Source organism: Kryptolebias marmoratus, linkage group LG10 (genome assembly GCF_001649575.2).
Source record: "Kryptolebias marmoratus isolate JLee-2015 linkage group LG10, ASM164957v2, whole genome shotgun sequence".
NCBI lineage: Eukaryota > Metazoa > Chordata > Actinopteri > Cyprinodontiformes > Rivulidae > Kryptolebias > Kryptolebias marmoratus.
In genome coordinates, this window is record NC_051439.1 from 21,350,065 (window position 1) to 21,494,243 (window position 144,179).

The following is a 144,179-nucleotide window of genomic DNA, read 5'->3' on the forward strand; positions in this document are numbered from 1 at the left end:
TTGCGTGAATGTAGTGTGTTTGAGTTCTTCAAACTTGCAGTTCTTGTTGGATGTAAAGTCATTAGTATTATATCATGCTTTTAGGCTTTTTTGTTGTCCAACTAATATACTGTGACTTTTACTGACATGTCTAAAATATCATGAGAATCATTAAAGTGACCACTCCCTGACTGACTGAACACTCTGAAGAATGTTACATGTCTTGTGTCAGGAAAGAGCTTTTAAAGTGTCGAGTGTTATGAAATAAATGTCTGTTCTTGTGCATTAGCACCATACACTGATTTTCATTTTGACACCACATAACATGATCAACCTCAGTTGGTAAATGCTCAGCTGGACTCTCGTGCTCCATTCTAATGCAAGGTGAGGTCACAAGTGTCCGGCGCTATTACAAATGGCTGCAGCGCCGAACACGTCACAAGCAGCTAAAAAGGAAAGAGCGCATTAATTCAGGCCAGTCGATCCTTGTTAGCAAGGCCAGTTAATAAATAACCCCAAGTTTGGTCCAGGTTTGGCCACGTCTTTCAGCCGCCCGTGGCATCTTAATGTGCTGTTTTAATCAGGGCCAGCGGCTGTTAAGGGGCTTACGCTCACACACTGCCTGCTACATTCCCCTCCATGTTCCAGGGATTTACATGGATCCAGTAAGCCATCACCAGAGCTCCTTTTCCTGCCTTGTTATTCCCATTCTCGCAGGATGAAAACCTCCATGTGGCCTTGAGTGTACTCCCTCAACCCCGTTCCGTCTTGCTCCTTTCATTTCTTTCCATTTTTCTTATAAAATAAGACAAATGGAAGGTATTGCGAGACAATAAGAAAGGCTTTGATAGGTAATGATCGTAGAACACTGACTTTATCAGCCATCCTGTTAGAGAGAGAGGAAAAAAAAAAACACAGTGTCGGTCTGAGGTGTGCTGGGAACAAGTTGCAGAGGCAGAAGTTGGATGTTAATACAGAGATTGTCCAACGATTACAGCAGGTTCACTGAGATTCAGCTGGCAGATTTAAGTTGCTGCCTTTCAGCAGCAGTAACCATGCCAACTGCACTGAGAAATTATTAAAATGGCTCTGCATGGCAAAGTAGAGATACCCCTAAGAAAGGAGAAAAATGGCAGTCTATTGGCCCACAAACCCAGAATAAGCCTCTCATCAGTTTGGAAACAGCAGGCTGCTTATAGTACAAAACACTTTGAACGCTCTGACTCATTTTCATACATATTGTTTCCATAACTTTTTGAGCAGGATAAGCAGCATGGCTCCTGAAATCAAGCTCTCTGCAGCACGATCTGAATTCTTGTAAAAACTGCGCCAACACTGTCAACAATCAGGTTGTTGTGATTGTTATTTTAATGCAACTTCAATTATTGAAGGTATACTCATTGATAAAACTCCAACAAAGATTAGGACCTATTTTTTTATTTTGTTTGCTAAGTTTAAAAAATTAATTTGAAATATCTGCATGTAAATATAGACTGCAACAATGAACTAAATGAATAGGCTTGTTATCTTTATCCCAACACAACTTTTCCTTCACATCATGGTGCATTTACTGTAGCTCAGGTTTAGTAAATTGAACCTTCTTTGCTTTTTCGGTTTACACATAACATAAATCTTTCAATGCACACATTGTTAGGCCACGATTAACAAAATGACAAGTTTATGTGACAAGGCACGGTTTGTTACTTAGGATTCAGAGAGATAAACACCAAACAAGTTTAAAGTCTTTATTGTGAACAGGAAGCTAATGGATAAGCTGACTTCCAGGAAGGTACGCTCTTTGTGCTGCAGGAGGGATCTCCGGGACGTAAGACTTTACAGTGGGGGGGGGAGATTAGTCGGAGAAGCAAGAGACAGGTAATGGGACAGAGCCGGAAGGTCACGGAGCATAAAACAAATCCAAAAAAGGTACAAACCAAGGGGCAAAGTCCAGTGGGCAGAAACGAGATTGGTGGCCAGGAGGCAGAATCAGCAGAAGTTTCAGGTAAGAGTCGATGGTCAGAGGTCAGGCAGGGGGTCAAAGGTCAAGAGATCAGGCATGGACGAGACAATAACGCTGGATATTTACTTGGCGAACCGTTCAATAATCTGGCACTGAACAAGTGAGGATGGCGAGCTTAAATAGGGCAAAGGACAGGTGAACACGATCAGGGTGATTGCTGTGGCGATGAACTAGGAGGCGTGGCAGGAACAGACAAACTGTGACATTATGTTTATTATTTTAATTGAAGAATTAAAAGTTGATAGTCTTTTTTAGAGTGTTTTGTCTGTAATGTTTTTGGAGGGGAAAACTCTCACACCAACAAAACAGTATTCAAATACAACAAAAGGAAAAATGGAAAATTGTAGCTTCTGTGTTAACCAAAAAGATTGTCAGAGTCAGAGAGGTGCTTCAGCACACCGAAGAGGAATCGTTTCTCAGAAATAACCTGGAACAGGACCCGTTTGTTGAGGATGACCTCATCCAGAAATTACTTGTCTTCTTTTCATAAGATTCTCTTTAAATAAAGGCAACAAAACACATCACGTTTTCGTGAGTTTTCCAGTACTTTGTTTGTTATTACTGTGGTTATTAATCTGTTGTAATAACTATAGTTAAAGCACATGTTGCAGTGCAGCCCAGATTTAAACCATTTCTGACTGTGTGAGAGGTTTGTTTTGCCGCTCTTCTTGTTAATATCAAAGCGGATGTGAAGTTATTTTTAAAGCTTTTGTTTTTAAAATGAAATTGATCAGATTTTATGATGTACATGTTAGCCGACCCACCCAATATTACCTCCGGCTGTCACTGCAGCACGTGAATCTGTCATCACTCAAACAAATTTGTATGAAACATCATATCACAAACAAAACTTTGTTAGTTTCTAAAAGCTAAACTCAGATGTCACGAAGCGACAGTGAAGTCAAGAGTTTATGAAGCCAATATGTGATGGAAGAAATAAAATGTGATTTTAACTTTTCTACTAGCTGCCTGCTTAACCAACCTGAACAAGTTCAACACGTGACTCCAGACCAGACGGTTTGTAAAAGAACCACCTGTCTGTATTTAACCTTTTAGATGAGGGAAATGCAAGTATCTGAGAACTGCCAGCTACGTTTCTATCAGTTTGCTGTGTGAAGTCTGAGTCTCAGGTTCTGTAACAACCTACTTCAAGGGTCACTGAAGGAAATTTGGGTCCAAATTTAGGTTTGCATTTATAACTGAGAGGAAGAGGAGGCCATTTAGACCTCAAGAAACGGGTTCAACTTGTGAAAAAGTGGCAGAATGTGACTTAACATGTCACTTAACTGTATGATCTGTATTTATGAATCTGTAACAAACACTGTGACATTTACTTGTTTGAGCAATTTTATTTTTCAACATCCTTATCGTCTGCAGCTACAGTTTCTTTTAATCTCCCCCTACTTTATCTGCTCTCCTTTCTTTGCAGCCCGGTGGGAGTCAGTGGTGCTAAAGTGGAAGAGTGGTGGGGGATGTCAGGATCTTTGCTCTTATCACAAATCACAGACCTGTGTTGTTGGTGATGGGGGCAGCGTTAGGGTGAGGGGTGGTGTTCAGCACAGACCGCCACTATGTTCTTTTGTTATCCCTGATCAGGAGAAGCAGGCAACAGATGTCAGGCTTTTGAATCGACTCCTGGAATGTGATCTCAGAGGTCAAGGTCCTTCGCTGCTCCTCTACAGCTGAGGCAGCTGCACGGCGCTGAAAGAGAGGAAGGATCTGAGGCCAGGTATCAGAAGCTGAGGTATACTTTAGTTATTACAATGCTAAACATGAGTCAAATGATAAAAGATAAAATATGTTCAAATCTTGTGCTCAAACTGTTTTTATTTTATAGCATTTTAGAGCAGTTAGGCATTATTTAAATAAGATTTCAAAAGTTTACTTGACCCCTCTTAAAATATATCAAGAGTCGACAATGTTGAGTTTGAATTTTAAATGAGTTAAAGGTTTTGATTTAACCCATTTAATCTGAGTTTTCTTCAACAGTGTCTTTCTCCCTTAAAACTCAGACTGCTGAAGAACCCGGGGAACGGTTTTTGTATTTACAGCATCTCCCATCTCACCTGCTGAAGCTTGGAACTCCTTCAGAGAGCTCACAGGTGTCTTGTTGGCCTCTCTTTCTATTATCCTTCTTCTTGGTTGCTCATTTTATGAGAACGGCCATGTCAGGCTGCGGGGAGAAGGAGGCAAACTCATTTTGAAAATAAACTAATTTATTAAAATAAAAGAAAAACAAAAGCTGACGTGGCAGCAAGAAGAAAACTAAATACAAAACTGAACAGACACGGGCAGAACTAGACATCAGGGAAAAAAGACCAGACTAACAAAGATAACTGAATAAAAAAAACAATAAACTCAAACTGAAACATGAAGACAATAAACTGAATACAAAAACCCAAATCCTAACAGGCCAGCTCTTGGTAGATTTATATATATCCCATATTCCTTCCGTCTCTTGATGCTGGATTTAACAGAACTCCTGGTAATGTTTTTTGTGTTCATCCTCTGACTTGTACTTTTCAATAATCTTTTCTCTGAGTTGAATTAAAACAATTACTTTAAAGGAGGTCAATATTTATGCAATTACTTATACATAATTTTATTTAATTGGTATAATTCTGTAGAAATTTGATTTTACTTTTATCATTGAAAAGGATTTTTTTTGTAAAGAAGACCAATTGACTGATTGATTTATGGCATCAGTAAAAGCATAAAACATCAAAGGGGGTGAATGCTTTTCATTGGTACTGTATACCATCTTAACTTGCAATAAAGTGAATTTTTGACCATTTTGTTTTAATTCTGCAGGAGTCAAGTTTAGATTTTGGCTCCTTTTTTCTACACATTGCTGAAAAAAAACTGTGGAATTAAAAAAAACAGTCAGAGAAAGAAAGGAGCGTGTATGCTGAATGGTTAAAGCTGCACTCTCACCCTGGGAACAGCAACATCAATAGAGCAGAGGGGGCGAGGGATAATCCCAGTCTTGGCGTAGGTTACTTACGAATTAATGAACTTTCAGTTGGACCTCTCATTGACAGGATGTAGTCAGAAAACCCTTCTGGTCCTCAGCGCTCTGCTCCAAACAGAGGTGGAGAGAGTTTCCTGGAATGAAAAAAGTCTTATCTCTGAGACAGGATGTAAGAAGGTCCGATGAACAAGACAGAGGGCGCGCACTACATGCCCTCGAATTTCCAGGAGTGAGAGTGCTCGGCTCGGCGGACCACGCTGAAACATTTGGCTCAGGTCAGATAAAACCAGCCTGAGAGGCATCAGTTTGGGTGATGGTTGCTGTGTGTCGGGGACAGGACAAACAAAACGTTTGTTCCAAAAACACGCATTTCAAGCATGAAATACACACACTTCGCTTCTGCTTAATAAATTACAAGCTGACACCAGAGAAAGTGTCCCAGTAAAGAGTCCATCTGTGCTTTGCTGTGGCAGGAATTCTTTTCCCGCTGAGGAAAAACAAAAACCATCACAGCCAGCTTTTAAAGTCTGGATAAAACAGTGTGAGCGAAAGAAATGCAACCCTTTTTTGACTGAGCAAATTGTTTTTACTTTCAGTCTGTTTGCCTGAAGCAAAGCATCCATTCATACATTTCGTGTTTGCTATTCGGGGTTGTGGCCAAAATATTGTTTTGGGTAATTTTTAGATTAGATTGTTTGCTTTTTGTTGATAGATTTGTTTTTTGTCTAAATGACTAAATCTCCAACTCGTTGAGGTCATCATTACCACCACTTAGGATGTGATTGTCCACATGTGTAATCAAACAGGCTGTTCCATTGGAGAAGAGGCGAAATGACCTCAACTGAGTTGCCTTCTGTTTGGAAACTTAAACCAAAAATGTGACAACGACAACCCTGTACTGTTGTAAACTATAACATTTGTTTGCAAAACTTTTTTCCGCTTGAAACTCTATCTCTTGGTGCTGTCCGAAACGATATTAAGATGCTGCATGAACGAACTGAAACATTAAAAAAAAGGAAACGTTTAGCTTTTTTAGAACATTGCAGCCTGACCTATTGAAACTGAAACCAAAGGAAAAAAAAAAAAAAAAGATAAAACATGAATTATCTGGCCTTTTTTGCCATCTACACTTAAAAAACAATCTAAAGGTATTTTCTGCCTGTCTGATTAGTGAATAACGTTTGTTGAAATTTGTTGTAACTGAGTAATTATAGCCAAAAGAGGTAAGACACTAGCTAAAACCAGCTTAACACCAGCTAAAAGCAAAAAATACCAAAATGTGCAAAAAGTTAAAAGTAGGAAAACAGTAGCTGAACTTAGCTAAAAGTTATAAAAGGCTGGCTAAAAGCAGCAGAACTTAGCTTAAAGCTAAAAGTAGCATACAAAGACTAAAATAGAGCAACTATGCTGCATAGAGACATTAAATCAGAATCACACAATTAAAGAATTTCTTTGTTTTGCATGTTCTACATGAAAGTATTTATCCATAAAACTAATTTGGTAGTTGTGCTTTTCATTGATGTAATTGTAAATTAAAACGTTGCCACTGATTTTTGAGAAGAGCGATGAATATTTTTAACATTTTAATTTTTAGGAAAAATAAAGAGAGACTGATAAAAAAACCACTGAGTGGCAGAGAGAAAGCCTGCCATGTGTTATGTGATCCATTGCCTGCTGCAGAGATATTAGGACTTTTTGAATGAACAAATTAGCGTGAGCAAGAAGACACCAAATCCTTCCCATTGTGATTAAAGAAACTCCATCAGATTCCTCAGTTTTGTATTAGAACGGGTGTCGAACAGGAAATGGCTTTTTTTTGGGGTGACTTGCTTTCACACACTTTCTCACACGCACACACACTTGTCCCCCTCCTCGCCATGGCCATTTATTCAACATATTTCTCCGGGGCGACATTGCCATTCTGTCTGAGGCTGCACAAAGATTAGCCCTCTGCTGTGATTTTAAAAAAAAAGAGACCAAGTAAAAGAGAGAAAAGGGTAATCATACTTCCATTCTCAAATCATTTCTGAAAAGAGAATTCCCTCTAATTCTCCACATAATAATGGGTTTATAGCTTTTATTTGCAAGTGGATGGGTTGGCCTTAATTACAGTCATTGGAGACCCCACATTCTGCTTTTGTAATCTTCAACATATCAGCACATGATGAGATTACCGTTTAATAGGTGGTAATATTTTCAGTTTTCAAAATGTGATTATCCTTTGTTCATCATTTTCAATACAACACGGCCTTTCAATTTTTTTTTTTTTTTTTTTACAAACGATAACATTGAGTTGTAATGAACCGAAATTTTAATATCTACATTTAAATAACCATGCATGCACCTTAAACATTGCAGATTTTTGTGAAAAACCACAGAGAGAGAGCTGACATGGAAGGGATAATGCATGTGAACAGACGGGGGCGCTGATCATGAGACCCCATGATTGTGACTGAGTATAAAGGAAAGATGAATAAGTTTTACCATAGAGCCTTAAAACAGGGTTAAAATATTTGTCTGACTCTGTTTTCTGTTGCAAATATTGACATTTAGCATATTTTCATGCAAATGATTCTCTGCATTCCAGTTCTGAGCTGTGATAAAGAGGCTATGCCACAGAAACACCAGCTTCGTTCACTCATCTTATGTTTCTTTCCTTATTTAATGTGCCTTTTCTGTCTTTTTTTGCTGCATGTGTTTGGGATGCAGAATTATTCAAATCCCAGCATCAGGTTTATGCTTTATTCACCTTCCAACTATGTTACTCACAGTCCCTACAGGCGTCAGTGACACCGGTGTATGAGTGTGTGTTTCTAAAAGCAGCATTCCAGCATTCTATAGATCCACTTTGAAGCTGCCCTCACCTTCTCATTCTTTAAGAGCTAACAGGAGGAGGAGGAGAAGGTGGAAGCCTTCATCCTGCCTCCCTCTGGGGTTCCTTCTGTTGGCATAAAGAAGAAAGCTGCAGGTTCTCCGAAGCCAAACTGGTCACTTTGGAAGAACATTGGTGAACACTTCGGCTAAAAAAAATAGACTTTTTCTGTTGACTTGATGAAACTTTACTAATAAAAATATAATCTAATTGGTATTTTCATGGAGATTAGTTACTGAAAACTCAAAATCAGGTTTATGTAAGTTATTTAGACCAAGATGTTTTTTAGTGAAACTGTAACATTTAGGTTGTGGTTTGGCCGTTTGGCAAGCAACCCAACCTCAATGTAGAGCCAAATGAATGTCCGTGCATTCTCCGTTTGGGATGTAACTGCTTGCATGCTCGAGAGACTGGTGTCATGCGTGTGTAAGTGCCATCTAGTGACCGGGCATGGAAACTAAAGAGGATTTAACGAGCACCGCTGCACAGTATAACATAACAATTTTTAACATTTTGAGGAGATCAATCATATGTAAACAGGGCCTAAAATGATAGGAAAACTTGTGGATCTTCTACATCTGGACTTTTTCACTGACAGTTGGTACTGATCCCTTAATAAAAAGAAGACAATAAAGAGAGCTGGACAAGGACTTTGGCTGGGAGAAAACTGGGCTGGACTCTTCCACTTTCCCCTGGTCTCACTTATTGTCCAGTTCTGTTATTGTCCAAAATTAGAAGCTGGTTATTGTCGTGACTGGTGACTGTTATGTTAAACTGAGTTTTGTCAGATTCACAGTCTGATTTCCTGTCAGACAGAATTATTTAGTTAGGTAGAAGAGAGATACGTCATCTACAAAGGACAGGGATGTGAAACACGATTAATGAAGGATAAAAAGGGGTAAAGTGTAATATGCATTAAAGTTCATAAAATATAAGAGCACAAAATAAGTTCATATAACCAGAAATCAATTGGCATATTTGCTGGATGTTACCAGCTGAACAGACTATTAACTGAGCAAGCCTTGGTGTAACACTCTGCAGCAGAAACCAGCAGTTGTTTTTGTGATTTCTAATCCAAAGCAACCAGTTTGTTTCCTCCTTTTCCATTTTGCATCTCTTTGAAAGCTGTCAGCTGCTTGTGGTTTTGGATTGGACACTTCCAGTTTGGCCACAGTCACCCCTCTCTGTGGTCAGAATTTACAAGACAAACAGGATGTATGAAGGAAGGAAACAAATGGGTTTTAATTAATTGTCCATACAAAGAGCACAACCCCCTCTGTGATTATTTTCTTTTTATTTCTCATTCTGTTTCTGTTCAGAGCCACTTCAGGGAGACTGAGTGCTCAGCAGCCGGCCAGCAAGCCAAGGCCAAGCAGAAACATACTGCATGCCAATCCCACAATCCACTCCGCTCAATAAGGTTGTTCTCCACCTCTCTTGCCCATGCAGCAGTGGCAAGAGGCTCAAAGCTGCCACTCATTAGACTAAACTGTGCCAAGGGCTGAGCTGCTTGCTGCCAAAGCTTTAGTGTCTCTGTACGATGGGAAATCAGTGTGTGAGAGTGTGTGTGTGAGCTGCTTCCAGAGGTTTCCAGTGTCCTGGCGTGTTTACCAGCTCTGTTGTCGTTTATGGTCTTGTCGAGGTGCGCTGGGTCAGGTTTATGTTTTTATTTCATAGCAGCTACAACCACCTGACCTGCATCAACTCAGATGTGACGCTACAGTTGAAACCAGAAGTTTACATACACCATAAAAAGACATTACTTTCTTTAAAATCAAACGTTTAAATACACTACGATTACCATGCCTTTAAACAATTCGGGACATTTGATGTGATGTCTTTGGAAGCTTCTGATAGGTTTATTGATAACATCTGAGTTAATTAGAGACACACCTGTGGATGTAATTTAATTCTCATGTGATGTGTAACATCATGAGAAGGTTAAAAACTGACTGTAAAGATGGAACTCAACAGAAACAATAAACAAAGACAAAAGCTAACGAAACCAATAGAACAGAAAAAAAAAAATCAAGAAACTTAAAACCAAAGACCCAAACCTAGAAAGGTCTAAAAAACAACATATAAACTCAAAACTCAGGAACTATAAGACATGCTCACCAATTTCCAGCTTGGTTTCATAATTAATTATTCAATTTTAATTTGATTTAAGATCCTAAACTTTCCAGCCTGACTGTGTGTCTCGTTGCTGCTACAATCAAAGTGTAAGCTGTATTAATTTTTGCAAACTATCAAGTTTTTGACCAATGTGATAACAGTGGTTGTAAAATATTCTCACATCTGCATTATCTGTCTTTATCTTTCACTTAAGTTGTTGTAAACCAATGCAACAATAAAATAGTCTGTACTGGGATAGTGAGGAGAGGGGCTGAGCCAGTCAGTTTTAAGATTTGCAACAATATACATTCAGTAAACACACCTTTAAAATCCCCTTTAAGCTCATTAGAAAGTTCCTGCCTCTCTGCACTCTAAAGGATGCATCAGTGAGTTGGTTTGTTTACTTGCTATATGAAGTGTACTCCTGACTTGTATACAACCCAGATCACAGGTTTATGTGTGTGCTTAACATAGCTGTGTGTCTGTGTGTGGGTGGTGTCGTGTGGTGAGCTGTAAGTGTGTCAGTGGGGTGCACGGCAGATAAAACAGTCCAACTCCATCATTACACACCAGATTCCTTTTTCAGAAGACGCCGAGCCTCCATGAATATTTCATTCTGTGATATCTGGGCCAATTAGGTGCTCATAGACACCCACACCTTACACTCATCTGCCATATTTAGGACACACGCAAGCACCCAAACACCTTTCTATACTTCTCTGCTCAACATTCGTGTCTGTTCTTTTATCCAAGCTGCAACCTTTTAATGGTCTTATGATGAAAAAAGACACGATTAAAACCAAATTCTCTGTTCGTTGTGTCGAATGGCTCTGTTTCTGTACAGCAGGTCAACAGCAGCAACTCAAGGAAATTAGGTAAAGATCTACAAAGATCAGAAATAATATAACTTTGCTTTTATTTCATGGATTAGACCTTGTTTGAAAGTTTTTATTCGATATAATGGGTCATACGCTCTTGATGGTTGACCAAAAAGAGTCATTAAAAACAGTTTCACTTCATTTTATTTAAAAAAATTCTTGAAAGTGTAATGAATTAGTTAAAAAAAGAATAAACTCACTGTAATTTTAAATGCATACAACGCCTTTGCAAACACTTTTAAAAAACTGAAATTAAAAAATATATTACGGTCTGTTCAGGGTGTCACTTGTGCAACATCTAAATATATGTGATCCAATTTATTTATAAAATGATGAAGTCTGCTGTACTCAGATTAAAAAACAAATCTACTTTTTGCCATGAGGTGATGTAAAGCTAAACAAATGGCTCCATGACAGTACATACTTTCAGTGCTGTGGATTTAATCATAAGGATAAAGGGGAGTTTGGAGTCATTAGTGTGCCAGTTTTAAAGGAAATCACAGTTTTTGATCCTATGTTAAATATTAAGTCAGAATTGTGAACGAGTTCATAGTGTCAGGCGGGAAAATGGGGAAGGAGGTGAACCAAGAGTGCAGACTCATTTTGTAGTGGGGGAAAAAACTAGTTTATTTTAAAATAAAAGATAAACAGAAACAAAAAGCTGACGTGGCAGCAAACAACTAAATACAAAAAACACTAACAAACGGAAAACTCCAAAAACAGACGAGACAAAACAAAGACCAAACAGAGCAGAGGGTGACGAGGCAGACAAACAAAAGACAATGAACCAGCTGAGTGTGGAGGAGATGACCGAGTTTTTGAACAGAGGAGGTGATTGGAAAGTGGGCACAGGTGAAGTAATTAACAAGACTTGGGGCAGGTGTGGATGGGCGTGGCAGGAAGACCAAAGAGTGAATGGTGACAACACACAAGGACATGAAGAACAAAAACCAAATCGGGACAAAGAAACCTGAACAAAAAACATGAAGACACTAAAAATAAAAAGCCTAAAACACCAAAAAACCCAAAAGCCCACACATAGATCCTTACACACATATATTAAAAGCAAAATCTTAACTTGGTGCAAAAGTTTATTAGAAAGTGTTTTCCAATCATTGAACCCTAAATGACTGCCTGGTTCTTAGAGACGGCTGTTATGATGTTTGGTTGAAGACCCAAATGTGCAGGTTCCATGATGTGTAATAGTTACCAAAACCCAAACAGGTAACTGCAAAAAGACACAAAATAACACATGAAAATCTGATGCAGAATTGAGAAACTGGGTAGAATTTATACATGGAAAGTTGATTAGTGAGTACATGCAGCTGGTTGATTACAGATTGCTGACAGATGTGTGAAAAACACACTGAGGGACACAATGATAATATAATATGGAAAACAAAAACTAAAACAGGAAAAAAAGAATGACTGCAAATATATAATGAACTAGAAAAGGCTTTGGCAGAAATAACTTATACAGAGAGATACTGACACATAAACTGAAAACACTGAAAAGTCAAACATCCCAAATCATTACAATGACAGTGGCAAATAATGTTCCTGAGAGGAAGGTAACAGGCCAGAATAAGAAATATTCTGTATTACTGAGTTTAAATAAATGCTGTAGACCCAGTATTTTATTCAGGAAGCCATAGGGAGCCAGTGGAGCTCAATGAGGAATGGGGATCATGGGATAATGGACGCTAAACGCTCTGCCATTGTGAGAATTGACCCTGTGACTACCTTGTAAGATTCTCAATTTGAATAATTGATTCTACATCGTGTTGTCTTTTTATCTTCACGCTGTATCTTGTCATTTTCATTATTTTTTTATTACAATAAAAAAATGTTAATAAAAGCATTTTGTATCTAGTTTGAATGGTAATACATAATATTAATAAATGTATTATCATAATTATTCATAGGTAAAGAGAAAAAAATGGGAGCTGTTAACTGTCTTGGGAAAAGTTGAGGATCTTTTAATTAAACACAAGCATTTTTTAAAAGCAAGCACAGCTAATTCACTTGATTCTTTAATAGCAGCACTGTGTCCTCTAAAAACACAGCAATTACAATGTGAATTAAATGCAAATCCATGTGTGTTAATGAATAATCAGAGGCTGAATTAGAGGCAGTTAATGTGCTGTTTCTTTGTGAGGAAGCATGTACGTAGTAATGTCTCATGGATTTTTTTTTCCTCTGCATTCATATTGTATAAATTAGTATGAAAAATGCTGCATTGTGCACATGTATATGTATTGTATTGTTTTTTATAGAGCAAGAAAAGAGCTGCTGTTCAGATTACAATTTCAAATGCAATTACTACAATTTAAGGTTCATTTTATAACTAATATATGCCGGCTAGTCTTATTTATTTGGTTTTTACTTGAATTATTTTACTCAGAAAAGTGTAATGTCCATGATAGCATCAGATGAATGTAACCTTAAACTGAGTAAAGTAAAAGATTATCTGTATTTCGCTTATTCTACGGTAGATCCTGTCAAAACCAAGAGACTTGAATTTCTGATATTCTCTTGTTACACTCCCAGCCTTACGACTAGTGGGAGCTACAGTTTGTTGACCCTAACCTTTACCCTATGGCCGGGATAGAGTTTGAAGTCTAAATCAGAACCATAAGTCCTTGTTTGGTATTTTCTGCTGTTTCTTTGTCATTTCTGCACTCCGACAGAGTGCAATATCCTATTTAATCAGGTTCCTATTAAAGAAGTATCCACATGAATCTCGCATCCTGTTTTGATTCCTCGTAGATTGTTGTTCAGTTAAAAACAGGTAGTCATCAAAATATGTTGCAAAGCCAAAAAAACAGCCAGCTTCACATGCAGATTTCCCAGCAGGCCTTCAACACTCTTTCTAACCAAAATTACACCTTTATCCATCCTCTTCCACCTGCATCCCACTCCACCACTTTTATGTGCTTTCTTCATGTCTCCAAATCTCTTTTTATTGAGCTTTTATCAAGGCTTTTATCACTTTGCATAGAAAAGAGAAGGGGAGTATTTCCCCTCCTTTTTGCAATGTTGCCCATTTACAGCAGAGAATTGGCGCAATTTCCGATCTTTCTAGTATTCTTTCCTGACAGTCACATTAGCATGTCATTACTGGGGCTTTCTCTGCCCTCCCAGTGGATCTGAAGCTCTGAGGACCATCCACTAGAGCGACAAAGGGCACCAGCTGCACCCACTTCTCCTCATCCATCTCTTTTTCTCTGCTCATCTCTGTCTTTTCTCTCCATTCTATGCTTGGCCTGACTTAGAGACATCCTGACATTCTCTGTAGGTTTTACTTGGCTGGCAGCCAAGGCTCTGGCAACGCGGCATCCAGCGAAGAAATTGGTGTTTTTTTTTCCATTTTAGTCCAAGATTTTTCAGTTTGTTTTCAGTTGGAAATGATATGCCAACAATATATGTGATTAGACTTGTTTTGTTGATAGTACAAGAAGCATTTAATCGCTGAATAAAAAAAAGAGAAAAGAAATTGGCATGTCTTGGTCTGGGAGATGCAGAACTCCCTGACTCTGCGATCTCTGTGTTTGTTTGTTAGAGCAGGTTTGGGACCATTAACTGAGTCAGCCAGAACATATAGATGTGTTTGAGAATGGCTGAGCCAAGTCATAATGAATGGAGTCAGAGCAATACTCCCTAAAGTCCACAATGACTATAAAACTCTTTATTAATGACTACTGGAAGCCTCTAAAAGCCAACCAAAGATTGGCTTCTTTGCCACTTTCCTCCTTGTTGTATTTATTTCAAGCATTGTAAAACTAGTTGATAAAACATCTTTTAAAAACACTTAGGCCTTGGCAGATCAACTTGTACCATGACATTGAAACTTCTCCAAAACCTTTGAAAAGTATTGATCAAAAATCTACAAAATGAGGAGTTGAAGTAAAGAGGACAACCTGATTACCATTCAAGTCTTTCATAATTCCAACAGTACTAAGCCTCATTGTTGAAACCAGCCAGTCCATCGTTGGACCGGCTTAAAGCTCAAAGGAAAAATCCATCTCTTCTTAACCAGTCTGACCAGTCCCATCTCCATGTGTGAATATGTCACACATCAAATCCTGGAAAGGGGGACTTTATAATCCATTTTTAATCCTTAATCCTTAATGTGTCCAATCCCATAACCTGACTGACCTACCATGTTAGAGGAGGCTGATGAGATCGCTGTTAAAGTTAGACATGTAGGAACTCACTTTCTTCTGTGCAGTTGTGGAGTTTCTTTTGTCAGTCACATGTGAATCCTCTGCTACTTTAGGAGCTTTTTTAGGTGCCATATTACCTGTACAGGTCAAATTATTTATCTGTAGTTTAATTTATGTTGTGCGTGGTGTATATCACTTAAAAGCAAACACCCCAGAATTTTTACTTTCAGTTCCTGAATACCACTGCAACAACTCCTTGTTTTTAAACAATGAGCTTCTTCAAATTGTAAATTTAAACTTTGTGGTTATTGTAAGTAAACGCGATGAAGTTTTCTGTCATGTGAAAACACTCAGGATAGATTTGATTCTCTTTTTTTTGAAGGAAGAAACAATATAATGTGCAAAACTTTCTCCAAGTCATATTTTGGTATGTGCAAAAAAACTTGAAAGACATTAGACTGGAGGAGTTTGTTCATTTATACAGTATCTTATTGTATAGGCATGACATTTTTAAGTGTATCTAAGACACATGCAATTTCCAGACGTCCAGATTTATGAGCTATGGGAAACCCAAAGTGTGTGTCACTGTCTCAGAATTTCTATGAATGCTATTTGTGCACGATGGGATGGACATGACTTTAACTGATGAAAGCAATGCCTCTGTCACAGGGACATTAACTTGTTTATCTCCCTACTGGTGATGACAGGAAGAGGAAAAGTTTCAAGCTTGGTTGCTCATTGTGAGTCAGTGAGATAGAGCCAGAGACACGGCAAAACAAAAGGCAGCCAGAGAAATTTGCATGGTGCTCAATTATACATTAGCGAACATCACTTGGCAATCTGTTCATATCAATTTAATTGGATTTTAATACTGCCTGTGATCTTGTTTCCTAATTAACAGCAGCGGCTGGCAATAAAGCAGAAGCATGCACCCAGCAACACCTTTGATCCAGGCCATATGGACTTGCTTGGAGCTCATTGGTAGGGGGAGAGAAAAATATCAGTCACCTAAATATGGGCCCATGACAAGCCAGTGGATGTGTGTGCGTGTGTGTGAAATGTTGGTCCGTGTCGTTGTTTGGTCCTCTGTGTGTCCATGCATGTGTGAATGTATGTTTTTCTCATATCATGTTTGCATTTTCTGGTTCTATCTGTGTGTGCATGCACATGTATATCTATTTGTCGGACATGACTGTTTGTGTGCGTAAGTGTGTGTGCGCCTTCTAGGGGGTGGAGGGATCAACACAACCCCCAGATGGCGGATATCGCTCCTGCCTTGCGCCTTCATTGATTAATTTCTTCCCTGATTGGTTGTGATTACTGATAAATAAAACATGATCTGGGGATCAGATGCAAATCAGCTCAGGGGGGGCTGCAGAGGGGGGCTGTTGATTGCTTTTCTAAAATCTGTTTATTTCTTGCCCCGCTGCCCTCAACTCTGGATTAGAGGGCAGAAATGGGGCAGAACTTGTTTAGTTTTTTTTTTTTTTTTAACTATTGCAAGAACACATGCTAAGTCAGCCTCTTTGTTCAGGTTCTGTCTTTGTTCAGGTTCACTTTGAATAATTCTTTTGAGAAATAATGCATAAAAATCAACTTTAAAATGTTAATTTTCATCTCAGAGACGAAGGTTTGACTCCTGCAGAAAACTTAGTATATCACTCTTTCACTTGGTCCAGTCAGTTTTATTTTTTCTTATTTTCATATTTACCTTTTATTTGATTTAAATACCAAAGTCACCTGGTAAATACCTGTTTCAAAAATTTAAATAACCATTTGGCCTGAAACAGCACTTACAACTTTCTTGTTTTTCCTTATTTTTTATCATGTGGAGGAAGAACCACCAAGTTCTTTAGGCTAAGAAATAAAATACATGTTTTGGAATTTTAGAAAATCAAAAATAGCAATAAAACTCTCAAGAGACTGAACTGATTAATTTCACTTTAAAGCATGGAAACTACAACACACATGCAGACAACGCTATGTAACTTTATTGTATAAAACATGCAATAGATTCTACAGCATGCACATATTAAAGATTTATAATTTACATCTTTAAAATGATGTGCTGATGTCTTCTTGGTTCAGGTTTTTTTCTGCATTAAAGAGGGATGGCTGATCCTGAATCTGACACAGAAATACATCATCAATAAATTCATCATCCCTGGAATCTGAGTTTTCTGTGTGGAGAATGCTAATTTATAATTAGGCAGATTTACTAAATCTGGGAAAGAGAGAGGGAGGTGGGGGGAGATTATTGACTTATTACCAAAACAAACTATGCAGGTCTGTGGTTAAATCATCTCAGGGAGAAATCAGCTTGTGAGGAATTAGATGAGTGGCGCTGGTTAGACAGCAGACGGTTGGTGAGATCCAGGCACCAAGGATGATCAGCACAATACAGAGCTGTGGAGAAAAACATGCAAAAATGTCAGTAAATGATGATGAGCATGATTACATTTTGGAGATATTGTGTCAAATAAAAGGTTTAAGACAGATTTCTCTATTGCCCAATCTAGATGGGTGGTTGCAGTAATTTCTATTCTGTTTGATTTATCTGCAGTGTACACTCAATTTCCCTATGCAAAGTTTAGAGGCTCAACTTGACATTATTACCCCAGTTTAGAGAGGCCTCTTTATTCAAAGTCAATTAAATGGCAGAAGAAATGCTCCTCGGATTTATAAAAGAAAAACTGTGTTTGAGAGGAAGAGAGGGGCTGGATTTCAAAAACAAACAAAGCCTTTTACAAGTGCAAAGAATTTCAAAGACAATGCATAAATCTACATCTAAATCTGAACTCTCTCCCTCAAAATGCCAAACTTCCAAACACCAATCCAAGGCTTCTCATCCAGAGAAAATGGTGCACTTTACATTATAAACAGGATCGTTTTACAACAGGTAGCATCTTTAAAAAAGAAACTGAATCTTAAAATCACAGAAGGAAATGAAGTTTGAGGCACATCTGGATTGTAGAATAAACTTTGGTTTAATTCCAGGAACAATTCAAAGATAATGACAACATGAATATAGTGATCATAACTAGTTCTTTAACAACTCATTTGGTCTCATTTTTACACAGAGTAATATTATATTTTATTACTCTGTAGTAACTTCTTTCTCTGATCAAGTTTTGTATTTCTGTTGCCAGTCTTCTAACAAATCAAAGCCAAGAATAAAAAAAATCTCAGTTCATATATTTCTTCTGACATAATCAGCAGATCCTTCACTTATACACATAGCTGCAAAAATAATTTCTGCTGCTTTAATTGTGTATATTAATGAAGAGAGATTTTTTCAGAGCCAAAAGTTTAAACTTGTTGGCTCCATGACAAGGTGGAAACAATACAAAACAAACAATTTATGAAACTCTTTTTGTTCAATTTTAACAATGCTCAGGCTCACTTTTTCAATTTTTAAATTGACTACAGACACTGATATTTAATCTTTATTGCATTCTTTCTTTTTTTATTTTTAAAACACCTCAAGCTGTTTTTAAAACTACAGATTGGAGGGACAGATACAGTTTATCCATCTATCATAAACAGACTAAAATGTGTCTCATTGGAAGGTCAGATCATTTCCTGGCTTTGACAAAGGCAGATTATCGGACAACTTTGTTGCAGTGTTAATTTTGTCCTCTTAATTGAAGATGTAAATGACCTAAACAGACATTTTCTTCAGAAGAAGGCAAATCGGTAAAAGTATTTTTAAAACTGCCATTTATACTTTCTGAGGATAAAACTAATTTATTTACTGACTTGTATTTTTTTATGGAAGTTGATTTCAGTATTTCATTTTAATTAAAATACTGTTCTCAGTTAAAATTTTTGATTGAGAGGAATGTAATTAAATGGATGAATGCTAAAAAAATACATAAAAATGAAAAATAAATGCACATCAAAAGAGAACAGATTCTAAACTTTATATCATAATACTTTCAAATGATTCAGTAAAAGCAAAAGGAATAAAATCTAATTTTTCAAAAAGCTCCAAAGGAAAACTGTAGAAGATTCACCGTAGACAAAGATCCTATAAAAAAGTTAAAGAACAACAGAATGAGGGTTGTGTGTGGGTCTCATTGGATTAAAGGGCTATTGTTCAGAGGTAAGAACCCCAGGGGCTTTCATTTAGGGACGACTTAGGGTCTTTTCTTTGCAAATTAAATTATTCCTCTCTACTGGAATGTGCGATTTTCATAAGCACACTGTTTTCTCTCTATCAACCACGCGCAGCTCCATCTTTCTGTTTGCTGCGTATAAGCAGTATAATCATAGGTATGTCTGTAGCTCTGCACTTTGGAACCTCTCCATACAAGCATGCATCTTCCGAATGGAAATGGAAAATCTCACTGCTTTTTATCAACAAGTAGATTAGAATATGCCGAGTGTCTCAGCCCACAGCTGAATGCAGCTTTTAAAGGATCACTCATACGGTGAAGCTATAAAAACACTGTTAAGAACCAGCTGCTGATATGAATCCAATGCACCAAATGTTGGTCACAACCAGGCTGCTGTCCTTTTACACTAAAATTAACACAAAATTATATGAAACGCTCAACATCTCTCAACACCACTTATTTCTCTTCAAACTACATATGTTTCCCTTTTCCCTATCTTGCGTACTGCTGTCACAAGTTCCAGCACAAAATAAAATACAATTGACATTTATTTATTTAGAAAAATAGATTGTACATTAAAATAAAACATGTTAAAAACAGGGCAACCATTGTTTTGCAGATAGGCATTCTAGCCAGAGACTAATTTGCAAACTTTGCCCCGAGTTAGATTTTTTCACAAAGATAAAAAATGGAAGTTGATAACAAAAACTGACTGCTTGACATCTACCTGCCCTAACTAAAATCATTTTTAGACTTTATACCAGAGGTGTCCAATCCTGGTCCTGGAGGGCCGCTATGCTGCATGTTTTAGTTGTTTCTCTGCTTTGACACACTTAATTTGAATGACTGAGTGATTAACAGGCTTCTGCAGAACTCAAAGACCTGCTGAAGAGCAGAAAAACATCTAAAACCTGCAGGATAGAGGCCCTCCAGGACCAGGATTGGGCACCACTGCTTTATACCATCAAGATTTTGTATCTAAAATAACCAAACATTAACTGGAATGGAAGTGAAATTACTTTACAAACAATGAATGAAAAGAGAACTACATTCCCAAAGACCTGAACACCAGCCTTTTTGGAAAAGTTGAGTAGCTGTGAGTTTTGTTATGCCCACAGTTGCACCACGCCCTGGTACTACTTTCCCAAACCGCGTTAGGATGCCACTACAGGCTAGAAGATCAACCATTCTACCACCATGAGGGCATGATGGTATGATATGTGGGTATTATGTGTCATAGCCTAGGCAAAGGTCGTCCTGCTTCAAATTTTCTTTGACCAAGCGTTGGTCCCAAGTCAACTTTCAACACTCTTCCCACAACCTTAATATGCTGCCAGCATTAAAATAAAAGCACCATCATCTTGCTATGGAAATTTGTGCATTTTTAAAACCTGCCATGACCATTTCAAGTCCAAGGAGTCTTCAGGAGCGTCGCTAATACCCAATTTAAATACCTTACTAACACTATGTCATTCTTGCATTCATTTATTTATTTTTTATATCGTAGTTGGGTTTGTCATCCACTCCGAAGGGGGCCTTATTTTGCAACATTATTTGTTGTTTTTAACAAAAATTGACAATAATTCTAAACAAGATGAGTTTAACTACATCCAAGTAGAAAATTACAAATGGTGGATGTGACAACAATGTTTTAAACACAAAAAATACATTTTGTGAACTTGCAAGTTTTATAGTTCAGGTCTCACATTTTCATTGAACATGTTTGTTTGAAGGGTCACTTATATGTACCTCAACATCCCCTCTAGATGATTAAAAAATTGGGACATCATTATCCCTCTGTGTGAAGAAGCAAAACATAGAGATAAAGCTAAAATGTATTGGAAAGGGATTTAATGCGATTTGACATTTACTGCTGCCATGATTTGTCACTTGAACAACAAAAAAACAACAATTACAAAGTTATTTATTTTTCCTTAACTGTTCAAACCAGTTTAGGAAATGTTGTATGAAGGTTGCAAATTCAAGAACAATGTGTAAAATTTAAAACAGGTCTAAAGACCAGCAAACAAAATCTCATTTGCATTTGTGTCAGTGAAGTAACTTTTATCATCTTTATATGCAGTGAGTTGCCCCAGCATTGCTGCAAACATGAATTCTAGGAGGTGTATCATAAAATACTCAATGAAATACATGAATAATCGGGTATTATATTGTCTATAAATGGTATTTTGAAGCCTGTGCCCATTGAAGCATGACTTGGCTAATCTGGTGTTCAGCTAGCGAGATATTCAAAATTCTTTGTTTTTGCATCGCTTCATTGTTTTGATGTACAGCAGATGGATGAAATATGGCTTGGCTAATGTTGTCAGTAACCAAGGCGGTAAATCAGGCAGCCAGCAGACGCAGTAGAGACTGAAACTCAACAGGATTGAGTCTGAGACCAGAGGCAGCTGGACTTGAGTCTCGATGTGAGCGCAGTACTTTGAGCTCCAGGACTGATAAGGACAACCAGCTCTGCAGCTGGTTTTTTCCACTGACAGACAGCTGTAGATAGGAGGTTATATAGGCTGGTGCTGGGCTTCAGCTGATGGGATTTGGGTCTGGAGGTATGTGCACATTTGTGTGTGTTTGCTGGCTTTTGGAGTGAATACTGGCCTCTTCTTTTTGACAGGGCCTGTCCACTGACGAGGGATCCTTTTCTCATTAAGCCCTCAGTTCCTAATCCTCCCTCTCGTTTAAAACCCGGTCCACACCTCTCCTCCGACAGGGGGAAAAAAAAGAAAAGCTATTTGTCAGAAGATGCTCCGGCTCTTTTTGCTTTTACTTGCTTCCCTCTCTCCTTTCTACCTTTACCCCTCCCTCCTTCCTTTCTCTTTATCAATGAATATGCCACTCTTGACACTAAAGACTTAACATCAAATGAGCTTGGAAATCCATTTTCAAACTTTTGGCTGCCCATTCCAAAGCTTTGTATTTTTTTTTTTTTCCTATTTCAGAGAAGGCGTATGGAGTGTGGCTCACAGATGCAGAGTTGCCTTTGTTCGTCTGCCCTCTGGCCCTCAGTGCCCGGGCTGCTGGTACCACCGGGAGACGGCTACAGGAGATCAAACGGGCTGCAGCGTGGTGCGCCGGTACCTGGCCCCAGAAGATGCCCCCTGGCTCTCACAATTAATTCAGCCAGCACGCAAAAAAAAAAAAAAAAATCCTGGTACCGTCAATCAAAATAATTTACCCAGGCACGGTTGCTTTCTTAAAGGCGCACCGCTGCTTTCCTGACGGGGCCTGTCCACTTAATTTCAAAGCTCTTTATTCAAATCAGGGCTGAGGAGGAAGTGCCGGCAAGCACCACAACCAGTATTCTTATCCTGTAGCCCACAGTTGTCTTCAAAAATAATGTGAAGGAGGGGGGGCAGGACGAAGGGAAAGAGATAGGAGAAAGAAAAGAGGCGCCCAGTGAGGCAGTGTGTCATTTGAATAATACGCTGGACACTTTCAATCTCCTGGAACATAAGAGGAAGGTTTTAATGCACAGGGTGCAGGAAGCTCACACGGTGCCCCTGCTGCCTCGGTGGAGAGCAGTTAAAAAGACATGTGCTGAAGTCAGATGGAGGTTAAACTCAAAAGTTGTGTTGACCAAAGAAGTGGGCTGAATTTCAAAACAACATAACTGCTCCTCTGTGCACGATGTGTTGAATACGAACATTTAGTTCATATGGAAACACAAGCAGCTCCTGCAGTGAACTAAACAGAAATCAGTTTCCTGCTGATAGGTTCATTTTTTTTTTTTTTGCCCAATAGTTTTGAAGAAATGAAGTAAAATGAACATTTTAACAGAAATATCTTTAACTTTTATTTCCTTATATGTTCAGTAAAAACCTTACTACTTTTGGTTCTTACTGTATGTGATGAAAGTTGAATTATTTTGATAAATATTGTCTTTTTTTATCATGTCTATTATGTTGTGTTTCCCATTTTCATGAGTTTGCATTCATTGCACTTTCAGCAGCTTCTTTTTTATTTTATTTTATTTCATTTTACAGAGACATACCAATGAACAAATCAGTATTTTACACATACAATTTCTGGTTGATCAACAACCACTCTGTCCATTAATCCACATTATTTCTTTAAAGTGAATCTTTTCTGTAACCAGACTGAAACTGATGGAACATGATCCCTCACTTAATTATTCAAAAGTTTATGTACTGCTGCACTTAACCACATTCTTTAATATCTAACTATAATCAAATACTTATCAATGTGTGAAACAGCAACATTAAACAAAAAAAACAAAAGCAACATTTTGAGGCAAAGTTACTTTAAATTACATCAACGCTTTGGAGAAAACTCAAACATCTAAAACCTCCAAATGAGGACAATTAAATGGTCTTTATGAGTGTCAAATGAAACCTAATGACACCATTGTAGTTTTCTTGGTATTTATTAAGCACACACAAACCAAAAACAGCTATACACTATGTTTTGGTATGAAGCTGAAAAGGATTTCTGCTATTTTTCCTTGTATTCAAGAAAACAAATTAAGTATTTGAAAGTCAACTTGGGTCAGAATTATATGTCACTTTAGTTTTTGCTTTACGTTTTTCTTTGCTTGTGTGTGTTTTTGTGCCCCTTAATCAAGGCTGTTTTGGATTACAAGTGATGACCAACAAACACCTTGTGCCGGTATTGTATCCAGGAAATCAATTCCGGCTTCTCTCCATTCATAATACCTGCAATAAATGACAGCATCTTGCCATTCTGGGGCTCTCCTGCAGTCCTCTTTGTTCCAGCAAAAAGACTCAGGCCATTGTTCTATTATACCGTGTCCTTGTGGCATAAATCATAAAACGACATCCACCTATACAGATACTTTCTTCGAGAATCGTAGACACAGCAGGGTGTATCTTTAAGGCTTTTGTGTTGGCCTGACAGACAGCATGGTATTGTTACCTGATTTAGACAAAGGGGGGGGGTTTCATGTGTTCTGTGTAGTGTGTGTTTTTCTTTATTTCTCTGACTGTTGAAACTGAATGAATGAGTTGCGGAGAGTTCGAGTGTAAGCATTTTTTTTGCTTTATTCCGAGATGTGTTCTAAGACAAAATTAGCAAGCCTTGTTATCACTTTCTTTGCATATCAAAACCTTTCTAGTTGCTTTGAGCATTAAGGAGTTTCCTCCCAACTAGAGAAGTCAAGAAAAAAAATCTAGCCTGCTCAAATACTAAGAGAGTAAAAGTCAAAATGATGACTAAAATATTTTGACATGTTAAATAATGTTCAAACACATCACTGAATGAACTGCAGAGGGTATAAGGTAGAATAATCAGATTATTCTGAGTTCTTTCTTTCTTGTTTCTTCTTTTTTTTCTCCTGAGGAAATTGCAGCACACTCAAGCCTGCATTTTTCCTTCTCCCTGAGTAACTATCAAAAAAGAGAGATTCATCACTGACACAGAAAACAATGAAATCTGCGGCTCTGAGACTATTTTTTATCTAAATTTACACTTAAATACATTTAACTGACCAAGAGGGGAGTATGCAGTGGCTTCCAATAAACCAAGATAAAGCGCTGCTTTGGTACTTTGATTTGAGTGTCTTGAAACTGAAAACAAAATGGACTCTTCTATAAATCATGATAATACTGTGACTGCAGGGAGAAAAGGAAGGGGGCGGCTAAGCAATAAGAGATAAAAAGTAGGGCGTTAAAAAGTGAACTCCATTGTCATGGTACGGAAAATATGAGAACCCTTTAGGTGGAAGTGGAATGTGTACATTGGCAGGAGATCAGTATGTCTTTGGAAAAATACCAACAGCTCGTCAAATCTGAATTATGAGCTTTCAGAAAGGTGAAACTCATAAAACCCGGTTGGGGCCTTGACGGGTACCCTGGGGCACCCCTCTGCTCAGACATGAGAGCTACTGGACAAGGTAGATAGACAGCAAACCTGTCTGTGGTCAAATAAAAGCCATCAGCTGCCTCTGCTGTTACAGCTGGATGCAATTCACTGTGCAACCCATAATTACAGACATCAGAATCAGAATCAGAATCAGAATCAGATTTTTTGCCAGGTGTGTAGGCACACACGAGGAATTTGTTGTCTCCGGTTCACAACACTCTTTGAGTAGTCTTAGTCTGTGGAAGATGAAGATGTATATGTACAATATAGATGTATATGCTCAGAGATACATATATACATATGAATAACTGGATATATATGAACATAATATACAGTATTTGCAGTTTGTTAAAAAAAAAAAAAATGAGTAATGAGTAATGAGTCCTGAACTACTATTCTTTTAAGCCTCAAAGACTCACAAGCCTGTTAATCACAAATTTGTATCATTAGCAGCAAAAAGTTCAAACTAGGGCTGCACAACATTAGAAGAACCTGTCATTAGTGTTGAATGTTATTCTGACTATCAGCTGTGATAAACCCTCATGTTCTGTCATTGCACTGTACAACAAATCTGTCACCTGACCTCTATTTTATTCACTTTAAAATCATTTGTACACTTTAAGTCCTTTTGCACAATTTTTATTTTTGTTTTGCCCCATTTTTCTATTAGTTTGTTGCACTATTTCCAATTTAAATTTATATTTTGTTTGTTCTTGCAAAACAAGAACTCCCCATGCTGTGATTAATGAAGTACTTCTGTCTGTCTGCCTGTTTCCAACAGTGTTTACATCACTCTCCATGTGCCAGCTGTGGGCATGATAAATAATTATACAAACTAAACTTTAATTAGCTCCCCTTTTCTGGTTTAGTCTGCATATTTCACTCAGCCATCATGATGGTGGGACAGAAAATCTGTTGGTGCTTTAATAAGTCTAATACAGACATATATTTGAACCCTGCTTCTCCTCTAAGTAGATTATAAACATTTATAATTGCATGTTATCATAATATCCTGGACAGCATATTGAAGAACTTCTGTGGGCCAGTTTTCCCTCCTGGTGCGGTGGAAGATCAGAGTTAATTCAGCAGCGTTATGGTAATGTGAAAGTCCCTATCTGTCCCAGCATCGCACATACTAACAAGCTTAGGATAAGCTCAGCCTCGGATGGTATGAGGTTTGAATTTCTGGAACCAGCGCAGTTTCTGCAGCCAAANTGGATGTGGTGCTCCCCAGTCTCACCTGCTGCCTCCTGTCAGTCAGGAAGTTTGTAATCCACTGACAGATGGAGGAGGGCACAGTGAGCTGGGTGAGCTTGGAGCGGAGGATGTCTGGAATGATGGTGTTAAATGCTGAACTGAAGTCCACGAACAGCATCCTGGCGTACGTCCCAGCAGAGTCGAGGTGTTGCAGGATGTAGTGCAGTCCCATGTTAACTGCATCATCCGCTGATCTATTTGCCCGGTAGGCAAACTGCAGGGGGTCCAGCAGGGGGTCCGTGATGTCCTTCAGATGTGTCAGCACCAGTCTCTCGAAGGACTTCATGACGACAGATGTGAGGGCCACGGGCCTGTAGTCATTCAGTCCTGTGATGGTGGGTTTCTTGGGAACCGGGATTATTGTGGAGAGTTTGAAGCATGACGGGACTTCGCACAGCTCCAGGGATCTGTTGAAGATCTTGGTGATGATGGGGGCCAGCTGATCAGCACAGACCTTCAGGCAGGAGGGGGACACACCGTCTGGGCCGGGAGCCTTCCTGATCTTCTGTCTGCGGAAGAGCTGACAAACATCCTCCTCACAGATCTTGAGTGCTGGGGAGGGGTCAGAGGGGGGGGATGGCAGAATGGTGGGGGCTGAAGATGGGTCTATGGTGCTTGAGAGGGCGGGAGGTGTGAATGAGTCAAATCTGCAGTAGAACAGGTTCAGCTCGTTGGCCTGTTGATGGCTCATTGCAGTGTTGGGGGATGGTCTCCTGTAGTTGGTGATGTTCTGCAGGCCTCTCCACACTGACGTCGGGTCGTTGGCTGAAAGGCTGGTTTTGATCTTTTCAGCGTAGCTCCTCTTAGCTGCTTTCACCTCCGTCGTCAGTGCGTTTCTGGCCTGGTTGTACAGGACTCTGTCCCCACTTCTGTAGGCCTCCTCCTTGGCCTGTCGAAGCTGCCGAAGTTGACCAGTGAACCAGGGTTTGTTGTTATTGTATGTGCGGAAGGTCTTGTTGGGCACACACAAATCCTCACAAAAACTGATGTAAGATGTCACGGTATCAGTCAGTTCATGCAGGCCTGAGGCTGCATCCTCAAAAACACTCCAATCAGTGCAGTCAAAGCAGGCTTGTAATTCCACTTTGGCGTCGTTGGTCCATCTCTTCACCGTCTTGACCACAGGCTTAGCAGACTTCAGCTTCTGCTTGTAGGACGGGATGAGGTGAACCATGCAGTGATCAGAGAGTCCCAAGGCTGCACGGGGGACTGAGTGGTACGAGTCCCTCAAAATGGTGTAGCAGTGATCCAGAGTGTTTGTGTCCCTGGTGGGACATGAAGACATTCCTATGTGGAAAACTTTGGAAACATTTCAACACTGACTTTACAATGCTCAAAAGTAAACAAAAACTACACTTTGTATTGTCAGCTTTGGATGACTTTTGCCCAACTAAAAGGAAGATACAAATTCTTTTTGAACCCAAGATGAGATACAAGAACCTTGAAAACCAATTTATGATGGCATATAATATGAATGAAGGAAAGCTGTTGATGTCAGCTTTAATCATGTCTCCATGAGGGAAAAATGTTCAAATAAAACTTTTCTGCACTTTAGTAAGACATCCTGTATGTAATGGGAAGTAATCTGAGGTCATAATGATTTAGTCTGATTGGAAACGTGTAAGAATCTTGAAATAACAATACCTAAAAAGAAACTTGAACGCGACCATGACCTGCAGACAAACAGCAAAGTAAAATAACTTTTTTCTCCACAAATCAGACATGCAAGCTGAAGTGCTAAAATGAAGAAGGAGCACAACTTATACAGTAGAATATTGCAGAAAAACTAAAAATGTTTTAATCAAGACTATTTGTTCATCATCAGCATCAGTCCCTTAGTTTATTGCCGTGGGGGCAGTACAAACATTATTCACTAGTAACTTTCACCTTGACCTATCCTCAGGAAGATGGTTGAGGGTATGGATAGGAAGCCCTGTCCAGGGATGGATGTCATGTGTCCCCCTTTTATGGGTTCCTTCAGCGGTTTCTTAGAGGATTATATTTGTCAGAGTTTCCTTGCACTCACTATGTGAAAAAAACACAGTTTAGTTTCTTCACCTTGATCTGCTTTAGGAAGGAGTCATGATCTCCAATGAGGACATGGACTCTGCACCAGACCTCAGCATTTTTAGTGTGGGAGGACCAGTAAACCAGGTCATTTCCAAAGCACATTCTTTTCTTTATCTCAGCATTCAAAGTCCTGATTTCAGCAGCATAGTGAAGGACTTTCAGGACAAGTGAACGCAGTAGTCTAACTGTAGTAAACAGCACCACTGATCTGTCCTTTTATACAAGTTTAAGTCTTGCTTGGGCAATGGCAGCTATGCTATTCTTGTCTTGACCTCTTTAACTGAGTTGCCATCTGATGGGAATAAGACCCAAGGTAAGGGATTTGTCTAACATGTTCAAGATGTAGCTCCCTGATGTTCACCTCGACAGGCTCCTGTTTTCCAGATACTATGGTCTTCTCATCACTAATATCCATGCCATGTCCACCACTTACTAGGGTTAAGGTTCTTTACTTGACTAGCTTGATCATTGGTGGAACTTTTAAAAGGTCTATGTCATTGGCAAAGCAAAGATTGCTTCCTCTCGGTTTTACAGGGGAATCAGTAAAATTGTGAGGAATAGTAATTCCCTTACTTACACATTTTATAGAATAAATTATTATCATGTCTTTACCAGACAGAACTTACACATCTCACTTGAATGGGTCAAGCAGCCTGAGTCTGATTGACCTGCAGATTTATTCATGGTAAAAATTTGATTATTTTGGTTTGAGAGCTACCGAGATGTCAAGCACATGATGTCATAGATTTTACAAAAATGTAATATATTTATGGTATGTATCCTGCATGAAATAAATGAAAATAATGCAATTATTGGAATTATAAATCTTGACCAGGGCATATCTATTTAACACTAAAACCTTTCCAGTGAAGCAGAAACTGAGCTGAGAAGTAAGAAGTAGTGCACCACAGAGAACACCTAAGTATATCATGGGTTGTGTTGATTTTTAAGCATGGTTTCTTAGCTTAACTGTTTTTGGTAACATTACATAATGCAGCCCAGTACATACCTGAACCTGGTACTTTCCTGGTGCATACTGAATACATTCATGGTAAGTACCAAGTAAGCATATGATGTGTTACCAGGTCGGTATGTTCCAAATAAGTATATATCAGCTATTTACCAGGTAAGTAGCTGGTATGTACAAGGTAAATACCCAGTATGGACCAAGTATGTACCCATGTGTACTACGTACATAGATACGTAACCGATACATAGCTGGTACACACTGGGCTGTATTATGTATTGATATCTTGTTTTTATGATTAAATACAAATATTGATAAATTTACAACATTTAATATATTAAGATATACCAGTTTACACCAGTGGGTGGCAGAGTTGTTTTATCTTAGTGGCGTTTAATTAAAATTTATTACGCACATATAATTAATATTCAAAATTTAAAGTCAGGTTCATCTGTCTGTTCAACAAAGGTTCTGAAAGGTCCGCATGGTTCAGTGACATGTGCGTGTTTATATGTAGGGGTGGGGTTGTTGGGTCATGGTTGGGGACGGCTTAGATTTCATCCTTCCAAAATGAAGCCTTGATGCATCAGGAAAGGGCAGAGTCACTGAAGCATGTTACTAATTAACACGGAGCGAAAAAAAACTCTGCGGCTCTTAACGCAGAAAGAAATCAGGTCTCTTTTTTTATTCATTCCTCCATACAAGGGCTCCATCAAACACATTTAAAACACCTTGCTGAGCCAGTCACACACACCAATCTATCACAGCAGCACTGATCAATAACACTAATAACATTTGGGGTTTAATCATGCATACACATATGTTTTTGTCTCCCATCAGTTGGTGGGATGGAATTGCAGCAGCTAATGTATGCACACTGAGACCAACTGCTGTTTGACACAAAAGGAGGGGGGAGAAGCCGGACTTGGTTGAGTAACCGTAATAATTGGAAAATGATTTTGATAGCCTGAAACAATCTAATATATTACAGAATTTTATTAAAATAATATCAAATCAAATTAACTGCTATTCCATAATGAATTAGGTAACAAGTTAGGCAGATATTAATCGCTATTCCCTCCCTTAGGCCTGAGAAGACTGGGAGAGAGGATGAGGAGGTGTGAGGAGGGATGATGGAAAGACGGGTGAAAAGATAGAAGGGAGGACGGGTATGGGGTTATTAACTTGCTCTTGCGGCTTGTTGAAACTTCGTAAGAAGGTAAAGAGTAAACTTCTAAGAAGAAATCTGAGCAATGTTGTTAATTCTATTGTATTTGTCATTTTTTTGTGATGCAGATGATTGTGAATGAGCCCCCTGTCCCACCTATTTCCTCTTAGTCAACTTTTCATTATCTCATTGAAACAAGACTGTTTAAACAAACCTGTAATTAAGCTGGCATACCATGACTTAACCCAGGACTGCTGCTTGCTAGCATCTCCAACAGATGCCTATTGGGTTTTTTAATCCAGTCCAGGTCTGAGTCCTTTGAAATCAGGATCAGATGCTTGGCAAGCGATGCTGTGGCAGATATTTAATGTATCAGGCCTGAGCCTGCTCTCCCTTCAGCACAGGGAGTCTCCCATTAATTCCATCATGCCAATCAATTACTGCTCTTATAGAATCTGGATCAGCTGAAAAAACAGTTGCGACGCTCTGTGCACGAGCCTCTGGTGCTGAGTTTTAACAGACAGCCACAAAACTTTGTGAAGAAATTACCTTAAGACTTTAAAGGAAGGGTGCTGATGAACTGTTTGCCCCCTTTGCATTGCTGTGTCTGCAGGGATTAAAAGATGATTAGTGAAAGGACGGCAGAGCTGAAGACGTTCTCAGCAGTGGCACAAGGCTGACGAACCTTTATCCAAAGCTACTGTAGCACTAATAGATGAGGCTTAACCTATTCCAGAAGATCCAAGGGTTTTGTCAATTTAGGATCACTTTACCAGGATTTCAGCGGTGTGGCAGCGTGGATTATCATTTGCGGCCTGCAGCACGATGGGGGTATCTGCCCCCGAACCCATGATAATGGGGTCTGCTTTCCTAAAGAAGATAAGACTAGCTACTTATCAAAGACATTGCAGGTGTTCACAAAGTCAATTGCGGGTGAAAGGCGAACAACTAGTGGGGATTTTAGCGTTGTGTGAGACATTCTCGCATTGAACCATCTTTCCAAAGAGGCTTCGGATACAGCCGACTGAGGGAGGTGGGGAAGAGAAAGACTGCTACTCTGACAAGATTAAAAAGCCCGCAGAGAGGACTTGCAGTATTACACGTCACAGAAATCAGAATTTCGGCATGTCATCAAACTTCCTGAGGAGAGGAAAGCCCAGCAAGTTTTCCCCTGAGAGACGGGAGGACGTGTGAAGTGAAAGTGTTTATTTAACCTGATATGTCCATAAAGAAATCCTTCCGTTAGCCACACTTGAAAAAATGATCTGAGTAGGTGTGAAAGGCGCATCAGCCCCTCACACCTCCAGACACAGCCTCCACTCCCTGCTTGTGGAAGGATGCCAGAGAAATACAAAACAACCCACTTTTTTATTTTTAATTACTAATTATTTCAGAGAGGCTTTAATGGCTTTATTTGAGCTGTCACAGTCATCAGAAGGAGAGACAGAGCGGTGGAAATAGAGGAAGCGAGGGAGGCAGGATTAGGCTTCTCCTGGGGAAAGCAGGGAGGAGGGAGGACAGCTCGTTCCTGATCCAGGGGGTTTTCAGGCCAGGGGGGCGACAGCTGCACTGTCTTTAGCCTGGATTTGAATTTGAATTCTATCTAACGATGCAGCGCCGGCGAGGACTTGGCAGGGCAGTCTGCTAATCTCCCAGACACAAATGCCTGGGCTTTTCTTGTGTGCCCTCGCCGAGATTTGAGTAATTAAAGTTAAATTGAAGGGAATAAAAAATATCCTTCTTGTACCCGGGCTGTCTTGCTAATGCCAAGTGTGAATAGTCAGGTTTGTCCTCAGAACTATAATCCCCAATGCTATTTCTCTTCTCTGTCTCTCTCGTTTAAAAAGCTGAGGTGCTGCCAAGTTTTCACAAGCTCTAAAGACAGTGATAAGGCACGGGCCACATCCTTTCATCTCGCAGGCATCTTTAGGAAAAGGTGAAAGAAAAGAGGCGATGAGGGTTATGTGTGGCTGTAAAGTGGAAAAGTGGAAATGGCTAACATTTAGATGGCATCCGTTGTTTTTTTGGCTGCAGAAGTCTGAACTTGTCAGAGTTAAGCAAATTCAACAGGATTGTGTGAAGCTGGTTAACCCTTCGTCTCCTCCTGCAATGCCTCTCTGGGTGTGGGCTTCAAAAAGCAGCAATGCTTTCATTTAACTTCATTCCAGTTCTTTAGAAGTAATCCTCAGAGAATTAACTGCAGACTATTCTACTATTAGATACTAAATTACCCGCAATAACATCTCCCAAATGGGACTAAATTTAATTATGTGTTTCACCATTCAACATTTGTTTTTGTCTGAGTGCAAGAAACTTCAGGACTGTGTTTACATGGATTTTAAGAAAAACCTGCATAAACCTGTGCACCTAATCTGCCTGATGATGATGGGTAAGGGAGGATGTGAAATGTTGGTACGAATGAGCAGTTAATCCGTTTTAGATTTGATGTTTTATTCCTTAACAGCCAGTTTGTCATGGAGAGTAACAAGAGGTTCAATTGAAGACTTTTACACCATTTTTTCCTCTCTAGTTGGATTCATTACAAACAGGTTATTACAGTGACTACCTGTCATCTTCAAGTTTAAAGTTTTAGTTTTGGTTTCACTCATCACCTCTGCAAGGCTTTTTACCAAGTCCTCCAAGTATTCATCTGTGACACTGTTGCTATTTCAGTTGCACCGCCTTCCTAACAATTTTAAAGTCTATTTTAAGATTCTGCTTTTTGCTTTCAGAGCTCTACATTGTCAACCAGCAGCAATCATCGTAAAGCTTTTGCATCCATATGTCCCAGCAGGTCCCTGAGATCAAATGAACCGGCCTGTTGGCAACACAACCGACAAGGCTGAAAACTGAAGGAGACAATGCTTTTGCAGATGTGACCCTCAGATTTTGGAACTCTGTCCCTTTTGGCTTGAGACGTGGGCACTTGGTGGTCTCTTTTAAAAAGCTGTTTAATACTCATCATTGTAAACTTGCTTTAAATTAATTTTGTTGTTCAATCACAAGCTATTTTTTTTCAATATTTTTGTTTCGTTATGAAGTATTTTCACTTGTCTTGAAAGGTGCTTTGCAAATAAATGGTTTCTTTGCCATTCTACTGAACATGCAAGACCAGCAAAGAGAAGATAAGACAGGAAGTCAAACAGAGTAATAAACTGTGTTAAATTTTCAAAATAAAGTGTAACCCCCAGCAGCAGGTCAGAAATCAAACCACTGAAAGATTTTAGTCAAGAAAAATCAAAGAGTTCAGTAGATAGAAAACATAAGAGGCTGTTTGAAACTACCAGTAAAGTTTCAATCAACACAAGTCTGGAAACAAAGAAGAGGTCATTGGAGAATAAACTGAACTTAACTTTTTAATTTATTTTCTTATTTTATCTGCATCTCTTCTTAACATTTCTTACCACATGTTGGTTATGTCTAGTGTTTAAAATCTGACTTTAAGAAAGTGTCAAGTACGCTGAAATGTGAAAATATCAATGCAAAAAGATAGCAGTAAGTGGAGAACATATAGAATATATAAGCAGGCGCTACGTCTTTTTTCAGTTCTATGTCTTTTCTTTCTGTCTCTCCTTTTCATTTATGTGAAGCTCACTTATCCTGAGCCACCAGCAGGTTTGTTGATGGATCAGTCATTACAGCAGGGACCGGAGATGCAAACTCAGTCAATAGAGGAAGAATTAAGTTCTCTCATGGCCATCTGTGTAATGATAAAGAGGCGGTGCTTCTATATTAACCTGGGACTGTGCATGCCACTGCAGTATGTGTAATTGTTTGTAGATCAGTTTGCGCCGTGCATGTTGTGTCAGGCCTGCATCGATGTGCAGGTCAGGTGACAACATTTTTCCGCCTCTCTGTTTCCTCTGCTGACTCACAAAATGAGCTGCCTGAAGCCAGTTTCCCTGGAATATCCCTCTTCCTCCATCTCTCTCATCCTCTTTTTTTCTGGTAATTGGAGAAACTGGAACAAAATTCAAGTGTAAACCAATTCTTCCATTTGCCATCTTCCCCTCTCCTCCAGCTTCCATTTAGATCTTATTCTCTCTCCAAACACCCTTTTTTCTCTTATCCTTTTCCTTTTTTACCCTTTCTAAACATACCTCTTCTATTTTATCCCTTTTAACCTGAGAGGATTTTTTTTTCCTTTCTCTTTTCACTTCTCTGGCAGTTTTGTATTTGTGTACAAGGTGATTTTTTTTTGGTTTTGGTGGTAAAATGCAAGTTCTGTGAGAAAAAGAAAAGACCTGCAATGCTCAAGTTAGAGTCTCTTTAAATGTGGCTTGTTCATCAGAAAGTTCTTACAAAAAACTGAGCAGTTAAAAGAAAAAATCTCTAGAATGGTGACTGAGAAAAGGAAGGCCTGGTCTCTATTGCTGTCTGCTTCTTACTTAAATTTTATCCAAACAATAAATTTGTTTTCTTACACACCTTATGATAGTAACTGGACCTTATGGATCTAAAACTCAGCTTCTCAAAATTACTATATGATGGAAAATTTTGTGCTTGGACCCAAACTTTTTACCTTTTATGCTTTCAAGAGATGAAACTCTTAGACAACATGGGATAAATCCACATTTTTATTCTGATAAAACACAGTTAGACTTTACTGAGGCCTGATGAGTCTAAAGTAAATCAAATATGAGGCACAATTGTTTTTTCAAAAACATTTAATAATGAATGTTTTTTAAACTAAAATACAACTTAATTGGGAATCTAGTGCTCCAGCTACTTTCTTGCTATGTTACTGCAGACATTAATTATATTAAAGCAAAAATAAAACAATTATTTTTACCAGGTTTGAGATAGCTTCTTCTGAAGTGAATGTCATGTATTTTTCTGTATACGACTGACTTTTTAAACTGCACAGCAATACATTCTGACATTATAAAAGGGACTCCTGCAAACACAGAAAAGCTTAAATAAACCAGTTGAAAAGCTGCAAACAGTCAGTATGGTTATGTGTGATTACACGTGGGTGCATTTAGTGAGCCTGACTATTGTTTTTTTTTTTGTCCAATAAAACTCTAAAAACTCTGAGAGGTGGGAGGGACTGAAAGTGACACACTCACGGAGAGAAAACCGAAAAAAAAAGAGGAGACAAAGAAGAAAAGGAGACAAGAAGAAAGATGAAAGCAGATATTTTTCTTCCAAGTTTGACTGGAGGCAATACAGCAGACCATAATTAATTACCACAGACAGGTACGTATGAAAAACAATATTCCATTTCACTGAGGGCTGGGAGGTCTTTGTGCCAATAAAAGCAGGTATTCATCAGATGAAGTACTGTCCAAGTATTGCTTCATGAAAGGGGACGCTGCCTTGTGTGCTTAATTTATATCAAAATCTCTGCATAAACTGCAAGGTTGTAAAATGTCCCAATTAGCCATCTGTGATTGTCAGGAGGAGGTTTGATGTATGGGCCTATCAATACAGCACAACTGCAGGCTGGGCTGTAATATCAAACTGTAATTCAGGGTGCACATGGCGGATAAGCAGCCACTGACTCTGTGTGTGATTTTACAGGCCGTTAGAGAGAGCTGTTCTCTAAAGGCACAGCAACAGAATCAGTGAAAACCAAATGACAGCGAGTGTGCTGCAAAGTTTGACATTAATGCTTGAAGCTTTTATTGTAGGATTGTCAAATGATTCAAAGTTAATATGCTGCATCCAAACCTGCACAGCAGAGAAAAAACTCTACAGCTGGTTTGCATAAAGAGCACAAAGAAATAAATTGACCTGTGTAACTTAATTAATTCTCCTTTATCTCCAGTTTGTGAATTGGGTTATATATCATTGATTTGTGGTAAATTGCTACAGAATGCATTCAGGGCCACAAATTAATTAAAGAGCAGAATTTAGCAATAAGAAAATCAAATCAAGATATAGAAAAACAACATGTAGACTTTTTATTGTTCTGCATGTCATTTACAATAGTTTTGTCAGATTGTGTCAAAGGGTGTATTATTTAAGCAGCAGCTGATGCAGCCCTGCAGTGAAAACAAGGATTATTTGTTTATGCAATAAAAAAAAAAAAAAAAAAAGAACATTGGCCTTCAGTGTTATCAACAGCACTGGAACTGACTGGAGTCACATTTAACAGGTTTTAGATGAAGCCATGTCTATGATGGTAGGAGCCTAAATTAGAACCAATTTCAGTCTCGAAAAAGAAAAAAAAATGCTACAAACTCTTTAAGTAAAGATTTGCTTATATCAGAAAATACAAACTGGGTTATGGAGAGACATAAAAACGAGGTTTAGGTTTCTTTAACACTCATTGTCATTTTTCATTGGAGTAGAAGGAGAATACAGAATTGCTCAATAAATAGTCCTGGGTGGAGTATGTCCCAAGGTTTTGTTTAGCCAGATGAATTATTTTTACTTAAATTCAGACTGACAGTAGTCATCGGACTCATATGTTGGTGGACTCTCTAAAACACACAAAATGTTTCCACTCTGCCTTCATTCTTGGCTCAGATGTGCCAACCACTTAGTTCATACATGGCACCAGTTTGCATGTCATGCACTTGTTTTTGCTTATAAACATGCATTTGCAGAGTTAATATGTTCAATAAACCTCCAGAAGAGCCATAACTCAAGTTATACAACCTCTAAACCAGATAACCTCTTCAGCCAAAGGTAGGCAATCTTGCTTTCCAGCAATAAAATAAAAACAAACCTAAATAAAAAGAACCAAGCAGGTATTTTGTTTTGTTCCTTAAGTTTCATCCGATTGAATTTAAGTGAATCTATGTCAGTTTGAATTGGTTTAATGTGGGTCACAGACTGATGGAATGGGAAGTGTTGGGGTGTCCTTGCCAACATTTTATTGATGATCCCGAAACAACTTAAATCTTAATGAGATCTTTTCATGTGTTTCTCAAACTCTAACGGGATTAGCAGTCATGCTGTTAACACGATAACTTGCCACTCAACATGCACTAGATGTCTTGTTTGTAAGCCATTATTGAAAAAAAATATATTAATCTTACCCAGACTTGCATTATTATGAGCAGAATAATTGAAAATATTCATATGTACAAGTGTAATTTTCATCTGCATAATCGTCTGTGTTGATTACTGTGATCCCAGCCCTCTGCAAGGATAAGGCTACTTTTAACTGTAAAAGGATTTATCATGTTGGATTAGCGCTAAGGCAAGGATCTTTGGCAAATTACGAAACATCTTCTAATATTTCTTCATTTGTGCTAAATTGAGCAGCAGAGATCTTTTCTCATTAATGCAACAAGCAGGCAATGAAAAGTTTTGGGTGTTAGTCGGTCAAGGCACCAACAAATAAGTGTGCGATTGATTTAATCCCGGATTTTAATTTGGTATTCATTTTTCAAATTAGCTTCTTGGAGAAAAGGAAAGGGGGATTCATTAAAAATCTATTTTAAATGTTTGAACAAAGCTGGAAGTAAACACCTCATGTTTTCTGTTTGCATTCATAAAAGAGACGCATTTAACAAACTTTACTTCTCCGAGTAAAACTACACGACTGGCGTCTTTGAAAGAGGAGCAACTATCAAATATCTTTTCTTCAAATTAAGTAAACTTAGTCCACCTAGGTCCATAAATCCTGTGCAGAGACCTGGAGCAGAGTGCCTTTTCTTCCTTTCTCTTCCCCTCTGGTCAGTGGATTTACCACGGGAGTAATAACTGTCAGGCCAAATGCCTGGTAAAGTGGCGGACAGGAGCGAGTGGAGGGGGAGTATTTATCACGATATTGACTTTGTGACTGCCGTGTCGTGAACTCTTTTGTCATAAACTGGAGCAGTGCTGCGGATCGATCCGAGGAAAACTGCTGTCAGCTCGACTCCCAGCGAGCATTGCTTTTCCTACAGCCACTTAGAGGGCTGATAAATGCCCCTATTCCTCCTGCCCCCCGCCTGCTGCTGCAGCCAGAGCATGGCCAGGGACTTTTACACACACACACAGAGCCACAGTCTATCTTTCTGCATCTGCACACACTCCACAAAAACACCAGGAGAAGATAAAAAAAAACACCACAATGCTGGGAAAATGGGAAAATAAAAAAAATTAAAAAGGCTAGAATTCTGTTTGAGGAAAACAGTCAAAGAATGGTAAAGATTCAAAGCTTCATTCTGAAGAAACTGTAGTGGAAACATTTTTACAACTTCACTCATAGGAATATAATTATTTACTGTTTCAGTCGTTGTGGAATTAAGTATCAAGGTGTTATGAAGTAATGCATTATTTTATGTGTAAAACAATCATAAACTGTTTCAGATTAACATGCATCCAAACATTGGACAAGTTGGAATAGAAACTGCTCATTAAAACAAAGTATCTAAATTCAGAAAAAAGTCAGATTTCTGTTCATCATGACAGAAAGATATCAGAAAATATCTATGATTTATAAATAAAAGATGGTTGGGTATTCCCCAAATTAACTTTAGCAACTTTAGATCTTGCTTTTGCATAAATAATAATGAGTTTCTTCAAATTTGTGACGTTTTGAATTTCTGTGCATAAATGAGCTTTTCTTTTTTTTTTATTTAGATTGAGCTGATTTTCAAGCAAACGTCGACCCAAGACAGCAGTTGTGTTCCCATGTGCAAAACAGTGTGATGTTCACTTTAATACTCCTTCAGAGTTGCATTTTTAACAAACAAAAGTGTAGATTACATGAAAGCATTTAAAGATTTATTGGTATCTTTTACCTCAATCAGATGTGCAATTTCTCCCAAAGATAGATTGGGAATAAAGTTTCCAAAACATAGAGAAATACTAAAACAATTATTCAATTATTGTTATTCAGTTAATTTTGGCATTGTCCTAATTTTATAAAATTTAATAAAAACTGTGTAAAACAATCTGTCACTATTGAATATTGTTAGTTAAAATTAACTAAACCATTCTAACCCATTTGAGTTTGAGAGGTCCAGTGAAGCCAAAGTTTTAGTCACACCTTAAGAGAACAAATCCATCTGGGGTTTCCTTTTTGTCATTCTTTCTGTTCTATTTGTTTTGTTGTTGTTTTTCTTCTCCTTGCCTTTTTCTTCCCCCACATGCTCGTCAGTTTCCTCTCCTGTTGGTCTTTGCGAGAGATGAATGAGAAATCAATATTGTTTGCGCTGACATCCACAAGCTGACTGAGTGTGAAACACATACTGGTGATGGATGACAACACTGCTGTGTGTGTCTTTGTGTGTTCTTTCGTGATGTTGAGCAAACACTCAGTCCTTGACCGTGACCACACTCTGACCCGGCCTGGATGGTGGGGGTCAGAGGGAAGGAAGAGGTTTCGAGCCAAAATGGCTCCCCTGGGTGTCTGGAGCAGGTTGCATGGGAAGCATGACCTTTGACCTGTCTCTTTGGCAAATTAGAGGGGTGGAGGAATGTGGGAATAAATGCAGCAGCCAAGAGAGGAATCAGATGATGACAAGGATTTACCTGTCTGTCATTTTGTGACTTTAAGGTGGTGCGAATGTTGGGAGACGAGTTGGTCACTCAAAATTGTTGGAAACTTAAGAGAAATAGTGTTCCTGCTCATGGAACATAACTTATTGAAATCTATAACTGTAAACATCTTGTAACAACCACAGAGACTCCATAGGTAATTTTTTAAATTTTTAAATTCCCTAAAACTGTTTCAAGGCTATTTTAAAGTATATAACATCAGACTTTAATATCTATTTTATAAAGACTACGACAGAAACTTGCTGGTGTGTTTCACCCCCCTCTCCATTCAGCCTATCTTGTTTACTGGTCAATAACAGTTATGATCGGTGTCAAAAATCCCGAAGTTTAATAAGGAAAGCCAAAAAATCTGAGGTGAAAAACAACAAGCAGAAACCGGGGAAGAAGCGAGAAGTACAAGTTCGATCCGACTCTCCGGTGAGCTCATAAAATTTCCACAATGAGCTTCGTGTCAACAGACACTAAAGAAGTCATGAATCAACTCTTCAGAGCCCGTCTGATTTATTCAGTAAGCAGTGTTCCAGCATGATTTAACAGAAGACAGAGTGTACATCTTTAGTCCAGTCTCCTACAGAGACTTACAGAGATATCACCACTCCTGGCATGAAAGATGACAACTCTGACTTTCCACTCTTAATCAATGGAGCTGACCTTTGCAGACGGCCCCTCGCTGAGTGATTAAAGCCAAGTCTCAACACGGATTGTAGAGATCATGGAAATAAAGCTGTCCAGATGGGGAGGGAGAGAAGGTGGCCTCCTGCAGCTTGGAATTCATAGTCACCTCCATCCTTTTCTTTCCCCCTTTAAGCCAGCACCCAGGTAACTCTTCATCATCTGATGATGAAAAGAGAAAAAGGACGCTTTGTGGGTTGTTGCTATTGAATCACTGGATGTATTCAGTCCAGAGGAGTGGAAAATAATTATGCACTTTTTTCCCTATTTTCTAATTGTTTGTTTAATTGGAGATAAATGTGATTAATTCTTGAGAATATTTCCACTTCCTGTATGTGACAGTGCCCAAAATAAAACCTGAAGGCATAGTTGATACCAAAAAACATCTGTTTCAGAGCTTTGATAGCTCAGCTGTTAAAAAAAATTTTCATGCTTCACTGACTGAGTTTGAGGCTTCACTGATTGTGTTTTCATCTTTTCACACCTCAAATTTTAGCTGAAGTTGAAAACTCAGACAGGTCCGATGATGAGGAAGACTGAAGCAGAGGTTTGCAGAGGAGCATGGAGGAAAACTGCAAGACTGTAATTCATACTTCATTCCTGTTAAACCTCTTGATAATCCCAGAGTGCATTTCCTTGGCCTCAGTCCAAAGCACTCTGTAACAAACAGACAAAATAAAAAATGGTGGATGAATACCAGCAGAGGAGTGTCACTGGGGGGAAAGATTTACGATGTGAATGGTGCAAACCTCCTCGTAAATCAGTCCAAAAGGCTTTCAGGTGGGGGATCTGGCATTTATGCAGAAGAGAAGGGGAAACAGAGGAAAGATTAAAATAAGGAGGTATGCAGGTGCATATCTGTGTATCTACAACTGAGCTGTGGATATACAGACGTCTTTATGATCGAACACAGACACGCATGCACACAAAAGAAGAGGAGAAAAAGAATTTGTCTGTCACTGCAGCCCAGAATCAGGATGAGGAAAGCATCTCATTGATTGACTGATTGTATGCACTGGGACAAATAAATTAAACAGCTGCTCTGAACATCACAGTTTAAAGGTCAGCTCTCAAAACATGCAAAACATCTACAGATTGTCTGCTGAGGTCATTTCATCATGTTAACAAAAAAAAATGGAAACGCAGTCCCAAAGGATTCAGTTGGACTTTATAGTTTGATACATAATTAATAAAACTAAAGAACTGGATGAAAACTAAAGCAATGAACTTAGCAGTTGACCTGATGTTGATGTTAGAGGTTGTAGGCTAAAGGTAAACGGGGTTCTGTTTGGTAAAGCTACTTCAGCTCTTTCTATAGATTCCAGAATGTTGATCTTCCTCTTCGAATGAAGCCCAGACCCACCAGAAAATCTGTGATAATAAATACTCTCCACTTATATAATTACAAAAAAGTAATGGTGTTGTTCTTATTAACCTGAACATCTCTGGCTGAATTAGGAATGCACTTTGACCCACGTCCTAGGAACCTAATAAAACACGCACACACACACAAACAAGTAAAAACGTGTAAAATTCACAAATGAATTCTGTAACTCATGCAAAATGCCAAAGATTACAACTTGAACAAATTTCACAAGCTGTGTGCTGACGAGAATGTCAGGACCAAAGTAAATACCGGGGCTGAACTTGTATTTTTATATTAATAATAATAAAAATAATGCAACCCTTCAGCAAAAATGAGAACTTCTGCAATGTACTTTATACATTCTGGGTTTTAAATAATTTTAGCAGCACTGAATCTGAAGTTTGAGCCCCAAATTCAGATGTCTTTTTGACAGTTAAAGTTAGTTTTAGAGGTCTACAAAAACTTTACAATTTAAACAGAATTCACCAGATTCTAACCTAGATGTTTGCAAATGTTTTTTGATAGGATTCAGACATCTTCTTAAATGCTTAGTGGGATGTAACCTTTATTTCAATCTGTAGAGACTCACACAAAGAGAGAAACAGCAGTTAGACAATTTTATTGGACCGAGGATTTGGCGCTCGGACACCGGCGGAAGACGTGGGTGCTGAGAATCGCAGCGAGCTTGAATGATCGGCTCGAACGAAGCTCAGGTAGGTCTTCCCCCGGGCCCAGTCACTGGTGGTGGAGCGGAACTTTGAGAGAGGAGTCTTGAGGGGACCTGGAGGCGTCTGGGATGCTGGTGGTGGAAACGGGGAGGAGGTGGGTTGAAGCACATCTGAAGCGGGTGGATCTGAGGCCGCTTCGCCTTTTGAAGGATCTCTTGTCGGGCGATTGGATCGAGGTAGTGAGGTGGAGCGTCCTGATTGGCTGGGGCGAAGGCATGGTGATAGGGGATGCCGGAACAGTCTTACAGGTTGAATTTCCACCTAGGGCTTCATTATATTTTTAAACCATAAAGGTTTTCCAACAGATGAGCCAAGCAAGTTTTCTGTTTTCATGTTTTGCAAAGAGATCAGCAGAATAATCAGTCACAACTGATACAGCAGCCACTGTGTACCCAGTGAAGTATAATGAAACAAATGTTGTTCAGCTGAATATAACACAATAAAAAACAATTATTTGATTTATTTATTGATTTTTATTTTGGGTACAAAGTATCATCAATAGTAAAGCCCAAGGGATAACAGTTAAAAGCCTACTTAAGCATGCCAATTTATAATTTTGACTCAAGATTTGTTTAACTACTACAGTATTATTCATAAAGAAAATTATGTTTTAGGCCACGTTTATCACCTGCTACACATCTTTACTTTTTCACGCAGGCAGTGTCGGCTTGTGATGTTTCCAGTGATGTTGAGTAATAAAAGAGGAGTCGCCACTTGTGATGGCAGGAGTGCAAACATTTGGCCGACAGGTGGAAACGCGCAGCAAACGGTCAGCAGCTGAACACGCCACGAACGGCGAAATGCACCACAAACACATGAATGACGAAAACGCCAAAACACACAAAGACAAATGCAACAGAAAAACGCTGCATATACCAAAAACGCCAGCAAGTCAAAAAGCTGCAAACTCACCAGCCCTGTTTGCTGTTTGTCCATTTTAATTGTAATAATTCTCTAAATCTTTTTATTTCCTTTCAAACTGAAGTATTTTTTAATTGTTTGCAGTTCTGCTAATCATGGTAGAGTTCTTGTGAAACCTGCTCAACATCTGATTTTTTTATTGACCTCAGATGTTTGATATTTTATCTTCTCATGTGTCAGCAAAGAAGGAGACAAGGTGCACGCTTGGGTTGGGCGCCATTTTCAAAAATGTTTTTCATCAGCTCTTTCTCCTGAAGATTTAAGTAACTATAACCACCTGGGGCCTCCCTTTAGAATTTCTGAAAAAATAAGGCATTAAAGGAGCGTAGATCCAGTTTTCTGTGATTACTTCTCCATCTCTCCTCATTTTTTCCACATTGCATTAATTTAAACCTTTGCTTTTAGGTCACACACAAAGAGCTTTCTCTGCTGATGCCGGCCAGCTGTAAATACTTGAATAAACACACAGACTTTGTTGTGGTCGCCTCTGATGCTGTCTGGCAGTGCCTCTTTCTAACGTACTCTCATTAAATTGGAGTGTGCTCCCTGAAAGCTGCTCTTTGGACTTGCTAAACGATGCAGGTGGCTGACTTTAATATGCTGAAAAATGTATTCCTCTCTCCTGTAAATCCTTATTAGCACCTGCTAAATATTTAAGTGCTTTTATGTGCCCGTTTCTGTCTTTGAAGTGTTTGAAGAAGCTCAGCGTTGGTGAAGTGTTGCTTTGGGTGGTTCAGAGTCCTTTTAAGCAGAAATGCTGCCTTCAGGGTCATTGCTGAAGAAGAGATGCTCTGTGGTAAAACACCTGTAATGAATACCTGCACACACCGTACATGCTGTCCATTGGTTGTTAAGGAGGGTAACAAACTTAAGTTCATATTGAAGTAAACTTTAACTGGGGACGTTTTTCTTTATTTTATTGTTTTAAATCAGAAGGAAGCGAGTTCTGGTACACCTGAAAGCTTGATGTCCTCTTTATTTCTTCTCAGTCTTATTTTGTTTGATTAAAAAAGGGGATTCTCTTGATTATACAAGCAAAAACCCAATTCTAACAAATAACTTTACAGTTTAAGATAAACTGGTAATCAAGACATATCTCACCTTTTGGCAACTTTTACCTTTCCAAGTCCTCTGATCAAAATAAACATATTTCAGCAACATTAGCTCCTTTTACCCTGAAGGAAAATCTCCAGGGTGATAGGGTGTAAAAGAACTCCCCTAACTGCAAATCTGATGAGCTGTAATGTAAAATGGGGCACTTGAGTGGTCAAAAAAACACCAAAAACTTTCATCACTAACTCAGTTTTAGACTGCAAAAGTAAACAGACTCTGAGGGTTGGTTTTGAAAAAATATAAATCATAACCAAGAACAATAACTGCAGTTTGAGAAAGGACACAACTAATAAACTTTAACAAAAACTAAAGATACTCAGTTAGGTAGTAGTTGAGAGTCCCAGCACATAGTCTGTGTGCTAATATTTTTCTTTGTTTGCTTACATTTTTTATTTATTTGATCGATGATTTAGAGAGAAAAACAGAGGATGAGCAGGCCGACAGTTTCTATGTAAGCAACATCTCAAACTGGCTAATTTGTCCCTTTTAAAATCAACTAAAGGACATATATACCTGCTTGTTCACTTTTGTTTTTAACTGTGCACTTTAATTTTTTTGCACAGGATTTTAGAACAGGTTAGGATGAAACTGGTTTTCTCATTTAAAAAATGTTATTAAAGTCACTGACCTGTTCATGTAAGCATTCTTTTTAGTCTGTGTTTCTGATAATGTCTAAATCAAAGCCCAGATTCATTTATCTGCTTTGTGATGGCCTGTTTCTGAGTGTGTGATTTTTGTCTGCATGACAGTGTTCATCAGGGCCCACTGAGCACAAACACTCTGACCACACCAACAAAGTCGTTAGCAGGAAAACGCTGCTCTTGAACCGTTGCCAGAAAAAGCCAAGAGGGATGTCTGTGGAAGGAGGGTGAAGCGGAGAATAGATATCTCTTCAGCAGAGAGGGAAAGAGCAGCGAGAGGCTAACGCTAATCCACTTATTAAAGCAACAACTGCAAGCCTGGAACCCGCGCCAGATATTAATACCTAATCATGAGTTAATTAAAGGAGGGTTAGTTGGCACCTAATCCGCTGCGATGGGGGGTTGATAGTGGCAGGGAGCGGCAGAGTGTCCTGAGGGGGGTGATGATCAGGTGGGGGGGTGGGATGTTGCTGGTTGTGGTGTTAATGCTGAGCACTAACACCAGAGTTAGCTGTGGACTGGAGAGACAATTAAATCTAAGGTGCCAAAGCTGCAGTCAATGTTTTAGGCTACTTGAAACCGAATAAATTAGCACGTTTGGATTTTTTTTAGGTGTGAAAGATGATTAATCTACTGTAAGATGCTACTACTGAAGTGAGACAGATTTTAGTTGTGACACTCAAAAAAAAAAGAGCACACACACTAAAGTATCCAGCCTCAGAGAGACTTTTACCTACATTATAGCAGTGGTTCCCAACGCTGGTCCTCGAGGAACTTTATCCTGCATGTTTTAGTTATTTCCCTGCTTTGACAACAGATTTGAATGAGTGAATGATTAACAGGCTTCTGAAAACATGAAGACACAATGAAAACATGCAAGATTCCTCGAGGATCATAATTGGGAACCGCTGCAATATTATCTAAATCAGTGGTTCTCAAACTTTTCCAACGACTTCCACCTCAATAAATACCAAGCTCTCTAAGTAACACCACTATGACAGACATTAAAAAACTAGTACTACAAACTTACAAGCTAATATTAATAAATAAGCATAAACTGAACCCTGGTTGAAGGGAGTGGTTTAAGATATGATGGCTCCATGTAGTGATTGAGGAGAAGCATCACATCTACTGCATCACTGACTTTTTCTTCCCCTCAACAACTGGATACAAATATGAGATAACTTAAATCACATTTCCTCACAGTTTTGCACCTTTTGTTACTCGCAAGCCCGTTCAGTGATGTCACCAAGACTGTTTGTTCCTGGCATCCTTGCCATCTATTCCTTTTGATGCAATTAACACAATGTTAGTACTTGTAGTTGATTGTGTATTGCACTACACTAGAAATTGAATTGTGAGGGTTTAACCCAGACACACCAAACCTTGTCCAGCTCTCGGAGAAGGACGCTGGAACTTAACTCTTTGGGACAGAGGCAGCCAGGGACATATGAAGGCATATTCAGTGGACCGCCAAGCCCAAATTAGCCTGATTCAGGCAGTGGGACGACCCACGTCAAAAAAGGCAATCCATCGTCAGACAGGGGACAAAGGTACACGTTAGGCGGCAGGAGGACACAGTCACCTGTCCTCACTCTGTCCTGGATGAACACTGGTGGTTTCCTTGTTGATCTGTTCACCTGTTTTCTTTGGATCCTGTCTACGCCTTGCAGGTACCTGCTGTTGGTTTGCACACTTTCATCCATCACCAGAACCTCACCGTGTCTTCACTCAGGTGGAATAAGCTCTGAAATTTATGACCTTTGAGTCTTTTGTTTATTCTAGATCGCCAGCACAGAAAACTTTTATTTTCAGTGACTTCTTCACTGAGCGTGCTTTGGATTTCAGGATTGGATTTTGTTACTTTCACCAAGGAAGTTGTATTTTTGTTTGTCTGTCCGTCCATCCAACTGTGTCTGTTAGCAAGATTATTTAAAAACCAATAAACTGATTTCAAGGAAACTTTCAGGAAATTTTGGGATGTTTAGAAAGAATAAGTGATTCAATTTTGGTGGTGATCTTGATTACGATCAACATCCTATGCTTCTAGTTGTTGAAACTTTTAAAATAAAATGCTTCGTCTTTCACGTTTGTAAATCCTAAAAATCAAGTGTAAAAAATGCTTAGTGTGTCTCACAAAGTCAGATTTTTTCCTCTGATTACAGCAAAAAATATGCAAAATATCTCCGTTTTAGCAAATGACATCTACAAATTAACCCAGATCTTTTGAATGCCTTTTATTTCTTAGTCGAGCAAATTTATTAAAAATTCACAAATTCCATCAACAACTTATAGGAGCATTTATTGGAGCTTTGAGTTGTAAATTATCCACATTTTGAGCACATAGATGTGTGAAATTTAAACATTTAAAATCAAAATTTGACATAATCAATACTTTTGTAAGCATCTTCCTCAAATTTCTACCTTTCACTACTTTATTTCTTTCTCTCTGTCCCATCTTTCCCGCTCTCCGTCAAACATTTACCCCTTCTCTTCCTGTCTTCTCGTCCACAGTTTGTTTTGTCTGTTAAATCTGTGTTTCAGAGTCAAATCGGCACGGCTCAACTCCCCCTTGTGGCGCCATTCTCAATCATTATCACACTCACAAACAGACACAAAAGCAGACTTTCCCTGTGTAGCAAAGCCAAAGAAAGTCACCTCCATTGTTAGGAGGTTGTTGAGCAATAAAAGAGGAGTCGCCACTTGTGATGGCAGGAGTGCAAGCATTTGCATTTGAAAGGAGCTGAATTAGCCATCGTGCCACAATCTGCAGTAAATGACTCTGAACGCTGGGCTAACGTGGTTTTTAATCGGAAGATGGATTCACAGCTGAGGAGGAAGAGGAAAGAACTTGAGTGCCTAACAATATTCAAATCAAGATGAGCAGCGATGCTCTCAGGTTTTCATATCACAACAACTCCCAGTGGACCTTTGAACGGCGCTGTGTTTGATTTGAAACAGGTTTTTTTTTCATTGAGAAACCTAAATCAAGGAGAAAGAGATGTAAATCCTAAAGAGGAGAAAAAATGGAGTGGTAGAAGCATCACAAATGAAAAAGGAGAGGGGTCAGAGAACCTCAGCCATCCAGAAATGACAGAAAGGTCACAGAGGGAGGGGGGTAAACAGATGGAAATTCAGTGATGGCAGTCATCCAAAGGCCATTTTTTTTCTTGTCTCCATTTTCCTTGCTGTCCCTAAAGGTTGAGATTAATTTGGCTGTTATCTCTCTCTCTCTCTGTGTTGTGAATAGTATTAATTACACCCGTCCTCCTGCAGGATGGCTTGTGTCGTGTCACGTGCACGGTGTAAACACATAAACATACGCTCAGAGTGGAAATGAACAGAGGGGTCACAACATTAAAGCCAATGATAGGAATAATTTGCATTTTATGTCTTCACGTTGTCTTGTTTGTTTAACATCACAGTTAGAAGACGAAGGGACATTTCATTGATCCACCTTTAGATGCTCACAATATAATTACTGAAACTGTAAACGTAGAGCATTTATTTGATCTCAACTGAAATTAAAATGGTATTTTTAGTTTTTGTTTAGTTTCATTTATTGCACATACAGTGTTTTCTTTCCTCACTGTATGTGATCCCATTTTCATCTTATGATTCTGTTCAGTCCTGGCTCTTTCGTGCAGGTTGTTTTTCTGGATGGCAGCAGCTGTTCTAAAACCTGTATACACTTTTCTGCCTGTATTAATGCACCCCCATACCATCAGAGAGGCAGGCTTTTGAACTGCATGCTTTAGTAAGGAGGCCGTGGCGTTCGTGGTTTCCAAAAAGAGCTTCAAGTTTGGATCCGTCTGAGCACAGAACAGTTTTCCTCTTTGCCTCAGTCTATTTTAAATTTCGTGTTAAAGAACATAATTCTGAAATTGTCCCATTATTTTTAGACAGTTTTTCGCAGACTGGTTAACTTCTGCCCATCTTTACTTCTGAAACACTGAGGCTCTCTAAAATGCTCTTTTACACCCAGTCTTCTTAATGACCTGTTTCCAATAAACCATTGTTTATTGGATAAACCATAATTCATTGCAAAATGCTCTTTCAGCAGTATCTTATTGGTACCACTTATTTTACAGCCTTTTATTGACTGTTCCAACTTTACTGACATCAAACTACAGCCATCAAAGTCCAAATTACTATTTATTTAAAAAAAAAATGGGACAGGTTTTTGTTTTAATATTTAATATGTCTACTATGTTTAATTGTGAATAAAATGAATGTTTATTTTCAAATTCTTTCGTTCAGTTTTTACTTACATTTTGCACAACGTCCCAGTTGTTTTGAAATCCTGGCTGTGCCTAATGACAACAAATGACTCCACCGCATACTGAAAAATTTGATGTTTTCTGTTGGGAGTTTGTCCATTTCTCCATCACGGAGGAGGGACGAAGGCTCAGAGCCGATGAAGAAGAAGAACGAGGAGGAGGAGGTGTGATTTCTGGTCATTAGCCATGGTCCAGGATCAGCCTGAGCGGAGTGGCTAGCGCCGCTCGGATGAGGCTAATTAGATCCGTCTATCTGAACACATCCATCTTCTACTCATCCCTTTTTCCTCACTTCTCCCTATCCAAATAAATTGCTCTTTATTACTCTATCATTCAGGTTATTGCCTATGAAATAATGAGACACTCCTGGTCAGGGCCAGCATAATTGATTTTTTTTTTTTCCTTCTTTTATTTTGGTTTGTGTGCAAGTGTGTGTGTGTTATTAGCTGAGATTACTGAGAAGATTAGCTCGTGGGAACCACTGAAGAAGAGTAAAGACACAAACAGTTTTATTTGGAGATTTATAGTAAAAACTTTTGGCTGTTTCACATGGATGCCCATGTAGAATAATGGAAGGCGATACTGGAATATAAACTTCTCAAATATCAATATTCCTCCACTGATCCTTTATTCCCCCCTCAGTCTTTGTCACACACTTCCTTTGTGCATCGTCTGCGATCAGAGGGAGGGAGGGGGGCTCTGTATAAATGTTTCATTCCTCCTGAATGGCAGGTTAAGTGAGGATACGATAATACCGCCGACAGTAATGGCAACTTTAATTTCCTTTTCCTATTGTGGAGATTTATGTGGAGAAATTAAATTCCAGCAGCTCGCAGGCCTCAAGAATCATTATACAGCGCAGAGAGGGAAAAGAAAAGAGAAACTGTTTTCATGGTCACAATATATAAAAGAAGCAGGTTAAGCACCGGGGGAAAGAGAAGGTAATCTGTGAGGGCTTAATAAACACAAAAGACATTAGACAGATGTTTGGAATAAGTCTGCAAGCAGTGAGTGATACTGAGGGCTATCAGGAGCTGAAACAAGAGCGGCTGGCTGTTACTGAAACCAGCTCCATGATGCTCCGGATCGTTCTGCTGTTCCTCGAGCTGCCACACATCAACGGCAGCAAAAACATGTCCCTGGAGACGAGGAACCTCCAGAACACGAGCTTTTTCCAAAACGATAAGGTAAAAAAATAAAAATAAATAAATTAAAATACATATCACCCACTGCTTTTCATGGCAGAGTTTTTAAGTTAACACATCTTACATTGAGAAAAGAGGGAATTACAGCCGTTTTTGTAAATCACATTATGTACGATGTTGTGATATTTTGAGAACTTGCAAGATGTGTTAGCACTCAGAGAATGTGTTGAGCATTACCGTTAACTTAAATTATAATATTTAACGATGTTTGGTGCACTTGTGTAACCTTTAAGAATGTTTTTTATCTGTTTCTAAGTGCTCTTGTAAACTTTGAGAGGAAAACAGTCTGCGTTTCTCAGCACAGGGCTGTCGGGTCATGTGATCACACAGACAGCAGTTCCGTCTCACCCAAATGTAGAAATTTTGTCATCCAAACATTTTCCCGTATTTAACGTTGAAGGGCAAAACAATCTGCTTCTTTCCTGTAAACAGTGAGATGAAGCAAATGAGCACTCAGATCTGAGTATCGCTGTATTTGCTGATGGAGGCCTGATGGGAAAACGGTTTCTTACAGGTGACTTCTGAGACACGCTGACAGCTGAAACTGGGACAGATTTCTGCTTCAGCCTCACCTGCATCATCTAATCGCCGCGTCGTGCACCTCCTCTTCAGCCCATCAGCATCTGACCGCGTCTCCATCTTATCCAATCAGCGAGTAAGCCTTCGTTTAAAAAGACCTCCATTATGGCCTCATCTGTTCACCTGCCAAATTTCATAGTTTCCCAGCTCCTTCAAGCTTCCTTCCTCTCTCCGACCTCCACCACCAGTGTTCGGCCCGGGGAAGACGCCTCTAATCCTCAACCTGAGCTTCTCGTCGAAGTGCATTGCTATTCACAGCACTCACGTCTTCTGCCAGGGTCCGAGCGCCCAAAAATCTCGTCACTCATGTCAAATAAAACTATTTAATTGCAGCTTTTCTTTGTTTTGAGTCTCTCCAGGTTGAATGTCTGATGACACTCGGTGACAGTTTTGTTCCTGACGAGCTTGGGCTTCTTCCCCAACTTTTCACTGCAAAACAGTTGAAAAAACCTGAAATGCCCTTTACTTATAATTTGTTTTATGGCTTCAGGATCAATATTATTGGCCGTGTTTTGAAAACTAAATTTTTAAAATGACTTGTCTTGGTGGAATTCAATAATAACTACAATGAATTAAGGCAAATTTATAAAATTACAAAAGCAAGTTTTGAGATGAAGTTATTTTTATCCATTTTTGTTTAGTTAAAATATTGTGAAATTACAACTTAAACCCAGAAACAAGGCAAAGCGAAATTTTGATGCCTGGTTTTAATTGTTCAGAAAAAGTAAACTTTATATACTTCAACAAACTAACTCTGAATACTAACATGTCCTGGACGACTCGTTTCTCACATTCCAGAAAACTGTGTCTGTGTTTGTTGGAGACCAAGTTTTGCAAACAGAAGTGATAATAAATGATAATGTTGGATGTTTGAATAACGTTCAGACTTAGACGAAACTGGGTTGTGTTTTTGATTTTGTGGTGGTGTTCGGCTGTTTGATTGTTAGCAAGATCACTTAAAAACTAATGGAACAGATTAGTTGAAATTTTCAGGAAATGTTGAAATTTCAACAAAGAATAACTGATTAAATTTTGGTGGTGATCTGGATCATGGTTCAGATTGAATTATATTTTAATGGCATTATAGCCCTTCTAGTTTTTTGTTGTTTTTGTTTTGCTGGAATTCTTATTTTGTGTTTCTGGTTGCTGTCCTTTCAGATAATTAGTGTTTTGACAAAAAATGCATGAGTTGGCCTGAGCTTGGGTCTTAGAATAATTCTTGAGCTGCGTAGTTAAAGTCTTGTAGTGAAGCAGTTTTAACGTGTTGGATTTTTAACTTATTTTAATTCTCTCTGCATGTCTGTAGCTGAAGCAAACAAGAGGCAACTTTAGAGAAAGGGCAGGAGGTCTGACTGGTTCTTCCTGTCACCAAAATAGTTTTTATGTCAAAAAATTCATCATGAAAGTAAAAATTGACCTTGTCTAAATATATTATTCAGGGATTAGGATAAGTTGATTCTCTGGTAAGTTTGTATGGTCTGACTGATGAGGGCTGTGGTTGCTGTTGGATGATGGGAAATTGTCTCAAATGGACACAGCTGTCTTCAGATCTCAGTCCATATTAATGCTCAGACGTGAGAACAGATTTCTAATGATGGTCTATTAGCTGCATGCTGTAGGTTCTAGACCAGTGGTGTCCAATCCTGGTCCTGGAGGGCCATTTCCTGCATGTTTTAGATGTTTCTCTGCTTTGAAACACCTGATTCAAGTGACTGAGTGATTAACAGGCTTCTGCAGAGCTCAAAGACCTGCTGAAGAGCAGGGAAACATCTAAAACATGCAGGATTGTGGCCCTCCAGGACCTGGATTGGACGCCACTGTTCTAGACTGACAATCAGATCTGGGACAAAAGTTATTAGTTTATAACTTGAAGGAGATTAGCTGTAGTAGCCATTTTGATTTGGGGTGAATCCAAACATTAATTAAATTCACATTTTAAATTCTGAAAGTTTCATTTCAGATTGTTCAGTGTTTCATGAGATATTTTACTAACAGACAAAGTTGCAAATGCTTCTCTCTGCATGGCCTAAAATCTGTTATTTTGATAAATTCTATTATTAATATTATTATTTTATTTTTGTGAATTCATGGGGGGATGGTAATGATGTTTGAGTCCTCAAGACTTTGATAAAAAAAATAAATTAAATTAAATTAAACGGTCAAGATGAGAAGCCGGTTCCTGAAGTTTGTCCCTTCTGCACCTCCGTAGGTTAATGTTACAAACCAGGGACAGAAAGACAAAACTTCTTTTCTCCTGGACCATAATATATATTGTGATATTGTGTTGCAGGTTTTTTTTTCCTCAAGAGTCTTTATGGATTTTTTTCCAACCTTTTGACATTTGGACTGTTGTTCATCTTTTGGCCACCAGCAGCTGCCGCTGCAGCTATGAAGCCTCGAGCATTTGTGACTGATGAGAAGTGTGTGCATCGAGCTGTTTCTGACCATCAGCAGTGTGTGTGTGTGTGAGTGTGTGTTTGTGGGTCCAGCTCTCATGCTGTGTTTTGCCTACAGGGGGTTAAACTGCTGCATTCAGCTTGGCTGCTTGTCCCTAATTTATTAAAACCAAACCTTATCAGATGACAAGCGTCATTGAAGTTTGACATTGATAGAATAATCTCTTCTCACAGCAGCTTCCTGTATGTGTGTGTGTTTGGTAAAGAAAATGTGTGTGTTCAGGGTCAGTAATATTTACAGAAAAAGTCATCTGATAGGGATTAAATTAAATCCTGTTTTTGAACATCAATGAAATTTTATACTGTAAATATTTAAAATAGGATGAATTTATTTTCAAAGCCTTTAGGAGTGGACTTCTGCTACAAAAAGTGATTTTTTTGTTTGTTTTTTTGTTATTAACATGCTTTTTGTTTTACAAAAAGCCAAAAAAAGGAGATCAATTTGAATTTTACAAAAGTTTTATGAAAACTTCAGAAAAACCCCCACATATAACCAGTGTTTGACATGGTTTACTGAAAAGTCTACAGTGTTTTATGAAAAATGTCATGAAAAATTATTATGACAGACCCCAACATCTAGTTTTATGCATAAAAGAAGGTCGGAAGAATGCATAATTAGTAAAACTTCAGAATAAGTGGAAAATATTTGTATATAATGTCCAAAAATATATATTTTACACGTATGCAGGACTTCAAAAATCTAAAATTAGAAATTTAACATCAATTCAACATCAATTTAAGATTTCTCTAATCTGAGTTATAAGTTGATGCTATACCTAATTATTATTACCATTACGCTAGAAAGGCACATACAAAGGATGCCATTCTTCTCTCAGATCATCCACAGAACCTTATTTTTGATTTAATCCTGCCGCTCACCCTCCCCAGGTCGTGTTTATCACACACCACAGTTGTCACTTCCTGTTTTTATCTCAGGTTGGTGTAATGAAAGAAGCTTGGCTTAAACTGATTAAAAGAGACACTAAGAGCAGGAGTAAGGTAAGAGTTTAGAACAATAAAATATAGAAAATATTTAAAGGTCATGAGTCTGCAGAGAAAACGCTCCAGCAGGAACACAGACGGCGTCAGTCTCTCTCCACAAGGACACAACAGAAAGTTTCGTTTCATCCGACTCCAGAAGAGATACTGATGTTTTGTCAGTGATTGGTGATTTGCGCATCTCTTTGTATGCGTGTGGTCTGGAGTCGTAAATTTGTCCCGAACTGTGATGAAGAGTTGAGGCTCTTCCTCCCTGCAGCTAGCTCTATTAAAAGCATCTGCTGACCGTTTTCTGCTGACTGCTAAGATTTAGGAGTCAGAAGACAGAAATGTTGCAGTAAAACTGTATTTAAGGGCATGATTTCTAAAAAAAACTGTTACATTTGACTGAGGTCAGCAGCTTGGATGAATGTGCTAACTGTGTGAAACATTTGGGCTCAGTGTTTGCTGAGGAGACTGCAGGCATTATGTTAATTGACTGAATGGAAATTGATCTGGTAGATATACTGTACGTATAAGTGAATGCCTACTAAATTTTTCCAAAGGTCATGTGGTAAAATTAGATTCTCGATGTGCTGGTGGTGCTTTAAAAATGAATGAATGAAATAAAAGGATTATTAGTCCTCACTGTCCCAGTCTGTGTCCAAGCACAGTCAATAACAAGACAATAAGAAAGATAATGGCCTTCTGATCTGCAGAATTCAAGACTTCAAAATAATAGTTCAGAAATTGTTGGCGATGCAATAATAGCTTTTACCTTTTTTCCAGTTTTTAACTGAATTCTTCTGCATCTCAGCACTGGAACTTCCTCCACCCTTTCTGTACCCTCTTCCTCTCTCAGCTGCTCCCTTTAGAGGTTGCCTCAGTGGATCTTCTGTCTTCATCTCACCGTATCCCCAGCATCTTTCTTTGTCACATTAATATCCTCTTTCACCACATCTGCGAACCTTCTCTGAGATCGTACTCTTTTCCTCCTCCCTGGCAGCTCCATATTCAACACCATCTATCCAATATATCCACTATCCCCCCCTCTGCACATGTCCAGAATATCTTAGCCTTGTCTCTCTAACTTTGTCTCCAAACCTCCAATCCTGAGCTGTCTCTCTCATAGACTAATTTCTAACCCTGTCCGTTTTAGTCACCCCCAGTGAGAACCTTAACATCTTCATCTCTGTCACCACCCCCAGTTCCCCTTCCTGTTGTTGTGTTAGTGTCACCATCTCCAAACCAAGCATCATAGCAGCTCTCATTACTATCTTGTAAACTTTCCTTTTCGCTCTGACAGCCATCCTTTTGTCACAGATCCCTCCCTCACTCCACCCTGCCTGCACTGATCAGCTCTTCTATTGCACTGCCCTTTGCTTTGGATGGTTAACTTCAGGTACTTAAACTCATCCACCTTCAGTATCTCGACTTTCTGCAGCTTCACTGTTCCACCAGCCTCCCTCTCTCTTACTTCTACTGACTTTCTTGCTCCAAGCTCGTCAGGGTATTACGTGAGGTGTAGCTGGAGTTTGGATGAACCAATAAAGAACAAACTGAAGAAATAGCAAAAGTGAATAAACATCCGAACGATGTTCCTCCCAAGACTGGTTTACATACCTGTATGGAGACAAGAACAAAGATATGAACTTTAAAAAAAACAACCTGGAAATCTAGACGTTTTAAAACTGACGGGGTAAAAAGGGTGAATACAAAATAGGTGTGATGACTCACAACAGAATTCAAGTGTGGGTCAGAGCAAAAAGGACTGAAAGAACTGAGGAATAAACAGAAGAGCGAACAATAAAAACAAGTTAAAAAAGCACCATGGCCATTTTTAAAAAGCCCATAAATTTCAAAGTAAAAAAAAAAAAATCATTAACAAAGAGATAAATACCACAAGACTCAAAACATATAAAGTTTTTGGACAAAGTGAAATTAGTATAATTCTATTAATCATTATTCATGTGCAGTTGTTGTGGTTTATTCTATTCTTCTAAGATGTGGAGATGTAAACAGGTATTTATGGTTTTATCTCAGAGATATCTTCCTTCCTAACAGCTCACCTTCTCAGAAACCTTGACTGAAACGAGTGAATGAAGGAAAACTCTTTGATAAAATATTTTCTTTTTCTACTCGTTGAAACGCCACCAAACAGCAAAAGTGACCATGAGGGTCGATGTTCTCCCACAGAAGACCTTTAAGAAAAAAGAAATGATATATGATATAAATGGAAGGACTTCAGAAGCATTCGGGCCAACAGCTCATTCTTGCTCAAGGGCAAGGCCATTCAATCCCAGCATTCTGACACTTTGAACAAGCAACAAAAGCCAGCTACAGAAAATCTTCACGCACGCAGCAGGTGTGAATGGCTTTTGAGTGCAGCCCATGTGGAAAGCATTCAACACCACTCTGGACAGAAGTCGGGTTCATAATTCTCAGGAACTTTTTTTTTTTTTTTTTTGCAACAAGCTGCTCCACTGCTTTCTGAAAAGAATCGAATCCCAACATCCTCATTGATGCTAAAACTGATGAAGTGAAGTGAAATTTATTTATATAGCACTTTACAACAGAAACAACAACAGAATCAAATACAGCAGGTACATAATCAAACACACACAAAATAAATAAATAAATAAAAAACACATCAGTCATGTATAAACTAAACTAAATGAGTCAGCTGAATCAATTGTTCAATTGATCAATTCAAATTTCCCCACATGAATCTAATAAACTGTAGGTCTTCTTAAAAGAGATAAAGAATCAGTCCCTCCAGGATTTTGTGGGCATTTTCTGTGATTGTTGCGGGCTAAAATGCCTGATTTCGCGGGGCATTTTCCTAAAAGTTCCGATGAAAAGTTGCAACTTTTTTTACTAAAATCAATAAAAAACCATACCTTTTAATGTATAAACCAAAAATACTTCCTAGTTTTGTAAGATAATTCCCAACAAACATTGACATTCTTTATTTGAGAACTTTGATAGCTTCTAAACTGACATTCATGAGCATTTCTGGATTGTCCCTGGTCTGCAGCTCTCCTCACATGTTTTGCAGACACAAAGTGTTTGTCGATGCGTTTATGTTCCATGATTACACTGCAGGACGAGCAAAACAGCTGCAGCTGGGGAGGAAACTGGTTTGCTGAAATCTTTGTGGGCAAATGTGAAGCATTAGCGCACATTTTGGCTTCGGTCGCTGCTCCTGCACGCTCCCGGCATTCTGATATTAACAGGAAGTGACGTCACGTGTCTTCTTCCTGAGTTATTTGGGGTTATTTTGTAGTCCAGGCTACACAAACCCACAAGGACGACACTAGACTGCAGAAACGGTGGCGAATCACTTTCGAAACATTAAATATTGGGTTAAAGTTGCAGGAAAGTTGCGATTTCGTGGGGTTTACTTGATTTTTAATAGTTGCGATCGCAACATCGCAAAATCCTGAAGGGTCTGAAGAAATAAAAAGACTAACTGTGTTGTAACAAATGAACAATGACACTGAAACCCATTTAATTAAAAAAAACCAAAAAACTCAAAGGACATCTTTATTTTAGGTTTAATTACCTGCAAATATAAATTATTTCCAGTAAATGTTTTGTTTTTAATATTTTATCACAATTATACAGACTTTGGTTGTGTTGGCAATTTAAAGAGCAAACAGGATTCCCACATTCAGCTGCATCGCTCTTTCAGAATGAGTCTGAACACACTCACACACATCCTGTGCTATCAGGCCATGACCTTAAACCAGTCACGGACTAACGATGATCTACAAACTGCTCCACAGCAGCATCTGTGGTGTGAGCCACTTCAGAGCTCGACACCTTTCTCTCTCTCTCTCTCTCTCTCTCTTTTTTTTGCCGCTCGTTTAACTGACTCACTCTTGTTTTAATCTTAACTGATGTTTCGGAAACATCAACACAGGCTAACTTTCGCCATAATCATCAGACTTGCTTTCACACCTTGGGGCCACCTCGAGTAGCCACCCACTCAGTGATGTAAAATCTAATCAGCATCTAACATCGCCCAAGACTTTGAATAAGGCACACACACTGAGACATAGAAACGAGCGTAGACACAGCAAGTCAAAACCATTTTCTCACCTGCTAATACCACAAAGAGGACGTTAGCCAACAGTAACACTGATGCTTATCAGGCCTACAGCCTCGCAAACCACAAACCTAGCACACACGCTGCTTTATCTCACCATGTTTCATGTATTCCCTCACATGTGACGCAACTGAGACCGCAGACAGCTACATTTTGGATCAAAAACATTATTTACAACAAACATAATGCATTGACGATAAACCGTTATTATTAATATTATTATACAGAAAAGAGCCAGTTTAAAAGTCAAATAAAAAAGGAAAACCCATGCAAACTTTGTGAGATCTGGTTTTAAGTGCAGCACCTTAAAAATGCATTTGTAGCTTCAGGAAACATTTACCCAGGTCCGATCAAAAGTGACACCACTGGGAGAGTTTTTGTGGACGCTGGGAGACTACAGCCTGCAGGCGACCCCTGGATAAAAAGCCTCAGACCCCCGGGGGCTGTCATTTTACATCTTTGTGTCATGACATCCTTTTTTGTTAAAAAAAAGAGAATGTCCTCTAGTTCTACATGTTCAAGGGATTGACAATTTCTTAAGAATTGGTCCAGTTGTGCTCTTTCTGTATCCTGTCTCCCTGACTTCCTGTCCAGTCATCGAGCTGCAGCTCTGCTCTCCAACATGTTGCGTTAGAGCGGAGCTTAAAAGGACAAAGTCCATGACCCCTGCACAGTTCAGCAGCATGCTCATCTGCTTTGCTGCTTCATGTATATAAAATGCGACGCCCATTTAAATATTTACAGGATGGTCAGCTTCTGCTCTAATTGGCAAACCAGTGAGTCTGCACACACACGTACAGTTTTATTTTGGGTTCAGTTTCTCAGTGCTATTGTCTGGAGGCCTCCACATCCATGAATGTTTGATTGATACATATTTTCAAAGGAAAAGTCTTTCCCTCCATAATTCAGAGGCTGGCCTGAGGATGTGAGGAGGGCTAAGTGGAGGAAGAGAGCAACATCCATTTGCAAATCTCTATCATTTAAGACTCTGTGTGCTCAAATGCCAAATCGTGTCTTTCAGACTTGCTTTTCTCAGTGTGTGTGTGGAGAGTATTTCTTCTGCTCAGATACCCACTGAACATGATGTGAAGCTAAATGTGTGGACTGTGAAAAGCTGGCACAGAGCAACATTTGGTAAATCTCTTACTACTGCTTCCTGGTCTCAGCTGATGTCTTGTGAGCTGTAAGCACAGCGAAGACTTGCTGAACATGGGAGTCATTTCCTGCTCTCTTGTCTGGCTTTGCGCTAAAGAAAGATCACTGAAAAGCAGTTACTTCCAGGTAAAATATTTCAGATATGATGCCTTGTGGATGACAAGTCTGTGGAAAAAAGAAAAAAACAGCTGCTCCAAATTCATATCTCTTTATTAACTGTGCTTAAAATTAGACAGAATTTTAAAGTGAATCACAAATCACAATAACACTGTGGTATCACAGCTGAATACAGTTAGGTCCACCCTGTGTGGATCAATCTCATAGAGGAGCAGTTGTGGGTCAAGTCATAGTCAGTCATGGTGACCATGATGATCTCTGCCGTCAAAACTAAGCAAAAGTCAAAGTATATGAGCTGGCAGGGGCACAGTGATGTTTTGGACAATTGTCCTGCCAGATGTTGACTCATATCACCCACTTTAACACTGCAGCTGACCAAGCCTCCTACAGTCTTCGTGGAAACAGATTTCCTGATGTTTGGTCCCAACGTATAATGCAATTACGTTATACTGCCCTCCAGAAAATCAGCCACAAAGAAAACAAAAAATCACTACCATTCTATTAATCAGTAATATAGTACAGATGTTCAAGCAATGGTGTCCAATCCTGGTCCTGGAGGGCCACTATCCTGCAGGTTTTAGATGTTTCCCTGCTCTTCAGCAGGTCTTCAAGTTCTTCAGAAGCCTGTTAATCCACTCTTGCATTAAAATCAGGTGTGTCACAGAGGGAAACACCTAAAACCTGCAGGATAGTGGCCCTCCAGGACCAGGATTGGACACCATTGTTGTACAGTCACATAATTCAGGGACAAACGTTTGACCGCAGCCTGCAGTTTGGTTGACTGAGGACACACCAGTCTGCATGATCTTTAATCAGCTTTTTTATCCTGCTGCTGTAGCTGCTTGTTGTGCAGACTGATCGAAACCTGCCTGCTGTCCCCAGAGTCCGACCCTCTGTTGTAATGTTTCATATTCCTACAGTTACACATCCTCACACACAAGTACCCCAAACAACCTGTCTGCTGCACATTCATGGGATACAGATAACACAGATGGGATTGGGTTGATGGCTGGGAGGCTGTTGTACTTGTATTACCATTTTGAGCCACACTATATTTTTTCTCCAGCACATTACTGAATGAAATATTGTGCTTCGGGCTGCAATGAAAGTTGTAGATAATTTGCAAAAACACAAACTCACAAAGATATATTGTCTTTATCTTGTTATCTCTTACTTTTCTAAGATTTAATTTTAAATACTAATATGTTACATTTGATTTGATGAGCAACTGAGAAATCAGGTGTTTAAATGCAAAATATGAACAGGAACCAATGAAAGAAATGTAAAATTTAAATAAATTTGTCAGTTTTGCTAAATTTCAATAAGATTAGACTGTTTTGTTTAAACACACCTCAGGTGCAACAGCTGTAATCCACCCATTGTTTCCTTGCAATTAAAGGAGCCTTTGAATTCTTGCTTTTTTAGTAATTTCTTTGGTCAAGTCTGTTCCTTTTCTTTTCAGAGGAATACCCCTTAACAACGAAGAATCTGGGATCTTAAGACACTTTGATACCTGCAGTATGTTTGGAGTGCAATGTGTTCTCATTTCTTTAGTTTAATCTATGAAATTTATGAAAAATGTCAAAGATAATGCAGTCTGACAAACAGAAAAAAGGATTTTTGAGCAAACAAAATGATTCACAAGGAGGTAATAGCTGAAAACTTGACATATCTCAGTATGGTGTCCACTCTGTAAGTGAAGGTGTTGGACAAAGAATAAGCTTCAGGCCTAAAAAAACCCCTCTCCAGCAGATTTGAAAGTCATGTCCTTAAGAAACTGGGAAAAAAAACAAAAATAAAAATAAAAACCTAGACTTGAGAGATGCATCTTCAGTTGATCGTCTAATATATGTCAAGTAAACCTGATGGCTAATTTTTATCATGGTTATTAAAGATTACTTGCTTCAAGAAGTCCATCATAGCCAAGTTCAAAGAAAACCAAGAAGAAACACATGTAGGTTTTATTTTTCCCCCAGTAATCTCTGCACTTGTCCAGCATTCCCTGATGAAAATAAGTCAAACATGATGAGGGCTTGAGAAGATAAGAGGAGAAAAAACCTAACAAAAACAAACAGACTGGCCAAAAAAGGAAGAAACAAATCAAGGCCACTACTACGACTGAAAACAAGACAGAGTGGCGTGACATTGATTGATGTCTGAGCGCTCCTCCTGATTCACTGATTAAACCCATCAATCTACATGCAGAGGAGATGTCCGATGCAAATAGGCCCAATCAGGCAGGACAAAACGGTTTTGTCGGGAAGTTATGGAAATAAAAGCGTGCCCACTGATACAGGTGAGCCTAGGAAAATACAGCAAGTATGCTGTGACGCTCCAAATTAGGAGATTACTCGCTTGCAGCTCCTCTCCTCTTGGTTCTGTTTCCATGTCCAAATTATTCTGCCATCCGCTCTCTTTTCTGGTTAGCAGTCAAATCCTGCGGGGATGCAACTGCCAAGAATGCATCAGTGGCAGAAGAAGAGGCCTAGTTCTTCAACCAGAAAGACATCAACTGTTGTTCTTTAACAAATGAGGAATTATGACTCACACATGGCCTTTTGCATTCAATCTTTAAGTGACTAAACAGTTTTTTTTAATCTTCCAGAGCACAAATCTTAACGTTGAACCACAGCAGCACATTTCCACACAGTCTGAGCAGCATGACCTGCTGGCATCTCATTTAAATAAAAGTAGAAAAACACATTTGTTGTCAGGGAAAAAAAAGTGTTTGTCTTAAGAGAATAGAGAAAAAAATGAATCACCTCTGAAGAAACCCACCGTTAATTCCAGACGGGTTGGTCTTTTTTTCCCCCGTTAACTTGTTTTTACCTTTCTTCTTTTGTTGCCCTCGTCTGCAGAGCCTGACCATTTCAATATCTCAGCCCATCTAATAACAGTCATTCCTCTGTGGATTCTCTCCGTCTCATCTCACTTCCTCAGCCCCAGAGTGTGTGCATGTGTGCACGTTTCTGTACGCACTCACACACACGCACACACACACACACACCCCTCAAGCCAACTGCGATCCGAATCAGTTTAATTAAGTAACAAATTCTGTTGGCATAGTAACAGCCCAGCTAATTTATCATGGGAAATAGTGTGTGAGACACACAGGTTGCGTGGCAACAGCCAATGGCAGCACAAGTTGTGTCAGTGACAAATTGCACAGGATGCAGATGTGTGTGTGTCTGTGTGTGTGATGGGACTCTGCTGTGTGTTGTAAGTGTGCTGTGATGTGGTCTTCTGCAGCCAGTTAGACATATACCTAAACATTTTATTTTTATCAGCATTTAGCAACAAACTGAAATGTAAACATTTATCACAACACACAACAACAACAACTAATTCTTCTTCTTTTACCAGCTGTTCTCAGACTTGGGTGATGTCGCCTCCTGTGGGGACACGGAGCCACTGCAGGAGAGGTGTGGATAAATTGTGGGAAATTTGGAGTCAAACCAAATAGAACGAATATGATTTTATTTATTTAACCAAAACTAGAATCACTTATTGCCCACTGCTTCCTTTGTCATGGTTGATCAAAGATCTTTGTTGGTGTTGGTGGAGGTCGGTGAGGGTGGGGACTATTTTCAACTTCTAAAAGAAAAAAAAAGCCATAAAAAATCTGAGTAACTCATTTAATATTTATGTTAAACTGTAAGGTTGTGACTTTTTAAGTCTAGGATGCAAGGACCCAAACGCAGGTCAGTAGGGGGCAGATTCATGAGAATTAAAGCTAAATTTATTTATTTTCAATAACTAATAAGGAAGGATTCCAGGGCAGCCTATTTCAACATGCCCTGAACAGAAGTAAAAAATCAGGAGGAGAATATTTACGCTCGGAGGGGTGAACAGTGTGCAAACAGGTAAGCTGATTAGGTTCTGAGAGCAGGGGGTGGGAAGAAGAACTCGAAACTGAAGATATCAGGACAATGTGACCAGAAATACAAGAACAGAGTACAACTCTACTTCATATCTAAAAGTCAAGATTACAAAAACGAAACCGAACCAATAAAAAAATGACATTTATCACCTGTAAAACGTATAAAAATAGACATTTTCGGTTGCTTCACAGCTCCTGTCGACACATAAACTGAGCTTTTGGTCATTTTTTTTAAACATGTTTTGTAATGTGGAGATTTTTAAAACCAATGTAGACACAACAGAAATGATGAAGTTGCTGTAGAAACAAAAACAACAAAGGAGCATTTTTATATTTTTATTTTTCCTACATCTGTCTCACTTTAATGGCTACAGGATCAGGATAAACTTTGATTGGGTGGTGAAATAGTTAACACTTGAGAGGAAACTGAAAAAAAGTAATTTTCTTTTAAGAAAATCTTTAGAATCATTAATAATGTCCTTTTTTCTGTATTTTGATGTCAGTAATGTGGTCACTTAGTGTGACAGCATGGGTATTTTAGCATTTTTGTCTGAATTACTTGGGTAAAGATCTCAAAAGAATATATAATAATATAATAAATACAACTAAATTAACTTTTAACTACAGAAAGACGCTTAATGTAAGTATTAGTAGTTGAATATTACATAACAGCAGCCCCAAATGTTCTCAGAAACAAGTGAAGCACCTGAGCTGTCAGAAGAACCTAATCTGCTCCTCTTTACCATCATCGTAAATTTATCACTTCAGTTTTATTCCAATGTCTTCTTATCCTACTTTAAAGTGTTAAAGTAGTCCCCTTTAATGCATTAACAAAGATCTTAAAAAGCACAGCAGATCTGCAGCCTGCAGGGTTTATAACGAGGAGAATTAGAATTTTTCTGCAAAACCTTTTTTTGTGTTATTCATGCATGCATTTTTTTTTCTTAAAAGTAAACTTTTGTTATTTTTCGTGTAGTTATACTGAAGCGGAGTGAAAATGTGTACGGTGTAAATAAAAATATGTAAAACCAGACAGCTCAGGATGTGACGTTTATTAAGACGCTCCTAAATAAACTGCAGAAAACTTTACGTGTCGTACCGTCAGACAACACTGACAAATTCAGTAAAACTTTTACCTCAGTTAAATCTGATTTTTATGTTTTAACACATTGGTTTATTTCAGCTTTTTAATGTTTGCTCATTTATATAAAACAGAAATAAAACCTGAGACATGTGGGTTATCTTTATACTTCATTGTTTTGCATACATGCAATGATAAAATCATCAATAAATATTTACGTCTGTTTCCTGCGTTTTTACAAGAAGTTAAAGTTTTACCGATGTGGTAATAATGTAGTTACATGTGAAGTTGTATTGACTGTATAAATGCTGATTGGAACTCTTTTTATGATTCTGTCTGACATTTTTCAACCTCAAAGTCCTCCTGATTCATTGAACGTTAGTTATTCTTTGTTAAAAAAATTCTAATTGACTTTTCATTCATTTCATTTATTGCAAAAAATTCAAAACAAGTCATTTATTTAATTTTAAATAACAAAAAATTAAACACACATTCAGATGAGTTTGTTAAACAAAAGGAATTCTGTATGGGGAAACAGATTACATTACAAATTGTAAAAAAAGGACAAAATGCCCCATTAAATTTAAAAAAATAACAAAAACACAAGGACCAAATGCGGATAATTTATAAAATAAACTGGAAATCTTGGCTTCAGCTGTCAGTATCTCATGTTGTAAGACTAAACCTAAAACTCCAATCTTGCCATAAACGTATTTTAGTGAAACTTTAACAGTTTTACTTTAATAACATTATTTTCTTAATCTGCTAACTTTTCTTTCAGTCTATTAATGGAGAAGAAATTAAAAGACAGTAAAGATAAAACTGTTCTCGCTGTGATTTTCTTTATTTTCATCAGGAAAGACCCCGCAGACCCCGACTGTTTACAGCAGCACATGTAAAAGCTTTTATAAACTGGCTATAGGTTGACTCCCCGCAGCGTTCCAGCAATCTGCGGCAGAACTGCAGAAACATTGACATTTATTCATAAGAAAATGTCACCATTTAGAGCACTAAAAGTTCTCGCAAATGTGGCTCTTGAGCCTCGGTGATAACAGCTGACAGAAAAACGTGTCTACATGCAGACGTGGAGTCTTAAGTGAAGCGTTCAAAAACATCAGGGAGGAATTTGTTTAAACCACATTTATCTGCTTTTTTTTTTTTTTAAAGGAGGCTGCAACATGTTTGTCTGGTGCTCTGAAATTACAGCGGTTCAAAGAATAATTCAGCAAGAAGTGCATTAGTCGAGGCCTGCAACCTTTACGATCAAAAGAGATATTTGGCCCCTCTCCCACCAACAGAACCGTCTTGACCTCTGAAATAAAAACAGCACATCTTATAGCTTTGGGAAAAAGAAAAACTACTGTAAATTGTTGACATTTATTGACATTAGGGCAAAGGAAAAGACCTAAACTATCATAAACAGGAAGAAAGACATCCTGTGTAGTTCATCTTTTAAATAAATGAAACAGAGCAATGTGGGCTTGTTTGAAGGAAGTGTTTTTTTTTTTTGTGGAATAGTTATTAGTGATTTGTTTTATGGCACATATTAGTGCATTTTGCTCAGTTTTATGTGTAAATAACCATCAAATATAAAAGTGACGCAGTGTAAAAGTTCACATTGTGAATGGTATTAGATGAGATTCAGAGATTCCTAAACAAAATGAATTCAAAAAAAAAAAAAAAAAGTTGAAGCCTGTTTTCTTTGCATTTTAATAAATTTGACCATCTGAAATGGCTGCTACTCGAATGTGTCTATGTTTGAGATATTTTTGGTTTAAAAACTAACTATTTGATCAATCTGTGTAGGAAGTTCAGCCTCTGACTTGTTTAGTACATAAATAATCTACAGTCTACAGTTAACCAGCTCAATAACACTGTTACCAACAAGGTCCAAGTCTTTTTTTTCCCCCTGAGATCAAATATCATCTTCAGTTTCTGTTCTTTTATTAGAATGGAGATTAGGAAAATCTGTAACACTGAACATATGTGGTAGACAAACTGTGACAGTAAATGAGTTTTAAACTGGTCAAGAATCAGCAGGTCAGGTAACAGATTTGTTTTAGGGTTAATCATTTTATGAGGAGGAAAATCCTCCATTTACTGAGCTTGACATGTTTGTGTATGTTGAACATCATAGAGTTATCTGTAGCCCACAGTGATCACATTTCCATCGTCACAGCTCAGGTAAAGAGCCCGGGTATCGCTCCCATCGACCATAAGACACAAATTCCAAAGAGAAAATTAGAGGTGTGACAGGAACAGCTCCCGTTTCTCATGACAATTGTCGCACAGAGTGTGTGGGACCATTTCCACCTGCGACTAAGATGTTTGCTGTGATGCAAATCCTTGATGTGTTGTCTCTCTCCGGTGCACAGTCCTGTCATAAAGCACAGTTGCCCTAACGAATAGCGCGCCCACCGGACTAAGTGGTTACATGATGAAAGTTATTCATCACATTTGAATTATTCTAATCAATTTGCTGTCAGGCTAACTGCCGTGGCCGTTACAGTGACACCGCCGTCAAGCACCGTTTGGCTGCAGCTCGGCGCTGCCCATGAAATTTATTCTTTCCATAAGTACTCATAAAACCTTCACGGCATGACTGAGCGGGGGAAGTCTCCCCCACCCTGTCAGCATCCCCGCCCAGACATTTCAGTCAAGACGGCAGCTGCAGACAACAAAGTCCCGCACAGACAAATACACGAGATTACTGTATGCAAGGAGCACTGCAATAGCAGCAAAACAGCTTGCAATCACAATAAAGAGCAGTTGGCATCTTTTCTTCTCCTCCAACAGACAAATAAAGACATTTGTGAATGAGCGGGCCTGAGATCTGAATCAGTGATTGAGCCGGTTTCTTATACAGGTCTTGCTTACAGCAGCAGAGCATCCGCTAGTTCCTGCCTACATTTAATGCTGAGCATAAAAGCTGATTTAAGCCAAAACAACAAGCCAGACAATCCCAGCCTAACTGCTGTAATCACAAATGTAGAAAACTGCAGCCGCCAAAGGGCAACAGGCACATGGATTAACACAAACTATTTTTACTGTTTTGCTTTTCTTCTGAGTTTAGCTTTTATCGTTGGATCATTCTGTCACTTATACTTGTCTTTCTTTTAAACACTCTGTAAATACAACTTGTTTCAACGTCTCATGTATGAACAGTCAGATTCAGGATCAAATACTGAACTCAGTGATCACATTATTAAAGAGAAAAAACGGTTGGATTTAGTGAATCAGCTTACTTACTTACTGCTTTCCACTGTGCAGCACAGTAAATTAGCAAGTGAAGTTTCATGAGAATCAAACAACAAAAGCAACAAAAAATAAATAAATAAATAAACAGGAAATGTAGAAATGAAGACATGCAAATTTGGACCAGTTTTACAAAAAATATGATTGACCACTAGCAATCCTTCTCTCTCAAGCTGAAATATTTTTATAGACCTGGACATTTGCCTTGGATGCTTTCTCATGTGCAGGTGTCAAAATACAGCTCAGGTGCTTCTGAGATGGGTTGGAGACACCCGAAATCAAATTGAGAAGGGTTTGAGATGGGTTCAAGACACCCGCGTTGACTCTGCAGCTATTTCAAGAGAAAATTTGTTGCATGAGCTCGTTCAAAACTCAAATGATAAGACTGTGAGCCTCTGCTAATTAAAGTAACAAAATTAAATAAACTGTTTAAGACATTTAGGAGACTCACTAACAAATGCTTTTTGCTAGCTTTAGCGGTTCTCCTCAAAATGGTAGGAGGATATTTTTGATGCTCCATGAAATCAGCATGTTTTCATTTACAGTTTCAGATTGCTCTGATTATATGCAAGAACATGTCTCCTCAGTGCTGTTCAAGCACAAAAAAAAAACAGTTCACACAGGTAGAAAAGAATCTTTTGTCCAGACTTTGAAGCCTTTAGGTCCTACAGCTTTAAAAAAAACATGGATGTTGTATTTTGCAGCACAATTTTACAGACTTTTATAAAAGGCATAAAATATGTCTGGAAAGTTCACAACAAAATGCTCAGAACCTACAAAAACCTGCTTTTTGTAGCCCAACGCCTCCTTTCAAACCTAATGTGAACTCAAAAACAGTCCTGTCAAATAAAGTCTTGTTTGAAAGATTCCTCTGCGGTGGAACAAGGACAGCTCTGGGTTCATCCACGGTGTCGGATGTAACCTCCCACCTTCCAACATCACCTCCTTCCCCCCCAAAGTTGAAATAAGACTGTCACTTTGATGTGTCTGCTCAGTCCTGATGAGCTTGAGAATAAATATGCAAAAAAGGCGGCTTTGCAGTGGAGAAAGAAAGACGAAGGGAAAAAAAGGCAATCAAGGATAGCCGCGATCCCCGGCTGGACTATAAATCTCTGTCTGTTTCAATCGCCGCTGTGGCCGAAACGGTGTAAAATTCGAGTGGGGATGTCATCAATTTCTGTTAGCGGCTCTGTCCCTTTCTGTGCCGGTCGGCAGGCACTGGTGATGGATTGATTTTGTCACTTGTGCTCAGTTCACAGTATGTTAACATGGAAGGGCAGAGTTGGGTTATGGAGAGAGGGTTATTAGTGGCTTGGCTCTGACTGGACTTTTCTCCCTTTCTTCCTTTTTCTCTTCATGTGAAGGTCTCTTATTCTGTCTCCCACCCCTGTCACTCTGCCTTACGCTCAATATACTCGCTCCCTCATTCATCACACCTTATTCCATTCCACATCTGCATCTACTTTATCACTGCATACCTCCACCTATCCCCTCTTATCTCTGCTTACCCCGGCCTCATTTCAGCCAGCTGTCAACCCATTTCTCTCCTTTCACCTACATGTGTCAGTCCATCCATACAGTATCTATCTGTTAGTTACACCTTTATTCATTTCCACTAGCCACTCTTTCACTTTGTGACAAAGAAGATACTAAAGCTAAGAAATCCTCTCTTTCTTTGATGGTCTGCCTTTAATTCCTGCCTTTAATGAAGCTCAGCTATATTTCTTTTAAAACTATGGTTACAGATGTGGACAGAAGTTTACAAACATTCATCATATTTGTTTTTTTATTTTTCATTTGTTCTGCTTCTTTTCTGAAACAGATTGAAGAAGATAGAAGTTATTGTCTGTGTTTCACTGTTGGTTTTAAATAGTAAACACTCAATATAATTTTTAAAAAGATTCAACTTTGATCAGACACCTTCCACATCCATCAACAAGCTTTCAGCACAGTTATGGTTAAATAATTGACCTCTCTTTGGGGCAAAGTTATTAGGATTACGAGGATCTGACTGTTAGTAAAGGTGATCCAAGCCAGTTTTTCAGACTTGGCTTTTAAGGGAGAAGGTCTCAGTTCAAGCCCAGGAATCACTGGAGAGATTATTCCTCCCAACTGGCTGAGAAACACCTCTGTGTTTCCTCCTCCAGGGAAGCATTGAGGTGTTGCCTTTTCAAGATGAAGAAGCTGGGAGGAAAAAAAATACAAAACCAAAAAAGAAACAGGAATATTTGCTGAGACTGCTCCTCTCACAAGCCAGTCCCAAATGAACAGTGCACAATGGAGGCACAGATAGATGGACTTTTTATATGTCGAGCGTAATGTTAAGCAGTTTTATCCACTGAACAACCTGTTTTCGGAGTCATTTCAGCTTTACTTCAAACATCTTGTTCTTGTTTCACACCCTCACTCCAAACTTCACCATCTAAGTTCTATAATTTTTATAATCTTTCAAAAATAAAAAAAAAATAAAACCCTCACCATTGACCCACTTAACCTCAGTCCCTGCCCTTTTCTCTACATAAAGTATTAACAACTATTTCCACTTATCTTCAAAAAAAAAAAAATCAAACCACTCGTCCTTTTTTCCCCTCATCCTCTGAGAGAGTCTACTTCAAACAGAAACTTTAAATAAAATGAGAGAGCCCAATAAAATAAAAGTTCTGGGTGGAGGAAAGGTGGAGGGAAAGGCATAAGGAAAGTATGTTTTTATCAAACATGGGATAATTTCATTAAAAGTTAAACCTGCTTAAGTTCTATATTATAAATTATTTGCCATATTTAATGAGACACTAGAGGAAAGAAATCATTTTTTTGTTTTTGAATCTTAGCACATGTTTGTGATGAAACCCATCACAGTTTAATTAAAACCAGATAAAATTGTGTTTTAATTCAAAGATGTAAGCTATAACCAGCATTTATTGGAAAAATAAAAACTATTAAAGACAAGTTCATCTTGTAGTTTGAATTAAAGGTTTCTTAAAATAAAATAAGGCAAATAAAATGTCTTCAGTCCTGTATCCATGAGTGTAAAGTTTTCTCCTAACATTCAGATTATAAAATTGATGATTTTATGTCCTCTGGTCATTGTGGCTCATGGTTTTGTACAAACATTGGTGTTTTTATCTTTATTCCACCTGCAGTTAATCAACCACATAAGTAAAAACAACAAAAAAAAACAAAACAAAGAAAGACAAGAAAATCTCACCCCTAAAATTTCTGGCATCTGGAAAATTCTTCCATTTGGACCACATTTCACTGCTTCTCATAACAGCTGATTAAAAAAATGTTTTTGTTTATTTAAACTGTATTTTTTTTTTTTTTTTAATTATTTATTATTTCTGCACAAGTTTTTGTGTTGCAGGAAATCATTTCTTGTAAATTTGTTATACTGTGTTGTTAAAGTTTTTATAAAACTTGAAATTATTAAGAACAGGATATCAAGTTTTCTGTTAAGGTCTATTGCCAGCTGTTAAACACATGTTCCAACAATGTTTCTCTGCATTAACAACCTGAAAGTGTTATTTTATCCATCTGCTGACTGGAGGAGGGGGAATCTGGCATTTGCACACAGGAATATGAATGTATCAAAATTTAAAAAGTTTTTAATTAAATTGGTCAGATGTGGTTCACGTTCTGCAGAATCTCCCTGCTGGTCGGATTTTTGTCTAAGTGAACATGACACCATGCAGCAATATTCAACATACTGTCACTTTCCTTCCAGCAGCAAACTGCATTGTGTCAATGGTAAATGTCAGTGTTAGGGCAGGGGTGTTGTAAGTCAAGGCAGATGCCGTAGCAGCAGCGGCGCTGGTATATTTCACTGATACTGATCTCATGCTCTCTGACAGTAATGGTACTTATGGTAATGTCCTCTGTGAACCAGACGTGGCCTCGTGCTTTGGCAGACACATCAGACCGCTCACCGACACCTCACTGATTTAACTCTACACCAGCGGAAGACCTGCACTGCTACATATTAAGACTTTTAATTTCAAATTCTGCACTCCTGCCAGCGTTACCTGTCTGAGACTTTTCAGAATAATCTGTCACATCTTTCAGTAGTATAAATATAAAATGAATAAATAAAGCGTTATAAGAAGATGCATAGTCAATACTAATACCTTACGTTCATTATACACTTCATATTTTCAAAGGAAATTTCTAAGGGCTACAAAAATGCAATTAAAAGACTAGGCAAGGCTAGGTCTAATGTGATTAATTCAGTTGAAAAGTCAATGTTTAAAAGTGTCTGTAGGTTGAGATGCCCACAAAGTATCAGGAAGGGGCAGCGACACAAAATGCTCCGTCTCCCATTTTTAGTTTTGTCCTGGGAAAATGAGAGTGGTTTGGATGTGTGAAGCGGAGAAAAGGTGTTGAAGATTGCTGGGTGAGAAGTTTTTTTTTCAGAAAGTTGGGAGCATTTCCATAAGTGCACTGGTAGGTGAGAACGGTGATCTTGTAACCAATGCAGCAACAGGAAGCCAGAGGAATGACTTTAGAACAGGTGTTAGGTGGTCATATTTCCGCATTCTCATTAGGATCCTAGCAGCAGAGTTCTGAATGTATTGAAGGCTCTGAAAGCTTTTCCTCAGGATCCCGATGAGAAGTGCATTGGAGGAGACAAAGGCGTGGACCAGTTTCTCTGCATAAGGAAGGGTGAGCATGGGTCAGAGCTTAGAACTATTTCTGAGGTAGAGAAAGATTTTACATAGATGACTGATCTGATCCTCAAAAAATGAGATGAGGATCAGATGTCAAGGTTTGTAACTGATAAGAAGTTGGAAATGTTGTGACGAGAGGAGGCAATGTTAGTTATGGATGATGAGCAGGTCTGGTGAGGAGTTCCAGTGAAGATAGCTTCACTCTTGGAGCTGTTCAGCTGGAGAAAGTTGTGATCCAAACACGCCTTAATCTCCTCTAGACAGTTTATAAGAGTAGATGATAAACACATGGAGGATGATGATGATGATGAAAGTGAAATGGCATGTAGTTGAGAGTCATCAGCGTAACAGTGGGATGAAATGCCATGGCCACTGATGATGTGGCTGAGGGGGAGTATGTAGAGAATGAAGAGGAGTGACCCCTGAGGAACCCCACAGGGGACTGTGTGGGAGCAGGATTTTGCATCATCTACAGCAGGGGTGGCCAATCCTGGTCCTCGAGGGCCACTATCCTGCAGGTTTTCCTTGTTCCTCTGCTCCAACACACCTGATCCAGTGGTTAAATCACCTCTTCTTGTTCTGCAGAAGCCTGTTAATCACCCATTGATTTAAATCTGGTGTGTCGAAGCAGAGAAATAAGTAAAACATGCAGGATAGTGGCCCTCGAGGACCAGGATTGGAGACCACTGATCTACAGAAGTTTGCTCTATTCTGCCAGTGAAGTAGGATTTAAACCAGTTGGGGGCAGTGTCAGTGAGTCCAATGGTGTAATGGAGGCAATGTAGAAGAATGCATTGGTCAAATGGAGCTGACAGGTCAGGCAGGATGAGCAGTGATGGTGAACCACCATCTGCTGCCATCCAAAGGTCATTTGTGATCTTCACTAGTGCTGTTTTTGTGCTGTGGGCAGAGCGGAAACTGTATTGAGATTTTTCAAACAGATTATTATGTTGGAGAGAATCCTGAAGGTAAGCAGCTCCAATGCTTTAGAGAGAAATGGAAGGCTAGAAATAGGCCTGTAATTGGCAAGGACATCTGTGTTGAGATTGGGGTTTTTAAGAAGTGGTGCAACTATGGTATGCTGTAGAGCAGGTGGAACAAAGGGACTGAGAGGGTATACAGTGGAGTTGATGCAGAAAGGTTCTTAAAACACTTTTCCAGCAGGGACCATGTTTCATGAATGTTCAGAAGGTTGGATTATGAACTAAAACATAACAAACAGCATTGTGTTCCTTCCTTTTGTTACACTTCCTCCTCCTTCCGTCTTCTGGTGAGGCAACATTTTAAAGTGACAGGGAGATAAAAAAGAAGTGCATTCCTAATTCTACTTTCATCCAGAGTCTCTTCCCGAGTCTCTTACCTCATAACATCCATCTCTCCTCATCAACCAAACACAGACAGACGTCTTCCCTCCTTTTTTCCCTCTGTCTTTTAATACATGTTTCCTGTTTATTATTAGCTGACTTGGTGCTTCATCATCCTGTGAAAATTCATATCTGCTGAACATAAGAAGCAGAAACAGTGAGGAATCAATCTTTTTTGTGCTCAGGCAGATAAACACAGGACCCAATCAGAGGGAGCAGAGGGCCTCATGGCCTCATCCTGGCCGTGATGGATCGCATGAGTAAAAGTGTCTGGGCGGTGGTATGTAAATGAAGGAGGCTTCCTTGCTTGGCCTTGATGATTATGTGAAGATGTGAATGATGTTTGTGATTCCCAGGCGTCACGCTGAGGCTTTGTTATTCTTCTTTCTTCCTAATCCTTCTGGAGTGAATTCAATCTGACCCCCTGGACTTCTTCATTCTCCTGCCAGGTACTCCATCCTGCCACCAATACCCCCACCCCACCATATATAAGGAAAAAAGCTCCCAACAAGACATCTGTTTCATTTACTAAACAAATTATCTGTCAAGGAATGCAGCCCCAGTGAATACAGCAGGAGGTGGTCAGGGATGGACACAAAATGAAGGAACAACTAAAAAAAACAAAAAACAGGGGGAGGAGTCTGAGTCCCTGTCCTCATCTCCTTCCTCCTCTTCCTCTCCTCCCTCTTCATCTGTTAGCTACAGCCTCCCTGAGGTGGATGAACAAGTGACAAAGCTGCAAAGTGATAAAATGTGACACCTTTATATCACTGAGCGTGTGTTTCTTCTTTCCGTCAAAGATTTAAATTCTACTGTACTGCCTCAACTGGCAAAATTTACATTTTTCTTTGTTTGCTCACATGCAAAACTCTTTAGTGGACAAAGGAATCATCTTCTTAGGTTTACATTTTGTTTAGAATAATACTGCATTTACGCCTTATCTCCTTCATGGTGTTACTGACATGACATGGCATGAGGCTGAGCTTTTTCTTTCTGACTTCTGTTGCAGTTTTCATGTGCAGCAACTCAGGTGAGCATCAAGTTTGCTGATATAAGGACTGCATTGCTGCTTTGTGCACACTGAGACAAATTTCCACAAAAACAGAATGAACCGCAAATTATTTTCTGGAAAGTACACACATATGGAGATATGTGCAGAGTCTATATCATTAAACAGGATTTTTTTTTTTTTTTTAATTTTCAGAGACTGTTATTCTCTGGTGATGATATCAGATTGTGCAGCATTTATTTAAAGAGAAATAATGAGGCTACAGCTGCTAATTCCATATTTCTTTTTTTTTTTGCAAACAATGTTCAACAGGAAGAAGCACCGTTCCATACTCTAACAACGTGGAACTTGCAATGTTGTCTTGCTGTGTTCGGAAATGCACTTTGAGGCATGGACATGAATCAAAATGAAGTTTTTGTCTAAAGAGCGATTCTGCCTTAAGGTGGTATCTCTCCGAGCTGAAACAGTTAGCAGACAAGTTGGTAAAATAAATACAAATCTCTCAAAATATGTGAACTTTCAGCTGCAGTCTGTACTTTTAGTTTTTGCAAACACATGACCATTGAGTCATGAGGCTGCGATCTGAGTGTCAAATGTTTTAAAATCATGATCTGTGTTTGTGTCCATGGATTGCAAAACTGCATTGTTGACGGTGCACATTATTTTGTTGTCCACTTCGGCTCCTATGTTCCCATCTCTACAGCCACACTCACACTTATTATTTAATCTGGAGTAAACGTTGAAATGAAGGTGGGCAAATGTGGACCCGTTTTTCCATATTTATTACTTACAATTTCTATCAAAATACAGCTCGGGTGCGTTTAAGATGAGTTGGAGTCACCCTCAACTATTTAGAGAGAAAAGTTGTTGCACAGATATTTCGAACATGTTCACAACTCAACTGAAGAGGATACGAATCTCTGCAAATCACACAAGGAAAATGAGAGCCATGCAAAAGTCGCAAGACGCTCTGGAGACATTCAGGAGACTCCCTCATGCCTCTCCTTTAGAGATGGTGTGATGAGCTCAGAGCAGAGCAGCTGCTTCTCCACATTGAAAAGGAGTCAGCAGTGGTGGTCCAGCCATCTGATCAGGATGCCTCCTGGTTGCTTCTTGGTTTTTTGGGGGCATTTCCTACTTGTAGGACACTCTGGGGCAGACCCAACTTGCTGGAGGGATTATATATCTATCCTGGCCTGGGAACACCTTGTTATTCCCTCAGAAGGAGTTGAAGAGTGTTGCTGGGTTTCTCTCCTGGACCTCCTGTCTTCACAACCTGACCATAAATAGGTTGAAGAAAATGATGGACAGACGGACGGATCTATCTCTTTAAGACCCAAACCTTCAAAGTGTTCAGAAAACTCCTTTACCTGCCTTTCTTACCTTTCATTAGCATCAAAAACCTGACGAAAAGGAGTTTGGGTATGATTAAATGTCTTTTGGCTTCTTGCTGACCTAAAGAGGATTTGCTGGTGAAGATGAAGGACAGAAACTACAACACTGAACTGTGTGCTGTTTATTGCAGGACAGAGAGAACAAACATCACAACACAGGCAAACAAACAGCTTTATATGAGCTTCAAGCTGCGGCAGTATGTAAATCAGAACGCTGACATAAATCTGTTGGCGGGGTTTTGTCCTCTCGCCTCATGTGCTACGTGTTCCTAATGGATGCTTTATGAATCATCTGGGGAGGGGTAAACTGGAGGGCTATTTGCATTTTTTTGGCAGTCTATCTCAGTCCTCAAAGTTTCCTTTACGATAACGAAAAACCATTAGCTGCTGTCAAACAGCCACGAAGAGAGATTATTTTTTTTATTGAAATAAGATTAAAATGATAAGTTTGACTGAGGGTTCCACCTGATAAAATATTTCAGCTCATAAGCGCAGTGTGGGCACAGGGATTAGAAGAGGGGATGGTAAAGGGGGTGGGGTGGAGGAGGGAGTAAAACACAGAGAGAGGCTCAGAGAGAGAGAGAAAAATTCATAATGTATAATAAAACAAAAGGTGTCATGGGAAATAACAGTGATATTAAAATTAGAGTAAGGTGGGATCTATATGAAAAATGCAGATTTGAGAATGTAAATGATGACGAGAGAGATGAGAACAGATGCGGAACGGTGATAGCGTGTAGAGGGAAAGAAACTTCTCTGTGGCCTCAGAGAGATACTTTCTGACTATACGGAAAAAAGATCAACAGAAACAGTGATTAACGCCAACAAAGAAACATGCAATGGAGGTAAAAACATGATCAGTGTTCAAGAAGCTCAAGGCCTAATGGTTCGTTGTTGGTGAACATTTGTGAGGGATTCTCCAGATTGTCTCACTACATTTGAGAAGGTTCTCAATTTCCTTGCTTGAGTCTTAGGCTGTGTTCACACTACAGCTAAAAGTGCCTAATCCTACTTTTTTGCCCATATGTGACCAATAGCTGATATTTTATGACAGCCTAAACATCATAAACCCTTTATTTTCCCCAAAAAATTGATGTGGTCCTAAATGGGATACATACAGTATGTGATTTTTTTTTCAAAGGGTTGTATTTCATCTGACTTTTACAACAGATGTCACAATTCTGCACCGGAGTAAGCAGGAAGTGGTATCGTCAAATGTAAGCGTTGGATGACACAAGCATGGCAGACACAGTTGATGGTGCTAATCAGTGAAAAGAAAGTGAATTTTTGGGTTTAGAGTTTAAAGGTGACAATTATGTTCAAGAAAACTCGAGGGCTCGTATCATAACGAGGCTGTGTGACATCACTTCAGGTGAGTAGACTGTTCACCCTGGAGCATGATTGCAAGTAAAATTAAATTATAATGTGAATAACCAAGCAAAAAAATCAAATCTCAATACAATATCAGACCTAAACATTAATACCTGCAGTGTGAACATATGTAACTGTTGAGGCTTTCAGTCTTGTTGCTTAAATTTTGAACATGTTAAAAAAAAAGGGCAAATAATCACAAAGTTGTCACGAATGCCTCTTATCTATTTGAAATCCCTTTCAATTTTGTCAAGGGAATCCCCGACATGTCTCAAGAGACATTTTGACACCTGCACAGGAGCTTTTTCATGACAGAAAACATGTCCAGGTCTAAAAACGATGCCTATGATAACAATAATGATTAAATACTGGCCCAAATCTACCTATCTTCATTTCAAAGTGTACTCCAGTAGACTGAATCATAAAGGTAATGGTAGCAGCAAAGGTGGATATAAAGCCTGTGTTGGTATCAGGTGGGTAATAAAATGATGTGCACAGCCTAGAATACAGTTTTGCCACTTTTGCAGCTCAAAACATGGCCAAAACATGAGTTTTCTCTCTCTCATATATATATATATATATATATATGTCAGTTTGGGTGGAGAGAGCAGCAAACCCAATGGGCAGACTCATCTTGTTTTTAGAAAATAAAATTATTTATTTTAAATAAAAAGAAACAAAAAGCTGACATGGCAGCAAAACCAAACAATAACAAAAATCTGAACTGTAGCATAAATGACCAGACATGGCAAGACATGGAGGGAACCTAGCCAGCGCGTGAAAGCAACAATGGATTTTAAAGCAGAGGGTAATTAGGGTTAGTGGGCACAGGTGAGTGATTACAAACTAGGAGCAGGTGGAGATGGGTGTGGCAGGTAAACAAGTGACTGACTGAGGAGAAGTGAATGATAACAGGAACACAAGAAGCAGAAACTATAGAAGGACAAAACATGAAAACAGTAACCTCAAATACGAAAAAAACCTCAAAGAATAACAAAAAACAAAACCCAAATTATAACTCTTTCGTTTGTTTTATTCAGCGGTTGGATCTTATGGTCTAAAAGGATAAATCATTTTCTCTCTTTGTGGTTTTCACGGCTCAGATTAGAAGTCTACTTGACTTGTTCCACGTGTCATTGTGTTATTTTTTCAGTGTTAATGCTTCTGTTCTTATCAGCTTACCTTCAATTTGACTTTTCTCACTGCTTTGTCTTCTTGGCAGAGAAAATGTGTTGAACCTTCGTTGCATTGTTGCAGTTTCACCGCAAGCACAATTTTATGAATTTATTTCTCAGTACGTTCTTGTCATTTGTGAAATTATTAGGTTTGCTTGCTGTATGACCGATGGCTTCCCATCTGCAGGTCACTCTTTCTGTGGCACGACTGTATTTTTTGACCTTCAGTATTGATCAACATGCAGCGACTCTTTATGAATATGTCATTATTTGCACAGCTGTAGACCACATTGACCATTACAGGTGACCCCTCCTTCCTTCATCCCCTCATCAAGAGGAGAGCAGAGTTCCCCTTTTTACTGGAGGGGGAGGAGGAGCAGGAGTAAAAGGAGCCCCTCTTTGATATGAGCCTCCCTGAGGGGCTCTCCTGCTACTAAAGAATGTTAGAAGTTCAAGTTCCAGCCACTAGCCCCTGAAAGCTGACCTGGTCTGCCACATGTCCTCTGTTAGCAGCCAGCCAAGGACAAAGGCAGGCAGGGAAGCAGCAAGTAGCCGGTGCATGAAGGAGAAAAGACACACATGACACGGAAAGTCACATTCAGGACAGGTAGAAATCTGTTTTTTTTGTAGGTTTTCAGAGGACAAGCATGCATATTTTCTGCATATGAAGTGCATAACCTCAGAGATTCATAAGTGTAAGTAAAAATACAAAACGCTCGAAATTCTAATCATCCACTATTACTAGATGATATGTAACAGCAGTAAAATAACTTTATAATGAACAGCATCTGGCTCCTAATATGTCTTAAAATGAAAATCTTTGGAAGAAAAGCTCTGCCAAAATGCAAAAACAGTGTGTGAAAAACCACAGCTTGTAAATCCATCTAAACGTTAACATCCATGCAGAAATATTCTTGTGCAAACTTTCAGGAAAATTTGAAAATGTACATGAGTAATTTCTGAGTTCCTGATCTCGACTGTGTCTCCATTACAGACACAATCTATTTTCTTTTCGAAATTTTAGCAACATTGTGAAAAAAAAGCTGTCAATTATCACTCACTACAGCTCTGTTGCTGCACTTCAGATGCCTAATGAATCTTGTTAACCTCAGTTTAGCATAAGAAGTAGACCAAACGGACAGTCACGCAAATATGTGATGCCACTTAGTTCCCAATAATGTTTCAGCCATTAGCTGGGAGCTATCTGGACTCTATTCTGCACAAGAGCTCTTAACTCCTCTACTTCTCCCAGATAAAAAGGGAATATATTTTTTACCCATTAACTCTGCCACTAAGAGCTATTATTTGCCTTAACTGTGATAAGTATCCACTCACACATCACCCATCATTATTGTTAATATTCTGAATCAAACCTAGAGGCCACAGGGACATTTTGCAGGCGCTGCAGCCACTGTTTTTTTGACTACATCCCTGGATGAGAAATGGGGAGATGGAAAGGAAAAGAAGGGAAATTTTGCCATTTAGCCTCAAAATGCTTCTGAAAATGGGAGGAGGCACCAAAACAGACAAGAGATCTTGTTCTGAAGAGCATGTTTTAGCTTTAGTTTGCACTTGAACATTGTTCCTCAATTAACAGGAGCTTTACTGTGAAGAAGCTAGAAAAGGATTATTGAGTTTGATATGCAGTTTCATTTGACCAAGCCACAGACAATGTCAAAGCAGGGTGTGGTAGACCGGCGATAGATGCCCTAACGATCCCTAAATCCCCCGAGGACTTCAAAAACACTTGAATGAATAAATGACCTGTCTCGTTTTACCACATCCCCAATATGTGCAGATATTGCTGAGTGGGCAGGGAGGATTGGTGAGGAGCGGCTAGGATGGCACAGGGCTGGCCTCACCTGTAATGGCATATCTTAGCCTCTCCATATCGATCAGCTCTGCCCCTGAACACTCGTCTGGGCTCCGGGCCGTGGGCTGCCGGAGTGCTGGCCGTGGATCTCGTTGCCGCGGTGCCCTTGGTGAAGGCCGGTGTCCAGTGACAAAAAGCTCAGAGAGTGGAGGCAGCTGCACTCATGAAAGTATTTCCCACACTGGAAACATCGGATTACCATGTTCTGATATGTTATCTTAAAGGGTGACAAGACGTACTTTAGGCTTCCCCCAAAACTAAATTTTAATGTTTTCACAAATAGCATGTTTGAAATGGCTCAAAATCCCAGTATTATTTTACTTTGAAACATCAATAGCAGATGTTGACAATTCAAATAGTACCTAACCATTGGTATTTTTATTTATTAATCAAGTTTCTCATCACTTACATCAATAAATATTTAATATATTGTAATTTTTCCATCTCAACATTGCATATCTGCCTTGTGTTTCTATGGCATATTGTCACATCACTTCTTCTCTGATAGTTAAGCATAAATAGCGTGATCTCCAGCATCACTAGGTTACCAATTTTATTGGTCATGGTACAACAATCTATAGTTCAAGCCTTAATAACAGGTTACATCATCGAATACAGACCCATTGATGACAGTACACAATCTCTACACTGTGCTGATGCTCTGCACTGCCACAGTATTGTTGCATATGTGCGGTGCGTTTATTTATTAACAGACGTTGACATTGCTTGGTTTTCTTATCTGTCTTGTTAAAGCTGCGTAACTGCGGCATATTCTTCTGCAAAAACATGACATTGTTTACAGTGTTGTGTGCTGCGTCTGGTTGTGTGTGTGCCAATAGAAAACAAACATTTTTTACTTGTCATTAATTTCACAAATAATGAACCTGGAACAAATTAAGCTACAATTTACTGTTGTGGGTTTGGTTTGGACTTTGCTTAAAGACAAGGGGATCAGAAAGCAGTTTGGACATTATCACAGGCTCATGGAAGAACTTGGAAAGAAGATGTTGGTGGACACCACAAATACACTGCAGCAATGTTTAATATACAAAAAATAATGACACAGTTACTCCAAGACAACCTTCCAACCCATCAGCCTAACACATGTGGAATATACATAAAGAAAATTACAGAAAGAGACGTAAAAATGTAAGATTTACACTCCCTTCAATGAAATGTATTTTACATAAATATAGTAAAAAAGTGCACATTTTTTCACTCTTTGATTCTGCATTTTGATTTGCTTATTGTTAATTAAATATTTACATGATGCAAGTTGTTCATATGATGTTTTTTTTTATTTAAATACCTGAAATGGACTAGATGCTTTTACTACATTGTTCTAAAATCAAAAGCTTTAGAAACGAAAATGTTGATTTGTTTTTCTTTCTACTGTCCCAGTTTACAGGCATTTATACAGAAATATGAAAGTCCCGATAGTGTGTTATAATTGTGTTGAACTGTGGGTTAAAATCCCTTTCAATACAAGCACTATATCTCAGTGCTGAAAGGACATTTTCAACTTGTTTAATGACATGTTTAAGACGAAAAGCACAGTTCAGTAAGTTAAAACCTGGCTGCTTATTTTGCAGAACAGGATGCAGGTCAAGGAGCTCTCACTTCAATCATCTACACAAAAGTACAAGATAACATTCTCCCATTTACCCTTGAGGACTGAGAGCAATATCTTTTCAGAAAAAAAAAATCAGGAAATCTGTAGATGAGTACATGCATGCAAATGCACAGTGTTCCCGCTCCCTGCAGCAGCAGCGTGTAAATCCTCCGTGTCTGTCGGTACTCCCTGGTGACCTCGTCTTGCTGCTCCTCACTTGTTTTTTTTTTTTTCTTTTTGACACATCAGATGAATACGGGGGTAGAGAGCTGGTGGGAGGAGGTGGAGACAAGCCAGTCATCCTATTGGGCGTCGTGTTTCTCACTCGGTTAACACCTCGCTGGAGAAACAGGATGCCAGGCTTGGACGTACCAACTCCACCATCATCACTTCATCCGTATGAGTACACTCTTCATGTTTTTACAGGACAACACTTTACCCTTCACACAAGTCACCTTCAGTGTGTTTGGGCTGTAGCTTTGCTGCAGTCGAGCGACCAAACTTCTCAGATCAGCTCCCAAGTTTGGAATCGTCTTCTGTGTGGTTTTTCTCAGCTCTGCACTTGTAATTGTGCCATGTTGATCCTTTGTCTGTTTGTTATTGGCATCAGCGTCTCTTGTTGGTGATAAAAAAGATCTTTAAAGTGGGTCAGTTTGTCCAACTGGTCATTTAGATGCTGGTTTTGGAGATTTGTATTAATGCAGGAACAGAATTAGGTTTTATGTTGAACAATGCTCCCTTTTCTTAGATCTGCATAGCTCACCTGAAACTGAAACAAGTAAATAAAGAAAAGTTCTTGAAACAAAAATGACCCAGCTGTTGGCTATTAGTTTGAGAAATAATTCAGCAGTCAGAACTGTAGCTTACAAACAATCATTTCATTTATTTTGAAACATTTTTTGGTACAACTACATTTGTGAAAAATAATTGACCCATTCCTCCGGATAATCTGAACATGCGCTTTTATGAAGTCAATGGTTTTACAGTTCATTATTTAATAAAAAGGATGCAACCACTTACTGGTGCTTTAAAAATAAGCTAGTAGTTATGTTTTAACAGTTTTGTTGTTTGTTTTTTGTTTAATAATAATCATGTTTGGTTGGAATAGTATTACTTAGAGTTTGGACTGTTCTTTAAGGGTTCAATAATACTATTAGCTCCAATTAGAAATTTATTAAGACTACAGAAAAGTCATACAATTATAAATATAGATTTTGGTTTAAGGCTTCTCTGCAGACCAAGTATATCATGATGCATGAAAAATAACTGAGTTGCAATTATAGGTGTTATTTCTAGACTGAATAAATTTACTATTTAAGAGCTTTCAATTCTGTAAAGTTGTGTCAAAGTGTAGCCGGGCTATAAATCAAGAAATCCAAAGTGCGGTAAGGTGCAAAGCACAGCAGACGATCTGTCAATGAGCTCTACAAAACCAAGAGTTTGTGTGCTGGACAGAGAGATTACAGAGTGAACACAGGTGAGCTGATTACTGGAGAGAGACAGGTGTGTGTGAAGCTGAAAGGAATGACAAAAAAGCTGAATAACTTTAATTACCTTATAAACTTTAATAAAATCAAACAAAAGTGATCTCAAAACACAAACAAACTAACATACATCATGGCTTTTACACATATCTGTAAATGGAAACTGAAGAACATCAGTCAAAGTTTAAGGTTTGGTTCACAGCCTAAACCTTGGAACTCATTTTATTTTCTACATAAATTAGCTTTAGTTTTTTTAACTGTTACAGCCCTGGCTGTATTGTGTTAATATTTTATTTTTTGATTTGTGTTCTTTTTTCAGTGATTGAGTGTGTCCTCTTCTAAGAAAGGATCTTTGAGTGGCTTCTGACGGGTCTTCTGTGGACTGGCCACGGACATGGAAGATTGTCGGCTGCTGACTGGCTCCTACACCACATCTGGAAGGTTAAAGGTCGTGGCATTCCAGCAGTTCGATGGTAGCCTTTAACGGCAGCAGAGTTTTACTTTTCATATTGTGTAAATATGAATAATTTGGAGACTTTTTTTAAATGATGGGTCCAGAGCTCCTAGACTGGACGTAACATTGGCACTGACGATTAAACTACATATTGCTGAGGTGAGCTGGTTCAAAAATGATCAGAAAAATTCAACTGTGGCATCTGAACAGAATCCTGCTTTCTTCTTGAGATGGTTGCTGAGGGCAGGAACCTGTTTCAGCTGATATTAATACATCAGAAGGTAATCAATTCATTAAAATCAGGCTCATTCTCACTCAGATGATTAAGTCCCAATCATCAGTGGTTCTACCTTTGAACAACGGGAGGATCGATAACCTACAAGCAGAGAAATGGAGGTTGAAGGAGGACATCAGGTCCTTCTTCTTCTGCAGTAACATCGTGCTGCAATTTCTTTGCATCAGGTCCCAAAGGTCTGCTCCTTACAGCCTGTCAGGCAGGGATGTGAGTTTAACATTCTACAACAGTCTGAGGTAAAACTGCAAAAGTCAACTGTGCACACTGGCAGCTCAGTTAAACGCACCGAGAGGAGGAGGAGATGAAGGAGAGGGGGGAGTGGAAGGGGAGAGGAGGGAGGGAGGGAGAAAATGGCACTTGATTGGTGACAAAAGATAACAAGAAGTGGCTGCAGGGAGTCTCCAGAACTCAGAGTGGTGTGAATAGACCCCATCTGGTTCCTTCAGAAAATGCTGAGGAGACGCAGATAATAGGACGCACACACAGTCTCTGCCTCCGACTCGCTCCCTCGCAGTCTTCCTCTCAGTGCTCGGCCTGACCAGTCCCGGGTGGCCTCATCGCCTGGTCCAGGATCCCCCAAAGAGCTCTCGCCCATCGTCTCGGAGCGTACAGTTCAGCTAGACCAATTTAACGTGAGAAAACGTGAGGAGGGCGAGACGCACTGTCCATCTGTGGCTGGTAGTTGTGTGGGGGCGAGTATAAAGGGGGCACATCTCTGTTCACTTTTATTTACTGGAAAAAACAAAAAAACAAAAAAGAACAGACATATTTGTAACCCAAATCACAAAATATTTCCTCCCTTCTGGTTTTACTGATGTCATTTTATATGTTCTTTACACTAATCTTGTTTACAGAATGAGATTACTGTTTACTCCTCTTTCACACTTCCTACATGTGGATTTTTATCCGTTTTAAAACATTCAAATGCTGTGATTTTATGATAAAATTTGAAGAACTGGGACATAATATTGATGCTAACAAAACCAAGTGAGCCAAATTGAATTTACTGCTTGTTGTGTCCCTTTATACATTATATTAAAAAAAAAATCTACATTACCGACATCTTGTTTTATTCGAGAAATATTTTATGTGCTTTTTTTTGTTATTTAAAAGTATGGTGCAATGCTGAAGTTGCAGATTTCTGACTAATTACTCTTCATTTTACCCTCTTATTTTACAATAAAGGCTGCAGAGATAATTGGTTTGACACTTTCACTCAGCAATGGGAATCTGAGTATTCTCTAGGAAATATTTGTTCCTCCTAAAGTAAGAAAAAATATGTTTTGTTTTTTTTGTTCTTTTTTATTGGACAGATTTACAAGCTGAAACCAAAGCTAAAATGTTGGTGTATGTGAAAACTAGGAAAATAGGTGATGGGAAAGACTAAAAAAAAAAAAAAACCTTGTCAAATCTTATTATATGATCTTATAATTCAGTGGCCAGATGACCACAGTAATGAGTAGTGACGTATGTTTTTCTTATTATAATTTTAAGTTGTTTTTGATGGTTTTATTGGCAAAGAGTTGTACAGAGAAAGGCTAACAGAATCCCAGACTGCAGTGAAAATGTTCATCACTTGGCTGATCACATGATCAAACCGCTTTTTTAGCTTCTGGAGGTTAAACATGGCCGACACTCTTTGATGTGAAAACAAAAATCACAACTGAAAATGATTCTAGAAGAGTTCTCTTCATGTGATGTAAACATTAATCCAAGACAACTTTGTGTTTTGTTTAAATCTTCTACTAAAGTGGTTCCCAAAGTTTGAGTTTGGACCCCATTTGGGGAAATTTCAAAGCTTTAAATGTTACAAAGAGATTAAACTTAAGGTACAAATTTAGGTAAAAAAAACATCAAGTGTCAGGTGGAAGGATAGGTGGATTGAGCTGAAGAAACACTGGCTGGGAACAAAAAAATAAAACTAAAAATGGCACGTGAAACAGATACTAAACAGTGATTAATCATAACAGAAGACACTGACAGAAAAATAAAAAATACAGACTCATACTGATAAAAATTTGGAAAAAAAAGGAACTAAGGGGAAAGAGTTGATAAAAACAATAAACAACCAAAGTAGAACATGTGACTGAAAGTCAATAATCTTTAAATCAGCAACAAATTTACTGTCATTTAGATAAAACCCAACAAGCAGGCAACATTTCCAACTGAGTCCTACTTCTCTCAAAAATACAATAATGATAAAAGACACTTCAGAAGGTCGTATTCCTGCTTTAAATGATGCTTTTAAACATGAGGCTGAGACTCAGAGACAGAATAAACCACCAAGCGAGGAGTGATGACGCCACAAGGAGATCAGTCAGACGACCACACTGATACGAACAGTGGTGAACAACCTGGAGAATGTGACCTCAGTGCGTTTGAACTTAACACCTGAGGGAGGTGTTTAAAATCAATCGGAAAGTGTCACCGTGTCATTGCATATGACACACAAACAAAACGAAATCTAACTTTACTGTTGCCGCTCGAGGTGACTCTGTCCACTCGCTGAGAGGATGTGTGCAGAGAGAGGAAAAGCACACTGTGAAGATTATTTAATGCCCCCACACTACCACCCCCCTCCCTCCCCCATGGTAAATAATTCAGAACCTCCCCTCATCACTCTCATAATAAATATTTCAGCCGCGGTGACAAGGGAACGCTCGTCTTGTGCGACAACTGGGAGATATGTTGTCGAAGAGGAGAAACTTGGTGTTAGTGACTTTGTGTGTGTGTTTACATGCCACTGCAGCCTTTTAGCTCTGGTATCATATGTGTGGGGGTGGATTTACACAGATCAGCCGTCCGCCCCTTAAAACCACTGAAGGCCACTTCACTATTCTTCGTTTCTCTCATCAGCTGGTTAAAAGCACCTGAGAGCTCATTCACAGTTCCACGCACATACATGCAAACAAACACACACTCTTACTCCTATTTTCCTCTCAAACAGACTCAAATCAATAGAAGAAGAAAGAAGGGATGATAATGAAACTGTCAAAAATCTGTTCATGTCTTCATTTAGTTTAAGCTTTCATCTGTCCATCCTTTAAGTTTGTTATTGGTCAGATTTCTCCTTACATCCTGACTGATACGTGTTTTACGAAGGCCATACGCAGAAACATGTTTGTCATTTAATGAAGCTGTTTTCTCTTAATACAGCAAGTGCTTCTGGAGCCTTTACTTGATTGGATTATGTTCCATCTCTGTGCACTTTAGAAACTTCCACACTTCACATAAACTAATGGCAATATAATATACAGTTGTAATATACAACTGAAAGTTTGTTTCACAACTTCCATAATACAAAAAGGCCCTTGTTTAAATGCACAATCAGTTCAGCAGAAGACCCAGAAAAGTTCTGTTTCTGTCTTCATCTTGTACAGATTTGATGCTTTTTCACTGCAAACAAACTTGCCTTTGAAAAGACTTTAACTGTGGTGCAAAAACTGGGTCGAAGCTGCCTGCTGACCTGACCAACGTTAGGCTGCTACGACCCTCCTCACACTGGATGATGACCCTCTCTATGACCTGCACAACCTACACTATTAGAATGTGACCAGACCATGACAAATTTAAAAAAACCTTCTTCACTCAGAAGGCAATCATGACGCTGCTGCATCATCACCAAATACGTTTTCTCTGAAATGTTTCTCACACCCTCAACACACTCTATACACTCACCCTGGCACGACTCTTTTAAACCACATCAAGATGTGAATCTGGGTACCATATCTGTGCACGCTCAGAGCCGTTGTAGACCCTTCACGGTTTATCACAAGTAATGAGGAGCCCAGTGCATTCTTAATAGACTACTGAAAACCTTACCAAGACCTTGCATAGACCTTCCATGTTCTGACATAGTAATGGTCGAGTGCGAAGAGGGATTAATTTGGTTCTGAATACAGAGACCCTGGTATTCAATTCAATTCAAAAATACATTAATAATCACAAAGGGAAATTAAATGTTGTTGTAGCTCATAATGCTGTTTTTTTAAAGAGTTGTTATAGTTGCTGATGGCAGTGGGCAGGAAGGAGCTCTTATAGCGGTCTGTCCTGATGTGTCCTCCGTCCTGGTGTCCTCAAAGAGCCCCACCAGGTGATCCTCGCTGGCCTCCGGCGGAGCCATGACGGCCGAGCTCTGGAAGCTCAGGTCGGTCTTGAACTCCTGGGCGATCTCCTGGACCAGTTGCTGAAAGGGCAGCTTCTGGATGAGCTTCCTTAGGTGCTTCACCTTAGGTGGATTTACAGGCAGTCTGCTTGGTTCTGGCCATGACTGGACTTCAGGGTTCTTCACATTCAACACTAAAGAGTAAAAGATGTTAATCAGCTGCTCCTGATTGTGAAAATTATGTTATGATGCGTTATGGTTACGCATCATAACAAGATGTCCAAAACTAAAAGGTTTCTGTAAAAAATCCTTGTAGCTGCACAGCATCCGATACCAGAGGAAACAATCTTTCAAAAAAAAGTGATTTACAAGCAGAAAAAGGAGGAATTAAAATTTTCAAAAGCAATATCTCGGAGTGAATGGAACAGAGCTGCTCCAACATGCAGCCACCTTGAGCGGCGCAATTCTAGAAGCATGGTATGATTGGACTGAAACTTTTCAAACACAGTTTTAAGATTTGGGATTGTGCTCAATATTTATGGTGAATGACTTGAAATAAGGAAACACATGCATGCATCTCTGTGCAGTTTTATGACTCTCATGTATCATTTTTGTTTCTGCTTTGTGTTGAGATGAGGCAGGATATTCACTGTGGTGGTGTTTGTCACGGTGCAGCAGAGTGACACTCTGAAGATCATTCAGGGCAATGTCAGAAGAAATGATTTCATGTTTTTCCAGCAGCAAAAACACCTTCAGTCATATTGTGCACATTTCAGAGGGAATCATCTATTTATAAGTAAATCTGCTAACAGGTTTTATGCTTCCTGTGAATATCCATATTGATGTAAAACTATTACATTTTAAGTCATCATATTTGTATTATTTTCTTTGTGGATTGTTCGTGGATTCTCAGCTTTCATTCTGCAACATTTAGTTTGTAAAATTGGGAAATTAATAATTAAGTTTCTACTCTTGGACTGTTTTAATGCACTAAAACTGGCTTAACCAAAAAGTTTTGCATGTTTTTAAGCTAAATATTGTTGCTGTATGAGCAGCAGATTTTTAAAAAAGGAAAAGAAATCTCAAAAGGCATACAGTCTTTTTTAGAATTTGTTTATGTGAAGCCAGTATGAAAGATAGGAAGACAAGGTGAAAGATTGTGAACATTATTTGAATCATCTGTATAACTTACTGTACACAAATTTGAGCAAAGATTACTTGTGCTCCATTTTCTTTGCAGCTAAAATCCTGACTTTATTATTTTTTTATAGCGTTGCACTCAGGTTTTTTTGGGTTTGAACCACAAAAGTTAACTGATTCAACAATATAATCTAAAAGAAAATTAGTGCATGTGTCTCCATTTTTCTTTTTTGTTTTTGGTCTGATGCCTGCCTGAAAACGAAGACTTCTGTAAGTATGCCAGTCTGGAAAAAAAGAGACAAAAACAGCAACACACTGGATCTTTGGTCTGCCTCCCCTTCCCTTTCAATCTCTTTCTATTTATTTTATCATTCGTCTTTATTGAACACATTTAAATGACACTGTCTGGTGGACGGGGACCGAGCATGCACATGTGTGTGGTTCAATTTAAATAAAGAATGGGACAACAGAAGACGGTGTCCCAGACAGATAAAGAGGAAGATGAAAGAACTGTTTCCTTCACTTTTTGTGTGCGATAAAACAGCAGAAAGAGAACCGAGCAGCAAACACCTCACACGCGCTTTTCTCTTCGCGGGTCGAGGACATCAGTGACGTCCTGGAAATGTGTGTGATTCCACCTGAACACAAAGATCCAAACGGTTCCTTTCTGAGCTCTTTGACTGTAGAGCCTGAATACTGTTCTGTTTCTTGTTTTGGTTGGTTTCATTAGTAAAATATATTGATTTACAACGTTTACATGAGAGATCCCTGCAGCCAGGCTCGATATCCGCGCAGAACAAAAGAAACATGGAGGATTTTGAATTTGGAAAAGGGATTTAAAAAATATTTAGTTTGAAGGTTTATATTTCAGAGTAAAACATGCATCGTCTTGTTGTGTCACATTGCCCCCCTCCCCCTTTGTGCCCAGGACCTTATCGTTTTGGCAATTGTGTGAGCCACTGGAGGGAGTGATTGTTGAGTCTGGCTCCTGGGTTTGTTGTTGAGAGAAACAAAGGATTTTTTTTTTATTTGATTTTTCTCCTTAAGAGAGAGAGAGAGAGAGAGAGAGAGACACTGAGAGGATTTTCCTCCAACCACAACTGCCCTCCGTGTCGCTTAAAAAGGGAAATGCCCCCCCCACAGAAACAAACAAACAAATAAACAAACAGATCACTGTAAATGATCTGTGTGTGACAGACAAACACATGAGTGCACGTTTTAGTCTGGGTGTGAGTGTCTTTGTTGCATTATTTCAGCCTGGTTGGCGTGTGTGTTTGTGTGGCTGGGGACAGATCTGTCCTCTAGCTGGCAGATGCCCAGTACGGCACAGCTGGGCCCCAGCCAGCCACAGGAGGGGTCACGGAGGGGGGGTCCAAGATTACCCCCCTCCCCGGCCCCTCGAAGCAGTTTTAGATTTTGCTTTGAGCAGCAACGGTTGTAACATGCAGACATATATAAACACACAAACACTTTGCTCACATAAAGCCGGTCGTCCTCCATCTTCTGATCAAACAGGAAAAGGCCAAGTGGCTGATTTCAGACAAACATTTCTGCCAGCTGTTAGTTCTCTGGCTCACAAAGCTCCCTGCTTTCCAAAACAATCAAGAATATGTTTTCATTCTCAATCAAACTGGATTTGATCAAATGTAAGAAAACTTTGGTCAAATATCTTTACGTTGAAATGCATTCATTAAGCCTGGAAGGGGTTTTTACCCTTTTTTAATTTTTCACTTAATTATTTTTTATAGCAAACATTTTATCATTATCCAAAGAAACATTTACAAAGAGAAAATGTTTTAAGTTTATTTATAGATTTCCTAAACTGGGATTTAAACGGACTGACCCAAGGTTCAGATTTTAACATTTGCTTTGTGAAAATATTTATTTTTCACTCTAAATGTAAACACATTTAAAGCAAAATAAAAATCATATAAACCTATTTGTCAATTAATAACTTGTGAAACAAACATTAAGTTGACCGTCCCCCCCAAGGAAAAAAATAAATGTAATGTGTGATATACTGTGTTATATTAAAATAACAATATTATTTGTGATAAACTCACATTTTCTTTACTTCTTATTTTCTCTTCTGTCATCGATATAATCTAAACCAGATGTGAGCTTCAAGGCCAGTGTGTCTCTTGGATTGATCAAATATATTATTATCATATATAACATGAATGCACAGTACTTAATACATATATAAACTACTTAAATGACTTAAAATATATATTTATATCAATATACCAATCAGTCCTTTGCAGTCTTGATATTGGAATGACTATACATGTTTGATATGTTGTGCAGCCCTATGAAAAATCAAGAAAAGCTTGTTTCAGTTTCCTACAGTAGAATATTTCAACCACTACTTCTTGTGACTTCAAATTAAGGGTTACAGAAACACTTCAAATCTAGGGATAGGATCAACACTAGAAAAGGGGATTCACTTAAACAAAATTGTCCAATTGTCCTTCAGATTTGAGAGGTTGTGTTGAAAAATAAAATGTTTTTGATAAAGCAGCAGCCTTTCTGAAGCGGGAACATAAAATAAAAGCTGTTTGGTTTCCACATACAGCTCAGAAACCGCTTCACTAAACCTCTGTCATCTAATGTTGATATAAGGACATGAAGAGTGTGTTTTAAAGCAACTTAAATGGGATTGGGACTCTCCAGAATGACCTCATTGGCTGAAAATATGATGATTATTCTGTGTGTTGGGTGTTTGCGTGTAAAGGACGAGCAGAGACAGAGAATTGATGGGTATCTGACTTCAATCACTGAACGTATGTTGAAAAAATCTTCACATACAAATGACACTCCAATGTCACCTGCAGCCATTAGGCTCGGCTTTAATGGCGCGACCGCCCAGGAATGGCAGTATTGACCGCTCGCACACAAGGTGGAATCTCTCAATATGTCACAATCTACTTAGCTGTCTTAGAGTTGCTTACAAACAGGCATTGATTGAATGATCCGAGTCAAAATGGAGTCATGAAGTACAGACAGAAGCTAAGATGCCGCAGCACTGTACATGCATCTTAATTAGGCAGGAGGCAGACAAAAAACAAGATGCCTCGAGTCAAAGAAAACAGCTTTTTCTTTATCTTTGAAATCTTTTGGTCAAACTGTAGAGTACATTCAGGTTTCAGATACAAGAAACAGAAATTAAAGTGCCACCGAGTGAGACTCAGTGTGTGTGTTTGGATTCCCAAAGGCCGGGATGGATGGCTTTAATTGTCACCGTGTGACTCTCTGCTCACTCTTCCTTTTCCTTCAAACCAAATGAACTGCTAACATTCGTTTTTCAGAGGCGTGCTGTGAGCGGGGAAGTTGTAATTCACCGAAGGAATTACAGATCGGAGCCAGAGCACAGGTAATAAAGCTGCAGGTGGAGCTCTTTCAATCTAACATAATTGTCATAATTATCACATGCAATTTGGAAGATATTATTTGAAATCATTATTATCTGGATTCTGTGTGTCATTATATTATTAATTATCAGTGTTTTCCCGAGGTCATAGTTGTTGATGTAGACATAACATCCTGACGACTTACAGGCTGAGAGCCGCGGCCAACAAAAGGCTTCCCCTTGATCACCATTAGCAGCCCTGGCAGTCGGTATGCAGGAAGGAAGGTGCAGTGTGTGTGTGTGTGTGCACGTGAAGTAGGGGGTGTGGGGGTCCCTAATTTGCACATATGGAAATGCTTTTTCTCACTGCGCCGCCTTCTCTGTTGTGGCCAGATGGAATTAGAGAGTGCTCAGAAGCCGTGAAGGCAAACACATCAGAAAAAAAAAAAAAAAAAAATGGAGGGAGTGATGGAGGCGTTCTAGGGTGGGGAGGAGAAAAAAGAAGAGAAACATGAAGTAGAAGAAAAAGAAAAGGAAAGTTGGAGCCTCGGCTGGTTTTCCACCTGCTGTCTGCAGGATAAAACAAACTGTGTGGGATTTTATGAACTAAACAGCCGTTAAAGAAACACACCTTTACTAAACAGAATAATAACTCCTGGAATGAGCTCATATGTCAAAAGTAAGTAGAGGCGGGGGGGTTGTTTTGTGGGACAAATAAGGTGCTCAATATTCTCTTGGCCCAGGCCCAAGTTCCTGCTCTCCCCGTTGAGTCTGACATCCGTGTCTAATAACACAGTGGTAATTAGACGAAGCATTGTTTTGGTGCATCAATGAGTCCCAATAATACCACCGAGTCCCTCTGAAGGGGAAATGAGGAAACAGCTCAGTCTGTCCTCTGCAGCTGAACAAGAACCTCTACCAGCTAAATCAAGACAAATTACTGTAATAAATGGGACATTCACATTACATTTATTTTGTTTTCACGTCTGACACACATACACACTTTTAAACAGTCAGGTGGCAGAAAATAAACCATTAGGAATCAACATTTTCTTTTATTTTTTTAAATCTTTCATAGAGCTTCAGGAAGAGATGTCCTACAGTGTTAACAGCAGCTGCAGGATGTTACTGGAGAAAGTTAGCTTCCTTTATCTCATATTCATTGCTGACTGAAACAATGAAACCAGTTTTTGTTGCTTTCCGAAAATCATATAACTCCTTAAATTTTCCCAAGACCAGATTTTCGAAAGGTCCTGTTTTCAGGTGACCCATTTCCAAAACAAAATAGGATTAAATATATTTTAAAAAATAAAGCATGGTGTACAAATCTCTTGAAATGCATCCTTTAAAGCAACATTATGATAATGTTCATAATAAGAGCTACAAATTTCACAGAGACAGTTTCTTTTCCTTCTACTTATGTCAGGCAGCGTGGGAACGGAGACGAACCCAGAGTGCAGACTCATCTTGAAGAAAACTAATTTATTAAAAATAAGACAAACAAAAACAAAAGGCTGTCGTGGCAGCAAAAACTGAAACTGGGTACAAAACAAAAAAAAAAAAACAAGGCGTGGAGCAAGAACATGGCATGAGACAAGAACAGCAGGGAGCTAAGAGCAATGATCCAGTGGAGTGTGGGAGAGATGACCGGGTTTTTAAACAGGAGGTGATTGGAAAGTGGGCACAGGTGAAGCAATTATCAAGACTCGAGGCAGGTGTAGATGGGCGTGGCAGGAAGGCAAAAGAGTGACTGGGGAGGAGTGAATGGTGACAGCAAACATGAACAGGAAAAACTAAACTGAAACAAGATAATAACAAAAACAATAAATCGAAACACAAAAACCCAAATCCCCACAACTTACACTTGGCAAAACCATTTTTGTGTTAACTGTTGACATTTTTCACAGGTAGTTCATGCAAATAATTCAAAGAAATGGCAGGAGAACAGAAAACTAACAAATAATGCTTCAAACTAATTGAAAGTTCATTCAATGTTGATTTATTTTGCTCACGAACTGATCCTAAATCATGTCAGATACACTGCTGAGAAGCCTAGTTTTGGTTCAGCAGATCAGCTGACTGAGATTCTGAATTAGCACATCGTTAAGCTGTCAACATAAACTGACTTGTCAATAAGTCAGTGCAAAGATCTCCCAGCAGGAAACTGGAGAGTGATCATTAAACACAAAGTGGCTGAAAGGGAAACGCTGCAGAAAGTAGATCTGACTGGATTTTTTCAAAGACCAAATATTTAATGCAAATTCAATCAACTGCTCATAAATGTATCCAACAATATGTTGTTCAGTGTAAACTCTTTCCTGAAAGTGTTTGTTTTCTCAGCATGCATGAACTCTGCAGTGCTGAAGTCAGAATACAGCTGGAGGTGCAGTTGGGGTTTTTGGAAAATGGCTTACCTGATTTTAGGAATTAAATAAAATAAATAAAATGTGGAACAAATGTTAGCAGTGTTTTGCAACTATTTGTATCCGACCTGTTATCCAATAACCACTGGAGATAGGCAACAGCTCCTTGCAACCCCTGGTTGCAATGAATGGATTTTATATTAAATTATTCTTAATCCGAAAAGTGCTTCATACAGGAACACCCAAAGAAAAAAAAAACATACATGCCTGATGCTTCACCTCCAGGAACAGGAACAACTCTAAGTGTCTGTTTCTGGAGTAACCAACCTTGGTAGAAGATTAAAAGTATAATTAATATTTCTGCCTTTTTCCATCTCAGGTTTATTGGCTTCTATAACATTAAGTTTTGCAGCAGGAAAAGACATTACACAACTTTCAAAATTAACTTTTTGTCCCTGGTTTTTATTCTCTTTGTCTTGCAGCTCTGAGTGAGTCACCTGACTTTCTGAAGTCCAAACCATTGGAGGATTTGAGTTAACTTTGGTCTGAAATATCTCTTTGTCAAATGTAGGTCTGAAATGGAAAATAGTGTTTGAGAAACAGTAAATGTGGGTTATCTACACCAGCTTCAGGTTGAGACAGTCAGAACCCGTAGTACTGTTCCAGCTTCAGCCTCCCAGGATCATTTTATTTCCAGCCCCCCACTTGTTGGACTTGTTGGTGGAAATTTGTCTGTAGATCTGGCTCTAAACCTCATATCAGCACCTCTGTCAGAGGTCCACCAGTGTTTCAGAAGCTGTTTAACACCAGATTGTTTCACCCTGTCATTAGGCTGAGTCCTCCCTGAGCCCTCTCAGACCCTCCGCTCTGCCTCAGGCCCGGTATCAGCTCCAGCGCAGGGCCACAGCTGCTTTGTATTTGCCCTTCCATTCTGCTCCAAGCCTGGGTGCTTCAGTTCTGCTGCCAGGGTTGTAATTAACATTTCAGCTAGTGATGAAAAAGGCCTGCGAGCCCTCCCTTCCTCGCTCTGGAATGAAGAAACACCAACAGCTTCGGTATATTCAAACCCAGGGGTGGGGGGGTGGAGGGTGGAAATAAACATCTGATTAACACTTTCCCTCCCAGATTTTCCTTTCAGAGCTTTAACAAGAGTATGCACGTGCAGATGTGTGTCCATAGTAGATCCATATGCTCGTGTTAACCTTTCATCTTGCAGCCGTTCCAGCAGATTCTCTGATGTAAAAAAAAAAACTTATACAACAATCCAGCAGAGCAAATCGAGACGCCGGTTAATTCAAACTGGTGATGGTTTAAATGAATCCAGAGCTGTTTTCTGCTCTTATTTACCTCTCAGATTACTGACAGCATTGCATGTCCCAGAACTTGTCAGAGAGTTTGCCTTTACGGTAATTTGCAGTTGTGGATATTATGTTTCAGCACAGTTATGATGGAAGTTGGTGAGCCAAATATTACAAGTATGAGCTGACTGCTGCCTCAGCTGAAAAAGGAGAAGAGTGATGCAGGAATTTTGAAAGCGTTGCTGCAACCTACACAAATATATAGATTATTATGGTGGCAATACATTAAACAGCTTGGTATCTGGTAATTACCTGGGTAACATAAGGGGTACCCACAGGGTAACAAGCAGGGTACTTAAGTACACGCTGTATGTTTTTCCCCGGGAAGAACCTTGCTTGTTACCCCAGAAGTAGGCTCAAACCTGCAGCCTCAGGATTATGAGACTGTAGCATTGACCACCAAGGTACCACAGCCCCCACTAAGTATTTCTTATAAAAAACATAAAATAGAATATTAACAAATGTCAAAAAAGTACTTTTTAGTAATATTATTTATTTTACCTCATATCTTTTGTAACACTTTTTCTAACAGACCTTTTTTCAGATTGCCTTGTTCTTTTAATTTTTTTTTTTTTTTGCTTCTGCAACATTAAACTGAGCAAAAACGACTTAAATTAAGTGTTTGTGTGTTTTACAATGCGTGAATCAGCCTGAGCTCCTGTTCTTAATACAGACTAATGAGAGTTTAGCACTAATTCTTCTGGGTCATTCACTGATGTTCTAATCACACTTGCTTTAATTGCATTTTTTTTCCCTCAATCCCTGATTTTGCCTCTGAGGTGATGAAAAAAGCGTTCAAGTCAACGGTCAAGTGAACAAAGACATTCTTCAAACAGCTGACGCGCCGATATTAAGAAAGAAGTGAAAATGCAAATGAAGGCATGAATGAAACACTGGTGCATTAATTAACTTGGACTTGATGTTCCGAATCCGAACTGGGAGTGCTGGAAACTTCCTGGATGCTAATGATAATGTTATCTGGTCATTTTTTGTCTTTGCTTTTGTGAAGAACTGAAGGAACCATTGTCTCACAGATTCGTCATCTTTTCTCACCTCACGTTTTCTCTGACTCAGAGTTTTTCACTGGCTGATGAAGAGTCACCAGCTCCGCTCGTCCTCCCACGACTGGCTTACCTGGAAGGTGGCGTGTAAGGTTAATTGGGAGACACCGTTGAGAAAGTAATTAATGCGTTTGTCAGCAGTGTCTTTCTCCTCGCCTGAGCCGTCCTGCAGCAGTCGGGCTCATTCTTCTTCTTCTTCGTCGCCTGCCGGGCTGGCCTGGTGCTGCCAGAGAGATGCTTAACTGATACAACATGGCTCACATCCACATGAAGGCTTTTGTTTTTTGGGGAAATGATGGCAACATCAGTTCACTTCCGATTAACCAGAAACAAAAGAAGATGAAAGTATTTTGTCTAAAAATTGAGTTTAGCCATCTCTAGGACTTTGGGTGTATGACAATTAAACCCGTCCAAAAATCAATAAAATTTAAACACTGTTGGTGACTAGTTGGAGACACACAATTGCGATATAATACACAATTTTTTTTACTTGGAAGCCCACTAAATTGTTATGCATCTAATAGTATCTGACATGCAAATTTATTTGTTGCAAAATAGTGACAAAGTGTCTCAATTAAAGTATTTTTCTGGCCTGCGACTATTGGAGGCTAGTTGGCATCTTAAAATTGTGAGAAAACTGACAATTTTTTCTTTATCTGACTGGATTCTGAGTATTTGCCACGCTGCCATGTTTTAAGCTGACAAATTTGAAAATCAGCTTATTGTCATCTGCATGGATTGTAAGATTATTTTGAAATGAATATAAATAGGTTAGGCTAATTTTTCAATAATTATTACAGATTATCATTGTGGTTTTTAGGCCTAGGTGTTTTTTGTCAGCATAAAACTCTCATGTTTGTGTTAAAATACAGCTCTAATGCTCTCAAGACTGTTTTGAGACGCATGTGTCAAAATTAAGAAGGGTTTAGAATGGGTCTGAGATGCTTTCAACATCTCTGTGAAAGTCTTGAGAGAAAATGTATGAACGTGTTCAAAACTCAAGCAACAACACTTCATGTCTCTGCAACTCTTCGATTGTTGCATCATTGTAAAAGTAAAATGTGTTGTTGCTTGCTAAAGAATGAAATCTGTGCATCAAATCATTAACATATCACACTAAACTGTGTCCAAACAAATATTTAATTATCAGTTCTGTCACCATTTTCATCAATACAAAACTTTTCAGCAGCTTTTAAGTTAAATTTATCTTCTCACAAAGTGTTTTTTATACAACAGAAATGTATTATTTGATCTAATCTGTCGAAACTCTGCAAAATACTTAAAATTCACTGTTTCATTTTTTTTAAACCACACCACAGCTTCTCGAGTTGGCAGTCAGGAAGCGGCTCAGCCAGCCTCTGTTTTGACTGCAACATGTGAGGAAGCAAAGTCCTGTTCTGCAAACATCATACATGCTGCTTCAGGTTCTCTCCCGTCTCCTTTCTAAAAAGGAGCGATGGCAGAAACCTCCTATGTTCACCAGCTGCAGCAGATCGAGAGGAGAACAGAGCTCTGTCTGCTGCAGGATTCACCGAGTCCCACGTGGGGCAGATTAATTATAAATGAATGATATGGAGTAAAGCCTCGTGGCCTGAGGGAGACACTCCCTTCCTTCCTCTGCCATGAAATATACATGCAGCTTAACTCCGTTATTAATAACATATTTATAAACAGATTATTGATTCTTGAAATGGACTTTAAAACTTTATTTCTGCACGGAAAACCAGCTTGAAAGTTGATTTGGAGGTGTTTATAAAACTTTTTTTACCTGATGTAACATCTGCCGATTCTTTTGGTCGTGTGAGTCAATGAGTTTGTAGGAAGTTGTTGCAGAAAATGTATCAGTCTGTAGAAATTAATTTATTGGTTTCATCCTTAAAGAGATTTCTCACATTCTTAAAAACCACACGCAGGTTAATGATGTCACCGATGAAAAAACAATTGACAACAGCACAAATTTCTGCTTATCTGAACCTGAGTCATGTTCAGCTTCACCTGATGTTTTAAAACAGTTAATATATTTGCAGAGTGTTTGTTGCTGTTTGGTTTTATCGTCCCTGTTCTTTCTGCAGCAGAAACTCTGCAGCTCGGAGTCAGACGAGGTCCCGGAGGAGTCATGTGAGTTAACTAGGATGAAAACAAACTAAAACCTGCAGAAACCAGAGATTAAACTGCACCAACACAAATATCTAACACAACTTAAATGGGCTCAGCACTCACAGTCACTGTCCCATCTACTGACAGCATCAAGAAGAGCCGCTTAGAGGAAAAAAATCTGAAAAATTCCACTCAGATCTATTCTAAATGCATAAACTGCATGTTTTGATCAGTTTGAGTTGCAATCTTTGACATGCAGAAACTAAGGCACTGCTTCTGATTCAAGTTTGCACACCAGTTCCTTTTTCTTTTGATTTGAAATAAAGAGCAAGATTATCCAAACCTTCTGTGTTTACTGTCTGCTGATTGTGTTCTTGTGTTGTGTTTCTTGCTCTCAGGTCTCTGTTGGCGAGACGATTCTAATCTCAGAGAGAGAGCCTGATTAAATAAAGATTAAATGAAAACTTTTCCCCCTGCATAACTCCACAGTGACTCTGAGAAAGAGCTGGAGTTACTGATAGTGTCAAAGACAAACTGAGGACAAAAAACTTCCAGCAAATCCTCCAAATAATGTAAAAAAAACAAAAAAAAAGTTAAGTTTAAATCTGCTGAGATGATTCATGATGCATTTGGTGTTTTTTCTACACTGGTTCCCAAAATATTGTCATGTCTGGATGTGACAATATGTTTAGGTTTGATTATTTAGGAATTAAATAATATCAGAGCTTTAATATCACCGTATATGTATGTTTTAAGGTCTTAAGGTGGTATTTTATTGAGCTGTGACTGTTGGGAGACTAGTTGGCAAAAGAATAATCTCAATGTTGCTGAGAAATTATGAGAAACTGCATTAATTTCCTGTTGCAGTTTCACTGAACCTTGAGTGTTTGTAGCCAAGTGACCATGAAGCTGTGCCGCCGTTCCATCGTGCCACTATGCCGCCACGTTCTGAGCAGCCAGTTTTTGAAAATCACAGACAAAAACGTGGCAGGACATCCGGGAGACGTTTTTCATTCACTGGTCCATAACAATGACAGTTTGCACCATTCAGAAGCATTCAGAAGTAATGTAGACAAGATATGAGATATAAAATCTCAATTATATTTCTGTTTACCTACATCTGCAGTAAGAAATGCTAAAAGAATGATTGTATAAAGTTCAGACTCAGCTGAAATGTTTTTTTTTCTGAAGATAAATCAGAATATGAGCATAAAGTGAAGATCGATGGGGATTATTTTGGAGAAGTTTGGTCAGAGGCTCAGACAGAAACCTGTACTTGTGTTAAAGTGGTAGATTTGACCCCCCTCCTCCTTCCTCATCGCTCTTCTTCATGACAAAACCACAAATGTGGTGCAGTAGCAAACAGGAAGAGGACTGTAACCTGGTGGGGTTTTTTTGTTTAGTTTTTTTTTCAGGCACACCTGCGCCCCTGTACACTCTGAGAACAGGAAACCACCGACAGAGACCAGCAGCTTAATTTGACAACAAACAGTGCAGAGGCTTAGGCTGTGCACGGCCCGGTGGCTCACTGAGGCCAGGATTAAACAAGGAGTTTCATACGTTTTCATTTGGTGAACATCTTACATAAACTCACATGTGGTGTTGCAGAAAAACATACAGATGTATCTGTTATTAGCCTGAGTAACACACCTGTCCTTGTTTTTAAGTTTTTCTGTATTTCAGGCTGCAGATTATCCTAAAAAACAAACATTTTACCAATTTGTAGCATCTCCATTCCATCTTACAACATTTAAAAGATATTTTCGCATCAAGTGATGAACAGATTAGACAGTTTACTTTAGACGCCATTACTTTGACAACTTTATTTTTATTTATGGATTCATTTGTCTGTATTTTATAAAAAGTATCATTTTATTTAAGTTCAGTATCTTTAAAATGTATTGTTTCAGACCAAACTTTGTTTAATTATTATTAAATATACGTTAGGTTTGCAGTAGAATGTATCAGGATTAAAGCTGGACTCCAACTTCATCTGAAAAATATCAAAAAGTTTTCAAATTGACTCAGTGTTTGTTATATGATTAATTTAGAAAACTTTAAATAAAAGTAACTATATTTTACCCGTCTTCCATGGTCCTGGTGTGTATCATGTCTGACAGGTTCTGGTAGAAAATAGAGATTTGTTTTCAGAAAGTCTGGCAGCTCAGACTGCAGAGTTTTAGTCTCTGGGGATTTACATCCTGTAAATGTTGTGTGTATATTTACACATCGGTGTCTGTTGTTGTTGTGTACTTGTGTCGAGATGTTTGGGTGATGTGACTCTGTCATTTCTGTCACTCCTGACAGACGTGTGCAGCAACACAAACACACGCCTCACTGCATGTTATGAATGCTGTCACGCTGTCGGGGCTCAACTGCGTTTTAGGAAGAAAAATGAAGATTTTTTATATAAATTATAAAGTTTGGGGGTTAAGTGAGCAGTATTTACAGTTATGATTAGGGTAAATCTTCAGAAAACACATGTCAGTGGAAGTGATGGAAACATGACGCTGTGTGTTTTCCTACAATGTGTGTGCAGGTGTGTGTGTGTTGGGAGATTTGGAGGAGCTCTTAGCTCATTAATGTAAACACTCTGCTGAGCACAGGTTCTGCAGAGCTGCACCGCTGACTCCCACAATCCACCGGGACACACGGCAACATCTCTGCCTGTTACACAGCTCTTTATCCTCCTCTGAGTCTCCTCCTCTTCGTCTGTCCCCTCAGGCTTCACCTCCCCTCAGGCTTCACCTCCTCCATCATCACTTCTGCCCCCGTCCTCTCCTCCCCTCTTCCATCCTCACCATCACTGTGTTCTTTTCTTTTTTTTAATGCTTTAACATCTGCCAACGCTTTCTGGGCTGCACACGAGCGAGCCCTCAGAAGTTTACACAGCGACGGTACATAATAACCGCCACATGTCGTTTTACTCTTTATAAGCGTCCAACTTTCATCTGCAGTGATTTAAAGCTAACAGGCCTGAGAGGACTGATGTATTAAGACTTTCTTGATCCAGAAAGGGGCAAAAAAGACTTGTTGCTTTCAGGAGAAATTAAAAAAAATATATATTAAGTTCAAAGGAAGGCTCTGATTTGACAACTGCTAGATTATGTTTTTGAGTTCAATTTCACATTTTTGGATTGTCTGCTACGACAAAATCAATCGTTTGATATATTAAAAAACAACAACAACAACCAAAAATCTGACATATTTGGGTGGCAAAATTCCATTTTTTAAAATAAGTATTAACTATTTTATAAATAAAATGAGGTAAAAATAAAACATTTTCCTTTACAAGAAGATATTAAAAATAAGCACAGTACTTCTACTTTGATGATTTGTGTTTGTATTTAATGGAAAATAATGAGAAATATTCTGTAATGTTAAAACACTCATTTGTTTTCTCAGAATTCTACAGAATCTGGTTCACAATTTTAAGCTTCACTTAAAGTTTTAGTTGAATCAGGTTGAAGAAGAGTGGTGGTCCTTGTTAGTAGGTTTTGTTCGTGCTCATTTTCTAAAGAAAGAAACAGCGAATCACTCGTGATCAGTCATGTGAGAGGAGGTTTTCTGTGTTGGAAGTACACCACAGTATGTTCCATCCCCCCTTTTGTCTTTGCATTTTAGAGAAAGGAGACAAAGTTTCTTAGAATGTTTTCTAATGTTCGTCCATCCATCCATCGCCACTTGTTCAACCAGGTCATGGCAGAGATCCTCAGTTATCCCTCTCCCCAACGCCATCTCCATCCATCCAAGCCAGCTGTGGGAAACAGTTTATTCTCTACAGCAAATGCTTGGTCTGACTAGAGCACCTATCGTGGAAGTTATCCAGAAAGCAGCCCTACTAGATGTCCAAACCACCTTAACTGGCTTGTTTTGATGGTTAGGAGCACTTATTCTACTCTGAGCTCCTCCTCAGTCCCTTCATGAATCGCTACCTTATTGTGCTGAGAATGCTTCACCGTCCCAAGGACCCCAGAAGCTATATTGTCTGCAAATTTGCCTCTGGTAGAGTGTCAAATTGGTTCTGAATAAAGGCCCAGTGAAAGCACAGTTCAAGAACCCTTACAGCTACAAGACCAAACCATCACGATACCTCACCTAGACTGGAACTATTGGGAACTCACCCTGGAGCAAGGCTCATCTGCAAGCACCTAACTGAGCCAGAACCCATAGGGTCTGGCCTGGCACTTATCTAATGAGCTAAATGAGACAATCTGGAGAAAACCCATCACCTGCAGGAGAGCGCACAAGAAGCTTTAGGGACTTTTTCTAATGTGCAACATAAAAATACTCAAACACCCTTAATAAAAAGATGTCAGGAGCAATCCCATCAGGTTTCAGGAAGTCAGTAAAGACCAACAGTGATGCAGGCTTATGAAACAGAACACAAGCTTACTCATTTGAATTCAGGTTAAATCAGGATCGAAGTTATTTTCTGTCCATATTTTTATACAGTTTTTGTCCTCATATTACCCTTGATGAACGGAAAACTGGAACAAACCAATGAAGAAAAAAAAAATCCAGCGTAAGAGTCCAGAGAGAGCACCTGAATGTGGCGTGTACTTATTTAAGTGTGTGTTAAAGAGGATTATAAACCGGCCCTGAACTGGGTAGGTGTCTGCTGTAGTTGCTGGTTGTTGACAGCGAGTGGCTTTCTAGAAAGAAAGCAAGAGCTTTAATTTATTCCCTCTCAACTCGCACTCTCTGTGTCGTCTCGAGCGTTGTGGAAAGTGCTCAGATCATATGCAAAGCTGTTTTATGCTAATGTGTGTGAGAGTGTGTACACACTTTGGTGTAGAAGTGTCACAGCAGCAAACACAAACTGCATCACAGCCTCTTCACCTGCCTGACACCTCCTGCTGCTTCTTTTCTTTTTATTCCGTGGATCAAGACAAAAAAGTGGGCAAAAGAAAGGCAAAAAAAAAATTGAATCTCCTTTTGGTGAGGTTTATAATTACAGAACCTTATATAGTCAGTAGGACAGTCTAAAGAAGTGTTGGACGTGCAGACATGATGTGCCTCACATGTCAGCCACAGCCATGTACCAGCTCAAGTTTTATTGTTTTTTTAGTAAGAACTTGTTTTTTTGGGGGGAGTTTCTGGTCTTTTCTAGTTGTGTATTGCTCTGCTTTTTATAAGACATTTGAACTCGTGATTATAAGTCAGAATTTATTAGTTCAGCTTGCTTCTTTCTTTAGTGTCATGTTCTGTTTTCTTACATTTCTTGCGCTTCTCAGTCCAAGTTTTGCAGTGTCGTTGAATCTGCTCTGAATAAAGTTTTGTTCAAACCTCCACTGGTTTACCTCCAGAAACACAGCTGTATTCTTCCCCACAGCAGGAAAACACACAACTAAATGTTTGTCCTCACATCAACAAAAATAAACTCAGCAGAGGGAAGTCTGTAAACATCAACTATATTTGCTCGTGTGTAAAAACGACTAATTTTGTTTAGTTTTAACAACCGCACAGGAAATGTGTGACTTGCAGCAGTATTTTCAGTGTTTCTGTCACTCTTTAAAGAAGGGTTAAATTATACTGTGACTACTAATTGGCTGATTGGTCATCTTTTTTGTTCTCACTTTTTAATACTTTATTAACCATAAATGACTAATAAGATAAACAGACTGCATGCATGGCCACTTTTAAAGGCTAAATCATGTTCAGACAGAATATTTGCTGCAAAATCTAAATGTTGATGGTTCAAAAACGATGAGGATGTGATGCAATCCAAATGTCACACAGCTGGCATGATTGTGGTCTTGAATCAGGTTACTTTTTCATCTTCTGAGAAAAAATATGCACTTACACTTTCAGCAGTTGTCGACTCATTTTCTTTCTTTTAAAAATGATGCATGAGGTAGAACTTTTTGTAATACAGGGAAAAACACATTTGTACAATATAGTTCTATCAACAAAAGTCTTTTCAAAGCTTTGAGAGGATTTTGTGCTAGCTCTGGTGCCTTTGATGGAACGTCCAACTTCATGACATCTGAAAAACTAAAGTTCTGATGAAGATAACGGCCTCGGCTACACTAACAACCTTATATGCACCATCTTCCCCTTGATGCTCCAAAACCCCGAATGGCAAAGTTTGCAACCATTCCTTGGAGTGCGGAGCAGCAAACGGCTAAAGTTACGGAGCCAGCAGACACTCAGCGGCTTAGCTAAAATGAAAAAAATGACAGTATTCCTGTAAGTGGCAGCTTTTTCCACAGACTGAATCCCAAATGGGTGTTTTGTTTCAGTTGGAGGCAGCTGAAGTGACCAGGCGTCTGGCGGCTGTGAGGTAGTGTTAAACACCATGTGAAGGAAACATCAAGGCCTTTAGCACTCCGTCTGTTGACCACTTGGCCAAAAGAAATGCATCTTTTTGCACTCGGTCTTTCTCACACCTCACAGCAATGTGATACGACAATTTTTTTATTATTTGTAACCAGGATGATCTCTTTTTCACTTGTTTTTTTCTTGTTTTCATTTTTTCTACAAGGAGATATACCATATTTAATAGAGTATTTGGGATTTTATCAGTGGTGAGCTGTAAACTTCACAAAAAAGTACTAATAACTTTTTTGATTAACGTTGCTTTCTTGGTATCAGATGCATTTTGAACTTGTAACAATTCACCTGCACAAATGTGCATCAATTCACATAGACATTAGGAAATAATTTACTTGAGACTAAACATCACCAGAGCCCACATAAACAAAGAACAGTGAGCCACAGAAGTTTTACATAGTTTGATTATTACAGTTTGCCAAATCAACAAAAGTAGTGGGAAATCGAATTCCGAATTTCCTGCATTTATTTGAAGAGGCTCTGTGAATGTTGGGCAGATGGAGAACTCGCCGTGGCTGCCATTATTAAACATTTAAAGGCCTCGTCGCCAAGCTAACGCCTGGTCTCAGACATTTGTTTACTGAGGAATGGCCTGTTGTAACTGGACTTTTTACTCCAAGCATGCTGGCACTGGTACGGTCTGGAAAACGGCACTTTACACTTCACACGCTGGTCCTTTTGTGCCCTGATTTTAACGCTTTTTTGTCCAACTCACAGGGAATCTCAGCAGTTTTACTTCAGTCTTAAATTTCCCTTCTTTTTGTCTTTAATATCTACATTAAAGAGATCCAGACAGAAAAATGTTTAGAAAGCAGGAACAAGAGATTTAAAAAAAAAAAAAGATAATTACGGATCACTATTTATAGCTTTTTTTAAGGTTCAAGTTAAATAAACGTGCTCTTATGTTCTTGTCCCTTTGATTGTACCAGCAAAATCCCCATCTAGACTGAAACCAAAATACAACACATTTCACTGCATAAGCTATTCATACATAGTTTATATTTTTACAATAAATTTAATTCACATAAATCTGAGCAGACATCCTGTAACAATCGAGGAATATTATCAAATAACATATTATTATCTTTTCAAACTTAGTTATTATGTGCAGTATGTCATCTTTATTTTCTCTCAAATAAAAATAGAAAAATAGAGTCGAACTTTACTGGGGCTGGATGAGACACCCTAATGCCTCAGGTGTGTGTGTGTGTGTGTGTGTGTGTGTTTGTTGTTCTGGTCTCAGAGGTCCATGCACCACATCCTGCCGGGCTTCATGCATCATTGTGAGAGGTTGGCCATCGGGTGATGAAGCATCCATTCAGCCCTTCCTGGGGCCGTCTCTGGACCCCTCCCTTCCTCCCAGTGACACACTCACACAGCCGGACATGAGGGATTGTCTAACACCCAGCAGGGTGCAGGAGAAAAACTCTGCAGTTTAATGTGTGACCTAAAACGTACAAACACTCCACCAACAAACTGAAGAATAAAAGTCCGTGCACTCAAGTTGGTATTTAAACATCATCTGACAAATCATTACACAGAAAAAAAATTGCAGTAGGTTGACTTAATTTTGAACTAATGTCAAATGGTAAGGAGAATTTCACCTGCAGGTAAAAGAGAAGCTGAATTGCATCAATTACATGAGACCTGTGAGCAAATCTGACTGCAACTTGAAGAAAAGTACCAACTAAAAAGCTTTTGATTGATGCAAAAACTGCAGAAAACCCAGCTTGTTTCAACATGTTAACATGACATTACACTATTCATTTAACTTGAAACAAAAATATCATTCTGAACACACAAAAATGCCTTTGTCATCAAAACAGCATGCATTTAAAGAAAAATGTAAGGATGTTCAGTAACACTTGCACTGATGAGTTTAAAGTAAAAATCTAAGCTTGAACAAAAGCAGAAAAAAAAAATAATGGTTGAAATTCAGGGTTGGATCATGACCTGAAAATTTCATTGGTTACGATGTCACCAGTTTTCTTTCAACAGTAAAATGTTATTTCAGCTTCCAAAAGATATATAACATGTTTTAAAATCAATTACACTTTTATTATTGATTTAAAATATTCTTTGCAAGAAAAATACCTTTCCAACGTTTGAACATTCACGTGACAACAAAAATTCATTTTGGTGGTTTAATCTGCTAACTGTGGTGGTGTCGGTTCATAGCTGGGAGTCTGGTTTCAGAATATGAACACAAAGTTTTCAGACTGGAGGACTTGCTAGATAAATTGATTTTTAGCTAATAGTTTGTGTTCTGGAAGTAAATCTGTGAACATTATTGGTTTGTCTCGACAAAACATTTCACACTGCACTGTCAGAGCTTTAATTTAACTAAATTTAACACTTTCTATCATAAAAGGATCCATCAAATGCTGAGAAGTCGGGTCTGTCGGTGGCCAGGGTTCATTTTTTTTGTTGTTGTTGGGTAGGTTGGTCAGGTGGGGCGGGGTGAGGACTGGTGACATTTTGTCATCTGCTTAATGCTGAGGTCCCGTTGGGGGGCTAATGAGCACCATCATTTTTAGTGATCAATAAATCATGCCTTATTGATTTCTTCCCTTTTCTCCCCCCTAAGCCAGCTTCTGTTCTCTGAAAGCCAGAGGACAGGAAGGGGGGGAGGATGGAGGGAGAAACAGGTGGAAATAAGAAGGATGGAGATGGGGTAGATGAAAGAGATGGATGGAGGGATGAGTAAGGAGGTGGTAAGGGGCAAAGAAGTGTGATAAGAGAACGGTTAAAGTGATGACAAACAGAAACAGTGTTAACCAGCAGTCATTGAATGCTGACCTTTGACCTGTTATATACCAGTAACAACAATCTGTATCTGAAGAGAACATCTTCAGCTGAGTTCAGAGATATTCTGAGGAAATTATTTCCCTAAAAATCAGGCTTCAAGAAGTACAAATATCAATGGTTTTGTTGCAAGAACTGTTTATTCAGCGTACTGATGGGCACTTTACAGATTTCTGTTTATCCCCGTCTGCCAGGAAAGATGAGTGATAATGTACTTACCTGCGCATGTGGGGTGGGTGAAAAGATTTTTATTGAAATTCTCAGAATGTGATCACTGGATGTACAACTGTTTAACTTTTGAAGGCAACCAGATTCAAAATGGCTGTCACTACTAACTGGCATTAGCAAACACAGCAATGGCTATAACAAAGCCATTTTTACAGATATTCAGGTAAAATTTGGCATGGCAGTAGCTGAGAGTCATCCACAAAACATATTGTGAGCACAAACAGGTCGTGCAAGATCTTTGTTAAAAACTTTGCATTCCAAGAGGCAGATGATATGTTTAATAAATGCTACTTCATACTATTTTACAGTAGGAATATATATATTTTGCTTTATGAGTAGGCTATTCATAACTTTGTTAACACTTTCTAAGCATTTATAAAACTGTTAAAAAACTATTTATAGATTGAAGCATGCTCACAGTCAGAAAGTTCTATACTTTAAATCATTCAGGTGAATGTAAAAATAAATTGTATCTACAAATGCACACTATTTGGCAAGACAAGTCACGGTTCTTTTTATTTCATGCATGGTCATTGCTCAATACTGGGTTATTAAGTGTTTACAACTCAATTAATAACTGAATTTATAATTATTCATGAATATTTATAAGGGTACTCTTATTGTGAAGTGGTAACTGCTACTTTAATTTGACAATTTTTTGAGCTATATTCAAGTTGCCATACGTTTCTTTGGTTTTAAAGTCATGCAGGCTAGTTCTGTGCATTTATGTGACAAAGTTTACACTAATAAACACCAAAAACAAGCTCTTGCACAAACCAACAGGCAGATTGTGTTCAGATAAAACTCCTATTTAAGCAAAGCCCTTTTTTCAGATTCTTATCACAGTGAGAAATTTACAGCTGCATCGGTGGTGAGGTTGTGTTTGGTCAGTTAAACCCACACCACAACCATCAGATAAATCTTGTTTCAAAACTGCTACATGCGTCGGGGTTAATTAAAGATGTGCATATTCTAACAAAATCACCCACAGTGACTACTTTATACAAGCTCACATCCAGCTCTCGTAAGGCTTTGCAGAAATAGTCTGATTAACCCAAAACTTCAACAACGGGAGAGCAGTTTTCAGCCTCTGGGACTCACTTAGAGGTAAAGAATACAGGAAAATAATGAAAATTACTTAAGAAAATGAACCATGAATGCCAAGAGAGCACACTGACCCAGGTCACCTCACTGCTCCTTAAAATAGGAGGAAATAGAGGATGCATTTATATCTACAATGGTTAAAATGACTGAGCCTTAACTTGTTCACAGCAACATTTTTTACCTTTAATTTTGCTCAGGTAGTGCGGAAATTATGTAGGTGTATAAAGGTCACAGTGTATGATGGGTCAAAAAGTGAGAGCACAATATGTTCCCTGACAGCTCAAACTAGTAAGTTCTGCTCCTTTTTGCAGGGCTTTCCACAGCGAGCAAACTCACGAACGATTTGGCAAACCTGCAACCTCAGGATTACGAGACCGGTCAAACCCAAGCTTTTGGTCAAACCTTGACCAAAAATGATGATATGCATGATTCCATGCAATATTGTGAGAACTTGCAAAGTGTGTTTGTGCTCAGTGAATCTGTTGAGGTTGACTCTGACATTAAAACTAGCTCTACATGTAGAAAACTATTTGAGTTATAGACATTTTTGTGTTGGCTAAAGCTGATTGGATCCGGTGGGTCATCTTGAATTGTGAGTTTCGTTAAATTCTGTCCAGTGGTTCATGAGTTATTCTGCTAACAGATAGACAGAGATGATTTTCAAAATCAGTACCAAAATTTAAAAATTAAAAGTCTTGCACAATACCACTCGAAGTACGTGTTTAGGATGACATTCAGCTATTATCGCACCCCATTTTAGCTTAACATCTGTAAAATGGACAAAGTTTTAGCCATTTTAGTATTGCCTAATGTTGATTAGTAGACTTGAATTTTGAAAAAAAAAATGAAGTAAAAATGTGGTCCAAACGGAGGGTTAAAAAAATAGTTATAAAAATAATAATTCAGAATGTAAAACAGTTGTGTGCAGCTCATTTTATCATTTCAAAGACTTTGGAACAAAACTGGAATACTTTTACACCTCCTCGTTTTGGTTTTTACCTTCTGCACCAATTATTGCACGGTGAATGAATATCAATTAATAACTAATATTTCAGCGGCTTTGCTTGGATACAGACAGCGGAATTTATCTAATGGAGTTCTTTAACTTTTAATTAGTTGTAGAAAAAAATTCACCATTTCTCCTGTCACGGATTTCTGGTAGAGTGACGGCACAACCCAAGCACATACCTTGCCAATTAAAAACTTTATTTGTGGTGAGGAATTGTCAATGAAATGAGGCCACCCATAAAGATATACTAGGAGTACGTACTGAGCAGCAATCTCCTCCAGTGTCCCAGAGTTTAAAACAAATCAGAGCTGTTAAAACATTACATTTACTGTTTTTTTTTGTTGTTGTATTTCAGGCATTATTTGTGTATTTAATTCACACACCTCTTTGTTGCCACTTTAACAATAATGTTCCATCAACCATCACACCACCTTCTCTTCTGGTTTGCACTAACATTTGTTCACGTGGGTCGAGAGCTTCTGTTTTAATGAAAGGAAGGGGGGATAACATCTAATTAACAACATGTGTATCAGTAGCAGGGCCCCATCAGAACTGTATCTAAATTAATTAGGTTTTGATTTAGGATATTAAATTCAAATTAATCATTGGGAAATGGAAATGATCCTTGACGCTGATCCAGCTGTGAGTTTCCCCACGTTCCAGTCGGTTCATAACAGTTTAACAGTTCATCTGTCAAAATATTTTTCTTGTTAAATAAAAGTTTCTTCATATTTTCAGTTTAGGCTCAGAGTTAAATGTTTGTCCCATTTAGAGAACTTTAATAGAATATTCTCATCAGGAGCTCTGAAGTGCCCTTAGGAGAAGCTCGGCGTCGCTATTGTCCTTGCGTGTATAATCTTTCATCCTATTGTTAGTCGAGCTAAATTCACCTGTAGTGGTCCTTAGAAACCAGACAAGAGACACTACACAGCTCTGTGTGCAGGAACACAACAGACTTGATGGTTTAGATGTTCTTTTTATGCTATCTTTGTGACTGAATAGTTTTAACTGGAAAGCAAGAGATTTGATTGCAACAATTCAAAAACTATTGCCCCCGTCCAGTCTTAATTTGAATTTGCAGGGCAAACCCTGGAGACGATTGCATTCACTGCAAAATTCTGAAGTCAGAAGTTTGAGTTTTTCTTGTTTGTTTTCACTAATGCAAGCTAATTAGCACTCTCGAGATAGCTATCTTAACTTGTCATAACAATGAAATAGTGTGGCAAGCAGTAAAGAAGCCCATGATTACATGGTTTATTTTCTTAGTCGAGCTCTGTATCTGCAGACGGCTACAAAACGGCAATCAGAGCCCGTTGTGCTGTAGGCGATCAGTCAAAACAGAACGCAGCAGCTCAGAAACATCATCCAAGCTGCTCCCAGTGTCAGCACAGCAGAGGAACATAACTGGCTGTAAAACTACACAATTACCTAAAATATTAATCAGGTAAAAAGCTGAGAATATGCTCCATGAAAAGAAGGCTGTGTTCTTTTTTTAGTTATTTCTTTGTACTGTGCCAACTCACAGATACTTTTATTCTGAAACAAATTTGATCAGATCAGCTGACAGCACTGTTAGTAAGATCTTATTTTAACAGAACATCATATTAATAACCTGTGATTCAAATTTTTCTTTTTTATTTAGAATATTCTCCTTCTTAAAAGCAGCATAATGGATTCTTTTTACAGGGAATTGACTTGTGAGTAAGTTAGATTACCAGTTGTAAACAAAGATGTATGTTTAATGTATGTTTAGGATATGATGCTCAGCTACCAGGTCAGTATAGAGGAGACGAAGTGGGTACGAAGTGGGGTAAGACAAGTATGAAGAGACCTGAAGAGACCTGAAGAGACCTGTGACCAGAGGCTTCTTTCTGTCCCCGAGACGTTTGGGTACAAAATGACCATCGCTGCAAAAGTAAAATTCATCAAATGAGCAAACTGACCTGGAGCCACTAACATGCACAGATAAAAATAACTATGACAAGGTACAAAGAATTAATTTTAGACCCAACCTATAGTTCAAAAGAGATATTTTTTAATTATGTATTTACAGTTGGGCCTTAAATGACTTGTTGGCTACTCGACCAGGTTGTTTACAATATGCCACCTTGACTGAATGTGAGCTTAAATGCTTCAGGCTTTTTTCATATTGTAAAAAATCTGAGTGGACCTGGGGCTATGTTATAATTTCAGTTAGTTTTGGACAGTAAAGCTGAAAAGATTTGGGTGTTTTGCTGCTCTGCGTTGTGAAGACCGACTGAACAGACTCTCCCCGGCACCGGATGACGGAGGTGAACGCCGCAGCCCCGTTGAATAACCTCTGAGGAAAAGTCGGACATGTTCTGCGCCACTCGAGGCCCTTGTTCGAGGAGGATCAGATGAGGGCACTTTAGGTTCATGGAAGCAGACTGGATGCCTCTCTTTCTCTGTGACTTTTCTAACTGACTGCTGGTCCCTGTGTGATGATTAGCCGCCTCCCTGGGGAAGATGGGGGGGGGGGGAGTTAGCAGAAGCAAACTCTCTCTAATGAGCTAAGCTCTTCCCGTTTCCTCCCTCCCTCTCTTCCTCCCTCTGAGGACTCATGGGTGGTTGGGTGGTCCCTAGGAGGGGGGTTCCACAGCACACCTGTTCTCCTGCATCCCACCCTTCTGTAATCAGTGTACATTTCTACACTTCCTCATTGATGAAGAAGATGTTGCTCCGCTTCCCATTGGGACAACAGATATGACCTGTTTTGTTTCATTTCTTTCTTCATATAATGCCTGTGTTTGCTCTTTGTGCTGTGAAATTTGCTGTCATTCTTTACTTCTCTTTGCATTGTGAATTCTTTTATACTATCTACCAGGTAAAAATATTTTGTGCCACAGAGAAAGGATGAGACAAGTCACAAAAGGCCACCTCAGGGTCTGAGAACAACACTTTCCATTTGTTAATTAGAGCTATTTTTTGTTTATGTACACTTCAGGTCACTGACGACAAGCAACATCTTGGGACGAAGATGAAGAGGATTGGGCTGGAAGATGTGGGGGCAGAAGAGTGTATGTGTGTAAGTCGAAACTGAACAAAACATCCTACCTGCCACCTCATGGCGCTGAGTTCCCAGAAGCCAGTGGGAGGACACGTGTTTTGGCGTGGGCTGGGAGGTGGGGAGGCCCGCTGGCTGTAAGCGGAGCTTGTCCTTCTGCCCCTGGGGCAGAAAACTGGCTCAAGACCAAAGGTAAGGCCTGTCTAATTATTCCAGTGAAGGCTGTGATAACAAATAAACAGAGCAGGTTCTGGGAGCTCTCCTGGGTGATGATGCCGGGGCTGATCTGCCTCTGGTGCTCGTCGAGTCCTAATGGTGCTGTGAGTCATAGAGACCCAGAACAGCATCTCCAGGCCTCGCCTTGGGGTTCATCATCAAATCCATCTGTTCATTTCCACTTCTTTACATGGTTAATAACATGTACTGTAAAAACAGGAAGGGATTTCGATTGAACCAAACAACTGCTATAATAACATCAACAACAAACAAAGTCAGTTAGCAAAAACCTTGCTCCTTTAGCCAACGTTTAAATATTAAAATACACATGACTGGTGGATTTCAAAGACATTTAGCCTAGCTTAACAAAGAAACTGAAATCAGATGTTTTCTAAAAAATCAGCCTGACTTTCTATTAATTTTAGATTTCATTTTAAGATAATTAATCACTAGTATGTGATACATTTATTTAACAGATCATACACTCAGCTGCAGTAAAAATGCTGCAGTGGTAGAAGTTCGATATTTGTCTACATTTATAATAACAAAAAAGAATTTTCAGTGACTTAAAGACATCACTTTCTGTTTGCAGACTGTCTTCACTTAAAACAGTTTATATTAAAGACTATGGGACTGATGTTTGGAAGAGATTACAGTTGACTTTCATTTATTTTTTAAGCTTCTTTTCCGATCAACTATATTAGGTAAATTATAACCAGATGCAGTCATAATTTGATTTTTATGGTATTTCTGAGAAATTTATGTCTGGTTTTAAAACACTTTATAAGACATAAACCAATCTATTTTAGAGTTCATATTGTCTTAAGTTGTAGAAATTTTGCTGTCTCTGAAATACAGTACTTTCTGGAATTTGTTACTTTTTCACATATTCTTTGCACATCAGTGCAAACGAATTATGTTTCCCTTTCGTAGCTATGAAAGCTTTTGTCTTAAGAAACTGATCATTTTATGAGGAATGTTTCTTTATTTACAGGTCAGGTCACATCCCCGGACACAAAAACACATTTTATGAAAGTGTCACAAAGTTTTGCGATTTTGAGTTAAAAACAACAAAAACAGAATAATTCCTTTAACTCAAATTTATCTGACAAACTCATATTTTCTTTCCTAACAATGATGATGTGTTTGAACAGTGAAAGCATTTTAAAGCTCTCTGAAATAATGTTTATAATTAGCTGTGAATTACAGAATGTATTGATTTTAAATGTGATCACGACAGAAACTGTCCAGAAAAGATGCTTCTTTTACTAATGTTTTAAAAACTGGATCTAAACTTGAACCTACTTAGACAATAATGCAACTTTTGTTATGCATAAAGGACTTCCAGTTGTCTCTAAATTGTCGTACCTGTCCTTGGATTTTGTAGAAAGCTACATTTCTGAAACTTAGAACTGCCAGCACCTCAAACAAAAGCAAAAGACACAAAGAGACATGAAGGTGAAGAAAACTGTCAATAATTTCGCATTGTGTTTTGTATCATGAACCTTTTTGATCCTTGGTTAGGGTTTTTATTATTAATATTATTATTTAGACTGACAGTTAAAGCTTTATAAACAGAATGAATGAAAGTCAGAACACAAAAGCCTTGACATGACAAACAGCTGACAAGTGACCACTGACTGCTGGCCTCCTTCAGCTGGCAGCCTGTGTGCTGTCGAGGCCGTCTCTGAGCGTCACATCTTGGAAAAGGGCAAATGCTTGCCAGGCAGACGTCCATCAAGGCTGCGCCTCGGTGGACCAGCGTGAGGCCATAATCCCTGGAAGTGCTCCTACGGTTCTTGCCCTATCTCACTTATCTCCTCCATCCTCTCCTCCACACCTCCCTACCCTCCATGCTGTTGTTTTCTTCCTCTTCTCCCCTGATAGGGGGTGTTTGGACCACGCGGCGTGACCTGACTGCCAGGGGAGGGATCCAGGGAGGGGCACCGGGGCCACAGGTGAGGCCTGAGCTCAATCTACCCCCCTTCATCCCACCTCTCCCTCCAACTCTCTTGGGTGCCAACTTCACCCAATCCCCGCCTCCTCCCTGTGCCCAGCAGGCCAATCAAGCCATATCTGTGTGCCATGCAACCTGGGGACATAGGGGACATAGGAAAGGAGGATGGTAATATCAGATCAGGCAGGCCAAGGCCCCATGTGGACCTCCTGTCCCTCTGAAACCCTCCTAGGATCTGTGTCGCCATCACCACCATGTTTAATTACCTCGCTCATCTTCATTAATTCATGGGGCTTCTTTATTCCCTGCAGGCCGGAGATGGATATAGATGGAAGTAGGAGGGGAGGGAGGGAAGGAGGGAGGCATGGAGACACCCCTCCAATCAACAACAACAACAATGGCATCAGGGACAACAACAACAGCGAGCGGATCATCTGGAGCTCAGTGCTGGAAACAGCAGCTCGGCGACCCGGGACTCCCTCAGGGCTCCGTCCAGTTGTTTGCCAGTTCAGGTCCTCAGGGCTCCAGGGTCAGTTTGGCCAAAGCAGACCATCCCAGCCCTGGAGATGGAATAAAGCAAGTCTCCACAGTCTGGCTTGAAAACACCTCAGAGACCAAATGCACAACTGATTCTATTGATTTCAGGCACCGAAGGCCGTTCCCTGGACAAAGTGACCATAATGACATTAGAGATTGGATGCTGCTCACAAGAGACTGGGATTAGAGCTATGGGTAATAAATACCCAATTCATGGATGGGATTAACTCTGGCACAAGGTGGCTGTAGGTAAATGAGTAATATGTGTTATATCAAAATTAAATCAGGTTAAAAGTCTCATTTACATGTGTACCTATACAATATATTCTGGTTCCAAGTCCTCCAGGAGTCTCTTGTGAATCATATTTGTTTTATGAACATTTTTACTGTGATGTGACCCATCCATGTGTTCATGGGTCTTCTTTATTTGATGGTTTTCTTTTCAGAGTGTTTTTAATGCTTATGTTTTACCTGCTCCTCAAGTGCAATACAAAGAGTACTTTTTAAAACTTGACAGAATGGAGTTGGTTCATTATAAATACAATCATAGGCACCTAATAATAAATTTAAAGTAGCTCTAAACAACAACCAGGGCTCTTGCGACTGTAAACACGGACCGAATCATAAGGGTTTGATGACATCAGACACCTTTAGTTCCTGGAACTTAACTGGATCTTGTCAGAGGAAGATTATGCATTGTGAGGTCTGGAAGCAGAATGGATGTATTTGGGGAGGAGAGGATGTCTGCATCCCTTCCATCCGTTCCCACTGTTCAAGCAAAGGCCGGGCTCTGTGCAGGGATGTTTTCAGTCCTCCATCTGAGCTCCAACATGACTGCTGTTGGGCCCCAGCGGCCAGCGTTGATACCCAGGTCCCTCAGAGCAGAAAGTTAATACTGCGACAGATGTGTCGCCTCCGTGCAGCCTCCCGGCCATGCAGAACCTCTCCTCCCTGACTTCCTCCTCCCCTCCTCTCCCTCCCGCTCTCTGTATCTGAGCGCTTCCTCTGGCAGTGATGAAGCTGAGGAGATTTCACAAGATTCTGCACAATCTTTTCAACAATTTAGTCGGTTTTAAAAAACAGTTTTGCTCTTGTTTGAATAAAATGTGATGCAGTAACCTGATGTTCAAATAAACAATTGAATCTCTTGTAAAAAAAAATAAATAATAATAATAATAAAAATGGCAACATCTGTGACAATGAATGGATTTTATTGTTTTAAAAGGAAAGACTGACAAACCAACATCTGAATATGGAACAGATGCATTACTGAGGTGCTTTGAAAGAAACAGAGTTTTATTTGTGTAAAACACAAAATTTCAGTGAAACCAATTTTAAACAAGTTTCTTTCACATAATGTTAAAATAAATTAAGTGGTTTCAGCTTGCAGAATGCTGCAAATTACTCTCAGCATTGATCACAATTTTAATATTTTAACAAATTTTTTCTTTCATTTTTTCTATCTGATGCTACCCATCTCTTTTTTTTTTTAGAATTTTGCTGTTTTATTCAATGAGATTTTTTCTTTTATTGAGAACAAAATAAGCTAATTTGTTCATCTTTGCTTTGGAAAAGATATACCTTTCCAGTATTTTTTTGTTTGATTAAGTAGAGAATTTTTTTATAAATTAAAGCAGTAAATGTCCTGTTTCTGCGCTGCCTCGGTCGTCCTCTCCACCAAGATGTCACCTCTGCAGGATGTGTGCTGAACGTTTCTGGAAGGACTCTAGCAGTCACATGTGTGCATCCTCTTTCTCACACTTTCTGTTTCCCTTTGTCTCTTTGCTGCCACCCCCCACCCCCTCCACATCCATCCTGCCTCCATTCACATCACATGAGTCTCAGAGATTGACAGCCTCCCCAAAGAGTGAGAGCTGGAACAGATGGAATATGAATGGTTCACTCGTGTATGAAAAAGGTGCCTGGCTGAAGGAAGCCGTGTAAGGGGACTCTCAATTGCAAGTTAAGTATGACTAAATCCCATCGTCGTCCCCCCCCCTCCAACCACAGAAACACACACAAAAACCCCCACTGTCTCTCCAATATCTCACACACACATAAAAGTGGAAGTGGGCCTTTAAAAATTTAATGACAAATGATTTTCTGCTGTAGTTTCTGGAATAAAATCTAATGTGTGTTTAACTCTAGTCTCTTTAGGTCTTAATGACTCATCTTAATGAAAAAAAACAATAAGTGCATTTTATTCATACTGAATCAAGCTGAAAAGACTCAGGTGTTTTTTTTTTCAAATCGTGCACACGATTTCATTTTTATCCTTTTTGTTGTGAGAAAATGATCAGTTTGACTTCATGAAGGTTAAGTTGTGAAATCATTAGCACGCTGCTGTTTAATGTGTTTTAAACTCACATGAAACCAAACATTCTGCGTTTCAAATTCAAAATAATGTTGGACGAAGATCCTGAATTACACACAAATAATAATCTGTCAGCTGATCAACTGACTGAATGTTAATGTTTGATTTTCTGTAAAGTGTCTTTGACTTTTTTGTTGTGTGATTTTTTTGTTTGCCAGTTTTATTTGAAATTTGAATGAATGTTTACTTCAAAAACTCTGAGGTTAGAGCTCCAAATGAGCTATTTTTATCTTTAGTTCGGTCACGATGCAGTGTTTTAATAGGAGCAAAAAGTAAACTAAGATGGTGGAAGTCAAACGAGACAGTGGCTGTGAGGAGCAGAGGTTAAACACATGGGGAGGGGCGATTACTGAGTGGAGGCAGGTGAGTTGGCTGCAAGTGAATGAAACCAAACAAGGAAGGCAACAGAAACATGGACTGAAACTGAAAGCATGAGGAACAGAGAGATTTAATTTAGTTCAAAATGTTACCTGAGACACTCACAATATTTTAAATAAATAAATTGTAATATATAATATATCAATGAAAACATTTATTTTCACTATTTGGTGGTGGCCATCAAGGTTGAAGAAGATCTTCTCTGATATATTTTTCTGTCTGCACTTTGAAAAGTGACCGCAGATGTATCGAGTCCTTCTGGTGTTGCTTTAAATGTGTCACACATTCAAACCGGAGTGCAGATGTCACTTTGACACCCTGATAGTCCTCTGGTTCGAACTCAGAGTAACAAGGCTTCGGTGCTGGATGGTCAAAGTGGACCTTCTGCATCTCAAACTATCACAACATTCAGAATCTGAAGAACTAAATCCCAAAGGGAAACTGTCTTACCAACTAGTTCGAAATAAAATACGCAAAATCAATTGAAAAGTTAAAAAATAACGTTATGAATAATAGTTTGCAATAGATATTTATTCAGTCTGAAATTTGCCATCTTCATGTTTTTTGTCCTACCAGCTGATAGTCAATATTTTATAAACCTATTACAGCATTTTCACCGAACACTTCACAGAAACAGAGATGGGTGACAGGATCTGAAGTTTGATGAACAGCTCCCATAAAAAAAAAGCCAAAACAAAAGTTCAGCTTTCAGATTTTTTTTGTTTTTGTTTTTTTAATCTGTGCACAGTCATGTCTTAAAGCCCTCAGATTCAGATGTTTGTTTTTTTATACCTTCTTTCCTTTTGTTGTACATTGTTATGTCCAAATGTTAATATATATGATTATCATTAATCATTATTTCGCCTCCTCAAATAAGTGAAGCAGAAACATAGCACATTCTCAGATCTTTATAAAAAACATTATTTTATATCTATGTCATATTACTGAGGTGTCCACTGAACCTAACAGAACCTTTTGGACACTTTCTGAGCCAATCGTCACCCAGAATTTAAGTTATGATTCAAGAGAAATATCAGTTACCTTATTAATATTTATGAAGCGCTTAGAAAAAAAAACTATTTTTCCACAAAAAAAAAAAAAAAAAAGTCAGAAATGTGTTTATGCTCTGTTATTTGTTGCAGTCAAAATATGTCTCCTGCTTGTTTTAAAACATGAAACACAAGCTGCCTCATGAGTTGGTTTTAATGTTACGTCTTTTTTTTTTATATACTCGCTGATATGGACTCATGGCTGTTTTCCCTCAGTGCTGCTGGGCTCTACAGCCTCTCCATCGACCCAAAACAAACGGCCTCAGAAAATCTCCGGGATGAGAAGACGGCAGAAGGAGGCAGATGAGAGCCGTCTGTCGGCCACGCAGGGCCTGTTTTTGAATTTCTGATCAAAAGTTGCAGCAGAGACCACCGCCGAATCACGGCCTCCCAAACATCTGCTGTCATATCACTCTGAATTATTTATTTGTTGATCCTGCTGAATGTATGTATCCGTCTCTCTTTTTTTTCCCCCTCTTGAGTCCATTTGAAAGTGTGTGCATTTGTGTGTGTAGTTGTATTCTTAGAAAATAAAACACTTCAATCAACAACAACAAAATGATCTGCTGGTTTGTGGATTCCCTGCGTGCTTCAAATGAATTTGGATGGAAAACACACACATCCAACTGCCAGCTGCACTTATTCTAACAGCGGGCAGCAATATTTCTGACATGGTGGGTGTTGGACGCATCTGAAATGTGTCTCTTGTTTTAGCTCCAACACAATCACTAAGTGGCACATCTCATTAGAATGATTTAGGCAAAGTAAAAATGATATCACGATAATTTCACAAATGCTATCAGCGGGTTCATCCTCCCAAATGATCATTTAAGTCCTGCTTGTAATGGCTATGAGACTGTTAGCAGGGTTATTCATTTCAAACTGTGTTAAGCACAGCACGCGCTGCCATTAGAGCTCAGTACCAGAACATTTATGCTCACTGAAATGAGATTCTGGGAGGAAATGCATCCATTGATCAACCGCCACGGTAGCTACAGCGCTAAACCAAAGTGACTCAAAGTTTGAGGTGGAGAAAGTTGTTACTGCGACGCAGCAGAGAGGTTTCCCACACAAATAGCAGCCAATATTAAAAGTGTGTGTGTGATTGTGATAATTGGATGCAAACCATTATTGCTTGTTAGCCAACACCTTCTTTTTTACTTCCTTTTTAACCCGCTCCTTGTGCTGCTGTTAACAGCAGCTCCTTTTAAGGTGTTAAAAATAAAACTTTTAAACACTACTTCATCTTCAGCTCACAGGGATGTGGGGGATGAAGTTTTGGATGATGAACCCTGTGTAAGATAACTCTCACTTCTGTCTCTTTGAGTATTTTGGAATAGTTGGGCGTCAGGGTTCAGGATGGTTGGGTTGTTGGTGTGTCTGTCCTTTAAAATCAGTCATTAACACTGTTAGAAAGGACAGGAGTGACTGTGGGATGGATGGAGGCCAGCAGATGCTCAGAGACGATAAATGTTGGGGTAGAAGAGAAGGGAGATTCATTGTATTTCATTTAGAGTTCATTTGCATTATTTATTTATTTGGTTTTTCAGAATTAGAATTGTACAAGGAGACTTGAAGCTTTGAACCTGCAGCCTGAGGACTCGGACCAGCATTATTCTAACCCAGTGATGAGCTGATGAGAAAACCACAGTTTTTGGGGAAATAAAACAACTTTTAACACCCTCTGTTTAGGAAGAAATAAAAAATCATTCAGACCAGCTGCCAGAAAATCCTATTCTTAATGAGCAGCGTGGAGAGAGTAAACTTCTGCGTGCGTTGCAGCCCAGGAGAGTTGGACTCGGTGTGCACGCATGAAGTGTGATTACATTAAGGCTTTGCAAACAAATAGATTTCCTCTGCTGCTCTCTGCCGCTCTGTCAGCTGCACAAAAATATAAGAATATCTCTGATGGCACAAAGTAAAGCTGTGCGGGTGGAGAAGGCGGAGGCGAGGGGGGAGTTTAGGCATCTCTAACAACTTCCTGTAATTGCGATTTATTGAGAAGGAAGCAGAGGGTAAAGATTTTGAAATTATAAGCTATTATGTGCCAGAGAGAGTAAGCGAGGTGGGGGGTTGGTGACATAAAATACAGCTGACAAGCCAAGGCAAATTAGCGCAGGACTATTACAAAAATCACTTAATTGCTGGCAATTCTGTCAGGTCAATTGACTCTAATTGGAAAAAAAGAGATGGAATAACAAAAAAGAATATTATGGCAGAGAAAGGCGAGGGTGTTGAATGAGGTGAGCGTTCAGGAAACAGGCTGTGATTGGAGATGGGATTAATGCAGCTCCTCCTCTGCTCATCTCTGCATCTGAAGTGATGTAACTCACTGACACTGCAACGTTTGGAGCCAAAGGAGGTGAAAAACTCATTTCACCTGCTGAACCATGCTCAGCTTTTATAGCCAAAGACTTTTTTTATTTGTCACAGCAAGCCAACATTTGTACTCCGCAGTCACTGCTGAAAAACAAACTAAATTTTACAAGTTTACAAGTCATGACTTAATAAAACAAGTCTTCAGATTAGATAAATAGAGTCTGCGGCAAATTATACAAAAAGTGTTTGTCTTAAAGATGCCAAGAGCTCTGTCTAAACTGCAGGATTTTACATTTTTGAAATATCAGAGTTTGATCTCCAAGGTTTGACTATGTTGTTGGTGCTCTGACCACCAATTAAACGCTCCAACATCAAAAACTGATAACATTAATCTACAAATGTTAATGGCTGACGATTACACAGTTATTCTCTTATAAGCTGAGTTTCAATCTCTTGCACTAAAATCTTGCTGACTACAAATGTTTTGTGAAATGCATGTTTTGTTTAGTTTTTATTTGCTGTAATACTGTGTGAACCTTTAGATCTGGTTAGTGATGGCTCTTCTTTAATAAGAAATATTAGACAAAAGCTCTAAAAAAAATAAAATACCTGACTTTAAAGAGTTACTTTTTCTCGATCAGATCAAATAACTTATATTACTGCTGCTGTAATGTATCTTCAGTGGTTACCTGTTAATGTTAGATTCATTGCAAATTCTTGTTTTTTTCTTTGAACTCTTTAAACTCCTCTTTATATAGCCGAGTTGTTAAAACCTTTATAAGAACGTAATAATAATTCATAAAACTTGGACGAGTCGCTCTTTTCAATCTGTTGCACCTTGACTGTGGAATGACTTTTTGTTTTTACCTTGTATTGACTGCACTGTTATTATTTATGCAATCACTTATCTTATATTAAATATTTTTAATTTGATTGGCATTACATTGAAAAAAATGTGATTTTATTCGGTCATTAAAGGTTTTTTAAAGGCCAACTTAAACTGACTGTTACTGATTCATAATAGCACTGCATATTTGTGAAAAGTGCTAAAGAAATTAACTTTATTTACTTTATTATAAGGCATGTTTGAGCAGGAGGTCACAGGTTCGCCTGCTGTGTGGAGTTTGCATGTTCTATGTATGTGCAAGTACTCTAATTTCTTCCCACAGATTAAATACATGCATTTTAGGCTAATTGACAACTCCAAACTGTCATTAGGTGTGAATGGTTGTCTGTCCCATTTGTTTCTGTGTTTTCCTGTGATGGACTCGCGACCCGTCCAGGGTGTGCCCCACCTCTGGCACAATGACCAATGGAAATAGGCACCGGCTCCAAAGCAACTTGATAAGGAAAAACGAGTAAACTGGATGAACAAATGACACGATGTGCTGTCAAAGTTGCTTCATGCGACAACAAATACATTAAACATTTCAAAAGCAGCTGAATTCAGGGTACTCAAACAGTTTTTTACCCTTAAAATAGAAGTTTATAGACGAGTTTTAGTTAATAACATCTGAAATGTGTGTTTGGTCTCAATCAAACGTCTCATCTTCACAGTTCTGTTGAAAACAAGGCAACATTTTCAGTAAATCCCTGTATGTAAATAGTCCTACAGAACCTGGTTTACAACCTGTATGTGTGTGTTTATTCTGACCTAAAGGACACATTGTTAAGGTGTGTGACTTGATTGAGAGAAAACAATGAGCGTTCTCTGATCGGTGAAGATAGAGGATGATAAATCACCAGACAGCACAGAGGATAATCAGTTAATTGATCGTTGGGAGTTGTCGAGGATAGAGTGTATTTTGAATGTGTGTGTAGATTAAGAGAGGTTAAGACAAGTAGTTGATAGCTGATTTAGATGAACACAGTGCATATTTATTTTAAATAAATGTGATTTGATAAAGAAAGGATAGCAGCAGATATCCTTGAGAATGAAAATTTCACAAAATTGAACAAATATACTTTGAGGTTTTGATTCTTCAGTTTTTTAAAATGTTATTTTTAACGCTTCAGCAGAAAACAAAAAAGGTTTTTCTCGATGCACATCAACTCAGTGCTTAAATTAAAGCTCCATATTTTAATTTCAAGTTGTAACATTGCACTCCAGCAGCACCAACAGTGTGGGAATCAAATATGAACAAAGCCCAGCGACTGAGGGACACAGAGGCGTGTGGAGGGACAGCATCAGAGGGAAGAAGAAGAAGAAGACAGGCCAACGGAGTCACTGACATGTTCAGTTCACAGTGGAGCTGAGGGTCCACACACACAAACACACACTCTGTGTTTTGGTCACTTCATCATTATGTGAAGTGTGAGCTGGCTGTGAGTGACGATGTGTGTCTGTGTGTGTGTGCAGAAACACTTCATGCTCTCTGCACCAACACTCAGGTCATCAGTGAGAGCAGTGAGGATGTTGGGAGTTCACCAGTTTGCTCAAGGGTACTTAGGAAAAAAGTCATTTGTCTTTTAAATTCTAGTTACTTAATGTGAACGCACTCATTTCTGTTTGCTGTGTGTGCCTCCCGTGGATAAATTAAGGTCATTTTTTTGTATGAGGGCAGGAAAGGTTGTTTGTTGTGCTTGTTGTCACGAGTTAGCTCTCTTCTGACCGGTACGAAGCCATAAAGTCTTACGACAATCAGCTGAGCGCTTTACCTCTGTTTCCTCGTCGCTGTGCGGCCGTGAAACTCTGGCTGTTAACATTTGCAGCAGGAGCAGAAAAAAGCCACTAATTGGTGCAGCGGTGACACCACAGGCCTGGTATTCTGTAGAAAGCAGGGCTTCGGAGGGCCATTAATTAACCTTAGTGCTATGATTACCACTTACATTAGAGGGGAATACATTAGAGGTGGCAGCGGGCCCCCGTTTTTTTCTGGCCTGTACTTCAGAGGGGCCCCGGTGGAGCTCTCTATGTCCCCGCGAGCAACGATATGTTAACGGGGAAGCAACTAATTAGATGTCAAAAATTCATAAGGCCTCTCTTTAATATTGCATATCTATCCCCGGCCTGTCACTTCAAAACAAGGGGGATTGCATAAACAGGACGAGTGCAGCCCCCCCCCCCGAACCCCCATCACCATCCTCTGAGTGGGTGGGGTGAGGTGAGCTGATGAGTTGCATGAGAGAGGGATGACAGTGTGCTTGAAGGTGAAGGCGAGGAAAGAAGAAGAGAAAAAAAGACAGAAGAAAGGAGAGACAATCAAAGGAAGTTCTTTGACAAATCCCACTGAGGACAGCTGTGCCACATTTTCATGTCCTCCTCCCGTCGATGGCATGCAGCATACTGAGCATTAGGAATGAAGAAGGAAGTCGCAAATCTTCATCCACATTTTCTCCATCTTCCGCTATATTTAGGTGTTAATCCCACGTTTTTTAATATTTAGTAATATCAACAAAAAACTGATGACAGATCTGAGATTCAATAGTTTGTCTCAGGATAAATGTAAGGAGAAAAGAGGACACTTTGGACAGGATCTATAATGACTGCAAAGACAATTAGTTTGCAATGAAATGTTGATCTTTAGTTCTTAAGTGAGTCATTCCTTTCAAACAGACTAATTTTGATTCATTTCAGTCAACAAAGCAGAGAAACAACAGTGGAAGTGTCCAACAAACACCCTGGACTCACCTCTGCAGTTGTGCAGCCAAAAAAATCAAGTGCTATTTTACTGCAGACCCTGTAATATACTCCTGGATTGAAATTATTTGTTCTTACAGGAAATTTATTTATCAAAAAAGTTTCCAGTGTTCAATAACAAAAGATGATTTAAAAGTTAATCAGGAGTCTGACTGGGTTTTGTGCATGAACTGTTCGTTTTCTGTGTCTACATTAGGCAATAATACTAATACTATGAGTAAACACAGTGTAAACTTTCATTAGTATGCTAAAAATAACCCAGTTATAATTAACCATGCAGCAATATGAGACAGATCAGTTCGGTTTCATTCAAATGTTATGTTTACATGTGCATATCCTAATCTAGAACTTTAAGAAGCATGGATCGTTTCCAAAAAACCTGCTGCTCATCGTTCATGTTCAGTTTCTGCAGCAACAGTGAACAAAGCAGCTGTGGGTGCAGAACCAAAGCTCCAGATCTGTCCAGTCGGGTCCTAGAATCTGCTTTAAACGAGCCTTGTCCCATATGTTTTGTGCTCATCCACGCATTTTTTGCTAGTTTAAAGACACACGCAGAAGCTTTTGGTGCTCTGTAACATCACTTCTTTTGCAGTCTGCTCTTTCCGGTCTTTTTCACAGCTGAGGTTCATAAAATGTTTGAACAAAGCCTGCAGGAAAACCTTGAACATGCTGTTTAAAAATGCAGTTTGGGTCACCAAATGTATTTTTGTCTGTACTGAATCATTTAATTACCCCTTTGAAAAGCTTATCACAACTGCCTCCTTGCAATATAGAGACTGGGTTAAAAATCTGACTTGCAAATAAAAATCACATGGGCACAGTAAACTGGTAATTAAAGACCAAATGTAAACAATTAGGAAGCAAACTAAATCAATAAAAGTTTGGTTAAACTTAATTTGCAAGTATTGTGACTCAAAACTACAAACCAGCTTCAAACTTTATCATTAATTTCCAAGTAAAATTGAAGTTTTCTATTTCAGATAGCATCCAGAAGTGTCATTTAAAGCTTTTTTAAAATATTGTGTAATATTGACATCAAAAACCAGCCCTATTTACAACAAGAAAAAAAAAAAATAACTCAAGAAAATGTTAAACCTTCAGTTCAGAAAGTTTTGGATTACAAAGGTCTTTATGATGTCTTTACTTGAAATATATTTTCAAATAACAAATCTGTAAAAACAGTAAAAATCCTAAACACTACAATCAACAAAATGAATCTCAGAGGATAGAGACCACATGGACAAAACTGGGAATTAAGGCTTCTTTTTAAGCAAGTTCAAACAGACCTCATTGCTGCAAATTAAGTGTTTATTGCCAATAAACTGAGTTTAATTTGTTGCATAAATGAGAACATGAACTTAAATTAACCAGGAAATACTGTCTGAAAGAAAACTGTCTCCTCCACTCCTGTGACACATACAAGTGGAAAAACAGTTATGAGAACCAGTTTTTTTTCTTCATTGGAAAATAAGAACCCCTTTATTTTATATTCACTAAACTCAGACCACAGAGAGATTAAAGTTTTATTTACAGGATGATCCATGCAGCTCCAGTTTTAAAGTAAAAGCTGCAATATCCTGTGTCCCTGTTCGTGTTGTGGTCTTTGCATTTGTCAACAGCCCATGAATTTAGTCAGAGTAGGTCTTGGTTTCATCTGTGTCATTGGAGTGGATCGAACCCAAACGCAGGCAATCAAAACACAGGATTAGGAGCAAACTTGATATTTCATTAACTAAACTCAAAACAGCAAGAAATTGAGAGGAAAACAGATTTGACGAAGACATGGAGAAGACCAAGAATGCTAAAACTGTTGAGGGTAATCATGAAATGGAAATAGGTGAGCTGATCCAAAATGAAAAGCAGATGAAAGAGGAGCTAAAAGTAAAAGACTGAGGAGATCCAGAGAATAAAACAAGAACTAGAACAGTGGTGTCCAATCCTGGTCCTGGAGGGCCACCATCCTGCATGTTTTCCTTGTTTCCCTGCTCCAACACACCTGATTCAGAGGTTAAATCACCTCTTCATGTTCTGCAGAAGCCTGTTAATCACCCATTGATTCAAATCAGGTGTGTTGGAGCAGAGAAACAAGGAAAACCTGCAGGATGTTGGCTCTCCAGGACCAGGATTGGAGACCACTGCCCTGGATGAACTAGAATTTATACAGAAGAAGCTTTGAATGGTAACATAGCAGCGACTGCTTAAACTCCAACATACATTAATTTCTATAAAACCTAATAATAATTCCTTTTGGAAAAATGGCAACATTTTAATGTATGAATAAGAAAAGCAAAGAGCAAAAGAAAAGTTAAGGTTACAGCTAGTGGTTCATTACGATCACCATGGTAACCACACACCTGTCTCTCTCTCACTCCCTGACAGCACTCTTAATAATACAGGCAGACAGAAACCAAGTAGAAAGTAAGACTCAAAAAAAAAAAGAATCACTTTGTGAAAACTGTGTTTTATGTATGAGATAAGACAATGAGAAAGGCCCATCAATTTCAGCTTTTAAAAGAGAGTTTTGTTGTGTGCACTCTGCACAACAGGGAGATTTAGGAGAAAACCATACATTCAACAGCAGTGAGAGGCACAACGAGTGAAAGAAGACAAACATTTTGATGTATGAATTTTAAGTCTTCTGAGATTAAAAATAGTCTGCTTGCAAAAAAGTTTGGGAAAGTTTTGACAGCTCAAAGGTTTTAATGCATGACATCATCATTGCATTGAACACTTTATGATAAAATCTCAAAAGAATTCCAAAACTTAAAGTGTAATTGTGAAAAAACAACCATGATATATCAAAATGCCAGTTCAGTCAGTTAATGTTATGTTTCTACTGTAAGTATGAACCTTTGAGCTCCGAAGAAGGTCACAGTACACGATTCCTGATTGAGTCACATATTTTAATGTTTTTTGGGGTTTTTTTTGTTTGGGATTTTGTGGGATCAATTGTAAATCAAAAATTTTGTTGAAAGAACGAGCAAAAAGTAATACGGGGGCTTCAGTGCTTATGCAATAGCATCCAAATAACCAAAAGTGTCTGACTCGTAAATCTTTGGAAACCTAAACAAAATACAAACCAATCCATGAGAACTGTATTATTGACGCAGGCTTTGCTTTTTTCTGTAAATTTCCCAACACAAAGTTATGTCTTTATTTAAAACATTTTAATATCATGAAGCTGAATATTGATAGCGTAATTCAGAACCTTCCATATTGTGTTATTTTTTTATAAAGTAGATTTGTGTTCAGGCAGTGAGCCGAGTCGTGACCTCGTCCAGGAGCGAGGATGTTTCTAAAATTACATCAAGCCTTTTTTGTTAATCCACCGATGCTCTTCGGGTCAAACAGAGAGGAGTTCAGTTCATGCAAACCTGTATCCATTCCAGGGTGAATTAAGTGACACATCTCGACTGCTGGCCATTGAAGCAAAAAATTAGCCTGCCGGCCCAATGAAAGGTCAGACCAGAGGGGTTAGAAATGGGGGGGGGGTCACATTCTTCTGAACGTCAGTAAAGCTGTCAGCAGCTTTGACAAAAGTCAGACAAGAAAGGTGAAATTGGTTATTTCAGGAGCCGGTGAGAGCTTCTTTTCCTCTGATTGAGACATATGCTGGTCCGAAACCTACATTGCTTGATGGCGTACAGAAAAGTTCTGGTTTGATTATGTTTTATTTCTTGTGCTGCTTGAGCTAACTGCTGCTAACAGATAGCATCTGACTCTGTGTCGTTAGGTTAATTAAAAACCAGCCAGCTTCTCAGAGATGCACACCACCTTTGTTCAGCTTGTTTATCTAATTCTTTCTTTTTAGATATCAAGATAAACACAGTAGGCAAAAAGCAAAACAATTCTGACTTTGTAATCTGTTCAGTAATTAGGAACAAAATTACATTTTTTTTTTTTTGTCTTTGTGTTTGTTTTCCACATAAAACAATAATCAGTTCAACTTTACCTGTATTAATGATTCAATAACTGAACTAATTATTTCATAATTAGATTCTCTGAGCTATAATAGTGTAAAGTAAATGATAACAATCCAGTTTTGGAGTGATCTGAAAAGCTGATGACCTTATTACTTTATTTTAAAAGGTTTTGAAGAAAACAAGATCAATCAGTTGACTTTAATGTTGTGAAAATTATTCCTACAACACTATGGATATTTGTTCTTATGTAACTTACCTTGTACAGATATTGTAACAGTGAATCAAAAGATGGGCTAGAAACCACAGATCAAACATTGATAATCTGACTTACAGTAAATCTTTTGTAAAGTCCTAAAATGGACGTGTTTTTTGGCTTTGATAATGCAAACTTTCCTCAGAAAGACTCAACTGGTCTGAGCTTTCTTGACATTAACTAGCAGTTTGTTTAGTTTAAGTGGTGAAAATGAAATTCAAACATGCATTACATACATTTCCACCCAAATAATCAAAGTATGCCTTGTTTATGAAAATTTCTCAGACTAATGTCATGCAAGATGTGCAAAGCAAAACTTGATGCTTTACTCAGCATCTTTGATTAAATCTAGTTTTCTTCAGACAGTAAATTACTGGTATCTCCAAAATTTTCTTCTAGATTCAAATCCTGTATTATTTAAAGACTTTTACTAAGCTTGTGTTGGAGCAATGCTTTGGTCCATTGGTAAATAAAAACTTCACCTCAACACTGCTGAAAAAAAATCAAACTTACTTTATATTTATCTGCTTTTTTCCAACTGTCATGGCCGGTACCAGCCCCACATCAGGGAGGGCATTGTTTAATATGTTTTCAATGTTTAAATTATATTAAAGGGGTGAATTCCTGTGTGTTTTCTTGGCGATACTATACTGGCTCAAAAATTCAATCTTGGAGTAGATTTTCAAAGTTTAAGAGATTTTATTTTTCTGTTCATTCATTCATCCATTGAGTTTAGCTTGTCTGAAATCAGATTGTGGAAACAAGAATGACACAAGGCGTTTCCAGCCCAAAGAGAATAAATAATACTTTCAGCAAGTTCAAGATCTGACCCAGGGTCTCCTCTATGTAGGACCTCAAAAAAAATCTCCAAAAGGAGACACTTTGGTGGCATCAGATGGCCACACCACCTCAGCTGACTCCTTCGGAAAGCAAAAAAGCAAAGACTACTCTGAGCTTATCCTGGATAATGGAGCTCCTCCCCTTTTCTCCATAGTTTAGACTGGATACCATTTGGAGAAAATTAATTTCAGCCACTTGTATCTAAGACCTTGTTCTTTCTGTCGTGATCTATCTCTCCATGGGTGAGAGTTGAAACAGAAAAGTTTTTGTTTATTTTGTTTTGTCTTGGGCAAATTCCCATCAGGATGTTAAGACTTTTAGAGAGGAAAATCTTCTGTCTGACTGCAGTAAGAAACATTCTTTCATTAGCATCTCCCCTCTCCATGCAGGAACTCCAGATGTTGCTGAGAAATGTTGGTTTGGTGTCTGTCTAAAGCCCATCATCCCTGATTACCCTGTCGGGAAGGACAGCTAGATTCAGGGGTTCTGTTGGTGGTTCCACACTGTTTGCAAAGCCTCTTAGAAATATATGTCATGTCTCAGAGAGAAGATCACAAGATGTTCATGTTTTGAAACTCTGGGTTGCTGCAGTCACTTTAGACTTCTTGTACAGAAAATAAACTGTACACACCTTGATAGAAGTGGGTGCTCATATTTGTTTACAAGATAATCAGTTCTTCTGAGTAGGAGTCGTTATCTCTTCCCAGGGAGGAAAACATGATGGAAGATAATAAAAAGATGCAAAAGTTTAATTTAGAGTGCAGTTTAAAATCTGTAACCATCACTTCTGAGCAGCTCTCTGGGTGCATGTGACTGCCTCTTATCAGCCCTGGTGTCATGGGTCATAAGATAACTAAAAAACTGCACGTGAGACTTTTCCTGCTCGTCAACGGGAGGATTCTGATACTTCCATAAACAAGTGGCAGACTCCAACTGCCTCACCTGGAGTAAAGCAATTACTGTGAAGTTTTCCAGCTGACAGGCTGCCAATCACAACTTCTCCACGAGTGCCGATTCCCCACTCTTACTTCAATTATTTTGCTGCTTTATTTTGTTGACACTTGCCTTTCAAAGGCTTTCGCTCTGCATTTTAGGAGTTAACAGCAAAGCATAAAGATTTTCTTCAAAGGAAATCTATTCTGAGGTGATTTTTGTTAAGTTGCTGATAGTGGTGCAACACAGCTCAAAGAAATAATTTACATAATGGGCACTCTTAATAATCTGCTAAGTATCCACCATTGCTTGGTTAACTGTCACCAGTGCATTTACTCTCCTGAAAGAGCCCCATCACTTAAAATCTCACCACACCACTGCTGCTCATTTCAAAGTAGGAATATCTGGACTTTGGTCTCATCCTTCTCATTACCTTGGAAAAGATCAGAAACATGCTGCCTTCTTCAGGAGGCAACCTCTGAAACCAGCCCAGTGCCTTCAAATGATTCACCCCATTACGGAGCCAATCAGGTATAATGAAGCTCCGGGCAAACCTGCTGGCTGTGCCGGATAAATAATTTAATGGGACTTGTCATCCTTCTCCCATCGAGGCGCTGCCTTCACCGAGGAGCAGCGAGACACATGAAGGTTTTCCAGGGTGGAGGGACTGCGCAAAACAGGTGACACTCCCCCACATCACCGAGGTCCACCTCCCACATCCTGTCCTCCCTCTCTTCTTCCTCAGTCACCTCCTCATCCTCAAATCAAACAGCCCTCCCACCCCAGCCTTCACTCTCCCCACCTGTCAGACGTCGGGAGACAGAGGGATGGAGATAGTACCACTTCGTTACCAACCTCTCACTCGCAGGCTTCAAACAGATTTCAGCTAATGAGGGAGCATTTAGAAACTCAGGGATGCCGACATCTAGAGGCAGAAGGAGATGAATGGGTGGAGGTGAGGAGAGCTGTGCACACACACACATACGCGGTACACAAAGCAACATCCAAACCCACCTTCCTTTGTGAGACCCACACACAGATAGCACAAATTCACCTGTACACACTCTCTCTCACACACACGGCTCAGGGTTGTCAGTGCAGGTGAACAAAGTGAATAGAATATGTGACTGACAATAAAGATTTCTTTTAACATCAGTGAGGGGAAGGCGGGCTGGCCGGGTGGGAGGGGGATGAGTCTGGGGAGACAGGCTGCAGAAGTTCGGATTACTCTGAGGGACCCGTCGACTGCATATGCCATCTTTAATGACGAGACCTCGCCAAACTGGCACCCAGTCCGCCAACCAGGAGCGAGAAAACCCAAGAAACCACGCAGACCCATTATTTCAAACCCGTTTTTATTCTCCGTCTTTATCCCCTCCCCCTTCATTTCCTTTAAATGTGAGTTTTAATAGACACTGCTAAATTTCCACTGCTGTCTCCTTAAAGTTTAATTCACCCACTTTTCTTCTGCTCTGCACCCCCATTATAAAGCTGCGACAGCCGCTGCAAACAGGGCATTATTATTTCATATTATGAAAACAGTCTTTTTAGATGAAGGGACCGGGAATAGAGGAGCCACTACAGAAATATTTTTATGGCATATTGTGGCAGGTTGGGATCAGCTTTTTACACACTGTCCTCAAAATTATTGGCTGACAAAACCGTCTTCAGATTTGAAGTGAGTTGAAAGCTGGTGACTGAGATTCTTAGTTTTAGATAAAGAGTGAAGTTGTTTTTAGCCCCAGTTATGGTAAACATTATAAAATAATGTAAAAGTTCTCAGAAAAGTTTCATTGCATTGTGAAATTATTGCATGATGTCCTCCTGACTGTCCCTTCTGAATTGAGGTGTTTTGCCCTGGTGGCACCATCGCTCTGAAGCCGAGAATAGAAAGCACACTGAACACCCACACTTACAAAAGGAACACACAAGAATGCTGTATATCCTTCCAGAAAACCCTCAGTTGGTCCCTTTCTCTCTAATTAGTAATTAACACATTCTTTTGTGCAGGCCTCTCTTCATTTATAGACCATCTTGTGCCAAACAGCGGGTCCCGGTGCCAGGATCAGATGGATTCAGAGCATGAGGTGAGCAGGGAGCCCCGACCAGTTGATAAATCTGATGTTATATTTTGGGAGTAATCAGCTGCTCAGCCAAACAGCTTGTAACAGCTTTTCAAACGAGCGGGTCAGATCACATCAAAGTGGTACCATTAAAACTCTACATGTCAATTGCTTGCAAAATGGACATTTGGCAGCAAAACATTTCGCTGCATTTTCATACGTGCTTTGTGGCTTTAGAATAAACAGCTGCTCGGATAATACATTCTGAAATTCTCCTACAAAAGTCTCAAACAGTGGTCATATTGTTGTCAGTTAAAATAAAAATCCCCCACTGCAAAAGGCGAAGGCGAGGCGATGTTTTTGCTTGTGTTTTAAATTATCTTGTGGCTGCACATCTACAACTGATTAATTTTTGGAGTGCTTAAGATGGCCACCACAGCTTATTGGCCTTATAGCTGTCAGGTTGGGAGGAGAAAGTGGCGAACCCAAGGCACAGACCCATCAGGGAATTCAGGAAAAGGAATTATTTATTTTAAAATAAAAGCCTGATGAGGCAGCAAAATTAAACAATAACCCAAGACGTAGCACTAATGACAAGCCAAGACAAGACATGGGAGGAAGCAGATTGCGCATGTAAGCAACAAACGACCAGCAAGTAAATGGAGGAAATGACCAGGTTTTAAAGGCAGAGGTTAATCAAGGGAAGTGGGCACAGGTGAGTGATTACTAACTAGGAGCAGGTGGGAAAGGGGCGTGGCAAGTTAACAAGTGACTGACTGAGGAGAAGTGAATAATGACAGGAGTACAGAGCAAAAACTGAACTAAGGCCAGACTAAACATAAAGATAAAATATGCAATAAACCTAAACTAAAACCTGAGTCTGACACATGAAAAATAACCCCAAATCCTGACATTATCAATAAAAAATGGAAATGCATCAGTAAATTTTACAGATGTTGTGCTGAAATTTGGTGTGGTAGTAGCTGAGACCTGAAAGGCTTCAGTTTAATTCACACAAATAAAACAAATTGCGAGGCCTCCTCAGAGGAAGCAGTTGAAACTCATTTGACCTGAAAATGTGTTTCTCACCCATCTTTTAAAACCTCTTCCTCAGTAAGACTGAAAAACAGGCTGGATGGTTGACTCTTTTCATAAATTTTAGTATCTCTTTATTTCAGGCTTTGCTGCCTCTTGGCTGCCATTAGACGCCTGCAGGCAGCGAGAACATCTCCTTCACACGGTGCTCTTTTTATGAGGTTTCCCTTCACTCTCTTCATTACAGCCTGCCAGGCGTCCGAGGTGGGACTTTCACACTCGTTCCTCCGTCAGGATGCGTCCCTTCTGGCATTTATTATTTATCCTCTAACAAATAAACTGTAATGTCCTCTTTAAACAGGCTCTATTGAACTGGTTTTAAGGAAAGATGTACTGAAGTCTACTGTTAGAAAACACACACATCTTTATTGTGTGGAAGGACGTCTCAGATTTTATGAGTCTGTTCTGGCATTGGAGTCGGAGGGAATCATCCTGTGAGTGATGGACTGAGTTTAGAGACAGAGAAAAAAGTAAAGATTCAGTCCAGATTAGTCAGAAAATTCAATCACCTGTTCCAATAATAAAGCATTCTGGATGTGATCTTATATCAGTAAATAAAATGATTATTTTATGCCATTGTTTAATCTTAAAAATGCCAAATGAACTTTAAGACCAAGTAAAGTAATCCAAAACGTTGGTATGTCACCAGTATGTGAACCTTTACTATTTTAATTTATGGTTCAGTGTCATTAACATGTTTTGGAGGGAGACTTCTCTGATAAAGCCAGTGATGGGATTCCCCCCTGACCTGTATATAAAGCATCTGCAGCAAAGGTCACAGGCTGGACTGGGACGCTAAAGGAGACAGATTACAGGGATAGGTCTACAGCGATGTGGATCAGAATTATCCTGAATTTTTCTCACAATGTTTATCTCCTCTGCTCTCTGTGACCTTTTCATTAATTAACAGGGATCTAATAGAGCGGAAAATGTAATGATTTTTCTTCCGTAGAGACAAAGATGGGCATCATCGTTGCTGAGGAGCAGATCTTAGAAGCAGTACATAATAAAGTCCAGTACATACTGAGAAAATACCTCGTACTTACGAGGTACATATCTTGTAAGTACAGGATAACTAGTCACTTCAAAATACAGCCGAGACCCATAGTTTCCAGGTAATTACTGGGTATTTACTACATAAGTACTAGGTACATACCCAAAAATATATAACAGGTGAACACCAGAAACAAACTAGGTAAGTACCAGGTACAAAGCCTGTAAGAACCCAGTAAAGACCAGGAATGTACCATGTAAGTACTTGGTAGATACCTAGTAAGTACCCCTATACTTCTGGGGCTGCATTATGTATTGGTACCAAGATCATAATGTCAAACAGTGGTATAGCTGTAATGAATATATTTAATTTTTCTGTACAGAAAAAACATCATTTAGAGCAGAAAGCAAGAAGAATTGTTAAAACTTATGAGAAAACTTTAATTATTGTTAAAGACATGATGTAATTGGGTTATTTTATGCACAAACTAAGCTTAAAACAAAGTTCTGTTGATGTTGGAGTTTTAATAATGTGCAAATAAATTTCTAATTTTCAATAAAACTTTCTAGAATGTTGGCTTAACGAACAGAAAAAGCCAAGAATTTAACATTATTTAAACATATTGAAAATGTTCCAAATTCACACGGTAAAAAACATGTGAAAGCATGTGTTTTTACACTTACATGTTTTGTAAAGGGGATTTTCACATGGGAAGCTCATGTGATATTTCTGTAGGGACGTTGGACGTCAGAGCAAAAACTTTAATATTTTACCTTCTTGTAAAATAAATAAGTAAATAAATAAATACACATACATCGAAAGTGATGGTTTTGAGTCCTATAGGTTGTAATTTGGGACCAAACATTTGCTGTTTGCACATTTTGTATTTAGGTTAAAAAATTCAATAAGTTGATGATTTTAAAGTAATTTGCCTAAATTTTGTACTTATAAGAAACTGACATTAAAACTTTATCTAGCCTAAGCTTTGTATTGTTCTTTTATTGTTTAAAAAAACAAAAAGTCATGATTATTTAGTTTGCACCCCTGTGAACAAAGAGCGAAAATACATATAGGGGAATAAAATTATGAAAGAAAAATGAGAAATAAAGGGAGAGCTGGTCACAGCAGTGGAATGAGGCAGGTGTTTAATTTGAGAATTAAGACAGTGTGAAAGTTCATAAGTATGCTAATGACTCTGTGGCTCCATGTGGCAGATGAAGCTTCCTCGACTGCTCAAGAGGAAAAAAAAAAAAAAAAACTCCACCTGAATTACTGTCATAGAAATTATCTCCTCATTCTGCTCACACTGACGGGGGAAAAAAGAAATAACATTTAGTGGCCCTAGCTCAGACCGTAAAGAATCATCATGCGTTACGAAAGTTATGTTGGTGTGTAATCTGCCTGCTGGTTCTGTATCATCCCTGCTGACTTTCTTAGCATGTAAAGTTTGTCACAATGAGTGCAACAAACATACATAGAAACCTCTATGTCCAGTTTCTAACATTCTACAATTAATCATTGCACCAAACAAAATAAACATGTACAATAACTATAAACACTGCATCTTTTTTCTGCCCCTAGAAAACCAAAGAGAGATGCAAAATGAAACTCAAATCCCAAAAAATTCAAGCGAAGATCAGCATGTACCTTTTTAGCTGTTTTTCACATTCCTGCGTCTATGATCAGAAAGAATAAACACTACTTTTACCCAAACAAAAACTCTAAAGTTCAACTTCAAAGTGCGCATTATAACCTGGCGAGGCAGTGATGCTTATGGGTGGGTCATTTCATGCAAGGAAACTATCCAAACATCAGAGATTTGAGAACCAAGAAAAAAGCAGACATGTCTCCTGAAATCGTTTTACTTTAGTCAAAAACACAGTTCTGACTGATATATCTGGCTAAACTGATAAAATATTCTCTGAATGATGAGCTCTAATCAGGATCTGTTCTAAAACAATGACTTTATTGGGTTCATTCAGAATTTATTTTGATGTTTTGGTTTGTATTGCTGGCAATGGGAGATAAACCCTTTTTGGGGGGTGTTCAGGTCCACCACTGCTGCCCTTTATCACTAATTCATGGACATTATTATAAGTGCAGAGTTTTTGTTAAAAAGAATGTGAATTAGTGAGTCACTAAGCACATCACCAATAATGAGGTTAATGAAACTTTACATTCAGAAAAAAACAAAACACTAAATCAGAGAACAACATTCCATGGAGTGTTTCTAAAGCTGAGACATAGGAGCTTTCCAACATATAGAATGGTGAATAAATCAGAATGAGACTGACCAAAAGATTCCTAATATACTTTCCCCCCACCTCCCCATGTGAATGCATGTCTGCAAATGTATATGCATGTACTCTAGATGTGCATGATTGTGAAAGCTGGAGCAGTTCTGTGTGTCCTGTCAGAACTGGCACAGGGGGTCTGTGGTGTAAGGAGGTGAGACAGCTTACTGTCTGGAGGGCCCCAGGGTGTGGCCCTGTCCTAATCACTGCAAATTTATGGTGCTTTACAAGCATCCCTGCAACAGCTTCCAAGACTCAAGCCAGCAGCTAATTAAAACCTTACACTGGAATCTCTGTGAAGTCACAGATCCACCGACACTGCGCCATCAGCCTGCACACAGGACATCCGAGTGGGAGATGGGGACAATATAATATAATATACACGCTCAGGCATTGAGTTTCACGAACTCATTATTCGAAAATAACATACAGCAATGAATCAGAGTGAGGTTGTACCATACACTGTGTTTAGACACATAGCAAAGGTAGGAGTGAACTGTAACTCAAAGACTTAATGTCTCCATCAAATTTAAGATACTGTTCTGAAATTTTGTACCGGTATGCAGGATTCCTTTAGGTGAATTTCTTGTGTTGTGCCATGTGTCTGTGGAGATGTTTTGTTTCCCCTACGTAGAGGTTTGAACCCTTCTTCCTGCGCTGGACTGCATGCACCACCCCTATCAGTTTGTATTTCAGTGTTTTATCTTTTAATTGAACCAGCTTCTGTTTGGGGGTCCTGTTTGATTTGCACCATGTTGCATTTGGAGAAAATCCTTCAGAGTTTCTCAGATGCTCCAGCAACATTTGATCAATATATTTTTGAGGGTGTTCTTTTTTTTTCTTCTTGTTCAGTTCTGTGGAGTGTTTTCCAGATTTCCTGGCTGATTTGACAACTGTCCAGGTAAGGTATCTACAAGTTTGAGGAGCTTTTTTGATGTGTTTGTGTTCCTTGTCCTTTTTCTGCCTTGGTGGGGACATACTTGGTCCAGTGATGTAAAGTTCTGATAACAGAAAGTTTCTGCTCCAATATGGAGTCAGGGTCAAAGAGGAGATACTGCTTTTTGGGAGTACATTTTCCAAGTGTGGCATGGTTGATGTGAGACATCAAAATATAGTTGGTTTAATTCAAATTTAAAGAGTTATTTCAGAAGATAACAAACTCCAAATTATTTCAGATGATTTGAGTACTATGAGAGTAAAATCAGCTTTAAATGGCTTTCTTTAAAAGCATGTTGTATATATGGAATGATTGCTTGGAGTTCACTTGAAACTGATTTAAAAAGGTGGGTAGCTTGATGCTTCTCTGGGATTTTAAAGCAACAGCAGAATTTTGCTGTCATGTATATCAGAAGGGGATATGTCAGAATGGAGAATAATAGACATTTGATTGGTAAAAACTAAAGATGTGAGTGGGCTGTCTTGTGGATGAAAACCTGCTGATCTCTCCAGATTAAGAGGTGTGAATTCAACAGCTTCTTTATTTTTCTTTCCACAGATCTCTTTGAACCCAATGATGTAACTTGGTTCACATCTGCTTTTTTTGACTTTTTAAGACAGGGTTAAATGTTAAGGAAGATACCCTTTCTTCTCTCTCTTTTTTTTTTTTTTTGACATCAGCGAGCAACAAACAATAAAGAGGGGTGGGTGAAGTATGACAAAAAAGCAACAATTTCAGCTGAGGTTCAAGCAGCATATCTGAATATCACACAGAAACGTCAGGGTTCAGGAGATGAGAATGAGTGAGGCTTAGCTGCAGTCTATCATCGTTCAAAAAGCTATTTCTAAGGGTTGAAATAGGGGCCCATGCCTGCTTTTTTTTTCCAAAATTGTCACTTTAATCATTAAAACTCACCTGAACAGTTTCCTCTGATTGTCTGTTTTCTCCAGACTGGAGGGGAGTGAAGTCAAAGATTATGTTCATAACATAATCTGCCATAACAACAGGGGGATATGGCATTCTCATTAGAAAGTTCTTATTTTCAAAAGGAATAAACATTTAGTGATGTTTTTTCCATGTTCATATTCCCATAACAAAAAAAAACACTAAAACAAAAGCTATGATAACTCTTTATTGCATAGAGTTCTTTTTTTTTTTTTTTTTTACAGAGAATCTGCAGCTAAATAGAAAATAAAACATGGTTATTGCTTAATATGCATCTATAGGAGCTTATTCTAAAGAGAAAATGCAAAATGTTTAAAATGTTTAATGTTTTGTTTTAATGAGTCATTTGTTCCTTTACGTACAGTTTTTATAGATCAGCATATCTTAACTGAAAGCTTTGACAATAAGTTACTGTTACACTATAAGCCATTTTTGTGATTACAATAACAGCTCAAATTTTGTTCAAAATCATATTTATCTGTTAGATTCCAGTTTATTTGTGTCAATTAAGAATAATTTTCACACATCAGAGTTAGTGATGGAGTTCCTCAGGGTTCAGTGCTTGGACCGATATTTTACAAATGCTTCCGTTTGGTAACATTATTGAACAGCATTGGGTAAATTTCCATAAACTGGTTTTATGGGTGAGTTTTACTTTTATTTCTGCCTCTGAATTCACATAGTTGCTCTGGATGGCATTACTTTTTGTCTCTGGTCCTACTGTGAAGATCCTTTAGACACATTTATGACCAGGATATGTCCTTTAACTCCAGCATAAAATGATATGAAGACCTCTTTTATAACCTGTGTATTATTGCTAAAATTAGGAGCATCTGGTCACAGAGTGATGCTTAAAAAACTAGTCCATACCTTTATTTGTTTTAGGCAGGACGACTGGAATTTCTTATTATCAGGACATTCAAAGAATCTCCAGCTGATCCAAAATGTTGCAGCAAGAAGAACTCTCTTTAAGCTCCATGTTAGTGTTGATTTTATTCCAATGACTTTCCCTTTGCAGGGATTCCTGGCCTGGTGCTTATGTGTTTTTGTCCTGCTCTCTATACCCCTCAAGCCAGATTATCATTTACATTCTGAGCATGCACATCAAAACAAAACAAAGCAAAACGCAACAAACAAAAAACTGAATTTAATGCCTTAACATTAAGATGAAACTACACTGATGTCACCAGCTGTTATCTTACAGTAAATTTCCAGTCAGACAGTAAACAGATGTAAAACCAGCCAAAGGTTTGGATACAACTTGCAATTATTTAAATGATTTATTAAAATTCACTGTAGGTTTTTTGTATGTGGCCTCTGCATCTCATGATGAAAATTTCATCCTTAATGTTTTTTGTTCATTTGTTTTAATTTTTTTTATTAATTTAAAATCTCCTCATTTTGTTTCCTCCATGCTGTCGAGCTTCCTCTGCTCTCACAGCTTGCAGGGTGGGATCGAGGTTAAATTTTTGTCAGTACAAAGTCATTTAGCCAAGAGGCACATGCTAAAAGATTTATGGCGAGAAGCAGTGCCAGGGGTGAGCTTCTCAATTTCTTCCAAACGGCATCTTTGTGAAGAGAAAAAGCTGCCTGTCTGCAGCATGTTTGCATACAAACAGTGTCAGAGAGCTCTGAGATGTTAGTTAGAGCAAAGCCCGACATTTAGACGGAGGGTGACACCCACCAGGCATGAGCACAATGTGAAGCTGCACATTCCAGCTTGGCTGTTTGGAGTGGGGTGCTTTATCTGTGTGTGTGTTGGAGTGACACCAGGCTTGTGTTTTCACTTATAATGTTACAGAGCTGGAGGTTCTTATGAAACATTTTAAATAATAAAGTTTACAGCTCAGGTTTCAGATTGTTCTGTTCTCCCTAAGCAACAAGTCACAAATTTGATCCTTTCACAAAGTTAAACTACTCTGTTCCAATATACCCAAGCATCATTATCAGCATTTATTTGTTTTCTACTAAATAAATAACTAATGTTTATAGGAGACATGTTCATGAATAGTGACATCTCTTAGCAACAACTGAAAAGAATAATCCTGAACTTTTGACTGTAAGACTAAATGCATTATTATGTCAAGCAATTAGCAAGAAATTAACATATTTTTAAAGAACTGTTTAAATTGCAATAAAACTTAGCAACAGCAACAAATATATAGGAAACAATTTAATGACTACAGTTATTAAAATTATTGCACAAATTCATTTTTAAATACAGCAACACATGAAAGAACAGTTGAGAGAAAGGCAGCAAAAGACAAAAGTTTATAAGACCTTTAATAAGCCCTTTTCTGAAAGGTTCTACCAATAAACATAATAAATGGTGACTGTAATA